Here is a 122,403-nt window from a genome sequence, read left to right as displayed (position 1 = left end):
GAAATCAGCAGATATACTATTGACATTTCTATTGCATTGCAGCAGCACAACCAACGCTCGCGGTGATGAAATATTGCGAATTATTAAGTGTTAACAAAGTTGCCTATTATGTGCGAATTGAAGGGGTTTTTGCATTTGTTGAATAAATCGAATGAAATATGAATTTTTAACGGAAAGAATATACTCGTATACCTCCCCAAACCATTTCTCTTATCTTTTTTTCCTTCAATAAAGAAAAATTGAATTTGAGGATTTTTGATCTATATTTTTCAAACCTCGGAGAATATTCTCTCGTATCATTGCATCCTAGTTGTACTCGTAGCAAAAATGCCAACTCGTATGAAGAGAAAAATTCAAAGTATGGTACCTAACGTACCAATTCGATTATGCAATTGCAATTCGTAACAATAGTTCACATACGCTGATATACTTTCGATCTTTAATTCGAATATCATAACAGTAATTAACGTTCAAGATCATATTGTGAAAAAATTAACAAATTTATATACTTAGTTAAAAAAAGAAACGTGACAGTATGGAATCGTATTACAACTCATGGCGTTATACTTACCAGGTATCCATATCGTACTAACATATAATTTACAATCCCTAACTGAACTTTAATGCGTCAATTTGCGAATGCGGAAACCGCACACTTACATACGAGGTTTGTACACATGTAACAACGTATCGATCGCATCCATATATTGAAAGCTTCAAATCTCACTATCTGATAATATATGCATCGTGACCTGATCACCTCTTCTGTCAGTCAAGGTTCTTTTTTAACACATTGTTCAAATTCTTTCCGCTATAGATATAAAGTATTTTTTTATAAAATGAAAGCGAAAAATATATCTATCATAAGCTGCTTAATCCTTGCTCCAGAAGGTTTTTCCCTGTGTAGAGAGTGCAATTTTTCATAAAGCTTCAAGAGCTACAATTTGTGAGAAGTGTTTAAGGCAGTATAGTTCGAGCGAATTCATCTATCGACGATTAGGTAGGTACTAAACTTATAAATTAATGTACAGTGGGTATCTACTATTAGGTATGTATCTACTTTCCTAGGAGAAGGTTGTCGGAAATGAGTCGTCTGAACTTGAAATTTTATCTGCAAAAGTGCGCGAATAAGTAGGTGTAGGTACCTAATTGTTGGTTTTGGTTTTCAATCGAGAAATTATTATAATTTTAAACAATACAAACGGAAATCTAACTTGCACGCGCATACTTAGTTTATTACCGTTGATTTATTGTGTACATGGCAAATACATTGTACATACGTATAAAGTATTCAGCTAGGTTGAATTTTAATTTTCACAAATTCATTTTACGAGTGTTAATTCGAGCTGAAATGAACAGTCATTGAATAAAAATTTGTCAAAAATTTGATTTAATTTCGTAATGAAATACGGTGGAAATTATATAAGCCTTAATTTGCCATTTCTTTCCATTTTATTTGGCTTAGATCGCGAGTACTTTTGACAGGAGTTTTCGCTCTAAACAAGAGTTCGAATGCAAAAAAAATCAGAAAAAATCACAATTTTTTATATGCAGGTAGGTATGTAGGTACTTTACCATAAGAATCTCCCTTTCCAGTAAAATAAATCCTGTGAACAAAATGAATTAAAATTTTGTAGCTAAAAAATTTCAGTAATTTTTTTCAGAGAAACTCTACGTTAATGACGTTAATCTTTAATCTTTTGTTCCCTTTCCGAAAATTTGAAAATAGGACTCTTATGATTGATTGAATGAATGATTAATTATTACGTTCCATGGTCACATTTTTTAAAATTGCGATCTCAATAGGTATCATAAGGGGTCCCATTTTGGCATCACTTTTTCTTGAAAAACTACCTCATAGTCCCGAAATGTCAGAAATGTGAAATTAACTGTAGGTATAGTACGAGTACTGTCTACAGAAAGCTTCTTTCTATGTCATCTTCCAACTACCAAGGATTTTTAGGACCACTTTTGACATGAGTGAGAATACTCGTAAAGGTATTTTTTAAGTATAGGTAGAATATTTTTCAAAATACACAGTATAGTCAGAAAGTTCCCGCAGTGAACCCATTACTCGAGAACTAATTGAGGTATCTTCAAAATTTTTTTTTTATTATTCAACATAATACCCATTCTTCAAAATACACTCGCGAGATCATTCCAATAAACTTTGAATTACCCTCTGGAACGACAAATGTGAGATGCTGTTGAGTTGACGCGTCATCCCAACTTGGGTATCCAAAACTGAGGAAGATCTAGTGCCTTTCATAGTTAATTTCAACTTAGGGAGTAAAAAAAAGTTGCCCTGAGCCAGATTTGGTGAATAAAGCGGATGATCGATGGAGTTAACCTCCCTTTTAGCCAAATATTGACAAACGCAAAGGTGTGCAAGAGAGGGTGCATTATTGCGCAGCAAGAACCAATTGCCCAATTCCAGTAATTACGGTCTTATGCGACGAATTAAACAGTTTACATCGTAATTATAGAATTCCCCATTCACTGTCATATTCGCAGGAACAAATTTATCATGAATAATGCCTTTATAATTGAAAAAAGAAATAAGCATTGTCTTTGTTTTTGATTTCACAACCTTCACTTTTTAATTTTTTTTTGAAATTGATTGTACCAGCCATACACAGTCCTCTCTGACAAATTATCATCTCCATTCGCTTTTCTAACCAGCTTGACGGTTTCTGTATGAGTTTTGCGAAGTCGGACACAAAAATCAAAAGCAGAGCGCCATTCAAACTTTGTGGAACCTGTTTACATGAAAAATTACGATGACATGGAATAAAAACTTCACTCAGTAAAATCATCAGAAATGTTATTAAATATGCTCCGATTTTGAAAATTTTTTTTTCCTTGGATAGAGGAGACTTCAAGCTATTTAATACAACTTTTCCCTGATAGATAGCGTTGTTCATTCCCGAGTAATGGGTTCACTGCGGGAACTTTCTGACTATACTGTGTAGTACCCTAAAATCTCGATATGTACGATTGTACAGCTTCAATTCTGATAATCTTCTTTCTACATATATGTAGGTACTTCATATTTTCTTAGTGATGGGGTTTTGATAAACAGTTTTGACAAGAGACCAAAAAAAATGTATTTTACGAAATTCAATAAGCTAATTCAATGTAGGCCTAAGTGTTCAAACGTTTATCTTAGTGTATACCTACCTAAGTTTATAATAAAACAAACGAACGTAAGTTGAACAGTTGGTATTTCGTAGTAGTCGAATTGGTTGTACTACCTTAACCCTTCCTGATCAGTTGTTGGATGCTGTACTACCTAATAGTACCATACTTACACTTTATCACTATCTATAAATGTATATCGCCTCGTATCTACATACTTAGATTATTATCTCTACAAGTACATAGTATGTACTATCTATGCACTCTGACTAATGTAGGAGCCTAGCTGATCTTTTCCCACTTTACTTGTAGGTAATAAAAACGATAAAATCCCTTCAAGTGTAAAACTCTATCATTAAAGTTAGTTCTCTTACACCACTGATTAGCCAATCGCTCACACCATCGCTTAACAATTATCAATAAATCACGTCGCTCTTGGTCCGGTCGAAAGAATGAATAATTGAATAGGTACACAGATACCTCTACGTCAACACCTATGTCAGCGTATGCACTATGCAGCCACATAACATCAAAGAAAAACGCATCTGCCAGTGTAATTTCCATCCGTTGACAGTTAATTATCAATTTCTAGCACAGGAGTAAAAGTTACCCGCCAAGTTTTCCATTACACATTGTTGTTTGGGCCAACGATACACTCGCTATTGTCGCATCATACCAGCTTACAAATAATCTATTCACGCGTGTAATAGGTACTCGTATGTTTTAAGGGTTACGTGTACTCGCACATAGGTCGTCTATGTAATCGTTGTAATCTTCCAAGTAGCCTAGGTATTCTTACGTAAATTGAAATAAGAATAGCGCCCGGTAAAGGTCTATGGTATACGAGTACGTTATTATTTTCTTTACCCAGTTACAATTTGTGTTGAGATAACTGTAATTTGTGGTTTTTCAAAATGCGCGTAGCTTCCTAGGTGTTCGCCGTTCGGTGCTTAAAAGGTTCTCATCACCACAAACGCACGGTTGCCAACCCATTCCATCAGAAAATACTAAATTCCAACATGAATAAAGCATTAAAAAGTACTAGGTGCTTTTTCAGTTAATTAATTCCTTTAGACCACTGAAAATGGGGGAGAGGGTATTCGTGAAAATTCAGACCATATTTGACATATATTCGTTCAGAAACGGCATCAGATAAGAGCGAATAATAAAATTCGATTTTTCGGCAGAGATAACTTTAAAAGTTAATGTCTTTTCTTTTGTTCACATTTTGATTTTCCTAGCTTTTTGAGGACCACTGATTTCGACATACCTACCTCAGTAATCAAAAGAGTATTTTTTGAGGACATAACAATCAAGTCTTTTCAAATAATTTGAGTAGGTATTACAACTGTAGGTACTAACCTATTTCTGAATTCTGAAATTTTTCTCTTCTTAAAAATTTTGAAAGTTAGAATGGTACGTATGTAGGTAGTACCGATCTTCATTATTTTGATTCTTGAATGACTCGAGCAAAGGGAGGGCAAAGCTTTTGAAGATTTATGATTCCAAAAGTAAAACAACAGCAATTTTAAAATAATTTAAAGAAATTGGTTTTTCTGATCTCAACATTTCTGAAATTCGACCAAGAGTTTCTTTAAAATTTTTAGCCCAGGAAAGATTGACCAAATTTGCCCTCACGAAGTAGAAAAACGTGGAACCACATTAATTTCGAAGTAAAAAGTCAGTTCTTATTCTTGGAAATTCGGTCTATCAATTTTACTAGGTTCTTAGAACTCAAAGCACTGTTACGATCGATCCTATACGCACAACAACACGTAATAAAATTCCATCTAGATGATCGTACGCATCTTGGACCCGATAAATTTCGCCGTTTCATCTTTCACGATGATTTTGTAAATTCAAAATGTTTTTAGAAGACAAAACAAGAGATGTGCAGCGCATACATTGAATTCCAATTTCCACAACGCCGTACGACAGTTTTCTTTATGAAGCCAGTAATTGGAATTCCTGGCGTATCTTTATTGTAACGACTATTCCTTTTATGGTCGGAAAATTTCGCAAAGTTGCTACGTACGTTTAAAGAGTATTATTTTTCATTCATCATTGGACGCTACGCTAACGCAGTAGAATGTCCCCTAAACTTTCTTTTAATTTTCTTAAGCACCGAAAATTTTTTATCGCAAGGAGAGCCATGTGTCCGACGTGAATTAAAAATTACCTACTCAAGAAACGCCACCTTAAGGCAACTGCCATTGCAACCTTACACGTTTCACCCTAAAAAGTAAGCATTCTTTTCAACCTCATGCCGAACAATAATTACCGCATGCACGTGAACGTACCTACTCGACGTGATGATGTCACTTCGCATACGAATACTTTTTTCGTCATCCCTAATTTCTAACAAACTGAACAATGCTGCTGCAGATTATTTCCCGTATGTGCGTCAAGTACACTCCATGGTGCACCCTACTTGATGCACAAGAAGACATATGCAAGGCATGCAGAGGCAGACTTACATGAAAGTAGGTACTAGCATAGAGGGCAGTTCATGTACTGCACCACTAGGTACTTGTGTATGTATGGTTGAATTGGTAGTTGATCACTTTTTCACACAGTAATCATAATTGGCAAAACCACGGATGAATGACGTACTTTTTAAATTTGTAATACAATGTAAATTGTACTTATAGGTACCGATAGATTGTTATTGGCGAAATGTTGTGGTAGGTGAAAGAAACATCAATTTACTGGAATGAAAGAAGAGCTCCTTTTTTTGAAGTTGGAAATAGAGACTTCATGAAAATCTTACAGTAATTTTCACAGAGCAATAATGAGACGATGCAAAAAAAAAACAAGTGTGTCGTATTTAGGTACCTAGTAGGTACCTACTTACAAAAAAAAAAAAAAACGAAAGCGAAAACAGTATTGATTTTAAAAAAAAATTAATGTCTTCCCCATAACAAAATTTGGAAATGTGAATTTCTATTGAATTTTGTTTAAACCCTAACCGGACAATGGCCTGTTTTTGTTAATTAGATATAATTAGGTAGCATTACATTTTTTTAAATTACAAAATTGTCAAAAATTAAAATACTTTGTAAAATTTGAAAATTTTTGTAAGGGTTTTAAATTTTTCAAAAAATTACAACATTTTTGTAGAAATTACAAATTTCTTTAATCGTCGCTTATTTATGTGAAACCTGCAATTTCAGCAAAAATTCGCAACTTCAAAAGAAATCTGAAATTTTTGCAAAAATTTGCATTACAAAAATTTGAAAATTTTGCAAATATATTGCAATTTCATCAAAAATGTATAATATTAACAAAAAGTTGCAATTTTTACAAAAAATAAAATTTGTCAGCAAAATTTGATTGCAAAATTTTTGCAAAAGAGTTCAAGAACTGTAAAATTTTTTTTTAATAATTACAATAATTTTTTTGAATATTGAATAATTTTTAAAAATTAGAAACAAATGTTCAAACATTATGAAATTATTGCTTTGAAAATTACAAAATAATCACAAAATGTTTTAAAAACTGCAGAAGTAAGTTGGGCAAGTACTAAAGTACTACTAATTTTTCGAAAAATAGCGAAATTATTGTGAAACGTTTTACTTATATATGAATGAATTTCGCAAATTTTGAGAAATTTCAGCTGGTGATAATATGAAAAAAAACCTCTTTGATGACCACCCTAAGAATTGTAAAGTTATTGCAAGTACATGGTGACACTTTTTGTTGTGTTTTCCACATTTTGGCCAGGTTCGGCAGCAACCTACACATACACTTAACGAATAAAATTTCTTTTACTGCAAAAATTTATTTGAAGTAAATACGAGTACCAATGTAATGTTATTCCAGTGCTTTGCAACATTTTATTTTCTGATAGGTAGGTATTAGGAATTTTGAAAGCTGCTCTGGCCCTCACTAAAATTTGGATTAAATTTTTCTAAAATACATTATCTTGGTCTGAGTACTTACCTGCCTAGGTTCATAAATTCATGTGGGTACTTATAAGTAGAAATACGTCAACTTAAGTAGAAAGCGAAACTCGAGAAATCAAATTTATACACATGCGTAAGAAAAATTCGAAATCGTGCGTTTTTTATCTCCTCTTTCCATTTATAGCTTTCAGTTGCATATCTACTTCGCAGTCAGTTGCATACACATACACGTATGTATCTACCTATAGGTAATATGCAGCAGCTTCGTTTATCACGAATATCCGATACTGTAGAAACTGACCTGGATGCGATTCCATAGCTCTTAGGCTAATGTGAAATTCCTCGCCGATTGTTAACACAAGCGTGAACGCAATGTCGGAGTTCATTGCCAATTGAGAATAGATCAGTGATTCGATCACGAGGTGATTTGGTTTTACATTATTATTTGCTTGAATTCAGAGTTCAAGGGTAAAAGAGAAGTCAACACAGGAGTTCATTTACGAGTGATAATCTTTTTACTAAAATTGATTTGGCTTAGACGATGAAGGCGTTCCAGTATGTAATTAACAATTTGTTCAATTTATTTGACTGTTAATTATACAATCATTTTTCAATTACATAAACAATGTTGATCGAGAAAAATGATACTGTTTTTTTGGGGTTTTTTAAACGTTAGATAAGTAGGTGATGTATAATTGTATAGGTATAAATGAATATTATTTTCTGCAGCTATCACTGGTAGGTAATTTCTGATATAACGTACATAATCATTATTATAACTACCTACTTCAATTTTTTCATCGAGTTGTCGTCGTTTGTTTGTTTGTTTTTTTTTTTTTTTAAAAGTTTCGTCACCTAAATATGTAGGTAACATTCTAATGTACATATAATGAGTAGATATTTCCTGTGTATATGCGTCATGGCTGTAAAGGTGTGAATTGGAGTAGGTATACGTAACTCTTCTGTTTACTAAAGATAAGATAATAACGATGAGCAGAAATGAGAAAAGAATTTCACCATTACCCAGTTCAGTTCGAGAAATTCATCAATACGCATTTCTTCGTTGTGTCGCGGAAACAATTCGAAAAATTAGTGTAACGATGGCGGTAAAAACTCTTTCGCAAATCGCGACAGTGCTCGAAAGTCAAATCAATGTCCTGAAGTATACTCTGTACTGCATAACTGTCATTGAATGGGTAAGTCGATTAGTTGAATTATTTTAGATTTAAATTTTGATGTTAAAATTTCTACCTACTGGTAATATGGGGTAATGTATTAAGAAAAGTCTAAAATATTGCGAGAGCGAAGCGAAGTTGTACATTTTTTTAAAAGGAATTACGTTTGGAAAATAGTGGGTTCCAACAATTTTAGACAAAGTTTACAAATTTCAGAGTTGTCAGTTCATTATTGAACATTCAAAATTGACAACTTTCGCCAACTTCCAAAATGGGGAGAGGGGTTCAGGACCCCCCTGTCCTCTGGTCGCTTCGCTCCTGGGCCAATAATTTTCTCAATTTTTTTTACTTCCTTAATTAGGATGCATTGGTTTTCGTTTTTCTGTGCATCCCTTTCGAACGTCGTTAATATGTAGGTAAGTAAATATACCTACTTGTAAGTATTTAAAAAGTAGGTACCTGAACCCAAATTTCCAAATTGATCAGCAACTTCTAAAATGCGATATTATCGCAATTAAATGCACTCGTCGAGAAGGGAACTGAACTCGAATTTATGTTCTAGATAGGTAATATACTCGAATGTTAATAACGTTGATGGACCAATTCTTTCCCGAAAGCACAAGTTGTACCAAAAATGGTAGTTTTTTCTTGTAGCATGTCATTGAAAACCATGAGGTAGGCGAGAGGAGAGTTGCACAAATTCGTAGGTAACTTATTGCAGGTAGAAATTGCTGTTCTTTTGTTTGAGACAGCGCACTTTGTTATAGAAGGTCTTTGATCTTTGTTTGTTTTTGGATAGGTAGACCTAACCCTTTGGGGGGTGGGTGGAGAAATAGAAAGAATTTAAAAAATGAAAATTCTAGTGCGTCGTTAATAAATTACTAACGAATTGATGAATTACAATTTTCTCAACGTCAGATCGAACCTACCTACCTACGTACAAATTTTGACCTCAGGTACCTAGTTGAAAACATTGGCTTCCACACAGGTATAGTGCTGGTGAAGACGAAGAGTAATCATACATACACGACACACGCGTGTATTATCGCTAAATTGACAACTTTCATTTTATCTCAGGTGGCACATTAAACTTTAAGCGAAAACTAAAAACCAAAAAGCATTATGTTGATGATAATACAAGACACGCGTGTGTATTACGAAAACAGTGGTAAATGGTCGTATAAAATGTGAGATGTAACAGAATGTTTGAATTGCTTGCCGGTAATTTAAGCAATAGAAGCAACGTTTTAACGAGACATATTCCCAAAATTAGCCAACTTTCGGTACTTTGCAAAGATAAAAAGATTCTAACTTTACTCGCACAAACGTCTAAACTTTTGCTTCGCTTCGAATAATTCCTTATATGTAAATTTCGTTCGCGCTATCCGATATCTTCACCGTTTGTTCTTTTCTTTATTCATTATATTTTACCATACTACCCAACAAATAGACAAGCAGGTAAGTACCTATCTAAATTACATGTATACATATTACATAGGTACCTATATACCTGCCCTTCAGCATGCAGATACCTAAGTAAGATTCCTATCATTTCGTTGTTAAAAAAAAATAAAAATAAACCAGGCATTTAATTTTCCAGGTTACATTCAAGCATAATACATACTTACTTAGTACATAGAATAATGATTCCTTTACGGACCAAAAATTCAGACTTAACAGACACAACAAATCATAACATCGGTCTTAAGGGGTGAAACGAGCAACCAACACAACGTATACCTACTTATGCATCGCGACAACTTACGCTCGACAGAATGAAATCAAAAATTCGTTACATTTGTTGAAATCGCGAAATTAATTTACTATTCGCAGTTCGGTGTAACTTTATATTTAATTCCAAATGTCGCAGACAATTAAAAACAGTGCTTTATTAACGTACACGCCAAAAACCGCATTTCTTCAGCTTCGTTTGTCGCGTCATCTGCCGCGTCTTGTTTTTAATAATTATCAAACTCGTTTAACTACCAAGTTTTCATTTAAAAAAAAAAACAAAAAAACAAAAAACATTATTTTATTTACCCTAATTATTTTCCGACTTTTCAGTTCAGCGTTTCTCGTTCTTCTCTGTATAGTAAAAAATTAGCTTTTTTAATGAATGTTGCTAGGTATTTTTTGCGCGAAGTCTTTTGTCGAGTGTCTTTTTCACATACTTACTCTTCATCATGAATTCTTCTTCTTAACTAACTGAAGAAAAAGTGTAATTGTAAATACTTATATACTTATCGATTTTCTAACAAAAATTAGAATTTATTTCTCTAATTTTTGCAACTTAATCTCAATTTTAACAACTTTCAAAAAATCCGTTTTTTAAACAAATTTTCAGAACTTTCGAAAATTTACTAAAAATTAAAAAAATTACTTTTATCTACCACCTATTTGACATTAGTACCTTTTCCGCGCAGCTTGCTCTTGAGTGGCAAAATATTGGTACCTAACTTTCAAAATTTGTGGAAAGAGAGCCGAAAGAGGAGTAGTATTTCAAATGAAATAATTGCCTACGTAATCACACCAGATCATTCTATTTTCAAGGGAAAAAATCACATATGAAAATGAAGAGAAAAATTGTCTTGAAAACAGTTTTTCGAATTTTTTAAATTTTCAAAAATTCGCCTAATCCCAAAAATTAGATTTTGCGTCTGAAAGTTTGGTTAGAGGGGTTTTGGGACCTGCTCTCCTGATCTACAGTTGTTTCGTTTTGTATATTCGAAAAAATTTTCTAGCTGTAGTAAGGTGTACTTTTTGGATTACCAACCTATCTTACAAATTTTTTTTTGTTCTTGGCTCAAAACTTATGACTATCGGTCGAAATATTTTTCTGATTGGGTATGTAAATTTTGAGTCAGAAAAATTGTGCCTACAGACCTGCCAGTGCGGTATATCCGAAATAACAACAGGATGACAGTTGCCGGATGTGTCACCTAACTCAGTCAATTCAAACATTAGTCCAAAGTGTGCTGGATGCCTAAGTGGCAGAGGGCATAAAGTCGGTAAAAAAAAAAAAAAAAAATGTGCACCAGATAATATTTTAGGTTTATTTAAGGTCACTTTTTTACATTCGTCAAATGGATGAACGAATTCAAAACAAAACAAATTTTCCACGCAATTAAATCTACATCAACTACCTATGGGCTTTCGTACACATGAGTAGGTACATAATGAGTAAATGAATATTTATTGTTGTCTTCAAATAACCTATTGAATACCTATGTACCTACTTGAAAATCGAATATAAAAATTGATTTATTCTGTAATATAAAACACCTTCCCTCGACTACATTTTATAGCAAGGAAAAGAACCAGGTTTAAAAAATCAAAATTAAAAAGCTCCCACATTGGTTAGTCGCCGTCTGCGTGTTTTTTTTTTTGACTTGAAGAGCATTGGAAAAGTGGAGGGAAAAAATCCGACGTCGACGCCGTAAAAAAAATCCACCAGTGCTTAATAATAACTCCGGTGTAGGAAAATGAATTCGCACCCTAACTGATATTGCAGGGAAATAAATTAAAACCATAATTGCCCAATTACGCTATTAATGACGGGGCGTAGTTCAAAATAAAATATGAAATTCGACCGCTATCTGCATTTTTTTCTATTTTAGGTATTTTATTTTTGCTAACATATTTTTCTAAATATATTACCCAAGAATTAAATTGCTTTTTTTGTTAGCAGTTTCCGGTTTTACAAGAAAGATGCTGATATTTACGATTTTCATTATTAGCTTTTTTATTCTTTCCCCCTCCTTCGATGTTAGTGTTGTTTTGAAAGCGGCGCTGTTACCTACATTATCCACAAATGTATCTGAAAAGATAGTGTTTTGCCTTAATGGCTTTTACAATTTCTTATAAAATTTTTAAGCGTTCTTATCGAGCCATAAAAGCGATGATTTACATTAATTGAGACTTTTCAATTTTGAAAATTTTACTTCGCTCGAGGAATGATGTTTGTGCTCGTTTTTCGAACGAGAGTAAAAGTGGTAGTGAAGTTTCAGCAATTCAGCCTAAAACTACGTAGGCACCTATATAGTTAGTTTGCTGTACGTTTTCTTATGATATACCTACTTTGCTGGTATTAGGTACCTGCTATACTACATTTAATGTTGATTCGGTTTAGACGAGCGAAAAGGAAACATTCTTTAATTTCTTCCGTCCCATTTCACATTCAAAATATACACCTAATCTTATCTTCACGTTTAAGGTACCTCCTTTAGAGTTGGAAATTTTTTCTACGCGTCGAAAAAATACAAAAATAACTTCATTTAAGACAAAATAGTGCGAACAAATTACTTAAAACTTTTTCCCACCTATAAGGTATATAATGTTTGGGAATAAGGCATGAAAAAATACAAGGTTTATCTTATAAAAGTTGTTAGTTACTATAGCCAAGTTGTTGGAAAATTTGCGATTTTGTAGTTGCATCTTCATCACCCCTCTTCCCCCGCTTTATTTCATGGCTGATGGCTGTTTATAAACCAAAATAGAGAAAAAAAATCGCTAGGTACGTTCAATGTGGGCTGATCTGATGAAAATATCATCGTAAGAGCGATGGAAAGAAGTGGAAAATGGAAACCTTTAAATTGACACAAAGATATCTGTATGTGACTTTGTTTAATCTTTAGTTAGTCGTCCGTATAATTGGAAATGTAAAGTATACTCTCCGGAGCGATGTTGTCTTATATGTACCTATAGGTATATTTTCCTCTCGTGTTTGTTAATTATTTCGTTTTTCATTTCATCGTTATTTTTTTGCCTAGCTTATATCGAATTTTTAGTATTGACGAGATGTTGTCTGGAATTTTATTGCCAAAAAACAACGTATGAATTGCCACCCGAATGAATGTCTCGTTTGAAATTTAAAATAGGAATTCCGTCATACTTACATGGTATTTAATTAGAGAATTGAACCATCGTCCAATTTTTGTGCGATATGACGTAGAATTTACCCTCTGAAAAAATCGAAAATTGTGCTGCAGGTTCCAAAATGGCCAGAAGAAAGGGAAATTCAGTTCGGGAGAGTTGATATTAACTTTAGAAATAATTTTAATCATTTTTACTGGGGAAATATAAAATGGTTAGATAGGTAAGTACCTAATGTTGTATGGAGTTTAAAAAGTTTGCCAAAAATTGAGAGATCAATTTGGGTAGCTAAAATTTCAATTATGAGGGTTTAACACCACGCTTTTTCTGAAAATCGCAGTACTGTTCAGATCAGAGGCGTACATTTTTCGAGAGGTTCCTTTTTAAGAAATTTCTAAAACTAACCCCTCTCCCCTCGTCCATCCAAAATTTGATAGCGGCCATTTTCAAATCAACCAAGAACCTCTAACACAAGTCAACGCCTCCCTTCCTGCATTGCAAACCGTTGCCATAATTTGACAATTTTTCGAAAATTCATCCCCAAAGCGACGTAACCCGGATATCAGGTAAGCGCGGTAATCACCCGAGAACTCTTAACAATAGAAGCACCCGGTAAAAGCGACGTTTATCGTAGCGATGTTTTGAAATCTTGGCTAACTTTTCTGACACGATTTTGCAATTATTAAAGACATTCAAAGTTTCAACTCTAGGTGGATTTGATAAATAATAGAATATCCGGTTGGCTTGACTCGATTTACAAGGGACAGCCATTTCAGCGCGTTTATAAATAATATTTCGCTATGTACCTACCTACCTACTTACCGGGAAGTGAGTGATTTCAAAGGGTTAATTTCGCATCGCGGAGTATCATCGACTTTAGTGCACGTTTTATCTAAAAAGCAATCGATGTCATGTTGAAGCCAAAGTTACTTTTAACTGTCTCAGGTATAGGGCGCGAATCGCTGGAAAATGTCTTCCTGTGTGTTTTACCTTTGAGACTTTTAGAAGTTTAGTAGTCAAATGAGTGCAAATTAAATTTACTGACGAGCTAACCTAAGATTTGCACAAGTTTATCTGTCTTTTCAAAATCAGATTTCTGTATCCAGCTGCTAGATCTAATAACATACGTTTAAGCGTTCAGTTCTCAAAATATGTACATGTTGGTCTGTATAACGAAGCAATGATATTTTTTTGAAATACGATTCAATCAGCTCAATCATCATGTTCGAGTAAAAGAGAGGACGAGGTATTTAAAAATGATTGCCTTTTTTTTTTTTTTTTTTTTTTTTCCTTCAAAAATGTTATATTATTCAATATTGGCTGAACAATCACTTTACCGTGGGGGGTTTATAGCAACTAGACAGCTTAACATATTGAAAATACAAAATGTGATGAAAAATACATATGTTACCGTTAATGTGTTTACTCCAGGTAATGTATGAAATAACTAGTTATTTCATACATTACCTGAGAAAGTGTGAAATTGAATTTTTTCTATGCTTTACCTAGTTATTTTATACATACACGAGGGGTGTATCGTTAAAGTGTGAAATCAATGAATAAACTGCGATAAAGTAAGAAATGAAGGTTAATTTAAAGCTAGAACAGAGTGTACCGCCACAGAATAACCTCCAAGCCTCAGGGGCAAATTTTTGGCCACTCAAAAAAAAAGGTTTTTTTTTTGTTCTGTACTTTACTTTCAACATTACATTGTTGAGCGACCATGATAGGTGGAGTGTTGAGGTTTGCAAGGCTCGACATCAAATAGAATTTTTTGATATGGTCAATAAGTGCGCCGGATGAACAGCAAGAGTTGTACCAAGCGAAATAATTGGAAAAATGTGTTCAAAAATTGACATTTTTTTTGTTTTTATAAGAAACCTAAAAAACTTTTCCTCATGCCGTTATCCTTTTTATCAGTTGCCTTGAATTGAAAAAGTGTGACATTTTTGGTACTGCAAACCCGCACCTCTCCATCTCAATTTGTAAAAATGTTTTACTACTTTCCATGCTGAACAAAAACTTGGAAGAATTCAAAAATTTCCATTTGGTGCAGTTATCAGCCACATTAAAAAATGTTATGTGAAATTTGCTATCAAGCCCAGCAAACCTCAATTTTTAACAGTTCATTTCATGATTTAACTGATCACACTTCGTTATTTCATAGAATAACTAGATTCTTCATACATTACCTAGATGAATTATGAACAATTTACTTGCATTAAGTACTTTTTCGTTAATGTATGAAATAACTAGTTATTTCATACATTACCTGGAGTAAACACATTAACGGTAACACATATAAATGCAAGAAGAACACCGATTGGAAAACCTTATAAATTCGACAATGTAGAAACATATTTACGTGAACATTGAAAACGTTGAGAAAAATGAAATAAAAATAAAATGAACAGGTAACAATTTATACAACAATTATAGCTTGGGTAGAATAAGAGAATAAGAACAATATGAACATATCAAGATAGGATGATAAATTCGATTTCTCAGTAATATATTTTAGTAGCAGATTAATGACATGATGTATGTAGATAATAAGTTGAATGTTATAATCGATTTATTTGAGATGTTGGGCCTGTTTGTCGAGAGTTTTCAGCTTTCCACATTTTCTTTACAGTTTGGCAAAGGTATTTTAGATGGTTTACATCCAAAACATTAATCGGAAGGTATGGGCGATCTGCAGCGTGAAGGGGGCAGGTTTGAAAAACGTGTTCAGGTTTTTCCAGTTCACCACATTCGCAATGTGGATGAGTTGATCGGCCAAACTTATGGAGGAGATAACGAAACGTTCCGTGGCCACTAAGGGCCTGTCCCAGGTAGAAGTCGATTTCTGATAGGGGAACGGTTTTGGTTACGTTTGAAATTAGATGATGAGTCCACTGACTGCATTCAGCCTTATTCCAGATATTTTGCCAGGAGTTCTTCGTACAAGTATTAAGAGTAGAACGTAATGTAGAGCCTTTACCTCCGGGCCACTCCACTACAGGGAAATGGCAGAAATTATGCACAGGCAAGCCATTTTTGAGTAGCCAAAATACACTGCGCTCAGCTATGTGTAAATGCAGAGGTGGTATACCGGCTATGACTCCAGCGGCTTCGACACTGCTGGTTCGATAGAGTCTTGCGATGTTAATGGCCATTTTTCTGCGTATTTTTTGCAAAGTCAGTTGGTTATCGTGTAAATTGCCTATATAATTATATTCTACTCATTAAAATTTTTTTCTGTTGGAGTTGGGTAACTATTTTTTATGATAAAAGTTATTGTCAACAGATGTCACCATACATGCGTAAAATAATGAAAGGGGAGGATGCGAAAAGAAGGTTTTGAGAGAGAGGGGGTGGAGGGATGATCATAAACTAACGAACAATAATAATTCTTAAGCACGACTGCTGGATACTCCGTTGACTTAATTGAAAATTTCTTCGCAAATTATAACCAATATAATATTATGTAGGTAGTAGGTACCTACTTTTATATGTCCCTGAATTTAAATTTGAAAAATGCGTACTTAACCTTCACGGTACTTTCGTAGGTAGGTGATGGATTGTAGTGTGCATCCGTGATTAAGTTATTCAAAGTAGAGTAAATTGTCAACTGAAAACTTGTGGGTGTTTTCATTTAATACAGAAATGTATGTCTATGTATGGTAAGAAGATAGATGCATTTATTAGGTACGCGTTATAGCAAAGAATGTATGATTTTTTAACGAGGCTAGGTATAATCATTCTAATTGAAAGCCAGTCGCTGTCAAGTCTTCATTTTTTTCAATCACACGTAGACTTTGTGTATAGAATTAAAAGCTTTATTGCTGCACAGTGCACATAACTTATTGCATCCCCTTGTTATTTCAACACCTTTGAAATAAAAATGTTTTGAAAAATATGTACTCGTTTTTCCTTTCCCAAAGTAAACTTTCATTCATTTTACTCACTAGGGTCGTGCCAGTGTTTTTCTTCTCTTTACAGAAAACAAAATAAAAACGTTATAATTTGAATATCTTCTCATTATTCACATTTATAAATGTTTAGTAAGATTGAAAGTAATGATGATGATGAACGTCATAGTGAAAAATTGTCCGATGTTGTTAAGAAAACCATTTATAAAGTTGAATTTTATTTTTCCTCGCTGCTGCGTTAGGTTTTCATCAAAAAGCATGCTATAACAAGCGGACAATTTTTAAAAGGATGATTTAAAATATGATGCATGTTGGCAAATTAATACTCGGGTTTCGATATTTAATGAGTGGATTTACCTGTAAAACGTGCTGTGTCAAAGATATCGTAGCAATATACGACGTACCTATAATTTACTTTTGTATTAATTGAAATCTAATTACATAAAGGTTGTCGGCAAATGGCAGGAAAAAAACGGTTGATCAGATTATTCACGCAGTTGATAAAATCTAATGGACTTGTCGGCTATTTTTAAATAGGTACCTACCTACGAGGTGTAACCTATATTTAATATTTTTTTTTTTTTTTCAAAAAAATACTACCTACGCTCAAATACATTTGTTAATTTTACTGATTGCATCCTTTATAAAATATGTGATTGGTTTACTTTGATTATATATTGTACCTTCCTAGCTACACCTTCATATTTTATCGAGCTGATTGGATGTCCTATAGTTTAATACCTAATGTAAATTCATTTGCAAAAAAAAAATTTTTTAAATTTAAAAAAATAGACGCGCTTACATGAAAACCTCTCAGTTATACTCAGTCTCAAATTTTGCTCTCCTTTTTTTTTTACCATGAGCCGTGAGGTCACGTGGCATCCACAATTTCTTTGAGAAGTGCCTAATATGGAAATTGAAGGGGCAAGAATGTCTGAATTTTCAAATACTAAATTTTTTATCATAATTTCTGGTCCATGCTTTTCAAGGCAAACAAAAAATATTCTTCTGGAATATTCTCCCAAGGATTATTTCAAAAAGAAAGAAATAAAGAAAGTTGCAAAATGTGCCCTTTAAAAGTCTGCTCTTTTTTGTGGACAGGCAATCTCAAGATATCAACTCCATACAATTACTACTCATAGGGTACAGAAAACAAGGTCCACGCTTGGATTGTGGTTAAAAATAGTCGAATAAATGGCCAAACAAAAGCAAAAAACAAAAATAAATGTTCTTTATTTTCAAGTTATAGTAGGTATCTAAGGTTATTCATATAGGGAGTAGATATAACTGTAGGTACCTCCTAGGAATAATTAAAATATTTGCGTACTTATTGCCAATTCAGAATAATGCGTCATAATCGTATTGTAATCTTGGAGACGATGATTGTGTCCAATTAGACAGCGGGTTGCCTTGATTTATTGAAAGTATAACACGTAACGATATATATGTACGTACTTACACACGTCATATCTACCACATTTTTTGGCTACTCACGGATTTCTTTTTTTTTCAGTCTATTCCCAGGTACCTATAATATATTATTACTTGTTTTACTTTGAGTATTTAACGCCTACACACAAAAGACATATTAACCTTCAGTTACGTTTAAACGAATTGTACGCAGACATAGACGATGAATAACCGGATTTTCACCGAAGGGGATAAAGTTTACAGAGTTTTTATTTCATTTATCAATGAATTCAATTCTACCTGGGGAAAGTTTGAGAAAATGAATAAAGTTTTCACAGTTTTCGAGTCACTTTGTAATAAAAACGCAAGTATATTTTTCGACGAGGAGGGTGAAAAAAAGAATACGACGAAATTATCTCGATTTTATTTCCACACAAACTTGTTTTGTTTCAAAATAGGTACTAACGAGATTTTTGCGTGGAATTTATTTTTTATTATTTTTCTGAAAAAAATTAGGATAAAAAGGATGCACAATGTATATTTTTACAATCAGCGGCGAATGATTTAGAAAAAAAATAGCGTAGAGCATGGAGGTGTTATTTAAAATGCTCGTATAAGGCTATAAATTAAACTCGGCTGATATGATATTTAAGTAAGTAGGTATAATTTGGCGTTTATCCCACTTTTCAATAATATACCTACCAGAGTCCTGCACGGTATAGTTAAAAGTTATCTGCGTTAGTCGCGTGTCGTGTGCGGTAAGCTACCAAATATAACTCATCCAAAAGCAGTTATATTAGCGTTAGCCTATGCGGATAATTTTGTAGTTAAAATGACTAAACTACCTGCGATTATACCGCACTCTTATCGGAAATGTAATGTTCGATTCTGTCTTATCTGTTTGATGAGTCACCAAAATGTATTGTTGAGACACCAGAGAACCGAATGCGGTTAACGTATGGTTATTAAGGGTAAGGTGCCCGAATGTCGACCAGTACCCTAAATCCGACCACAAGCCTATCTCGCCCACTAATGCCTTGAAAATTCGGAAAAAAATATTTTCGTATGTATTTTTCACAGAAAAAACGATTAAGACCAAAATCACAACCCAAAAGCCAAAACTCGCGAAAATATAGCTAAAAAACGAAATTCAAAAAGTCAAAATTAACTTTTCCCGCAACTTCAATCGCCTGTTGCGCAAATGTGTGATTTCTCGTGAAAAAAGTTTTAATTATTTTTTAAAGTACAAAGTTCGACGAATAAAAGCTGATAATTATTTTTTGGATAAATTACAGGCAAGTTTGAAAAGTTTCCCATCAAATTTAATTTTATAGGGTGTCCTAATTCCGACCACCAATGATTTGGCTGTATACTTAAAATTTTTATTTTCCTGGATTTTCGAAAAAAACGTCAAAACGTAATAAATGGTGTGCTGATGCAATGAACAAAGCTGTAAAAGCTGTAAGAAACTGAGAATGTGGGTATCTAAAGGCGTCCAAACAATTTTCAAGTGTTTTAAATGGGGACATGAGATTTGTGATACGACGTCAGAAAAATGTAAAAAAAATTGAATATTTGTTCCCCTTTTGCTTAAATAATTAATTTCCTTTCTATTGGTGTCATTTTAATTCATAATCAACGATGTTGAGGTATTATTTACCTTCTTTTTTTCAATTTTTTTGGGGTGGTCGGAATTAGGACACCATTTTTGCAATTTTCAATTTTCTCACTTTTTGGAAAAAACGCCATGAAAAATCAGCGGGGGGGTTTTAGGTTTAGTGACTTTAGGGCATTAAACTAGAGGCATGTGGCTATCATTTGAGCCATTGTGCGCGAACCTAGGTCAATTACAGGTCTTTTTATTCCAAAAATAAACTAGGTGGTCGACATTCGGGCACCTTACCCTTAACCTAACTTACCGCTGGTTGCGCGCGCCGACAAAAGTAACTGCAGTTTGTAACCTGTAGTTAAATTAGCCGATAGCTCCGGCGGTTATCCGGCTATTTTAACTTAACCGTGCAGTACTCTGATACCTACCGCCTAGCGTTCGCAGGGGATAAAGATGTAGGGCTCTACATATACATGCGTGTGTAAAACAGTTTAAGAGAAAATAGCAATAATTAGCAGCACTATCTTGGGATGTGTATATGTATGTAAGTGAGTAACTTTGATAAAGAAGGTTTCGGCTTCGGAAATCGATAAGATAAACCCAGCACTCATTAAACACACAACTTAAACAAACATTACAACTACAATAACTTGGAACTAAAGTTTTAAAGAGAGTAACAGTTGGTATTAAATTATTATGAACGGTGAGACTAATAACAGCCGCGAGCTTTGTATCTTCATAACTGAGAATAACGATAACGACGACGCGAATACAATTTTCGCTTTTCTTGATACGTGGGTAGTTTTGTTTTCATTGCCTCGATATAGATTTTTGTTTGTCTATTATTAAAGGCAATAGAGCCGGATAAACGTTGTTTTATTGTTAAATCTAGCAAATTTTTTTACGGAATAATTTTCCAACGAGTTGGTCAAATCACCGGTGTGGCGTAATTTTTCAACATATTTTTTCACGCTTTCTAAAAAAAAGTGAGTAAAAATGCGATTTTCCAAATACTCGCAACCGTCGTCGCCTGTTTTCTCAATTCGGTAAATGGTTGGCTAACAATAATACTGTTGCACCGAATATAAAAGAAACCAATTCAATAAATCGGATGATTGTGTGAAACTCGAGAAAAGCTATAGTCAAACGGAAAATAATTTTGTTTTTTCCCTCGATGGTTTTGGTTTTTATTATTGTTTCTTTTTTCTTCTTTTCTTTAGATTTCGTTTATTTTATATTTTTTTCCCCACTACCCTTCATAAAACAAACTTGATAAAACAACTGGAATTCGCTATTCAACTTTTTACAAGCCGTAAAGATTCATAGAGAAAAGAAAACTTCAACTTGAAGTCGTAATTATATTCTTATCGTAAAAATATCTCAATGATTAATTGTTTGAAGAATGTTATGCTCACTTATTTTTTTTTTGAGCGATAAAAAGTGATTGAAAAAAAACACCTTTTTTTGGTAGGTAGGTACCTACTACTTACCTACAGGGTGCCCAGAAGTATCGTGAACTCCTAAACAAGTTTTCTGCTAAATGTTTCGGTTGATCACACTGAATGATAATAATGATAGCACATGATTGGTAGGTAGTTAGACTAAGGTAATAACATTGCACCAATCATATGCATTTATTTCACGTTGCCAACCTATATTTTTAATAAAAAATTTTCTTTGGGATTCACGATATTTCTGGGCATCCTGTATTTGTAATGTAGGTAAGGTGAAGCAAAAGGTAAGGGTAAAAGGGAAAAAAGGTTGAAAGCAACAGTGTGTATTCGTATAAATCTAACTAAAAACAGATAGGTGCTTAGGCAGTCGTCTATAACGTGGAGCGCGTTGAGCGGTGAAAAACGCAGAAAATATGTAGTGGTGTTGAACGCCGGCGTCGTTAATTCTTAACCGTAATGTATTTCGCCTTTTTACCAATTTAGAGCTTAAAACGACCAACATTTCGTTAAGAAAATGTTCCCATGATGATTATTAAATTTTATAGACGGCTTACTTTTTACGTAGCAGCTTACGAATCTCGTAGCGAAAGATGAAGATAGACGAGTACCCAGGTACTTATTTTGCTCTTCCAACAAATAAGACTGCTCGTTGAGTCGAATAAGTAGGGTCGATGACATTTTTGAAAACCATTTGTTAAAGATTTGACGACTCGGTAGATATCACCTTTTGATATAACGCTGCCGTTAACGTAAGACCTTCGGATAAATTTTTTCCACTACAAAAGATGTTGTATTGGGATAAATTTGCACGTGTGATAAAGACTACCTACCTAGCGGTTTGTCGTCGTCGTCGTCGTCGTCGGATCAAATGTTGCGTGAAATTTCTTTTCAATAACGCTCGACTTATGAAGATTCTGTCTTCTTATTTTCGATTTGTATATGTAATGTACGTATATCTACGACACGATGAGGTAAAAATTAGCCGCCAACGCCTCACAGAAAAGACAGACCCACAAGCAACGTACGAGTATACCTATTACATAGACATATATAGGTAGGTAGTAGGGACCTACTCGTTCATTTTGCTGAAATTTTAGACCAAACATTCGTACACAACTGGAAATTCAAACCGCCAAAGATCATTTGTGAAAAATAACCACGTATTCGAGAAAACAAAAAATGATCCTACATAGCTTTGCGAAATAATTCATCATCACTCGAGAGAATTTTAAGAAGATAAATTCGCTACAAAACGAAGCAAGTTATTTATTCATCTACGATGATGTATATAACTATTCTATTCCATTTTCATATAGCCTCGGATAACATTGTTGTTATATTTTCGAATCGTTTATTTGGAGCTTTTCACATTAGATATACTTTAAAAGCTACTTGTTTTACGGTTGACGAACGGCGGTGAAAAGGCCAGTAAAAATTCGTTATTCATTCGTACGCATCTAGTGCCAGTTTCGTACACCATACAGATATACGATTGTATTCTTGGGACCGTTTTAAGTTTTAGATGGTGATGAATTTATGTTGTTGTTTGGCGTTGATAGAAGAGTTTAACGATGTTCACATCAATAGTTTATTTTTCGAATTGCGCCCTTGTTAGTTCAACCGAATGGAAACATTGCGTTTGCGAGCAAACGTCTATCGTAAAGAAAGTTTTTTACTTCTTCTTTATTTCGTTGTTGTAAAGCGCAATTTATAAAACATTATTTCCACGATAAAACCGGAAGGGTAATTTGATTTTGAAAACGATCAAACCTCTGTGAAACGAAACTGCAACAACGAGAGACGATCACGAATTGTGTACACGCATCTATTTTCTATCATAGGTACCTATTCACATAGTGAAGAAACAAGAAGTACCTATGTATCTAGTATAGGTACTAGGTAGCCTCGTTTATTTGGAAGAAAAAGCAGCAAGTACGCAGGTATTCACACGGAATATTCAAAGAGTGGGGCGATAAAACTGACCGCATGCAATACCCAAAATTCAGATGAATTTATTTCCTGCTTTAAAAATTGAAGAAGCAAACATCTTTGAAGAGAAAAAAGTTGAAATGAATTTTTAGCGCTGGAATTTGGTGGTAGGTGGGTAGATAGGTGGAGGTATACCTAGAGATATCTACATAAAAATGAGCAAAATGGATATTTAAAATAATATGATCAGGAGTTTTTGCTTGGAATAAAAACTGAAGACTTATTAAAGCCTAAACTTAGTGGATCCAGGACTTTCTTCTTCTTCTTCTGCTTCTTCTGCTTTTTTGATACTTTTTAAAATTATAGGTTATAAACTTTTTACATTCTAGTGGTAAGTATGAATAATTTCCAAGTTCGTAGATACCTACGTAGGTGCAATCTCTTTTCCCACAATCTATTCATAGATCCATTTAATGAAATTTATCTGGGTTTTCGGATTTACCTATATACTGCCCAGTGCTCACCTCTGTGGTTAAAAATTAATTTCAACTTTCTTTCCCCAAACATCTTTTGTCACTTCACTTATCAAGATAGGCAACATGTTCACTATCGGTGTCGGAAATTTAATCAATACCTACTCGTGTGCTGTTCTTGTTGCGTAGCTCGATACGATGATTTTCGTGATGATAAATGTTGCAGAATAATGCTGATTTTATTGTTTGCATATTGCTCGAAAGCACGATTTTTATCGTAGGTATGCATCAAATCAACGCCTTTCTCAATAGTATGATAATGGAATACGTTTTAGAGGTGTTTAGTATTTCAAAACGCAGACTGTCTATCTTGATTTGGATACCTACACGTGTTTCCAAAGTGCAAATGTGTTTCGATTAGTTGCGAAAATGAATATTTTATTCAGCAGAGTTGACTTGGTAGACGTTGCAGGAAAAAAATACAAAAAATTCAAACTCTTACGAATTGCTAGGTGTTCAAATTTTACTATTTACGGAGGTTTGATAGAAAAAGGCAATTTTTGCCTGGGTGAGTAAATATAGCAAGTCAACATAACAATTTGATGAACAAACGAGAGATGAATTACCTATTTTTAAAATTACCTACAGTACATACATAAGAAAGTTTTTAAAACTGACACAAACCGATACGACGACTTTGGAGAATCAAGGGAGGTGTTGGAAAATTTTCAGAAAAATTACTATTGGGAAAATTTTGACAATTTTTAATAGTTCTTTTGGAAGGAGAGAGTTACAAGAAATGTGAAATTTAAACTCGCAAAAAAATAAGAAAGAAAAGAGCATTCTGTCCTGAATTTCTCTTTTTCTACATATTAGGTACTATGTTTCAAAATCGCAATATTCCTAAAAATTTCGAGGAAAGGTTTTGAAAAAAATTAAATAAAAATAATACATAAGTACGCAAAGAACCATTTTTTTAAAATGTGATTTTTTACCTAAATGCTTTTTTCATCACAGTGAATTTTTGTAAACTTAAAGTGAATCCAATCCAAAAATCAGCTCGAGGCATCGAAAATGAAAGTTCCTCTTCTCTTCCAACAACAAGTTTTCAATTTTGTTTAAGTGGGAACTATAATTGAAGTGTTGAAGTGATCAGGTTCAATTTCTACAAAAGTTACTTATTGGAGAATTTCAACGATCATGCTATTGAATTTTGGGAATAGTTCCACTAAAAAGAGAGGATCGTGGAAATGCATTTCACTGTAGGTATACAACAATTTGACATTTTTAGCTTCCAAAAATTTTAAAAATAGTCCATTATTTAATTTAAAGTCAGGTCTCTCGCAACGCCTTCAATTTTGGATGTATGCAATTTTATTGTGTAAAAATTTTGTTTAGTGTTGTGATCCTTTTTTGCGGCAAAATTCATAGATACATAGGTAGGTACCAGGTACCTACTTGCTAGAGAAAAATTTTGTAAGTACCAAATGAATGTTGTACGATTGACGGGACACCCTGTATACATTTCGTTTTTTTCGTTCCTCACTTCTTTTTTTTTCAATGTAATTTACGAATGGAGGAATTCCTCTGACACCGGACCAAAAATCAATCGCAATTGGTAAAACAGTATGAGTTCGCGTATATATAAAATATATAAAGGATAGCAAAAACTAGACAAAAGTGAAGTGCTTAATGAAAATAAATAGTCTATTGTAAGGTACATTCGTTGTTAAATTCTTGCCCTCCCTTTATCCCAGCCTCTAAGAGGCTTCGTTTTTCTTATATATATCAAACTGTGAAGGATAATTTTAGTGGAAGCATTTTCCTTTAAAAGAATTCTTTTCTTTTAACGATTTATCGATAGGGTAGAAAACACGCCTTCAGTTGTCAGTTAAAAAAGAAATAGGTTTCTTCGTCGAGTTTTTCCTTTAATCAAGTTCAATTGCTTCGGACTGGTATTTATTTTAAAGAAAGAAAATTAAACTTCCCTTTTTACGCGGCGGAGCGCGGCGTGTAACAAATTTAAAAATGAATATCCGCAATCGCTTCGAAACAAATTCGTCCGATGTAGAATTTCAATCGAGTCGAAAAAAATCGCATCATCGAACGATTACAGCGTGTAAAAACGTACGTATCAGACAAAAGACGCTGATCTAGGTCAATAATTTCAAACATGGCTGAAAAGTTTACGAAAACATCGATGCGGTAAATTTCTGAACGATAAAAACAAACTTGGAGTTTCCAAACATATAGCATCGGCAAAAATCTAAACCAGCAGCAATTTTTTCACTGCTTAGAAATTTTTATTCAATTGCCGATGAGCAAATCATAGTGAACATGGCGCCGAAGTCATTTCGAGTGCTCGACGAACGGGTTATCAATTGTTCGGAAATTGAAATACAGCGACGGCGATGACTGTTTTTCGACGATATAGTTGAAACAAATGTAATTAAAGACGACCAGATCACCAACCAGGGTACATTCAGTTTGTGAAAACGTAATTGAACTGTAAACTACACAAAACTAAGTATACGTTGACAAAATTATGGAGTTGGTAAAGAAATGTAATACCTACCTACTTACTCGCCTTTTCACCAACTTTGGACATTTTTCTAATCTCGCTAACTGGTGTAGAATATGATACATTCTCCCTCTACCTTTCTCCATCTACAAGCAAAGAAATCGACTTTTGTTTTCACGGTGGACGGTGCGAATATGACTTGAAGTGTTGAATGGTACCTGCATACCTACATCCATCCCAAAACGTAGATACTACATAGATACGTACTTATTTACTCTCTAAATTTGAAACAGTCAATTTCACTGCTTAGCAGTCACGACATTTTGCCTTTTTAAAGCAGTAGTTTTTCTTACTGCAAAACAGTGAAAAATTACTGAATTGGTCAGTAAAAAATCATTTTGACTGACCAATTCAGTAATTTTTCACTGTTTTGCAGTAAAAAAAACTACTGCTTTAAAAAGGCAAAATGTCGTGACTGCTAAGCAGTGAAATTTGACTGCTTTAAATTTAGAGAGTACTCGTACGAGTAAATAGAAATTTGCGCAACAAGATTATCCCACAGGATTTCAAACTACCTACTCGTACATTATAGATACATATCTGCATTCTGCGTACGAGATTCAAGTTTTGAACATTTCGATTCTTGATTTATCCGTATTTTTTGTAAAATTGTTTTTCTTAAACTAAAAAAATTAGTGGGTAAATTTCGTACCTACCTAATTAAAATTGTTCGAAGAGATTTTACGTCAATTTTTCTTGCTACAACAGTAATGAAATGATTTCATTTTTACCCTTCATTGTTGGAAATAAAAATGTGTTTTTACGATGATATTAAAACTATACTAAAAAAACGTATCTAAATGATATCGATTCGGATGATTGGATTTTTTCTTGATTTGTTTATCTATAAATATTGCGCTATGGTCCAAAGTTTTATTCCCATGGTGCGCTTTACCCCTCGTTTTATTGCCACATTATCGTTATAGGGTTCCATTCGTACTTATCTATACGAAGTGTGTTACAACAAATGCCGAGATGAGATAACATAACGGTTATTTTCTGCTGTTTTGAGGTGAATAGGTTGTCCAAAAAGTATCTTGTTCTATAGATTGTGGAATATACTACAGGAGAAAATAAAGAAGAAAAAATGTATCTACTTAATATTAACATTATGCTACGTAAAAATAAAGTTGGTAAAATTACGAAGGTTGCATCTCGAAAGAGCGTAATGCTAACCTAACTGCAGGAAAAAAATTACGAATTTTCCTCACCGCCTACGTTTTTTGATGCACAGCAACCTAAATTACACGACTGTGAATCAGTTGGTTTCCTCTAACGTAAGAATATTCTCAATCTAGGCAGATACGATTTCCAAAATCAAGTGACGAATGATTTGCTCCAAAAAACGGACGATTTTGAATTTTTTAAACAATATCATTTTTCAACTTCCTTGTACATACATACAAGATGCAATGTAAAGACAAAAAAGCTAGAAGATTGAAATAATTTCTTCTTTTCAAAAATATTTTTATTGAAATTTTGAAAAAAAATCTCTTATTGTTACTACCTATCTATGTACTATAAATCTTAATATTTTTATCGCAAGTTTAGTTTAAAGTATGTGAAAATCGGCCAAACATTTTTATTGGTACTAGCTCAATTTTAAACGTGAGGATTATTTTTTAACGTTTTCCAAAACCGAAAAGAGTAATATCAAACCACCGTCTGTATGTAAAGACCACGTTTGCATATTGCATAGGTATGAGGTAGGTACCTAAGTATTACGTTTTACTCACTTTTGAAAAACTTTACCCACTACTGATTCAGCTGAAAAGTAAAATCTACTTTAATGAAAATTTCAAAAGATTTGTATATATTTTGGTATTTTCAGAATAATATTAAACTCTTCATTTTGAATTTGAACGGTACTGCGAGTGAAATATTATAATACCACCTGTACTTTGAACTTTCGCATTTACTTTGTTCTAAAATTGAAACTGCTTTCAACTTTTTAATGCTTAAATTATTGTTGAAAATTCTCACTTTCATGCGAGTTTTATTCTATTTTCGCAAAAGTATTTTAATATTTTATGGACTCGGTGAAATATAAAAACATTTTAATGCGTGCGCATTTTCTCGAGTTGGATGTTTTGGCAGTTGAAGTGTTTTAATACGATGTAAAATTACTTATTGTAACGTAAGTTATGTACAGTAGTTGAACTTCCTTATTTTTTTCTGTTTGGTTGTAAACGTTGTTTTTTTGCTCATTTCCTCACCAACGCATAGCATAACTTATTTTGTTGATTGTTTTGTATTTTTTCTATCTAGGTACTTACTTTTCTCTTTCATATTGTCCCAAATTTTTATCTAATGGTTGCTTAATGTTATGAAGTCATTACAGAAGAGCTATAAGTTAGTTACTTATTCGCAGGTAAAACTATGGGTTTGTAGAAGTATAAGGTACCCCACAACCATAAGAAAAATAAGAACAGAAATGGAAATATCGGGATACCTAGTTAATATTTTCATTATATTTTTCACATATTTAATTGTCTATGTATGAGTATTGTACATTGCATTGATTCGAATTAATTTTCGAGAAACACTATAGGACATGACCCCGGTTTATTTTATTACGTCACCGTCACGTTACTTGGGTATATGAATGAGATGAAAACAAGCTTATAGGTAATGAAAAGTAGCTTTAACTTTTAAAACAAGTTATCCCATTTCCATTGAAACAATCGGCTTCGTTGGGAATAAATCTGCGTTCGTTTGACGTGATAGTCTGTTGCTTGCGATACTCGCATCTATTGTGCAGTTGAAAGGTAAAGAGCGCACTTTAAAGTTTTCTCCATTCGACTGATTCAGGATTGTTGCAGACGAATACACGGAATGCTTGTGTAGTAAAATGATAGCCTATTCTGCCTTACTTAGTTCTCTCGATGCTTATTTTGAGATTGTTTTTTCGGTGTGCCGAATAAAAGAGATAGCTTTTGATTTGTTTTTTTAATACAAGTACATAGATGCAAGTCGGTAGGTATCTACATATACTACAGGATGCTGTATTACTTATTTGAGAAGATACACATGTTTAGCAGTACCGTTTGAAATCGAATAAGTATCTACTAGGTACCGAAAAAAAAAGTCAGGCGAATGCATTTCGATCTGTCCAATTTGCGGAGTAACTGGACGTTGAAAAAAACCCATTTCAAAAACAAGTTTTTTCTGTTAAATATCCAACGATTTAATAATTTGATGAATTTTAGCATTATGATTTTCGTCTTATGCCAATTTAAAAGAAGATTTAAAGGATATATTTATTATTTTCGCAAAATACTGCAACGTTTATTTCACTACTCTCGGAAAATATGTAGGTGTAGGTACCTATGTATTTTAAAATAGAGACTGATTAATCTTTTTTAAAAAAAGAATAATGGTAACCCAATAATAATAAATAATAAAAACGAAACATGCAATTTCATTCTAAGCTGTAGCAAGACGAATACAATCAAGATGAAAATCCGCCGAGAAAAAGCAATAACAAATAATAATAATAAAAACGCCGATGAAACAGCTTCGTAGGTAAGTACATACAAAAAAGTCTCATAAAAATTAAGAAATCCGCCGAGAAAAAGCAATAACAAATAATAATAATAAAAACGCCGATGAAACAGCTTCGTAGGTAAGTACATACAAAAAAGTCTCATAAAAATTAAGAATTGTAGTGGCAGAGAAAATAATTCCGGAAAAATCGACAAATTGAAAAGTTGAAAATATGCGGAAAATAATGCAAAAAAATAAATCACAATAAAATTCAATCAACAAAAGAAAAATAGAACGGAAGTGAATTTTTTAGCGCAGCGTTCAAAATAAGATTTGCCAGCCAAGGTACCTGCTCTCTAAGCTTTTGTATAGGCATAAATACAATTTTATAACGATTATACATTTTACAATAAAGTAGGTAGGCCTATCTTTTATCCGAATAATAACCGTACGAAGGATGCTCGTGACACTGTGAATATGCATTGAGCATTAATACTCGTCCGTTGAAGAAAATAGTAATTTTTCTTAGTACGGTGATAGGATACGCTTCCCATATACATTTTCCTAAGTTGCTCGTAGTTTTCCACGTTGCATGGTGTTAATACATATAAGAAACGATTTGTTGCGAAACTTCTTGTGTATTACTATGTGGTTTGGGCTTTTTGGAAATATATCTAATATTGGCAAATTTCCAAAAATACTTTTCTCATAAAATAAGCGAAATTATCAATCAATAGGAAGTTTCATTCGACGTTGTTGTATGCCCATAATAAGGAATTTTTTATTCGGTCATTGGCGTCGTTTTGTTATTACATATTAGTAAAATTTGGCTTGGTATGTCTAAAATACATACATATGATCTGTGAGGCGCATATCCGAGTACGATATTCAGAAATCCAGTTACCCATTCGTCATTAATTTATGGTTAATTTTTCATAATACACTGGTACCTAGGTACTTACTCGTACTTCAAGAGTGATTTGAATTTCATATTTAATCGATTTGTTTGAGCTTTTAAAGTCTTATGGAAATGTAAAGGTGAACACTTCTTGGGGAAAAAAGAGTTGACTGTGTAACCAGAAAGCCATGAGTAGCGTAACTCTTCATTTTGTATTCTATTGTTTGCCTTGCTCTTTTCCATTTTGCCGAATATATTGATTAAAATCTTGAAAATGGTTTTTAATGTTGCCTGTACTGGGTGCTTTATGCGTCGAATACTTTGTATTGCATATTGATGAGGTATTTGTGCAACTATGAAAGTTGTTGAATAGGTAATTTTTTATCGTTTGAGGAGTTGATTGCTTTCCAGCACGAGGAAATTGTGTCGTTAAGCCCGTTTTAAATATGATGAAAATGAACAAAACCCGTAAGTAAGATAAAGTAGGTACCGAATTTGGGTCAGATTTTTCAAAGTCATTTTTAGAGAAGACTAAAGGTCATGCGAAGATCCCGGAGACCATACTGCGTTATTTTCACTTCGAGTGATCACAAGATTCATGATGATAAACCCTTTTAAAAAACTGGCTTTTGATGTCTTCCATTCGTCACTAGATGGAATTTCTTAGACCATACTAAACACAAATACCTACGACAAAAACTCGTCTGAATTCATCATAAATGCACAACTATATTAGGTAGGTACCTACCTTGAAAAAGCAGTACTTAATTTACATGGTATGAAAAAAGACGGCTTTTTAACACCTGTTGCAAAAAAATGTTTACAAACCACAAAACTACACCAAATCGACCCAAAACTGCCATGATGTACATACATATGTATCGTTAAATGTCGTAGGTACTAGGTACCTAATAAACATTCCTATTTCCGTCGATGTCGCATCGTCTGCAGCCCCGCTAATTGTTTGATCCACGTTCGGTGTCATACCTTATGAATCGAGGTTTTAGTGCAAGTTCGAGGGGTGGAAAGAGGTCCTAATTAATTATTATTTTGGGATAAGAAAAAAATGATATGCGGTCAGCTAGCGCTACCAGCGCTACTACATAGATGCGCTCGAAGAGATACCAGCATTACCAGCAGCTGATGACTATTCCAGTCTCAGAGTTGAAAAAGTTGCATAGGTATCCAAAGTAAGGAGAAATATACTGGACAATATATGTTCGTTGCTCATCAAGTACCACAGGCCTACAAAAATATTTACCTCTCAACTTTACGATATTTCATCATTTATTTACTTTTTATTTTTTTTATAATATATACATACTCATTAAAAAAACTTCCCTTTGAAGTACTTGATTAATCCTATTTAATTACAAAAATAATATGGCCGGAGGAATTCACTGCACATATTCTGCAAACTATGATAGGGTCAGGGTATAGGGATGAAACTACGCTCGTAAAATTTTCCTATAAAAATAGAATAACGTTCGTTTACTTCTATCATAGTTTTATTACTTAACAGCAATAAATGTTTACTTTCTCGCCCTAAGGAAAAAGAATTTTTCATTTATCATTCTCGCAATGAAAATTCGATGTTTGGCAAAAATTTCGTGCGAAAAATGTCTAATCTTTTGTTAGTATTCGATGGTTTCATCTGCGAGTAAATTTTCCCAACTTATAATTTAAGAGAAGGAATCTTTTCTTTCGCAGCTTTCCCAACCCTTCTTTTTTTTATTATTCGTCGTCTAAATATGTATTTTTTTGTGGATGTTCTCAAATCTTTTTTTTTTTCATCGTCCCGCAATGGGGATGTTTATGGGTGGAAAACATGTGGAACTACGTTAGGGAATGCTTTCGTGATTCACTAAACGTAACATTTATAATTATTTTTTAATTGTAAAGACGTGGTTTTTCCTTTTTTAATTATTAAAAAGCAATTTCCCTTGATAAAATTTAGAACCTTGTATACGTGCGAAATTCCTAATATGTAGTTTTTCTAATAGGAGAAGGTGATTAGTTACAACAGCTTGAAGTGGAAGATTTTTTTCCCTAATTTATTCAAGCTTCGCGTGAGGTTTTTCAAACGATATGTTTTCGGTATTCAAGTTTTTTTTTTGCAAATAGGTGAAAATGAATGAAAAAAATACCGTAAGGGAGGTATCCCAACTGGCAGATAATTTTTTGAACTTGACAAAGTTGGGTCGAAAGAACGTGAGCCAAAAATTCAGGTGCTATAGTGAATTTCTCAAGGTTAGGTGAATTTTTAAAGATCGAATTTGAGCCAAAAATTTGAAAAATAAAAACTTTTGAAAAATATGTGTGTATCTCAGAAATGGTTGTTCCAATTTTAGGAAGATTGAAATAAAGTAATTATTTTCACTGACTCATTTTGTTTGAGAAAAAAAATGAAAATTGAAAATCAAACCTAGGTATTTACCTACTTAAATAGTCTACCTACCCATGCAAAAAATCATGGATTAGTACATAGTACTGCAGTTGTACTACAGTACTAACTAATAACCATGTATGCACTACCTATGTGTTTAGTAGTTTGGTATTATTTAGTATAACAGTACTGGAAGTAGTACCTACCTACATGGTACCTATTATTACATTTGAATAGTACTGAAGGTAGTACTGAAGTAGTATTTTTTAAAAATTTTTATCATTTCAAAAAAAATGTCAAAAGTTGTGCTTTAGTTGATCAACAGAAAGGATATACTTTAAACTATAAATCCGCCAAGTAGGTATATTATTAATTATTATGAAGTTCGGTAAATGAGATAGAAATCGTTTCCGCCAGCTACATACAATAAGTAGGCACCCATGTCTTATAAGCCAAGTACGGCATGAAAAAGAATTAATTAAGGGAACCAATTCGTGAAATTAATGACCGATTGTAGTTTCTAATTAAAGAAATTTTTCCCCGCAGCGATAATAAATTAAAATTTATATTCGCCTTTAAGTGATTAAAACCGCGCGTAACAACGAGTTCTTCAAAATTATTATTTTTGTAATGGAGAAAACATGTTTAATTCGTTTGCCACCAAATCCAAAGTTTTTTTTTTGTACTGACAATGGGACGAAAACAAAAAAAAAATGAAAAAACTACCAAGTAATCACCACGAAGCACGAAGTTTCAGGACGCAGACCTCACCCATATAATGGTGACAGTTGACGGATGTGGCTGAAGTCACAAAGCTATACCAAGGTGAAAAGTGTTCCGCAGAAAATTTTTTTCCAACTGTAGGTAGTTTAAACAACGGTGCACACGCGAGATTTACTATCGAATGGAGAAGTTCAACGTATGGCCACACGAGCACTTGTATTTATGCTCGGACGTTTTGAAAAATGACTGGATTACTGTTTTATTTTCTGTTGCATTAAATTAACCTATAGCGAAGGCTTAGCACGCGAAATAGTAATTAAAGGTTTATTACCGGATGCAATTGAAATTTGTTAAGCAGATCCTGAGACGGCTGCGATTTATTGGTGGTTTTTTTCTTACCGCTTAGATCAATTTTTTCCTTTAATTACTTTGGCATTGAAATAAATCCGTCGATTTCGTAGCTACCTATATATAAAGTGAACGCGTTTAATGGGCGGACTCGAAAAGGCTAGGTAGGATAGCAACAGATGAGTAGGAGCGAATGGAAACCCTAATGAATGAGAAGATAAGATACCTATTTTGTCATTGCTAATGCGTCGAATTTGGATAGATAAAAAAGAATTTGGAGAAGAGGGCAATAATGCTATTACCTACATAACTTTCATGCGAGGGTAAACCACATACGTATTTTTACAAATGCATTGGGTAAAAAATTGTTGAATGAGCCTACTGGTTGCTCCTACAGCTTGGAAGTAGCCGTACATAGGTACACAGACTCGATACGTATCGCGTAGTTAGAGGAATTGAAAAGTCTTCGGTAGACGGTAGGCACTGAATACACCCATGCAATAGGTTATAAATAGGTACCTACTCGACGGTTTTCTAAAGCAAGGCCTAAAAACTTCAACCTTTATGAAAAGTTATGAAGAGCGGTAAAATTGTACGAAAAGTGAGCGGTATTTAACGAATTTTTCTATTGGATGCGAGGAATGTTTGTTTTTCGGACATTTGAATAGGACGTTAATCAATTTCCAGCGAAAAAACTCCAAAACGGCTGAATCAAAAAGAACGTTACGGAACTTTTTCACGATGAAAAAAAAAACTTGAATTAAGATTTTTAAAAGAGTTTTTTATGCTTTGCCAACGCGAGTGGATATATTATTGCAAAAAGCATCGGATATTTTCTAAATTATTTTTTTAATTATTTGTAGTGCGATGCTAGATACGTTATGTAGATACCTACCTACCATGGAAACTCATTTTAATTAAAATTTGGCTCGGTATTTTCAACTATATTATGTTTTATCAGCGAGCAATTAATCAACCATGCGTAAACTTGCGCTTTTTTCGCTAATGAAAAATGCAGCCGATGGCACATCGAAAAAAAAATTATCCGTCATTGGAATATCTCGATGGTGTGAAGTAGCAAAGAAATTGAAAAATTGAACAGTGTGAATAATGCAATGGGAAAAACGTTTGCTCAGTCTAGAGAGTGATTTGGCGTCAATTCTCTAATCATGCTTCGAATGCAGCAAAAAATATGGAAAATTAAACGATGGAATGATTCGCATCTTAATCTCAAAGTTCTACTTGTACATTCAACATAAAACAGAATATCATTTTGCCTGTTCCATTAATGAATAAATCGATCTGGGGTTTTGAAGGGGGAAAATGAAATTTCACGCAAACAACCAAACAGATGAAAAATATCACAGCATAATCAGTTTAACTCCTGCTATGTTATGTACATGATGGGAAAATTTTACCTACCTAAATAATATATGTACATCAGGTAGAGGTACGTACCTATACTTTCGAAACGTTACTTTTCATTATAAATTATCTAGTATAAGTACATATGTATTAGCGAGCTTTATTCGAGAAAATTTTGTAGGTAGTATTTCTGACTTAATTTTCCATCGACTTCTAAGAAACATTATTAGTGTAGACGTCAATGGAACGAAGCGACACACTTCTTTTGTCGTTGTAAATTGCTTTCGCAGAAGTTATAAATTCATAATTCCATTAGTTAACGGTAACGCCACAAATACAGCGAAGTTGTTCAAAGTCCACTTCCAATACTGTTTGACACCCTTCTCGAATTATTATAATCCATTAAAAATTTGAAATTTCTCACAAAGAGGTCATTTTTCAATTTTCAAAGACCAGATTAGGTAAATCTTGAAATTGCTCAAAAGAACTCTTTTTACTAATTATTGAGATTATAAATCATTAGGTAATTTACGTGCATTAGAACAAATTGATTAAATAATCGATCATCGAAATCCAGGAATTATCAAAAATGAAGGGATGGGAGAAAAAGTACCTATTTTTTTTGTAAAATTTGAAGATGAAATTTCAAAATTACCAACGTTCCCATTTTTTAAATTTTAGGAACTTTTTGAATAAACCTCCAAAGTAATACCCACATTAATTTGAATCGAAATGGTACTCGGTCAGCATGACATGACAGTGAGGATTTGTTTCGCCTTAAAATCTACACGAAAATTCTGGTATTTTTTAGATGTTAATAAAATTGCATAACCAGTTTGCCGTAAATACGCCAGTTCATTCGTTTTGTCCAAATATGAACTCTGGAATTCTGATTTCGCTCAACTTTTCAAAAATAATTTCTCCATAATGGTCCAGCGAAGTAACCACCGCCAGTCTCAAGCATCAGGGGAAGGAGAGGGGGGACTGTACTTTCAACATGTACGTACAATTTTTTACGAAACTGACGAACTTTGAGGGCTTTGTATTTCAAGACTCGTTAAACTTACAGCAAATTGAATATCGAGCTTTCATTGTAAAATCTCAACTTATTATTATGTAAAGTCAAAAGTTGAAAGCTGCCATTTAGAAATTTAAAAAAGCCACATCGATGACCTTTTGTTACTCTCTCCTCTTTTCAACAAACTCATTTTTGAAGTGAGGCTCCTTCGCGTAAAATTACCAGTTATTTTTAAATCTATCTTCCTTAATGTATTCAAGTTGCGGATTTCATAACTCAATCGGGTGCTCTGAAGTCCTTTCTTTAACAAAGGCTCAGTATCTTTGTACACATAGGTAATAAAGTGCATAAAAGTAAACTGGGACGAGAAAATGTTATTATACACGGTGCAAACTGTTGGTTGAAACGATGCGGTACATAATGATGAGTAGGTAGGAAATTCTTAAAGGCAAGAACGATCGGCTGGTGGCACGCGGTATCGGAAGAAAAGGTTTATTGGATTTTACGATCTAATTGAAAAGTTTCAAGAGAGAATCAGTTGGAAAGTTACAGTGTAGGTACCTATATAGTATGTATACATCAACGTTGTGTTCACATCGCAGAAATAAGCTTTTGTCTTTCAAATTCCTAATATTCTATCAAGCTGAGGAATTAATTAAGGAACTAAATGTTCTCCGCTTTTCATATTAACGAAAAGGGGAGTGTATACTTATTTCATATAGGTATACTTATCTACTATAAGAAATAATAACCAAGAGCTGCGGTGTACTGATGAGAGTAAAAGGAAATTGAATATAAAGAATTGTATGAATATTGTCGAGTTGCGAATGACGTTTAATTTAATTCGTTTGTCAAGTTTAGGCGTTGTGTGTGTGCGAATACTTACTCTCGTCGTTATAATCGCATCAAAGTTTTCTCATAAAGTGAATGCGAGTATTAAATTTCCAGCTGGTTGCGAGAATTGGTTCTGTTTGATTTTCTTAATTAAAAAATCTTACGTTTATGGTCACTCAGGAAAAGTTATTTTACGTTTAAAGTTTTGCAAATAAAATTTCTATAGTGAAAGTTTCGGTTCAAGTAAATATATGGACCTACTGGATACTCATACTCGTACACGTATCTACTAGGTAGTCTACGTGGTATGTACGAGCAATATATGTACCTTTTTGTCATTGGTGTACAACAACGTTGTTCAATTCACTCGGACATTTATACAGAAAATTTCAAATACATTAGGTGTCGAATTTTTTCAGCTGTTTGCCAAACTGTTCGAATCGATTAAAATTTTTCCGACAGTTTGGAAATGTGTGCCCTTGACCAAGACTTTTATTTAATAATTTGGTGCTTAGCTCTTTAGAAGTATTCCCAAACTATCAAAAATTAATTTGAACCCATTTGATTGACTAATAAGATACCTATTTATTTTGTCTATCAGTTCTTTATGAATTTTTCAATAAATGTACAATATACATACCTACCTACCTATGAAGTCTCACTGTACTCGTCGTATTAGCACGAAGCATCCCACTCATTTCTCTAGAACTGATTGTAACTGGTAAGATGAATGCTATAATTTGAAATAAATAGGTAGGTAATGATCAAAGGGCATTGACGGCCTGAGAAAAAGGCACTCCAGATGACTCAGATTCCGGGACTAAATTTTGAAAGTTAGTTCGAAAACTCAATGTGAAAATTTTCATCTCTGATGAACCCTTATTTTACAAGCTATAGTCATATCCAATGGGAAGCGAAGAGAAAATATGTACATATTTTCATACTGAATGTTCCAAAGCACGTCTGATCATCTGGTGAGTTTTTAGTATAGGTAAGAGATAAGACGATTTGATCTATTTTTTGGGACTACGTAAGTATGTTGTATTTCTAGAAGAAAAGAGTGCTTTTATTCTGCTATGATTGCTACCTCTGTAATTTCTCGGCATGATGCCTCATTGTCTCTGTATTTTAACATTGAAGTAATGTCGCAATTTACTGGGTTTTTTCAAGTATGTAGACACAAAACTTCAAACTTGATTTTCTCGATTTCTTTTTCTTTTAAGCAAGCTGAAATGTTGTAACATTACTCTTCTCGCAGTCAAAATCTTAAAATTATTTTTTCCCACTTTATGGTTATCATTTCATTCATTTCACAGATCTTTGAGCAGAAAGGAAAGACGATTAACCCATCTCTCACTCGCTAATGTTCTTTATGACAGATGCAAAAAATTTCAGAAGGAAACGAGCGTTACGATGCTATCATTTTATCTGGCAAGATAAGAAAAGTATAGGTAAATCTACTCGTACACATGAATAAATAACGTAGGTAAACCGACCAACTGGCAGCTAACCAACGATGCCACACGTATATATATGTACTTTGTCATCAAAGAATATTGTCAATCTCCCTTTAGTTTTCGATGTTTTTGAAGAGATCCGGCAAAGCTAATAATACCTTGGAAACCATCAAAATCGTTTCATCTCAGATTAATAACAGAGGCTGTCTGTACGCGGGGATTAAATATAACGTCTCTCTGCTTCAACCACGTTGAACCCTGGCCCCGTAGTCGTCCGAGTAAAAGTGTATAATTATTTTGCTTCGCAACGAACGTCTATCTTTTATCCGCGCTTCAATAAACGTTTTACTGAGCCGGATAAACATTTTTGGTCCTCAGGCAAGTTTAATCTTGGCTTCCTGTTTTTGCTACAATGAATTGAGAACACCGAAATGAAGCAATGAAGGTACGAATTGCGAATATCATGACGCACGTTCAAAGGAGGCAATAGTAACTTTCACGCTATGACTTTGAAAGTAATTAAAATGATATTGGAAATAACCATCTTGTGACTAGGTATCTACATAAGTAAGTATACGTACGTGTACTCGTAGATTGCTTATAGTTGTACCTATCTACTTTACGTGCATGTAAGTACTAGATTAACACTATAGGTACCAATATATGTACACGAGCATCAAAGATTGGTGAGTGAGTAGGCCTAAATGTGGGCCTGTAGAGAATCGACGAGACGTTCCTATTGAGATATTTCAATAGATACATGGTAGGTATGCTCCTACCTATTATCTATTCAAATACACTCGATGATGTGTCAGTTCTCGCGCTTCACTCAATTTCTATTGGTTACATATAAAAACTTAGGAAACTTGCATTGCACATATTTTTGGCGTTTTCTGCCTATATTTCGATAATTTTGACAGATCTATTTCTTTTGAACAACTGCGTACCAATTACTAAAAAATGCTCAGGTAAATCACTTTAAAGAAGTGAAATGATTTCTACCAAAAAAAGAGCAAAAAAAAAAACAAAAGAAGACAGTTTCAGTCAATTTTTCTTCACGATATGTCGAATTGGATTCATTAAAATTTGATTGATCATTTTAAATCTTTTCGGTGATTCTCAAAATATCAAAAATTTAAAAATTCTAATAAGGCGGATTCGTAGAAAAACAAAAAATATTCTGTAAGTATCGGTATACCTAGACCTACTCAAGTTGAAATATGCACAATTCAACTAACATGAGCGTAGACAAATTCCAAACTTTTACAAAGCCTCATTAATGCCTACGAGGATTAAAAGAGAACACTGTCATCTAAGTAGAGTTGTCTCACTCAAAGATGAAATTAGACAATTCGCAGTGTGCAGTATAACAGTAACTACGAGTACCCATCTACATGTCCGATTATCGACTGTAAAGTGCAAACGTCAACGATACATCCAAGTACGAGTAGGTATAACCTACTTACTTCTGAGGTATAATCTTCCCATAGTAGCTTAAATTACTTATTTTCACAGTGCCAAAGCCTCAAGCGCATAAACGTAGACAATGTTATTCTAATAGACAATATGTAAAATTCTTAATTGCCTAATCTAGCGACGCTTAATTTGTATTTTGTATGGAATTGTTTGGAATAATTACTTACAAGCATCGAGTTTTACAAATTAAGTGTACCTACTCGAGTCTCGAACGATATGTGTGCTGTACATATGTAATACGTGTAATATCGAAGTAAAATGCTAATCATAATATAATTTTATAACTCAAACACGAATACACAGCATTATGTATGAGGAATGTAAATGAACTTGTTACTGAGGTAGGTATACATAAGATTTAAAAATTGAGTTACTTCGTTCACTGTAAGAATAAATTCATAACATAAAACAGATGTACCCCGTGTTGATATTTTTCAACTATCACATCTTAACGATTAAGTTTATTTAAATCAATCTCCCTCTCCCCTTCCCATTCAAAGTCTGTTTCTCTTCAGTTTATAAGGAACATTGGACAATTTTTTCTCGTTTCGAAATTATAGGAAAGAGAACATCAAGGTCACATAATTCTCCAGATCTGAAAGTTGTATAAAGCTTTGTTGATTCCGTTTGGCAAATTATTTTGATAGCTGCGCTGTGATCTTCTATTTTCTGTTATACTTATCAGCCAATCTTCAGACAATTTAGTATATGGACCGGCCTAATTTGATGCTCACGCTGAGAAGATCGCGCAATTCGTAGTAAGTATTTCTACTTTGACGAATCGTATGGTACTGCAATTTCCCACTTATACTTACTTACTGAAGCTGTAGTAAGAGGATAAGCTTGCATTATACCTTTGTGCATTTAAATGCGGGATTGAAATCGTTACGATAAAGCACTTGATGCCACGTTGTTAGATAAGTTGATATAATTACTACTTGAGTTTATGTTGAGATTTTGCTCGAAACTATTAAACCAGAGCGTTTCACGATGGGCCAGCAATTAGGTAACTTAATTCCACTCGAATTGCGTCGTTTAATGAGTGTTTTACTATTAAATATACACTATTGCTAGAATAAACGACGATCGTACTATACTATTGGACAAGCGTACCGGCTAATTTATGATCTGTGATGGGTTTTCCACTTCGATAGGTAAATGGAAACTTTGCTAGAAACTTCGGAATCGCGTCGAAAATGTGCGTGAGTTTTTAAATTTTGCTGCTGATTATACAGCTCAAACGCGTGATATGCTTTGCTAATTGGTAGCTAAAGGATTATAGGCGTTTGTGAAAACGATTTGTTTGACAAGTCGCAGCATATGGGGTGGTTACAAAGTTGAAACAGTTTTCCGCTTACCATTGGACCTTTTGGACAATTAACTCTGCGATTATATATGGGGTAGGTAGTCGAGTCAAAGTGGCTATCATTTGTGTAATAATGAAACCACGTCGTCGATTCTTACCACCTTTAGGCTTAGGTAATGGATTCTATAAGTATGAAACAGATGTTCGCGAGTGAACTTTTTCCTAATAGGTGCCCAAACCGTTATTAAGTAAAATATTCTCGCAGATTTTCTTGACATTCCAAAGACGAATTCCAAGTAATTTTTGACCTGCCTATTGGAAATAGCCTTCGAAATAGGCCTACCCTTTTTAATATATTTGACGTGTGTCTTCGACCACCGCCCAGTCGATTTCGTGCGATTTTGGAAACTTGCCGGCAACTAACTAGTAAGACACGACAAAACGTTTAGTAACGAATTACTCCTTAATATGTCGATTAACGAGAAAGATATATGGAGAGAAAAAGCGATCGACGACTGAAACTAAAGCGAAAACGTTTACAGTTTTAATTATGCCATTAAGTTTTCTCACGTGACGGAAGAAGCACTTTTCTTCAATCTGAAAACCGAATAAACTTATGTAGGTACGTAATATTCGCTTGAGTGCGCAAAGTTTGAACAATACGGTGTCTCAGTCGTCTCTATCGTTAACGCAATTATATTGCTTGAACGAAATTTATCGTATTACCGAATACACCAACTGCATAATGCATGATGCGCGTTTTCAAAAATTCATCCGCCATTATTGAATTACTCGAGTGCTTGGATTTCGGTTGAAATGCACATTTTGACAAAATTAAAGAGAAACGGACGCGGATTCGAATCGACGTGTATTTTAATAAATACCTAACTAGGTACCTACTTTTATTTTCAAATTAAAAATAAAATATTCCGTCTTTTGATCTTACTTTTTGACGAATAAAAACGTCTCCGAGATTTTTTCCTCTATATAACTATATTTGATGTTCATTAAAATCATAATGATTGCGGAAGCATTTTCTGGTGGATTTACCCTACACATAAATTAGGAACTTACCAACCTACTCGTACACATTTACTCGTATTTTGGAAGAATATTTCTTTGCCTCCTCTTCTGTTTGTATTTTTTATATACAAAGAGTACCCATACTTATTTAGTCTATTCCTTCGATCAGAAGTACCTACGGATAAATCGTTTCGAGTAAGTGTATGAACGTCCGCTTATAATCTGCGGATTGCAGAAAATGAAGTTGAGTTAGGTACAAAAAATTTCAGATTCCATCGATATTTTTATATGTGCAAGTTTTTTGAAGTTGGCGTTTGAGGTCATCGACAGTGAATTTTGTTTCGTTGTGCCCTTCAAATTTTATTTACTTTACTTAGGAACTATGTTCACTTATCTCTTAGTATGAGTCAAATGAGCTGAATGAGAACCTGCAGAGTGACGCTGTGTGAAAGTATAAGTATCACTCGTCGATGTTTCATTGATTGTAATCATTTTTGGTGCTTGAAAAAAAAATCAAATTTATCCAACTGAATCATTAATTTATTGCTTTAGATTGAAAGGTGTAGATCTACCTACATTTTCATTTGCCATACGCCATCCCTACCTACGTATCTATGTAGGTACTTGAAAATTCGCAGCAGGGCGCGCTTTTCGTTCATTCGGAGTAAAATCGAGAGATTTTGCTTGTCACTTAATTAAATAAAAAATTAAAACCTCAAAACAACGCCGCGTCTCCAAATGTCGAATTAACGTATCAACAAAGGTAATTTTCATACCAGTACAAACATTACGCCAGCTGACAAATTTGGCGGCTTTTGAAGTGCCTGCCGTTGTAAATGGTAAAGCTGTCTTTAACGTAATTCCCAAGTGAGTTAACACGTTTATCCTCACTTCTAGCGATGCTTGCGAAATCGCTATGTAAATAAAGCAAACTTGGAATACATTTATAATTTGAAGAAAATTTCCCTGGAGTGTGATTTAGACGGTGCTGAACTTTAACTATACCTAAGAGTAGACGCTTTAAATATATTTTATATATATATAATACTTTTTTGTCTCTAGATAACAAAAAATGATGCGCTTTTACCTTATGAATATTTAATATAGGTTTGAAGCAATGTTGAACGTTTTGTGCGAAATCTCTAATGGTTTATATTTTTCTGGACTTCGAAAAACGGCGACGATAACGAATGTAAATTTTAACCGTTTCACTACCTGTATTTATTCTAAAAAATTTCGTATAATTAATTCAAGTTATTTCTTCCGTTCCCTTTATTTCATTTTTTTCTCTTTTTTAAAAAATGTCGCGTTATGTCTGAATGCGGTTGGCCGAAGGGAGGGGTCCATTTGAATGTGGATAGAATGATAGATAGATGGAGAAAGAAGGGTAGGTAGGTATAGGTACCTATAGAGTAAAAGTATTTAATTTTCAACAATGATTCGTAGCTACAGTTACTTATTCCATTTTTTTCATTCACGTTCAACATTTTCAGAAAAATGAATACATCAGTAAACGAATTATTTATTTTACTTAACCAATTTATAACTACATACATATACAAAGGTTTATTGGCAAATAAAAACATTTCAAGAGAAATATCATTTTAATAAAATGAGTGAGTAACTATAGTCGGCTTATTTGAAGGGTACGTAAATGATACCAAAGAGAATTTTAAGTTGAATGGAGAGATCTCTCCAAAAAGTGACGAGTTGGAGGAAGGCGCACTACTGTTTCAAAAACAACTGTGTGAAAAGTACAGATACCAAAAAATTATTCGTACCATTTTCTTCAATTTCTTTAATCAAAAATATTCTATATTCACGCTCAACAGATCTGATTTATGCATCGGGGTATCTCTGATTAGTCGATGCCGTCGATGGTGGTTTTCCTCTCCCTCTCCTTCATAGATAAGTGATGATTGGGTACTTTTAATCTACGTAGGTACTTACAAAAATTAACATTAAAAATTAAATTTCAACTTTTCTCTGCGTGAAATTCTCTCAAGCAGACAATAACTGTAAAAAAATTTACTTGTAGGTTTCAAAAATAATTGAGCTTCAAAGTATTCGATTTTTAAAAAAAAAAAAAACAGCTGATTTTTGTAAATTAGTAAGTATTTTCTTGAAAACAAATTTTCATGTCTACTCCATTTAAAAAATATCAGGCATCAATTTCTCTGAAAACACTCGCAATAAAATTACGATTTTTAAATTTTAAAAAACTAGGTATCCAAAGATTAGTGATAATCAATTTGAGTCAAGTATAAGGGTTTAGGAACATATGTTTTGTTTTTTGCGACGTTTGTGGTGTTCTTGATGGAATCTGCGGCTTTTCTGACTTTTCTGAAGTTTTATGAGATCACTAAATTTTGGAATATGAGTCAAGGATTCAATTTCCAGTTTTTGAAGTAAGTATAGGTAGGTACTCGTATGAACTCGAACAACAACAAAAAAATAAACGTTCAGTGAATCTACCGATTTGGGAAATCTACTCTATAGCTACCTACTAAATAAGTACCTAATCATTTGTGCGATGACAGCATTTCGTACATATGCGTAGGTATTGGTATGTAGACGTACATACTCATCTAGGTGTATTTGCAATTTTCGAAGCTGTCAAGCTGCCGGAAAAGTTGTCTAATTTCTATGCAAATACCGAACTATTCCACCATGCTGATGGATATGTCGATGTAGAACGTATAGTAGACAATCCATAATTAATGCACGTTGACACGTGAAACGACAATAAACCACATGAACCACCTGAGGAATATAGCTGGTTAATAAGTGATTATATTTTCATTTAAAAGCTTGGCGTAGAATTTTAAATCGTAACTTATCCGCGTATATCAACGTGTTTTCGCTAATTTTGCTCTAACAGCAGTCAGAGCACCAGCGTCGTATCGCATCGCGTTCAAGGGTTGATAATTTATTCAGGAAATCAATTACATAGATAAGCGCGATTTGTTATTCATTCGATGTCGAGTAATTGGTTCGTTAATTGAATTGCGATGCTTTGATATTTACGTACTATTTATGTACTCGTACCTTACCTACCTGTGCATTGTACATTCCTATGTAAGAATGGAACTCATGTAGGTATAGGTACATAGTTGATAGTTTAAATATGAGTTACGAAAGGTTCCCCTATAAATTCTATAGGTACAATATTGAATATTATTATATGTATACTACCACAACCGCATACCTACTTAATTTAAGCTCGTAAGAAACATGCGGCTCATATGTGCAACTTTTATACTTATCAGAAGGCATAGCCTTACACCATAGAAGGTTAATTTTCAATTAAATCATCTAGGTAGGCCTAAATGCACAAATAGCGGAATTAAAAAACTAGTTGCTACTCAGCTATATCAATAGAGCGGTTATAAGGAGTTGCATTGGGAAAAGATGTGCATTATGATTAGGCACACTCGCCTATAAAAGCATTCTAAATTCTACGTTTCTAAATAGGAATTCCCTCGCGGAAGTGACGCACTATGCCGGCCATATATATTTATTATATTTCACGTATCGTTGGTCTATTATTTTTGTTTATCCAACTTCTTGAGTTTCTTTCCCTTTAAATTTTTCGTTTTTTTCTCTCTCGAATGCTGCAGCTTCTCTCGAGAATAATTTTTACCAACTTTTAGATTACTAAAATGAGCCTGTAAACAAAGTTCACAGCTTTTTATAATTTACCGAAAAATTACCGAGTTACTTTGGAAGAATATAAATTTTTGAAAAAAAGAAACTTTGCGGTAAAATGGCGAAATTGAAATTTTTTTCTCATTTTAAATTTTTTAGCATACGTTGATGAACAACTTTTAAAGAAAACTTGACAAATAATTGCTTGTGGTATGTGTTCCAAGGTGAAATTGAGAAATAATGGAAATATTATGAGAATTATAAATTACTAACGTCAACCTTTTTCTTTTTACTTGGTAGGTACTCGTAAGTGCGTGAAAAATGCTTGAAATTCGATAGTAAAATTCACCTCGAGAAAAAATTACCAAATGTCGTTACTCATCCGGCATTACTCGGATAACCGTTCTATAAAATGCGAATTCGTACAGAAAAAGAAAGTGGTTGAAAATTCCAAACTAATTATCTGATTTACAGATGGATGAGATGGAACAATTTAGAGAACAGAAAATGAACTTATATTTATTTCACTTTTAGACGTTGAATTTCATTTGGACCCTTCAAGATTTTTCTTAAAAATTATAGATACCTATTTTAAAAATTTTCTGGAAGCGGGTGTGGAACAGCCTTGAATTATCACAAATATTACTTAGAAGGCCAGAGAAAGAATTTTTTTAATCTACCATCAAAATCCAACTTTTATTGCACCTCATTTTAATAAATTTCGATGGTTTTTTTTGTAAGAAATAAGCAAGATTTACATTTAAAAAAAAAAAAAAAAAAATTGAAAATTAAAGAACATTTTAGTGAAAACCATAAATAATTGTTTCTTAGGACAAGATAGATATAGAGAAAAATAATACGAGATTAAAAACTAGGTGTAAGTAACTTCGTTGGTCTATCTCGTAATATAGGTTTACTTAAAAACCTTTCGTCAAATCTTCGAATGAAAGTAAAAGTGCAATATCCTAATCCGCGAAGAGATTTGAACGTTGTTTTTGTCAGCAGCTGTCACTTGATGTGAAGTCATATAAGAGAGATAATCTCATGTGTCAATTTTTCACAGACCTATCTCTTTGGCGTGTTTCTTTTAATGATCGAGATTTCGAAATTCCTTTTTATTCGCGTGAAATTTTCAACAAACAATAAAACTTTTTCTTTGAGGGGGTTTTTCTTTTGTTACGTTATGTTTTCTAGTTCTTCCGAAGACAGTACCTAAGTGTAAGTATTTCATAATAGGTATCTATGTAGAGAACTTCCTGTCATTAATTTTTCGGGTGCTTATGGCTTGAATTCATGGCACAGATAATTCATAGCCGTAGAATTCATTGCAGGGTAAATGTAATTGATTTTTCTTGTTAAAAAAATGAATAATGTTCATAATTTCTATTCAAAGCGGTATAATATACCTTAGGTACATAGCGTAGTTGTCTTCTTTCCTGTCTTCAAATCATTTTTTAAGCAAAAATTTGCGTTAATTACGGTACCTAGATACATACAATTTAGGTTTCTACATTATGTACCTCTCTCTACCTACCTACCTACCTTGGTTGTTAATCTGATTTTGAGAGAAGGAGTTGCTCAACTGTAGGTACATTGAACTTGGAAAAAGAAAACTGATGGCTAGCATAAATTGTTGTGCCAACAATTTCAAACGGTTGCTCATAATTATAAAGAGGACAAAAACGTGCTATTACAAATACCTACATAATTTATCTAGTTATATGTGTAACTTATAAGAGAGTACCTATAATCAATCATTGATTTTTGAATACTTTTTTTTAAAATACGTACCTAAATACCTAAGTAGGTAGTTTAGCTTATATTATTTTGTAATCATCGAGTATTTTATTTACAGAGAAGGAAATCAAATCATGTTTCTTTTACTTTTTTTCTTTGTTATTATTTTTATTTTTTTGGTAACTACAGAAAACTAATTGCATTTATGTCGCGATGAATTCTTTCGCAACGAATTCTCCGGCTGTGAATTCCCTGCACTATGAATCCTCCTGCGATGAATTCTTTCAGAATCCTTGAAATATTCCAAATACCTACCTATCAATCGAAAATGTACGTACTTACATTCGTAAAACTTTGACAAGCTTACTTTCAAAATACTCGCTGAAAATTTATTCTGAGAAAGGGTAAATAATTTCATCTTTCATCGAGCGTGTTTGATCCAATGTGTTGAGTTTTCGCTGCAAATGCTGTCGCATTTTTTGAATACGTACCTACTTATAACGTTCGTTTTGAACGCATTACTGAATCGCGTAATGCTTGGAATTTACGCCATAGTCGTTTTCGAAAACGTTTTAAATTTATCATTCGCGTCTAAACGCAGTTAATGTTTTAGATGATAAATAGGCTGCATTTGAAAAAAAAAACCTGAAGGCGTTGCTAAGGTACACTACATACATATATACCTACGTGTTTGAAGTTGAACGTACGTAAACCGAATATTCGGCGTGTTGTATTTCGAAAAATTTATTCTTTTCTGTCGGATGATTTGATGGCCCACTCTTCCCCCTTTCAGCGCCGTTTTATATTTACGTGTGCGAAGAAACATGAACATAACGTGTCGAAAAGTGTGCAATCTGTAAATGTACCAGTGACAGCGAATCGACTGAACAGGCAGGACCACGTGGATTCTTTTATTGCCTAGTGTATCTGTTCACCTGTTGAATAACACAAGATTTTTTTCTCAACGAGTGTAGAAGAAATAAAACGAATTTACACATTCAAAAAAAGGAATGGGGAAAAGGATGATACGAAGGTTTCACTCAATAAGGTCTTCTCCATAATTATAAATTTTAATATCTGTATGTGATAAAATTGGTTTCCTTCTTCTCTATTCAAGTTATTGAACAACTTTCGACCAAGTAATCGTATGTCAAGGTGTCAAGGACCTTTTTATAGATTTTTGAAAAAATGAATAATCAACATCGAATGATGAATTATTCGATTAAAATTCAAAATGAAATAAAAAAATAATTGTGACATACGAGATTTACCCCACTTGTGAATACCTAACCTCAGAGCTTTTTTTCCTGTTGATATATGTGGTTAAAAGAGATCATTCATCTCGTAAAATATTTTCAAGTAGGTACGTAGGTACCTAATTAGAAAAAAACACACCATCATTGAATCGACCTTTATATCCTGCGTAAAAAGTACAGAATCTTGTTCTTTTCAAGAAAATGAAAATAATATCGGAAATTTATCGCAAGCTGAGCAGAACATAAAGTGTAAAAAATATCCAACTCGGTATTATAGCATATTAGAATGGAAACTGATAAACTGCTAACATGTTGGAAAAAGAAATACTACGGTACCGCATCGAAAAATAATCACTAGACAGACCATTTATTCTGTCAGAAGTTTTAATGAAAAGACCAGCATTGTGCGGCAATAGAGAATACGATCTTTTCTACTATTTAGTCTGAAAACTACAACTTCACAAGTCTGCTATCGTTTGCCAAGTATTTACTTCAAATGACGGTTCGTTAATTTTTGTCTGTCAAAAATTCTCACATTCGATGTTTTCGCTGTTCAACTTCTATACGAAGAATTTTCGATCTTTAAAGCTTCTCACATCTCATCAATAATTTTAAAAATGTTCTCGTTACTGTTAAACTTTCTATTTGCGAATTGGACGATTTCTTTTTTCTATGAAAATGTGATGAGTCAGCATTGGCATGTCTAACATTGAAATCAGTGAAAAGCTTGGTTGGAGAAAAAAGCATTGCTTTTTAAAGCGTTTTTCAATTTTTATTCAAATCTCACTGACCTACCTATCTTAATTTCTTCTGATACATTCGTTCTTATAAAGATGCAAGTAAAAAATCATTTAGCGCATTTGTTCTAAATATACCTAATCAATCAAATCAATCAGAATTTTTTCATTATCTTAATTACTCGTAGAACCAAAAAAAAAAAAAAATACAACTTTAATTTTTGAAGTTTTTTTTTTTTTTTTTGAAAAATCCAAATTAAACAAAAATAAATCCTTCTCCACTTTTTACTAGTTTTTTTTTTCAGATTTTTTTATATAATTTTTTTAAATGTAGGTATATACCTATACGCTTAAAATATGAGTTGAATAGAAAGAATTCGGGCCGAGCACTGTTATTGTGCTACAGTTTGCGTCCTCGTACCACACACTGATAAGATAAGGCAAGCGGGAGACGCGTAAAACTTTAACATTGCTTCTTATGGAACTATGGAAGGAGCTCAGTTTTCATACATTTTTCGATAAAATCTTCAAAAGTGTTGATTTTCGGAAGAAAATCATCTGAATTTTTGTTTTCCTCGTGAAATTACCTTTAAAATGACGTATTGTAATTGTAATTTAATGGGCTCTGAATGTTTCTTTGATCATAAATGTGATGAAAAATGGCGATAAAAGTCTAATAATATCACGAATCACGAGTGATAATTAACGATTACGCATCTCATAACAAACAAAGCAAAGAAGTAAGTACATATTCTGGTACTAAATTTCACGAGGAATACAAAACTTCTACTCAAATTGGCTGAAAAAGTAACATTCTTCAGCATTTTATTAAAAATCGAACAGAAACGGTAATGTCCCATAAGAAGCAATGTTAAAATTCAAGCGGTCTCCCGCTTGCCTTATCTTATCAGTGTGTGGTACGAGGACGCAAACTGTAGCACAATAACAGTGCTCGGCCCGAATTTGAAATGAAAAAAATTACTGATAGGATTTAAAAATAAGGCATACACTCATTTGCAAACAAAATTTCAAAATTGGAATATTTTTCAACTCTTTGGTGTAAAACTATAGAATACCTAAATAGAAAACGGAATAAGTATCTGCCGCCAAAATTACAAAAACAAAAACAAAATTCTGTATAGGGATTCTATATAATCCAGATGACGTGACATTGTATTAATTTTACTACATGTAATTTGAGATCTTTGAGCTCATCTATTTATTAATGATTCGGTGTCCTTCTAGCCCTTTCCTGCCTGTGCATTACTGAAAGACTGTGTGATTAAAGGGCTGCCGAGGGAGTTCTAAAAAATAAATATTCGAACTCATCGATCTTGTGTTTACTGAAGTATTGGAAGAGCTAAGGACAGAAAAAGTTCTATATTATTGTATGTAGCATTCAAAGCGGAATTTTTTGGAATAATTGTCAACAAACTTCCTTTTCTATTCACCCACTGCTCAAACTTGAGGAAAAGAACAAAACTTAAGATTTGAACTCGACGATCTCGAATCTCGGTACCTACGTTTCGTATATTATATTATATTATATTATATATGTAGGTGTGTAAGCCTAACAGCGTACATATGAGATGTCTGAAAGTTCGCTCGTTCAATCACCTATTATAATAATTTGTGATATGAATAGGTATGTACCGTACCTATTCATCTGTGTTCATTATTGAGAAAATGCCATTCGATACTTATGTAATGTCGAATTCGCAGCATGAATACATATAAAGAATAAGGCTTGTTTATACAAGAAAAGTAAGAATGCTGTGACGTGTGTTCGCATCTGTCACTTTAAATGGGGCGCCTTTTGGTTCATTATTTCTGACATAAAATAACGAGACTCGACTTTGCCATCAATAACAGACTCTCGGTTGAGAAGAAATAAAAAGTCGAACATTGAAAAAAAATCTTCGCTAACAAGGAAATAAAAAATGGGTTGAAACTCTAACAAAGTCTCAAAGGCTTCTCCCAGATTTCCAAGGTAAAAAAGACTACTATCTGATAACGACGGTTTATTCAAAATAAAATGACATCAGCCAAGGTGGTATTCGTTTTTATGTCGGAAATTAAAAGTTTTTTTTTTCAGCTTTCTTCGCAGGGCGAATAAAAAACGATAAATTTGTTTTTTCGATTATGTTACGATAACCGCACAAAACGTACGTAAATACGTAGGTAACAGATTTTTCAATACGTACGCGCCAGTTCGAAAGCAGCAACGGGGAAAAAGCTCATTGACAAATTTGATGAAAGAAAAATGATGAAAAAGCCTCGACTACGGTAAGGTGAAGCGGCGAGGCGAGGCGAGGCGAGGCGAGGCGAGACGTAACACCCGGTTTGATGGCTATGGTGTTACCTAGGCCTGTATACGAATAGGTGGTAAATTGATCCCTCTCTTCGCGATTATCATTCTTCACTCGGAATGGCCGTGTTTACATTATTACGTCTAAGCGAAAATGCAATAAAGAAATTGGTTTTTCGGTAATTGAAAACGTTCCGGCGAAAAGAGAAGAGAAAAAAAGTATAGGCAGGGAAAAAAACCTAACCGTGGCAGCGAGAAATTTACAGTTCATTAGGAAGTCTCATAGCGGAACGAGACGGAACTATGTTTTTAGGCGCTCGTGGACCTTATAAATTCGAATTTTATTCGCTCCATGGTATCCCAGTCAGGTAGAATAGTTCTTTTCGAATGTAAATTCAAATAGCCGCCGCGCCGACGTTGGGAATTTTGAATGTTTTATGTCGAAAGGCAGAAACGTTTCGCGGATTGGGTTCGAGTTTCGACGCCGCCGCCCGCCACCACCCTATAGTCACATCAGCCACAAACGACGTTCGATTATTTTCAATTCGTGATTCGATAACTCGATGATACGTGACGTTAACAAAATCTGCTGTTGACAGCGCACATAGAATCAAACACAATGGAATGATAATTTGGGATTTGACGAAAAAATAATTTTTATGACGAACGATATACCTAAACCTATACAGCCAGCTTGCCGGCAAGTTGAGTAGGTATTTCTAGATATAGTATGCGAATAGAATTTTAGACCACTAGAAATCCATTTTGATAGGTAATCTCGGATTAAGGATAAAACTGTAGAGAATAGATTGAACGATTCTATTCCTGCATTATATGGATTTGTAACGCGATATTCGTTACTTTTTATTATTATATTCGTACTACATCACCCATGTTATTAAATATTATAATAGAATTTGCGGCGAATTTAAGCTGCGATAAGATATCACATTTAATTGGTCGCTTTGGTTTGTCATATACGACAGCATAACGCATCTACGTACGAAAAACTGTCGCCATAATATAAAAATATAACCCTTACAAAAACCTAATTTCATCGTTCGATAAAATAAATCGGTTTAGAAAGTCCCAATTTAATGAACGTATTATTTTTAAATTATTCCTTCGGGGTTGAACGAGAAAACGTGCTGCGTCGCTGGTTGATGATGCGAAAAAATATCAAGTTTTGAAATAACTCGAAGTTGTTCTATTACGAGAGGATCTCTTGTCATCTCGGCGTAACTACAGCTTTATACGTACCAACAGCGGCTTTGTTGATATTAAAATTTACGGCTGAATAGATGTTTCTTTATATTTCGTATCCACATCATCAAAAACAACGAAAACATCTCGGATGCGTCTCATATTCTGCTGCTATTGGCAACCGTTTATTATTTCGGTTCATACGCTATGCTCGTATGTACCCATGTACCATACAACTTGCAGGAACACGATTTGCTCAAACTTTTCCCAAAGAAGTGCATACAAAGCGTACAGTAATGTCATAGCCATATCTTCTTCGTTGCGTTGCATGGATATCATGCTAACGTTTAATATTCCGTTTGTTTCTTGTTTATTTCGTTCTGCATTGAAAAAAACCACGAAGTGAACAACAACTTGACTATATGAAAAGAAACACTGAAGTGATTTTATTTCCAATTTAAAATGTTAATGAGCGATTTTGAATTCATACACCTAGACCTTCCTGATAGATACCTACCTATACAATACCAAAGATTCGATAAAAATTAAGAGAAGAAATTAGAAATCTACTGGGTGTTTTCGGAATTTTATGGAACTTTGAAAAAGATTGCTGTCGATTGTGAGCTTTGCAATTCAATTGATACTCTACCGGTACGTATATGCGGAAAACTAAAAAAAAAATGTTGTCATCCTTATTTCCGTGAGCTTTTAGAAAATATCAATAATCGTGAGCCAATTAATAGCTGGTTTTCTATAACAACAATTTTATCAAAATTGTAGTTTTTCGTAGAAAATGGATCTTTGAATTTTCAAAAATCGTTCAAAAAAATCAAATTTGAGCGCTTTGGAGGTTGACCAAAATTATGGTTTTTTGAATTGTTCGTAGGAGAAGGGAGTAAGGTTTTACACTTTCAGACTAATTTTGACATTTTCTTGAAAAAATATGCTGATAAATCATAGGAAAATTTTCCTCTTTCTTTTCAAGCAACCTCCCAGGAAAATTTTTAGCATTTTAAAACACGCTTTGTATGCGCACATTCTTTTATACATATCTCTCTAAATTTGAAACAGTGAAATTTCACTGCTTAGCAGTCACGACATTTTGCCTTTTTAAAAGCAGTACTTTTTTACTGCAAAACAGTAGAAAATCTACTGAATTGAATCAGTCAAGATGATTTTTACTGATCAATTCAGTAGACTTTTCACTGTTTTGCAGTAAAAAACTACTGCTTTTTAAAATGCAAAATGTCGTGACTGCTAAGCAGTGAAATTTGACTGCTTCAAATTTAGAAGAGTGATTTTATAACCAGGATTTTTTTGAGAAATTTGAAAATGGAGAAGATTAAGTAATTTGTTAATAAATGAAAAAATACCTAACATCAAAGTAAACGTTTTCCATCAAAATAAAAAAAAAAATCCAGAAATGCCTGAAAGTGACGTGGAGGACGGTGTAACTTACTTTACAAAAAAAATCAAGAAAAATCGACCGGTCGGAGTTTCAAAATTGAATTGCCCCTAATTGGAAACTAACGGTTGTAATTTTTGATAATTGAAGTACATACAGTATTGCTACATAAGTATTGATATCTAACCCTATCTATCGCCGAATAACTGAACGAATGGAAATTGATTAATCACAATGATTTTTTTTTAGTGAATAATCTATTTTTTCCACAACTTGAACTTTAGAGCAAGAAAAAATTTGTTGAGAAAGGAAACGTATCTTTTTTAATAGCAAAGGCTACTGATTTCGGCATCCCATTCTTTAACCAGAATAAGTTTCGTCGAATAGAGCTCTTCATTCAATTCACCATAACATACGAGTAAATATTCGACTATTCGAGATTTGTTTCTATTTTGTTACATTTTCGGATTTCGTATAGTTAAATTTAGCCTATAATTCTTGGCGAGATTTTCGACTGCGTAGCATCAATACTTGATAAGTTTGATCAGGTAAAACTCGATACAAATTTCAAAATCTCGATGGTTTCTTGTATGAATTTTTCCTTCATAAAAATACTTATTAAAACCGCCTATTTGACGTCCACAACGGTTAGTTTTCAAAAACTTGGCAATATATGGTGCAAAAATATAAGTTAGTGAAATTAGAAAACTTATTAATATCGAAAAGTCCAGATCGAAATTTATAATTGTTGGTATATTTTCACGAAATGAGCTACGGAAAAAAAAGAAAAAAAATATTACGTCATTACCCACTTATTCGAACCGTGCTAACACCATCTGCGCATTTTTGATTCAATATTTTAGAAAAGTGGTAGCAAAAACTTATCATTATTGACACGCTTATTAAAGCTGCAGCATCGCCCTTAAAAATATGAAAAAGAGTGAAAGTATCAAATAACTAAAACGCATGGTAAAATATTATCACAAAAAGTAGATTCAATAAGAATAAAAATATTTCATAAGCACATGCTCTTGACATTTAAACGAAAGTAGAGGGTAATTTGAAGAGCGAAATTTGGCTACTCTCGTAATTTTTCAACATACCCTTGCGCTAGCACAACTTGAAATAAACATAGGGACGAAAATTGGTTTCAATTATGTAAGTATATTATTTTAGGAGACAGGTTTGCTATAAGGTCGAATCGTGAGAACTCGAAAGTTCAAATCGACACGGTTTATATTGTAACAGGAGGCGCCGAGCAAAAAAGTTATAATTTCAAGACTCGAATCGAAATAAAAAGAGGCGTTGATGCCACTGCTTCGTAAACCAAAGTTACAAGTATAATGACCACGAACCTTGAAAATTTCAATTTAATCTTTATCGAAATACGAATAATACTTACTCAGCCAACAACATGAAACGATTCTTCAAGCATAAACAACAGACGTGAACCAGAAAACTTACCCTTACGTCAGGTTGTCAAATGCAGCCGCGAAAATTCCTCAAGATCAAACTTTGTTAAGCCTTTAATATGCGTTCCTTGTACTTTTGTAGTTTTTTCCTTTTTTTTTTCGACAGATACAAATAGCGATATTACAACTTCACATAGTTAATCGAGATTTGATGAAATATTGAAATTTATAAGTATTTAATATTATCTCGATAACGTATTTGGATTGATTGGGAAATACATTTGGTCTGTGTTTACCTGAAAAATTTAATACATATAGGTACTTACTATGAACTTTGCAATTTAATTAAGAACCACCTATAGCTTTCTACGTGGCCTGGTATGCGAGCTATGTAATTCATACCAGCAAGTGAAAATTATTCTAAAGGAACCTTTGAATTATTTTGCTTCAATACCTCCATTTTCCATAATTTTTCAAGACATACCTGAAAGTTTTTTTTACACATTTAATTGAAGTAGATAGGCTTTATCAAATGATTTTTGCTACGCATCACTAAAGTAAGTTTATTCATTCTGCAGTTGTTTTTTTTATTTATTCGAATATTGGGATTTTTCGACCAAATAAAACCCTATAGATGCATGTTTTAATTCAAGTATCAAAGATTTTTTTCAAGAATCAAAATTAAACGCATTTATCCTATAGCTAATTACCCAGTCAAATAATTAAATGTGCGTAGAATAAACCTCTATTTAATCAGACAGCATCTCTTTTATGCGTTGCGTTTGCATTTACAATATAGGCACCTTCTACGGGGGAAATACCTCAGCTCGAAACGAAAAGACTTACGCCTCACGCATAATTTCCTAATAAATTTGCACAAAACGAAAAGCTCTGCTAGACTGTTGAAAGGAACGACTGTTAAATAAAAAGAAAGCGCGAAAAGAAAGAGAAGAAAACTTTAGCATCGTGGGAAAGCTGTAGAAAGATTTTTATTGTAGAGGCGAAGTACGAGTACAAACACATCAGCTCGATTATACGAATTCATAATGCTGGGTCCGTTATAAAGCGTACTTATTTAAATTCGATTTTTTTCTCACGTAGGTATAGAACAGAATTCTCGTAGCAAAGGTAGGTACTTTTAGTGCACTTTAAATGCCAAGATATACCTACTTAGATTAAATTTTTATTTCAAATTCTTACAGATTTAAGCCTGAGTAAAACGAATACCTAAGGAAGGGTTGGAAAAATAAAACAAATAATTACGGAGTAAAAACCAACAATAAAAATATCGAGGGCCTCGGGTATAAAAAAAATTCTATTATGACTTAAACGTTGCCATGTTTATTTTAGTGTGTAGCAGAGTGTACCTGTAGTACCTACCTTTTTTTTTTCAACGCGCAAACGAAATAAAACAAATCGTAATATTAAAATGCCGTACACAAGTTTTGCCATTCGTTAAAATTTTCCAAATCAGATAAAAGTGAAAAACGTATCTACTCATGCATTTATCAAATTTGACATTCAACCATCATTGCCAAAAGAAAAAAAAAACACGATTGTGTTAAACGAAACTATGTCAATTATTCTACGTCAAATGTGATCCATTTATTGTTGCACGTTTTTTCGCTCTTTTTTTGACTGGTTAAAAATACTCGATTGATGATCGTTGATTTTGTTTCCGTATTATATGCTCGGTGCTCGAATAACGGACGACTTAGACGCGAATGAGATCGAATTTATTAATGATACTTAGGTGATCTCAGTTCGATAATACGGACGAAACCATCGCTCAAATTCGAAACTTTCGTCGCATTAACAACTAAATGTACTCGCGGAGTGATACACAAAATTCATTTTCAGCTTAACTTCATTTAAAGACGACAATTTTATCGTTTCTCTTCCATTAATTTGGTTAAATGGATTAGACACACGTTCGGCTAAAAACCGTGCACGTTTCCGCTGTAATCATATATTAAAATATAAAAACTTCATTTTCATCCATCTTCGCATTCTTCCACTAATTTCTTTACAAACGCCTTTAAACATACGTTGTTAGATGCTATTTTCGTCAAAAAATTTCCTCATATAGGTAGGTAACCGTTCATTTATGTACTTACTTACCAGGTATAGGTACCTATACTAGGTACATCCACCTTCAACAGACTTCGCGTTGTTACCTATAGTGCGAAAATTACCATTATTTAAATTCTGGTCCGCGTTTTCATTTATGTTGCGAAATTATCCATTAACTAAAGCTTTAATTAATAACACTGTCGTGTATACTTACAACTACGATAATGAGTTCTCCTTGTTCGTTTTATAATTTCGTTGTTGTTTATTTTCATTTTGTTATACATTTACTAAAACTTGGGATATTTTATTTGTCCGTAGCATGTTTAATATCGTTAATCATTATGAAATAGTATTCATATACTTACTTACCTACCTACACCTGAAAGTAAAACTTGAAATCTAATTATTTTATTTCAATAAAGATTTAACACGTTGAGAGAAAAATGAATTTTTGAAATCCATTTGTAATTTTTATAGTATTTATTAACAATATCTACTCAGTACCATATTTCTGTGCTATTTTCTAATACTTGACCAAAGAAAATTTGTTTACAAAGAGATATCAAAATTTACTAGAATCGCATACGGGGTGTTCCGGGACGGATGATCAATAATTTACTTGATAATATACATATTATTGTGTAGCAAACCAATCTACAGAATTTTAAGTTAGGTTGCCAGTCCCAAAAACTAAAGGGACAAATTTATGAGCTAAAATTAGGAGGCCGATCTTAATTCTTCGAGGTTTTCCATTTAAAAAATATATATTGCATAAAAATTTCCCAATATTCACGAGTAAGTAGCTATTTCCTATAACTTATTTTGAATTGTATAGGAAACTCACATAGGTACCTAATACTTCCCTATTATTCTATGTACAACTATATTACATATCTATCTTAAATAATGAAAATTAATAAATACCTACTCGTAATATTTAAAAAACAGTCTGAAAATGGAAAAACAAAGTAAATAGTTGATTTTTCTTTGTATAGGTATTTAATGGTTGTCGTATGTTCATGCGAGGTGGCGCGTGCTACTCGAAAATTACCGCAAGTTTGTTAAAAGTGCGTAAAAGTTTTATTCGCGGATTTGGGCCACTTTATTACACGCGGTTAGTAAATAAAAATATGGTCGGCGGGATGAAATTTTTCTCTAATATCTTAAGGATGAATTCTTGCAATTTTTATGACCAAATAGTGGAAATTCTTGGCTCGTAAAACTTTCCATAATTTATGAAGGTAACTTTTAGCGTGCAGGGTTTAGTTGTGTAAAAATAAGCGTAAATAAATGATTAGATTTTTGGGGTAAGAATTACTCGCGTATAAGATCGCTGGATATACTTACAGTACATTTTTTCCACCGACTTGGCTTTTCGTTTTACTTGTATTTAAATTTTCTTCGGTAGGTAGGTAGATAGGTACTACCTAGAAATTTAATAAAATAAAAAATATTACTATTTTTAATTCAAAAGAACGAACAAACTTGAATGGAGAATTCCGTTTTCCTGTTTGCAACTATCGATATAAATCTTAGAAATAGATGGTAGACGATAAATATCAAGACTTCGAGAGAATGAGAAAGAGAATCTGAAAAAGTAAAGAACGATGATGATGAAAAAGAAGAAGAGTAAGAATAGATCCGAAAATTTTTCTGTTTTTGCAAAGTCGAGTCGGCCTCTCTCCCTATCAATTCAGAGCAAGTTTTTAAATTTCCCGTGAAAAACTATAAATCACTGCGTTGGTAATATTGTAATAGGTAAGAGGCTTCGTAGGTGAAATCAGGTTTTTGTGAGATAAATTTTCACGTCCACGGGCACAGATATGCAACTTGCATACCTTTTTTTATTCAAGCAATACCTATAGATCTGTTGCTTTCACAGGATTTTCCTCTCCGTTTGTCGAAATCGACGATTAATGAAATATAACCATATTACCTTACGTATAAGTATTTAAACTTCACTTTTATAAATTCATTTCGAATAAATTGAAAATGTTTAACATTTTGCAGTATATTTGAATTTCAATACCTACGTTATGCTGGTTTATGTAAATTCTACCATTTAAAAAGACGCAAAAATTTATTTCATATGTAGGTAGGTATGGACAAAAATATCAAACTCGAGCAAGCGATTTTCGAAAGCAAGGCCAGGGTTTCTTTTAATATTAAAAAAGACGATGCCAAGTAAACCACATATCACCATAACCTCGCTTTACCTACCTCTGTAGTGGTAAGTATTTTCTTTGGCGAATTTTTTCCATAAATCTCAACGCATAGTTTGACTACGAACATTACTCAGTTTCGACATGTAAAAAGTGTGTATTTTAAAGGAAGCACCATCTAAAATATATAGCTTTTTTTTGCGAGTATGTTTATTTTTTTATACAAGAAACTGTTTATTCGGATGAAAATTGAAATATTCCGGTTTATACCTACTTAGCAGTACATAGAATCAGGATTTCTGAAAGCGAAAAAAGCTTTTTAAAATTTCACTTCGATTATCACGATACGAAATGAAACATAGATATTTATTTCATTTTGAAATATACATAGATTTACTCTCAGGAGTAATTAAGATTGAACCAATGTAAGTATACTTAAAATCAGTCGAATAAAAATAGTCTGTAGGTACTTATTTACTCAAAGAGCAAAAGAGTAGATTTTTCGGTCCTCAGTTATGCTTACGTAAGTAAGTAGGTAAGTAATAAAACACCATCTGAGAGTTTGTTTTTATTTTAATTTTTCTCCAAGTATTCTACGCTGAATGACTCGAAGTAGAGTACTAATAAAACTCGGTCGAGTTTTCTCACCCTTAATTGAATGGTTCCATCAGAAAAGGGCCTAACTTCAGTTAGGCCCTTTCATAATAAATCGCAAAAATGGATTCTACAGTGGAAATACCACCTAGCACACTTCGTTACTTAGCGCTACCTATAGTCACGCCTTCAAAACTGAACGTCAAAGTCTGACACCTCCGCCGATTTCTCACCAAATTGTCTCTGAGAGTCTGGTGGTTTGCGTTATTACTATGTTTTGCAATTGGTTTTCATAACTTATCAGTGGTACACCATTTTTTACAGACAAAAGTAACTTTTTCGTAATTTTTCAGTGGTGCGGAATTTCTTAAGGAAAAAATAAATTTCTACAAAACAGTTGTTGAGAACGTTTAAATGACCTATTTTAACCCAACTTCGTTATAATGTTATAAAATATTGCCTTTTACATGATAAAATTACGCAATTCAGCACATTTTTTCATCGAAAAAGTAGGTTCACAAGAAAGGGCCTAATTGTCCACTTTGTATTTTCAGTGTTTTCTTTGTATTTTATTGCAGAAAAGTAAAAGTAAAGAATGATTTTGAATCTTCAATGTATGCGGAATGAAAAAAAATAATAAGTTGCATGTTATTCTAATATTTTCTATATGATATTCATATTCAAATGTTTAAAATGCGTTTTTCTCGAATCGCCATCTTTTCAGTTAGGCCCTTTTCTGGTGGAACCATTCAATTAGACCAAAAGTTAATTACGAAAGAAGTTAAAAATAGACCTTTTATGCCAAAAACACGCCCCTATTTTATGTAGCCTCTATACCTGATTTTGGTCGACGCACTTTTTAAATTCAATTAAGTATTCTTTTATTTCGCTCGTTCAACTTAAACGAAGAGACACTGCTTAAAAGGCAAAAATATCTGCTGATTAACGTCTATAATCAGTTTCCTGCGGTCGCAATTTAATTCCCATTTCATTTGGTGCTTATTGACCATTGACACAGAAAATTTCTTTCGATTTTGAAATACAGTATCTTCTCCTTCCCCTACCATCACTACAAAGTATAGGTATCGACTTCGATAAAAAGAGGAGTTATTTCGAGCATAAGTATACAGATACCTGTTATAGTCGAATTGAAAATTTGGAAAACATCAGTAAAATTACAACACATTTTTGATCAAATAAGTATGCAATGTTTACTCGAGTTCTCAACGATTCGAAATGTGGAACTATTCTGCATTGCACTAGGTATCCGTCTTTCCTTAAGTTAATCCACTTCAGCAGATGTGACCTTCATATGCCCCTGAAACGATGATAAAGTGTGGAAACTTCGATCTGTGAGATTACATACGACCAATAGTCAGTAGATAGAGGTACTCCTTTTAATTTGTTTTCCTTTTTAGTTCTAAAAATTTCGAAGTTTTACCAACTGCGATGAAAAAAAAAGAGAAAGACGAGGAAAAAGGCGCAGAATGATAAGACCTATACGTCATATTTGAAAACGAGCCAATATCGGCAATTGAAATTCTATTGTGAAATCTAAACGACTAAATATAAATGAATGAATAGGAGAGGAAGAAAAAAAAAGCTCGATGTAGTTCACGCGGATGAAAAGTTGCCGGTTCATTTCTATTTGAGACTTGATGTTATGTTGTAAGCTGTTGTTTGGTGTCTCGTGGGACAAGTCGTAATGTTGCTGTATAGGATGTGTATCACTATCATGCACTTCTATACGAGAACTGAATTCCAGAGAACAAGTTAACTTATTTCTTTTCTTCTTCTTCTTCTTCTTCTTCTTCTTCGGATATCAAGTTCAGAGTCTTATAGATGAAAATTATAGATAGTCTGAAAAATCCCAACTTTTTATATAACGGTCCGTTTTTCATTCTGTATCTTTTATTTATTACCGGCGTTTCTGTTAAGGCTGGAAGTTCAGCGTGGAAGGGAGAATTTTTTCACAACTGCGTGTTGTGGAAGTTGGTTTGTTATTTCGATATTTCATTTTTTTTCAGCTTCCAGTTGTAAACACAAAAATAAACCTAAAACAAGTGGAATAAAACTGACATAAAAACTTCTGCCTTTTAAAATATTTATATTATGCGGTATAAATGTATTTGTCAGCGATTTCAGGAAATCTATCGCACTTGTATGGATTTAATAGGTCGTTTTTCAAGTTATATTGTTTATTGTTTAAACTTTTTTTAATTTTTAGAATACCTAGCGCGTGTTTGTGAATTAAACGGTTTTGGTAAAAAAAAAAAAAAAAAAAAAAAAAGGAAAAGGTGTGGAAGTTTTTTTCATTTTTTTTTCTTTTTATGAACTTTGAAAAAGAGAATAAAATTTATGGAAGTGTTGTACATCTGGAATTTTTTTCTTCATGATAAAGACTTGATTGTAAAGATTCATTCTGCTGTGATGGTAGATATTTTATACCTTGTTTTCTTTTCACTCTTTTTTTTTAATCAACATGAGAATTTATTACTTCGCTGACAAGCGTGTTTACCGTGAAAATTTTGTGAATCTCTTTAGTTTAATGGATGTAGTGTATGTACTTACCTGTTGGTACCTACTGCAAATTGAGTCGTCTGAAGCAGACAGCATAATTCAGATTTGTGACTGCACATATTGCACAAATCTCAAAATTATTTATGGTCTTATCCTGAAGTAGGCGCTACTTATTATTGAATGAGTGCAAAGTAATCATGCCGATCTCTTGAATTGAGGAATGAAGTCTGCACCGATGATATCTGACAGGATTTTCCTCATATTCCTTCAAACAATAATTTTTGAGGTTTGATGGAATCGATTTTAGTGTTTGGCATAAATGTACATAAGGAGGCACCTATCTGGATACGTGTATGTTATGTTCTGCTTTGAATTTTTTTTCATGACTACCTATTTTATCCGTTTTCCCCTTCTATAAATTACAAACAACTAAGAACTACGGGCATGGTTAGGCACGTCAATATTTAGTAAAAAATTAACAGCACATGCTTTGAAGAAGCTCTTTGCCATGCCATTCTTAGTTTACCTCGTTTAGTAAATGTTGCCTACTTAAGTAAGTATACTTATCTATTGAAGCGATCAACTGAAAATTAGTAAATGCCTAGACTTACTGCCTATTCATGTTCCCGAGTTGGATATGCCTATACAGAGATACAGTTCTGAATTAAAAGTAAGGTACCTATGTAGCACACATGGTTTTGAAAGAACTAATTAGCTTAAAACATTCTTCATTATTTTTTTGATATCTACTACGTAATATGGTGATATCTCTTTCGTGGATTTGCGCGGTGCGTTTCACATCAGCAACATTAAGGGGACCTTTAAACAAAAGACTCTCCATAGCATAAAGCTTTGAAGAATATTACACCATAGTAAGTTGGGTACTACCTATAGGCCTACCATTCACAGAATTCGCAGTCTTCATTTTCGTAATTACCTTTACCTTATTTCTCCCCTATCTACCTACCTGATTCTGCTTTGTACATATGATGATTTTTCAGTTTCTGTTTTGTTTTCATTTTCGCCATTCATCTGTACCTTTTTTTCAACACGCGTTAAGGTGTTACATTGAGCAGAAAGGAAGCCTCTGCGTGAAAATTCTCATCATCAGTAAGCAGATAAAACTTTTTTTAAAATGAAAAACATCATTGAAACAAAAAAAACGAATTAACAAATTACTTACGAGGGAACTTCTCGAGGTGTCCGCCCCCAATTTGAACGGGACCCGATTTTTCAAAAGAGCATTGCCTACCCCCCTACCCCCGCAATTAAAATTTCAGCTGTCCAAATTCATTTTTCATTCTTTGGCGAACGTTTGAAAATTTATAATTGATCATTTTCAGTGATTTAAATAGAATAAATTCATTACCTTAATCTAGAAACATAACCTAGCAAACTCTAATATAATAAACCTCCTTACGAAGGGTGTAATAATCTAGTAATTAAAAACACCAAAAAAATCCCTTTTAAAAAAAAGTACGCACTTGATCAGTAAAAATGATCAAAATGTCCTAAAACTAGTATTAACCTCTTTAAATCCAAATTTTGGCTTTTCTAGCCATTCTGGAACTTTCCAGCGTGACTTTCAATTTCTCCACAAAAGGCGTAAATATTAACTTGGGCAGCTAAAAATCGAGTTGTGCCTTATACTTGACCTGTTTAGCGAGTTTATCCATATATGTGACCCCGCCTGACAAAATCGTCCATTTCGACAAAATTTCAAAAAATGTTTTTTTCTCAAAAATCTGATCTTTCAACCCTTAAGATTCATTTTAAACGTCATTATTTTGGACACTTTTTTTTGTCGAAATGGTCGATTTTGTTAGGCGGGGTCACATATTTGAGCCGATTCCAAGGCGGACACCTCAAGAGCATTTTTGTGACCAGATTTTTTTAAAGGGAAAAGCTAAAAAAATCAAAAGTGTCCTGTTTGCGAGGAAATTTTCAAAATTTGGAACAGTTTACATTCCTGTTGTCAGTCATAGATATTCATTTGCACAATGCTCACAGCCTCTGCATGTATACATTGGTACATCATACAACACGTACCTACTTAATTTATTTTTTATATACCTAATTAAAACATCACGTTAATGTTATCATCTACTATAGAACGAAGACCGAAGGAGAAAGTACTTACCTACCTATGTAGGTATTATGTACATAGTTGCCATTAACATCGTACCTACTTTGGTCGCTTTGATCGAAAATAAATTCGTTTGCGCGTGGGAATGAAAATTTGATTTTTTCAGATAGTTTTTGTGCGAGTAAACACTTTACGTGTTGATACTCGTATGTATAGGTATTTTATCGCGAATATGTTGACAAATGTTGTTTGACAACTTAATGTGATCTAGGTATGTATTGAATTGAAATAGATATGGTACAAGTTTGCGTTTTTTCACATTTATTCTTTTTTGTTTTGTTTTGTTTTTATTTTTTTCGTTGAAACCCTCGACTTGATACTGGAAGCATTTTAGATTTATCGATCATTAAAATAGGTACGTTCATGACGAAGAACAAATTACGTCTAAACTTTTAAAAGTGCGAATGAAAAGTAATTTTTCACTTTCACTAAGCGGACAAATAGTTGCTTTGAAAATGGTTGAGGGAATAATCCGAAAACTTTGTATAAAAGCGTGTTTTCTTATCAAACCATTTGATCGTTATCGTTTTCAGGAGACCGAGAGAAAAGTGAGAAAAAGATATATTAGCAACGAAGATCCTTTTACAGAATTGTAATTATTAGGAATAGATTTATTCCTGATAAGAGAAAGAAAAAAAATACAACGTTGTGCGGCTGTTTCACATCCAATAGGAAGTTCGGAAAATTGCTACAAGTCAAATAAAAAGTTTATATCTCCTTTCTTGGTGTCTTTTTTCACTTTTTTTGACGAAACGCGAGAAACGCGACACACGAGACAACGACGAACGTGAAAAGAAAAGTTTTTAGTTCTTAGTACTTTTGTAACGACTTATCTCGTTTCAAAAACTCTCGTATGGGGTACGATTAAAAAAAGATTTACGTAGTTGATTTTTTTGTTTGTTTCAGATTTTGGGCGGATTTTTATTCGGACTGGCCGTCGCAACGCGTTTGGACACCGGACTGAACGAGTGGATAGAAGCGTTGGATATATGGCAGTTTTACGTTGGAATATATATTTTGATTTTCACGTCGCTGCTCATAATAATAATTCCATTCCTCTCCTGTTTTTCAGTTTATCAGGAAATAAAACAACTACTTTTATCGGTGAGTTGGTATTTTTAAGGAATTGAATTTATTTTTTATCACATGTAGCTTAAGTGAGCGTTCAAGTATGGCATGTGGTTGAAATCCCAGCGCTGAATTTATGTCATGAAAAAATACTCAATGTGTTTGCTAGCAGATGTCTTCGAGCTTTGGAAGAACTTGAGTGATGGCTTTTATCATCAACTTGTTGATTATTCGCGGTGAAAAATACCTAGTTAACTGAAGTGGCTATTTACGTATACCTACTTAGGTTGTTTCATTTGTGCTTGGAACTTCGGAAGAGATGGCCATCTCTCCTTCCCCTACCTCTCTTCCATTAGCTGTGAAATTCAATCATTACGTTCAAATTCAAACGAAGACCAACTTTTTTCCAATTTGAGGGTGAAAGACTGAAAGGGAAGCTTTAGAGGGCACGAGTCCACGAGAAGTCGTATGCAAAAAAATAGGAATACCTAATTCGAACTCAGCGCTCTTGAAAATTTAATAATAGAACGACCACATCTCATTTGCAATCTTTCAATGTTTTGACCATGTTTATAAGAGCACTACCTACTGCGGTGGAGTCCAGATAACAATATGAATCGAAAAAATAAACTTCTTGATTAGAGCCGTTGTGTCCCTACAAAAAATATTGAAATATCATTTTGAAAATCGACTCGTTAAATAAAAGCTAAAAAAATTCCCTCCCTGTATTTTTGGAAATTTTTAAACGGTACCTTTCAAATTTTTACTCATCTTGAAAAGTTGAGTTTCACTCTGCTTATTTAAAATTCCTTGTTTAGAACGCCGCAAGGGATCTTCTCCAAGTTCATCTGCCAGCACTTCTGTAAGAAACAGTAAATGAATGCGTAAAAATTAAAGGATGATTTTCAATCCATTTTATCATCGAAAGAAAGTCGTAAAAATATGAACGAAATCAAGAGACCCCCACTTCACTTTTGGTATGAATAACGTAATATGTGCATAGCAAAAACGTCGTTATTTACGGCAAACTGGTTATGCAAATTTATTAACGTGCCAGGTCATCAGGTTATACTGAGTTTCTACTTATAGGAGCACAACCTACTCTGATTTTTTCTGCAATTATAAAAAGCTCTACAATTATCAAATGGGTACAGTTTTTGTTCAAGAATCTTGAAACTCCAGGGGATGAAGGGTCCTTCCAAATTTCAATCTTTGTTATACGCGTACATATTTTTAGTTGTGCCAAAATCTATTATCAACTTTTTTTGAGTAAACCTCCTACCACACCGATGACTCCCTGAATTGGGTACATATGTAGTAAGTACATACCATAAAACCCAAGAAACGAAAATGTTTTTGATATTACCTACAGATGTCGAATATCAAATTGGGAACTTACTTTTGAAAGAAAATGCGTTCGTAGCCTCTTCAGACCCCCTTAGTACCCTCTGCATTTTGACAAACATTCAAAAAATTCAAAAAATCGTGCGATGTATCGTTAGATATGGAATGTCTTTACTTTGCTATGAGCTCAAATTAATCTACTCTCACTTTTTTAGATATAATGATTTTTACTTGAAGATTTTATTTTGAAAGCTAACCTAAGTAGGTATATGATTTCATAAATCACCTCCATTGGGGAGTGCGATTTTGAATCTAGGTAGATTCGAGTTCATAGAAGATTTGTGTAAATTGTACAATAATTATTCTGGTGATGAATGTTCACTAGAAATCAACCATTTTTAAATTGTGCTCAAAATTTCCCACCGTGGAGTCATCATAACGCAACTTGATAGAACTCCATTCTTTTTTTCAAACCGATGAGCCCATTTAATTACTCTTCGGTATATAGATTCAATATTCCACGTATTATCTGTTTACATAGACAGGTATCGTTGTTTTGATGTGAAATGGAATAGGTACTACTACGAATAAAATGAATTACATAGGTACCCAACATTCAGAAGTTTTTATAGTTGTTGATTAAAAATAGATAGCTAATGGGGGAAAAACCTGTATTAAAATTTTCCATTTACCGCTCTTTTTCATTTATTTGTGAAAAATTAAGCGAGGTACCTATGCATTTTTATCATTTTCAAAGTTCACAGTCGATTTATATATTTTTAAAGTTTCGATTGAACCCTGCGATATGGTGGATGGTTCACTTTTTTACTTCATTTTTTCACTAAATCGAAATAACGTTCCGAGTATATAAAGTTAGTTAATCACGTAAAAAGCTTTTGAAAGATTTTCGGTTCTACGTAAAACAATGATTCGCTTTGTTTGTTAGGTAATGGTGTTGGAAAAGTCGTATCGTTGACGTTTACGAAGCTTATAGCTCCGAAATGTACTTGCGTTTTAAGCTTAATTTGAAAACGTGTCAAAATTGTCACGTTTTCTTTTTTCCAATAAACGTCATTTTTTGTTTCAGTTTTATAACCCTGTTAAAGTAAGTAAATGTTTCGGTAAATCGACTCGATAATCCGTTTACCTTGCAGGTGACTTTAGGGATAGGTCGAGTTTTCTGATTCTTTCATTTCTGTGTACAAACTTAATACTTAAGTATAGTTCCTAATTAAATTGGTCAACTTTTAGAATAAGTTAGATACGTAGAAGGTTCGAATTTTAAAAGACCCATTTGACGAAATATGTATTATGGTAAAAATATAATATTTTTTAGGTACCTATCAACAATATCGTTGTGGTTTGACGAATTGTTTTTTTTTAAGGAAGAAGAACAAAGAAACTTCAGTTTGTTGACTTTTTAATTCAAACGAATGTGTAATTTATGTGCCTGATGGCAGACGATGCATGAGACTGAATAAGAAGGGTATTTGCCAAATTTTCTCAAGTCCTGTATATATATATGCTTGCGTGCAAAGTTAAATGCATGAATAGTTTCGTTTCATTCAGGCAACAAACATGTGTATTATTTGCAGCGTCTTTTTTAACGCGGTTTCGTCGAAATACAGTCTTTACACACTACACAGGTATAATATACTTGAAAGTTATTCGTTCGAAACATGCATTACCTTAAGCTACTTATCTTCAGTCGTGTTTGTCATTATTAAACTCCATGTACTTACCTAATGATTATTTACATTTGGAAATTTGTTCATGTACATCTTCTGTAAGGGTACCTATCTAGATCCATCCACATTGGATTTTTAATTACTCGTAGGTACCTATAGCGTCCTAGCTTATAGTTTTCGTTTAAGTTGCAATCATTTACGTGAAAATGGCATTACTGCGAGTAACTACTTACCTAATGCAAAAATCTTTTAAAATTACACTTACTAGTTGAACACATATGTAACATCGGATTACATAGATGTTGGATTACGCAAGCATAGTACTCTATAATAATTTGAGTGGAAAAACTTGTATGATCAAGGGATCCTATTGAGCTACGCCCGACCTTGAATATGTAAATCATGAAGTAATTCGACGACTATCTAGGTATAAATAAGTACATATACAGTTATAAACATCGTTGTTTTCATTTTGATAGACATGGGTGTTTGATTGTGAGAAGCGTGTTATTAAAAGCTGTAGAATAAACGACCAGTGACAGGTGACGGCGACGACGGCGTATATTTTGTCTAATTTTAACATTACAATAATAAATATTATTGCGTTCAGTGCGCATTATCCTTCGAGATATTGCCTGATAATTTTTCCTTCTATTGAATTGTTAGGTAGGTACATATATGTTGAGCAGGTACCTACGTATAATGTTACAAAATTCATCATAAATTTTCACAAAGTAAAATAAATGAATAAAGGTGAGAGGTAGAAATACTTGACCAAAGAAAACATTGATTTTGTTCATCGAAAACACTTTTGTAGGTACTTAGGTAAAATATCTAAATGTATCCAGGGAATAACTTTTTATCATCTTCATCGGCTCAAACACAATCGTGCATTTGTTGAAATGCACTATGCTATCATATCCATGGCATTCATAGGCCAACAAAGTTGCGGAACGCTTTAATAGATATCATAATTTTATTCGACGAGTTATTATTTACTCGTAGCCTTTTATTGGCAGTCTATGAAATGTAAACGTTTTAAGCCATTAATAGAACATATATCGAATGAAATATGCGGAAGCGTGCATTCTACATAAATTTACTAATTTGGATATTTTAACAATTCATCTGCAAAGTGCCTGATAAGTGATGACTGATGCGTGGGTGGCTGAACAAAAATATTTACCGAACAAACGAACTGCACTGCGTGAGGTTTTGCAACCTATTGATTATTATTTCGGTTGGTAATTAGCTCGACTATTTTATTTTGATTAGACGAGAACAAGGTAGCATAATTGTATCGTCACTGAGACGAGTTTATTAATTTCACCTATATGACCTATACTATGCTTTGATATATGTACTTCGTATCATTGGTGGCCTTACAGATACATGTACCAAACACATGTGTGATGCTTGAAATTTAATCAATACACAGTCTATTGGGGTGAAAATTCTATCATAATAGAGGACATGTGCGTAATAATGTGTTTTGCTGTGATAATTTGACACGAAGAGTTTTTCAAATGAGATTAGTATCTATAGGTACCTACATAGAGTGTCTGATGAGTGGGTGTTTGACAAGAAGATTCTAATATAACCGAGAGTAGATGAGGTACCTACCTGAAAGGGAAATGTGAGAAGAGTATGTTGTCCATTGATCGAATAGAAAGGGGGAGTATATCCTTAAAAATTTAATTGTTGGTATTTTCAGTGGTTAAAAATCTTGATTTGAAATGCAAAAGAACCAATACAATATCTATACCTATCTATCCCTAAAGAAATATATCACGATGCTTTTTGAGCCTGATTTTCCGCTAGGTCGTTCCCAACTTTATTATAAGTACAAAGACTCGCCTCTCATACTTTTTTTTAGAGATGTTCGTCTTCACACAATTTTTCACATCCAGTAGAAAATTATGATTAAATCACCAATCCAAATTCGAAGTACTCGTAAAACAAGTGTAGATGAAATTCAAAGAAACAAACAAATGACAATGAGTGGAAAATTGAAAAATTTTCTCATTTTTGAGCTAATAAGACATAGGTTTAGGTACTTGAGAAATGACGTAAATTTTTGAAGAAGAGGATGTAAAATTTCAAAGTAGCAAAAGAAGAAGCGTAGCTATAGGTACCTATCTACATTCTTGGTTTGGAAATGTTTGCAGCAAAGATGATGTTGCACGCAACAAGAAAGAACGAAGATGCAACTTATCATTTGAGAGGAAAGTATCATCGACAATGATAATCACCAGTCGCGTCAGAGAAACTTTTGACTGTTGCTGTCTCGTCGGTATTTACTTTTACCGAAGTGTATAAAAACCACAAGGAAAACGTATCTTTTTCATTTACGTGAAGGAAATTTCCTCGTATAGTGTGGAATGATAGGACGATACGTGCTCGTGCTCTCGGTAAGCATAGCGCAGTAAAACACCCTTTACCCCTTTAAATACCCGAAAACTTAGCTCAGCACAAAAAGAAAAGAAAGTTCTGTTGCGTGTTAGTTACTTATACTGCGCGCGGAATATAAATGTACCCATTATGAAGTTAAAATAAAGTTAGTTTTGTGTGGAAAACTACATCTTAAAAAAGTGCTCGGGTGTTTTCTAGATATGCTTGTTTAATTTACGGTATTAACAAAATGAGGTTATACGTTCCATTTTAAAGAACTTTTACTTTCGACAATATGTGTCAAATAAACTTTTTCTCGCCCTCGCGCGCGATTTCCATTTTATGCCAAAGAAAGGCCTTACTGGTTGAATGAGAAACGGAATATTGTACCTACTACCTAGCTGTAGCTATAGGAGCTGCTTATAGTACGTATAACGTAGGTACTGTAGAGTAGAGATGTAGGTGATAGGTATAGGTATATATAGGTGTGTAGTAAGCACTAAGCAGCACTCGGTGGGTATAAAGATCTCACACCTCAACCCCAAGAGCGGCAGAATAGCGAGAAAAAAGGAAAATAAACTCGCTCTAATTTCTTTAGACGTCCAAGTATAGCAAAAGCACGGATATTGAACGCTTTTATCGCGCACCCATCTCTATGCTAGCGAAAGTGCGAACGAAATTTGATCAAAGTTTAATTATTTTACTTTTCAATCACGGGAAGTGAATTCGACTATTTATTTAAAGATCAGGCATTTGCAGCTGCGTACGATTGGTGAGCTGAAATTAACTCGACGGCATATAAAATTGCGTAGGTAAATTTGTCGACGGCGCCGGAAAAATGATTGATGAAAGCTAAATTATTTCATTACTTTCCGTGCGTGTTCGCTCGCTCGCTTGCGCGTATTTTCATTAAAGCGACGCGTAAGCGTAAGCTTATTTTTCAAAATCATTTGTGATTTTAAATAAAAGGGTGGTAGATAGATAGGTCTATATACCTACAGCTCGCATGAAACGCGTAGGTACCGCACACGAATAAATCTCGTTACAAATCGATGTGAATTTTCTTAATTAATATACTCGTAGCGTCGTAAAATCCTCCTTTGCTTCGCAAATATAGTTAGCGGCGCATCGTGTGGAAATAGGTACGAGCTAAATTGCGTACAAATATAGTTAAATCGCGCACTCTTCCTATATACGAGTACCTACCTACCTATAATTACCCTATAAAAGTAAAAATGAAAATAAAATCCAATTACGTCGAAATAATTAAACCCTAGAAAATTAATTCCCGCGGTTATAAAGTAGTACATATACCTATACTTCACATCGAGCCAAAATTTTCAAAGCAAACTGGGTATACAGTGCTGCTGTTGCTAATACCTTCTGTGCAGAGCAATACAAATTTTCCGCGTTAACAGCAACTCTTTCAGGTGTGCCACATGTTTCAACAAGTATTCTTTGTTTTGTACCAATCATCGAATGCAGTCTTGGAATTATATAGGTTCAGGTGTTTACAAAAACTTTGAGAATTTGTTGTAAAAATTTACACCTGTGCTTTGGAAAATCTTTGACGTGTTTCATAACTTACGTAACAGTAGGTGTAGTTTTTCGACTCTATCTTCATCATAGTTCTGGTACTACTAGAGCTTCTATTTTTAGTATACCCGATGAAATCTTGGAAGTTTGAGGGGACCAGGTTGAAAAAATGATGATATTGTATTCGGCACTTTTCAAAAACATTGCAATTTGATGAGTAAGTACGTATTATGTACCTATATCGCATCATTTTGTGATTTTTTCAGGCGCTAACCTGAATAAAGGGGTCACAAACTGGGGATGTGATGTAGGCCTACCTACTGATGTGATGATTGAGGTAACATTATAATTTCAACCTATTACTGGTACCAAAATTTTAACGAAATGTCTCAATAACGCTAAAGTTTAATTGCGAGAATCCCTTTGGGCTACGTTGTAGGTAGCTAAGTTAATTTTTTCAGAAAAAAAAACTGTATAGGTAATACCTACTCATTCAAAGGTTTATTCAGTATTTTTAAAAACAGCTCTTCATCGAGACTCTGCGAAAAAAAATCAATTCGTTTTACTGCATACCTTTACCTATAGGTACTTACCCATCGCACACTTATACGTACCCAATTTAGATAATTCTTCGCTTTATTCCTGATAGTGAGATGTTTTTTTCGTCCGAATTGGATTACAGCTTTGGTTTCAAAGAACGATTGAAAAGCGTGAAAAATAGGATGGTTGCGAGCAGAATGTTGACGAAAAGCCTTCAAACTGGCGAACTTAGTTGGGCGGAAATAAGTTCGATAAATGGTCGCCTAAGAACTGGAACTAAGTGAATAATGTTGTTTGATTTGGCGAAAACTGGTAAACTTTTTTTTGTTGCGTATTGAACGAAATATTGTGGTACCTATTAAGAAAGAGGATTTTTGATGGATGTTCGAAGTTCAGTTTTTTTTCTTGGCTTGATTAAACAGAACGTCGGTATGTCCTACCTTTTTAGCAAGTCTTTTATATGAAAGATGATCATGTTGACTAAGTGTATGAGGATGTACGAGCGTATCTAATAATTAAGCGCAGTAGGTGGGTAGTTGGTTTTTTTAAAATTTCATTCTACTTCAATGATTCAATTAAATCTGAAAACTTACAAAAAATTAATTCGATCGTAAGCCAACATCATTTTTATCGAATACCAATATACCCCAACTTCCTATAAACGAAAAAAATCTCGTTAATTTTGTTCGCTGGATTGAATTTTTTGGACATTGAGCCCTTCTGGTTGTTTTCTCGCAATTTTACGTCCAACTTGCCCCATCTCATCACGTTGTTAACAAAGTAATAAAAATATACCTACGTTTTCCAGCCAATAGTACGGATCATTGGTTGCAAACAGTCACCCCGTCTTCTTGCAAAAACAACCGACATAAAAACTTTACGATGATATTACATGGTAATAATGTCAGCTAAACTAGAGTACAATGAAATGAACAACCGTATTAAAAGTTGTATCGGCCATTACTTACCTGAATATTAGGTGACTCGATTTCACGACGAAATAAAAATGAATTACATGCATTAAAGAGGATCGTGTGGTAAACATCGGCGGCGCGTCCATGTATGCAAGTAAACTTTAGACACCTACGTATAGGATAAACTAGCCTTTCGGATGTGGAGGTGAAAATTTATACACGGGGATTATAATGAAACAAGCGTACCATTTTTGTAGAAATTGAATTTTTCCAATTTGTTTTATCGATTTTATTTTTAAACATTCGTGTAACGTAGGTACTAGGTAGGTATCTACTCGTACTTAATCTCGTAGCACTAAAACTCTATAGGTATTATAGCTAGACCATTTATATCATCAAAAAAAAAAAAAAAAAAAAAACACTTTTTGCGTTCCCACTTTCTCATTCGTTGGTATCTACCTACTATTCATCTTCATTGAAAACAGTTCGCTTTAAAATTTGTAGGTATTTTTAAATACCTCTTCTAATCACACTGTCGAATAATATAGTCGAAACGTTTACCTATACACACAAACCGACAAATCCTTTTCAATTACACTTTTAACGTATATCTACCCAGCCAATTTTTGGTCATCTGTCAATTAAGTACCTATGCGATGGTTTTAGCCATCCAAGCTTGCGCTGATGACGCCTCGTAGGAAAGGGTGAAATGTGATACTTTTTGTGGCCGCGAATTCGCCAAGCTTGCCGATTAATTGATTACAACGCCTACAAACAGATATCGCGTAATTTGAGAAATAATTAAATTTACAAGCTCTATTAGGTAGATACTATTTCGTGTGTAGCCATAATTTTAGAACGAATGCGTTGCGCATATATTCCCGTTGAAAGATTACACGTCATCACCGAGCACAATTTCTGAAATTTCACTCTGCATCGTTAATGGAAAAAAATCGAGTAGGCAGGGCTGACACTTGTTTCTTTTACATTATTATACGCGTCAGCATTGAAAGAAGAATTTTTAACATTCTTCCAAAGCTACAATTTTAAACATTTCTGACTCCGACGATTTTTTCCATCGAGATGAGATAAACGACGCATTTCTCAAATATTTTGAAATTTTAAAATATCTCGATTGAATTTGCTTTTTAAAGTAGGATCAAACATTCATGATCAAAAATTTCTTTGTCGCGTGGAATCTTTTTCTTTGATAGGTACCAAACTTTGTAATGCAAAACTGAATGGCAAAGATGAAAGTGATACCCATTGACAGCTTGAAAAATTGCATTCGGAAAAAGAAATATACGTACCTACTCTGTTGTTTTTTGTGCCTAGAGCTTACTTTATTTGATTAGTTGGGACGGAAAATCATTTTACAAGCCTGAAAAATGTATAATCCTCGAGGCTTTGTCTCATCGAAGTATCATAATTCAGAGACTTAAAAAAAAATACATCAACCTTAAAAAAAGCTATGTACTTCATTGAAAAAATTCTAAAATTCATCACTTATAAAATTACCACCAATTATCATTAAATTACCATTTGAAACCCAGCAATAAATGGCGATGATTCTATGATTCGTCACCTTAAAGGCAACGGCGTGTATGTCCAAAATTTTCAATTTTGAGGTTTTGGTATCATCAGAAAGCTGAGACTGCGACAAACCTAATGGTGTCACAACATTATTCTTAATTAGACGGGAAAATTATCAAAAATTGAAATTAAAATAATTTTTTGGTTGGAGTATGTCCAGCTTATTTGCGAAAAGCGAGTATGTCCATGAGTATGTCCATAACACGAAACCAGTGTAAAATTTTGTTTGATTAAGTTGTTCAACATCAAGTTTTTTTGTATTACACAGGTAGGTAAGTAGGCAATATTGTGTAGTTTTTACAGTAGGTACACCTTTCAAACTGACGTTACATTGGTTACAAATTAGTTTTTTTGCGTTCAGTTGATGATAGTGATTTTTTTTCTAAATTTGGAACTGCGCAATTTTTTTTCCAACATGCACATCGATTTTTTGGAACCACACAATATGTGTAGAACTACTCGTTAAAATAGGGACTGTTTTATTGCACAGTTGATTAATTTTCATTTATGAAATATGGACATACTCGTTAATTACCTCTTGACATCCTGGACATACTCAAAATAATATGAGTGTGTCCATCTTTCACAAATAAAAGTTGGTTTTACTGCACAATAAACATCGTTTTTCTCAAAAGTGGTCCAGACATATTACTCTCTAGAGTTATTTCAGCTACAATAGTTCAAAATTTCATCGCTTGATATCACCTTATGACTAAATAATCACCATTCAAAGTTTAAAATTGCTCTAACTCAAAAAGTGCTTTTTTGGACATACACGCCGTTGCCTTTAAGGTGACGAATTTGTGATTTCTAGTTCGGCAATAGGTATTCTCATATTCTATCACGATAAACCAACACAATTATAGGACTTCGAAGGGAATTCGTTAACAAATATAATCCAATCCCATCTTGCCGCAGTCTCCATCTCATAAAAATAAATGGGCATAGTAAAAGAACTAAAAAAAAGTTCACATTGTGACAAATTGAGCGTAATTTTTAACATAGCGTAGGTATAAAAAAAGTCAGCCTTTATATTACGCATTAACTGAAATTATTGTTTCTTTACGACTTCGGCGATCAAACATGAAAATAAAACAGCTATAAGGTCAAAATACCTACTATATATAAAAGTTACATCGCCGAAAAAATGATTCCATTGCATTATTACGGCAATAATGGTAAAAAAATAACCTCGAGATGAAAATAATTCACAATTCCGAGGTCTTAAAAATATCAAAATCGAATGTTACAATTTTTTTCCCATTAGGTACGATCCCCTAAAAAAGTTTTTTTTTTCACTTATTGCCAGTTAGGTGGGTAGGTATATAATTCTTTTTTTTTTCTTTTAAAAGCAGTTAGTATGGTAGTCGTGTAAGCGAAGCCTACAATCAAATAAGTGATTTATCGCGCAATATTTCGTTTTAAATTACTAACATGCTGAATTTATTTGCAACGTCAGTTGAAATTTCAGATTTTCTGAAATTCGCGTTCCACGCTTATACTCTCATATATTGCGTATTTACGTTCCGGCTTCCTCTTTGACCAGAGGCTATAATAATTCTTCTTAGACAGGTAAAGAATGTAGTTGATGGCGTATAAAATTTTGACAGCTCAATCCCTCTGCGAAATTTCGATAATTTTACTCCCAGTGAACACATATAATAATACCTAACGCTAATACAACTATGTACGTATGTTGCTTTTCAAAACGCCTGGTATTAAACTTGCAATTTTTTTCCTCGAACGTCTCTCAAACTAGGAAACCCGCATTGTAGTATTTTCCCATATAATCGATACATTTATCGTAAAAAAAACACACACACAAAACATTAAATTCTCAGTGCTCGGAGATAGCCTTCATTCTGAGAGAGAAAAAGCGAAAAAGAAAGAAACCAAGAAAGAAATACGCAATACGATATCTTTCTTTCTTTACCAGATTAAGATTTATATCAATTTAAAACCAACATAAAGTATAATTCTTTTTCTTTTGTTCCCAAAGTATCGATAAAAGTGTCCTCGAAATGGAGGTTATTCTTTTCATAATGTAATTATTGATAATTCATATCAATAGCTTTGTAAAGCTTTTGCTTGCAAAGGGTTTGACTGTGTAGTATGGGTCAGGCAGGGTCACATTGAATCGAAAAGCTGTATTTCAGCTTTCTCATTCGCAAGCTCCTTAATTTTGATTCATACAAATCGTAAAAAATCGAAGTGGGTACCTAACAATTGTAATTTTTTTTTAAAAATTGAGAACTTTCTGATTCCATGCACCCCGAATACGTCCTCTTATTTGAGTATAAAATCAACTCATGGTTACACAGCTTTTAGTTCCTCATCCCTACCGACTACCAACATGTAGACCAACTGAAGGAGGACACTTTTATTTATTTCTAAGATAGGTACGTCTACTAAAGACAAACGTTGCTTAGAAACCAAGGGAGGAATCACCTTGATAGGGTGGTAAGACTGGTAAGCTATACCTATTTGGAAGCGTATTTACAGAGATTGAAATTTAAAAAATAAAATACTACTTTTAATTTATTTATACTTATCTAATAGGTACCTATAGGTATTCAATTTTTTTGATTTTTTAAATTTTGGCGACCTCTACATAAGGGAGACAACATTGTTTGGGTTAGGAGACCGAAGGATATTTTTGAAAATTCTTTTGGGGATGCTCGATACGTATTTCTGAGCACACATTATTTCTTAACTTTCCTTTTTTTTTGTTACTAGGGAATAAAGGAGTGAAGCTGTAATGGAATTTTTAAGAAATCTAATCAATCGCTGTAGTAGGTTACATCCATTTTAAGAAAATTTAATTTCCCTATACATGAACATATATTGGTAGGTACACATTTTTCAGAAAATGAAAAAAGGGAATACTTTAAAGTCAAAGATATTTTTTATTAGGTATTTTTAATAATATTCGGCTTAGTACGTCGAAAACGAAGCAAACGACGATTCAGAATAGAAAAAAATTTCCCAAAACAGTTTTAGTAAAACTAATAATGCTAAAACGTCATCCGTTTGCCGCTAAAATAATAAAATGAATAATCTTAAAAGTTATTTTTCAAAACATTCTCAACCTGAAAATTCAAATAAAAAGCAGAATAAAAAAAAACTATTCGTATAAAACTGAAATTCCATTTCCTTCTTTTCCCTTTTTCTTTCAACTTTCATATATACCTTTTGTTATTTTCCAGTTAAAAGATACACTTTTTTTTTTTTTTAATAAAATATCTGTGGAACGTTAAAACTTCTTACTTTTACGTGATATTATCCGAGCTAAAAGTAAAATTAAATTTTATACGCCATATTATCATTTTTTATTATCCTCGCGACGTTATAACGAAAAAGAAAGTCGTCGTCATCGTCATTGTATCATATAATATTTGAATTGTTACCCCTTTGTTGTATGTTCGACGTAAGCACAGGATACACATATACCTAGTATATGCAAGTAGCTCGCTTCCTTTTTTTCTGTAATGTTTTTGTAAAAATTTTCATCGTTTTCTTTTTCGACAATAACTTGCAAATTTCAACTCGATGGCAGTATATTGCCTCAGTAGCGAAACTGCGACCGAATTATTTCCAATATAATGAGAAATGATGGTTTTGGTTTATACGACTACAATTTTTAGGTACTATACTTATATATACATAGGTAGGTACCGTTTATTTAAGCGGTGTTGTTGTAACGTGAAAGTAAAATGCTAAAGCTTTCGCTATTTTCGCTTGAATTTTTCAAGATGATATTTTTTTTCCTCGAGAATTCTGGTTTTAAAACGAAATATTATATTTACTGTAGATATTTTTTGAATTATTAAATCTTCGCATTCGAGGTAAAAACTCCATTTAACGTGTCACTGCTTTTTCGCCATGAACACGAGATATTAATGATTATCGAATGTACATACATACAAACACTTCCCCAAATATGTAGGCAAATACTTATATTTGAAGTTTGTAGAATTAATTGAGAAACAAATCTTGCGCTTAGAGAAGGAAAAACGTAACATATTAACCATTTTTAAAGTCAACAGATTACATTGGGTTATTTTGTAAAAAAAAAAAAAAACCAACAACAAAAGAAAAAAGACCATTCGAACATTAGCGTAAATTCTAATGCGCTCATTTTATAAAATAATGGCAAAAAAGATGTTTAAAAAATTACTTTCGAGTCATTAACTATTCTGAAACATTCAATTTAATTATTCGCGTTTATAGCGTCGTTTTTTCTCGCTTAGTGTTTTTTTCCAACTAACTCGAGCCTCGCCTTTTTTTTTTTTTTTGCATTTGTTAATAGAATAACATGATTCAACTTAACTTCCTTATTTGTAATTTTTTTTTGTTTTTGTTAACTGGTAGCTTGCGAGTATTTGAGAAATTTTACGATCGAACACCTCGAGCGAAATTGAAAAAATAAACGATCCGAAAATAGTACCTTACAATCAAATCGATAGATATAGCCTACGAGCGTGTTTTGTAAAACAAAGCGAAGTGTTGGCGGAAAATTCTTTGATACGGTTTAATTGACTTTTGTCGACAATAGCTTAACGTCTTACAGAGGGGTTTTCCTATCGCCAGATCGTCGATGATGAGCAATGTACGTGGTGTAATTAAGATCGGCTTACACAATGTACGTAAAAAGATAAAACTTTTGGCATGTTTCACATATCCCGATATAACATATCAACGTGAATGGAATTTTAACTGTTACCATAGGATTGTTTCAACAATGTTTTTCCAATGTTTCGCACACAACACCCGGCCCTTCGGAGTGATGATATGATTTGAAATAAAGAATTGTCAGCTTTTGATAGCATGCTAGATTTGCTCAGAGGATATAATGATTGCTATCTGCTACAATGTGTTTTTAAACATTTTCGTTAGATCTGTTAAACAAATAACGTGTCTCATATGAGATTAGAAAACGATTGAATTTACTCTCGCATCAAATGCAATAGGTACCTACTACCTACATTGGTACAAGTCATACATACTTGGATAAAAATGAAGTTATCTGTAGCACACATAAATGTGCATGTAACATACCCAGGCTTATTTTAGATTTTGACGAAAATTAATGAGGCGGAAGTCAACTTTCAGTGGCAAACTATCCAAAAAATTTGTTAGCGTTGTAGGTACATAGCAGAACGAGAAGCTGAGCCAGATGTCTTCAGTATTTTTAAAAAGACGCATTTTTCGGTCACTTTTAGGCACCTATAATGTCATCATCTGTCCAGAACCCCGGTCGCCTCCTTTAAAAATACAATTTGAATTGTTAAACCTCTAGAACCTCCTATGATCCATTAACTTTGAAATTCAATACCTCTTTTAGCCCTCTACCAGTGACTTGAAGTCTGAAAATTGATGGATTACAAAAACTTTGATTTCTCAACGTTTCACTCTTTATTACCTATCTACCTACCTACAATTACATCAATGAAAATGTTATTTTAGAAAAACTAACGCCAGATTCACTCGTCCTCGCTAGTTAAAATACCTCAATAAACATAGATACTTTTTCAATCATTTTGATGAAATTTTCAAAATTCATGATTTTTTGTTTAATATTTTGGTGGATGTTTGAAAAAATTAAACCGAAAAAATGAATTTGGTCAAATGGCGAATTTGATCGGGATGACGGGATCAAAAGTGGTGATAAAAATACTTCGATATGCTGGGCAAGAATTCAGCATACTTACTTAAGTTCTCGCAAAATGTTTGAAAAGTGTCATGAAATTGTTGAAATACAATTGTGATTTTTGAAATCCACTAAATGCTAATTAGATCGCATTGAAAATGGTATCAAATTTCAAAATCAATGGGTCGAGGAGATTCAGAAACTCGAATCGATGCTTTTTTCTAGTGAGGAACTGGGCAATTGTGGTTTTTCATAGGTGACAGCTCCTGAAAATAGCAACAAAAGAAAGTCGTAGGAATTTGAAAAGATGGTCCCACTTTGAGAACACCCGACTCAATCCCATGTACAGGCAAGATGCTCAAACGTTTTCTGGTTAGTCTTCTATTCAAAGTTAACTTCTTTACCAACTTTAATCAAAATCCAATATTGTTTTTTTACTTCACCCTTCATCGGATTTGTGTATTTTGAGTAAGGTAGATTTTTCGTCTGACTTGGTTACCAGCCATGCCAGATATATCATGGTGATAGGGCTGCTATCTATCCCACTTGACAATAGATTCGCCGGTTGAAAAGCCGGTGAAAAAGCCGGCCCAAAAATGACAGTAAATTTGCTGGTAAAAAAACGCCGGCCGTTTAAAGTGGCTGTTTATTTCATTAAAACGCCGAAAAATCTACCAAACTACAAAAAATTTTGAACCCAAGCGGGGATCGAACCCACAACTACTGCGTGGAAGTCCAGAGCGCTCACCATTCAGCTATCACAGCAACGTTAAAATGTTTGTTTTCAAGCGGTATACATGTACCGCACTTCGTACTTTCCTTTAAATTTTGTGAAAATGAGTTGTGAAACATACGTTGCGCATGTGCATTGTAATCAGCGAATCAACACGCGGCTGTTTCTATAAAAGTAGCCGGCGACTTTTTACTAGGGCTAACCGGCGATTCGGCAAATAAAAAAAAACTGCCATTCGCTGGCTGTTTAAGTAGCTGTTTTCTTCAAAGTAGCCGGCGTTTTTTTCACCGGCAAATTCACTGTCGTTTTTGAGCGCATTTTAAGTGGCAGTTATGCAAAAACAACCGGCGTTTCGGCTGAAAGCGGCGAATTTATTGTCAAGTGGGTAAGGCCTCCGCGCTTGCCTGCTCCTCTTTTAGTCGCCTTTTACGACAGGCAGAGGGTACCATAAGGATCTAAAAGATGAAGAAATAACATATAAAATGCGAAAGGTAATAAACAGCATTTACATGAGAACACTAGAATAAGAGTACGAATTGGAAATAAACTCTCAGAACAAGCAGAAATAAACAGAGGAGTTCGCCAGGGATGCCCACTGTCATGTGTCTTATTCAACATGTACATGGATCACATGGTAAAAGAATGGCAGAAAATGAAGCCAAAAGGAATCAAAACAGACAGAAGGCAGGAAATATCAACAGTGCTATTCGCAGATGATCAAGCAGTACTAGCCGAAACAGAAGATTACCTACAGAGATCAATGTACAATCTAACAAAGACATCAGAAAAATATAATATGAGAATATCATCAGAGAAAACAAAGACAATGGCCTTCAAAGGAAAGGAACCAGTAAGAAGCAAGATTGTAATTAATGGAAAAATCATTGAACAGGTCAATAATTTCAAATACCTGGGAAACACGATATCATACTAGGGAGAAGTAGATGTTGGTGGAAAGATTGCAAAGTTCCTTAGAGTCACAGGACTGATAAATAGGACCCTGAGAAGCAGTAAGGTGCGAAAAGAAACAAGATTGAAGGTGTACAATAGCCTAGCAATACCAATGATGACTTATGGAAGCGAGGTATGGGCACTGAAGAAATCTGATAAAAGAAGAATAACGGCAGCGGAGATGAAGTTCATGAGGAGAACGGCAGGGGTGACTCTCAGAGACAGAGTCCCATCTGAGAAAATAACAGCAGATCTCGGAGTGAAGCCAGTCATGAAGAAGATAAAACAGTATAGGAAAGATTGGAGAAATCATATCAAAAGGATGGAGGAAACAAGATCACCAAAACAGGTCCTCCAATATACACCAATGGGGAAGAGAAGCAGAGGAAGACCAAGGAGGAAACTCACTGATACCTCAGGCTCATCCTCAACAGGTTCCACACCGTAGCAGACAGGCCAACAGGCCTACCGCTTACAAGGAAACGATGACGACGACGACGACGACGACCCTTCATCGGATTCATTATTACGTATACGTACCTACCTATACGTACCTACCTATAATGAAATCAGATCGAGTCATTATTCAAAATTTCAATTTGAATTCGTCTAAATTAATTTTCCAGCTAGTTAAAGGCATCTCCTGTTACCTGTAGGTAATTTTTAATCATCAACATCTACTCGTCACTGATAAGTTCCAAGTTGTAGCCAACGCTGTATATATTTATCTGACGAGGGCGCATAAAATTTCATCAAGGTCTTTTTCATAGTCATTGAACTCTCCCGTAACTCTTGAGTAGATAGGTAAGTACCTATTGCTCAACTCTCACAATTCATCAAAAAATAACACCTCAATGGCGCTTTTCACCAATGTAAATAAAGATTGCACCATTGATATGCGTATATGTATCTACGATCTCGTTCATTAAAAATGTAGAAATTTATTCACACATAACGTGTCATAAGTATGAATCACTTTAATTCTGATTAAATACGCCCTTATTCCTCATGCTTCGAGGCATCAAGTACCTATCTAAGTAAAGCATACGTAGGTAGAAGTAGCCAACTTTTTAATGCATTACAAAATGCGACAACGATAAAATCTCATCACTCTTGATTTTTTTTATTCCCATACTATGTAGGTATACACCTTTTTTCTGCTTTTTTTTCCTCAGTAAGTATCCACCCGCAAAATATTTTTCAACAGATACAACATGACAGTTTAAATAAAAGGAAAGTTTGTACCTCATGACTATTAGTACATACATACTACATACGTATACGCCACACACACATATACCAATGCTGAGCGTTCAGGGAGCTTATACCGCTGTCCAGACATCGCAAATTTCATTTAATTGAGAGAAATAGCCGGAAAAGTTTTCATCCAAATCCGTTTTGATTCCTACTTTCGTACATAGGCCATACTTACTTTTTCTCGCTCTTATGAAAAATTCTTTTTTACACTTTGAAAAATGGTCTTCAACTTTCTCTCGCGGTTAATAACACGAAACCGAAAAATAAAATGACAGATGGATAAATTCGAAACCTTAAGATGATGCGAAAAAATAAGCCTAGGATGCTGAAATTTTAGCGTTTGTCACTTGAAAAAACATTGTCATTTAAGCCTGATGATGAACACTTGGTGTTTGAAAAGCTTTGCACTAATAAATAGTAAAAACTGAGAAGCAAGAGTTATTTCTTCCTAATCTAACAAACTTCTCGCTAAAAGGTTCTTTTTACCTTTCCCAGGGTAAGACTTAATTCCATGCGGAAGCAGACAAGTTAGCCCTACGGTTGGCAAGCATTTTGAAACAGCTGGCTAAGACGGTTTTCAAAAAGGGATACAGAACTTCTTTTATGTACCAATAGCCGTGGATAATTATGAAGGTAGCAATAAACGTTTAAGTTGTGCGATGTAGCGTAAAATTTAAGTGTAGGTGCAATGTTTACCCAATTACCGTAGACAAAGTGATTCTAAATTATTCAAAGAATAAGTTTCTTGCAAAGAGGTTTTTTTTCAATTTTCGACGATAAAGGTGTAAGAGGCTGGTTTTCACTCGGCAAACACCTACGAGAAGTGTGCTATCTGTTGTGTAAGAATTAATTTTTTTCTTGACTAGGTATTTTGAATTTTTAAATAGGCGCAAATACGAGCTACATTATTCATTACTGTCGATGTCAAGACGTCGACTTAACAGTGATGAGAGAATGGTTTGCATTAAATATTCATCCTTTACAAAATCTTCAAACGATTTTGCGGAAAAGTTGGCGGAAAACCGCAAACGAAAGTTTACGTTAGTTTCAAAGTCTACCAGCTACAATGTTGTTATAATATGTCTACAAAAACGTTTACGCCAAGCTCAAATGTACCTAGTGATGCTTATGGATGAAGCTATTATTATAGGTACATATGTATTACTCCATATGATTTAAAACTGAAAAAAAATCGAGATGATGATAATATACTTAGATGCATACACACTGAAATATAGAAGGAGAAATTAGTTAAAAATTTAGTACGAGTGTAATATGTAGTTCTAAATCGGTATAATTAGAAAACACACTACCTAAGTAGGTATACAAAAATGAACTGCTTACAGAAGATGTATGTACACCCATAATATAGGTAGAGGTACCTATCAACGGACGTAACATAGGTACGAATGTGTTGAAAATAGTAAATACGTACCAGGTACCTATTAAAATAGCCTATAACCATATTTTGTATAAGAAATTCGCGGGGTAAATTTCCAATCCATTGAATACCTAGTATTTTATCGAAAAAATATAATGCGCGGTTACCTACTTGAGAAAAATTCCACGCTAATGTAATGTTTTTGAAACGAAATTCAATTATGACTCACCGAATATTTTTCACGACGCTTAAAATCTTTTCATCGGTTGAATAAAATTTATAAAAATGTATCTGAAAATTGCACACATATATTCAGTTATACCTATAAACTCGTACGTAGAATTTTTTCGTTAAAAATGTAAAAATGATTCGCCATTACCATTAAAGTGATTTTATCGCGCGCCATGAAAATGAAAGGGAAAAAAATAGTGAAAGGAAAAATTATTTTCCATCCGGTTGAACAAAAATGTAAGACGCCGTGATGATATTTTCCTCGTTATCTTTGAAATAGACATTTTGAAAATGTGGTGCTTTTTCTGTGTTAGGTACTTCTTTTTTTTTTTTGAAAAGCTACATGATAGGTATCTTTAGTTACAAAGGAACGAATGTCCGTAAGACTTGTTCGATGACCATAATTTATCAGTTAAAAATATCTAACAGTATTATGTCCTTGGAATTGGAATTTTTTCCCTCAACTACTCGAGTACCTTTATTGTGCGGAAAACTTTCACGCGAGTTTATTTTCCTCCGAGTATAAAATGCTCCTTTGAGCTTAAAAACTTAATGGAGCGCAGAAGGGAATCATAAAAAATGAAAAAAAATATTCGCTAAAAAGCTTATCCCCGTTTAGAAGTTTCCATTAAGCGGCGATACACTGTGTACCGTACACCTATTACCTACCTATCTAAGCGTAGAGCCGAGTCGATTTTTTATATGCTTTAAAAAGCCACCTTGTGTCCACATTTTCAATGCACCTTCTGTACTACGTACATGTTTGACGAGACGGCGATGGTCTCGATTTATTTTATTAGTCAATCCAATTTTTACCCTTTTCAGGTTGGAGGGGAGAACAAGTAGATGAGGAGCAAAAGGTTGAGTGATAAGATCTCGAAAGTTGTTTATTACACAGTACACACGAGTTGTTATTTTATTTTGTTTTTCTTTCCAAAGTTCGTGTAATTTTGGTATTGGAATTTTGAAAGGAGTTTGAAAAAACTAAAAGTAGGTACCTATATGAAAAGTATGATACACCGTCGTAGAATGCTTTCATTCGAGTCAGAAAGTGAATAGTGAGAGGAAGATGATATATGGTGATGAAACTTGTCAAGCATGTATAAAAATTTCATACCGTATAAACGTATGGTACCCTATTTCCAAGAGTAGCGATTTTAAAAAGTTAAAAAAAAATCAAAAAATTAAAATAAAAGTTTTGGTAGGTAAGTTGTTGAACATAAAATTTGTTCATCTCACTTTAAAATGTTAATTAAAAATGAGTATCTAAATCTTGGAGAATAACATTCAAGGAAGAAGAAGCTGGCTTAATCGTGAGCTTTTTTGTGCTTTTACGAGTTGATTGTTTTCGTTTCTAAAATGGTAATGGCTAATGGTATAGGTAAAGGTATTCCATTTGATGAATGAAACCACAAACTGAGTTCTGATTTGCCCTACAGCGGATGAAAACGATTCGTAAATTATTTTCAAGTGAAATTTTATCCATAACTTTATAATAGTAAGATCTCTCAGCTTCGTACATATAAAATTTAACACAATGACAAAATATACGTAAGATAGAAACGTGAATCGTGATTATCGAATGCAGAATGTTGTGTATCTACTGGTAGTACGTAATACTCGTAGTCGTTTTAGTAATTTTATTATTCTTTATCAGCAGAGAATTTCGCTCAACATGAAAGAAAAATCTTCATCGTGCTGTAAATAATTGACATCGTAAATTACGTATTATGGGAAATTACTATCATTGCGATTTTGTATTTAGCTCGGGGAAGCATTTGTTGGCAGTTTTGTCATGTCAACCAAACATTTTCGCGAGCTGATTAGCGAACGGATAGATAAAAACCTCGAGGGAGCTTTTTAAGACAAGTGTCCCTCGTTTATTTTAGATTTACCGTTAGTGTATCTCTTGGTACATTTTTACTCGAACGAAATCCTTATTTCGGTAAAAATTTGCCATTGTTTTGTATGTATAGTGTACGAAAATTAAGGAAACTTTTCGGAACATTTCAAGAGTCTTTTTAATAAGAAATTTGCGAACGTGGCATTCCCTCGGAGCAAACAAATTAATCGTAGACTTTTGAGAAAATCTATAATTTATATGTATGTTACATACGTATAGGACGCGGATGATTATTTTCAATGGAGTAAGTGTGAGAGGACGAGGGAAGGAAGGATGGAAGAATGAGGAGAAAACCAGATTTTCTATAGCACAGAATCACAACAAAAAAAACTTCCAAAGTAGAACTGCATATTTTTAAAATTGAAGAAGTTATATGTAGAAAATCGGTAGGTGAAAACTATTAAGTCTTGACAATTTCTCAATAATTGCGAATCCGTCGAGCAAATACGAGTTTGATAAATTCCAGACCCCTCAAAAGAAAATTATACTGTTTTTAAACTGCGAGTTGTTGGTGTTAATAGTTTTGCATAACTGGTTTGCCGTAAATACATACATACGCCGCGCTGAAATAAGAGGGCCATGCCATCTGTATGAACTCGACTGAGGTTTTGACCTTGGGCATGTCTGTTAATTACGTGATTGATGGAAAAATTGGCTCTCTGGATCTTATCAGACCTGATTACTTCATGCTGGGTAAATAGTAATAAACTTGAATAGATGAAAAATCAACCTTTTACGTTTTGCTGCATTTTCAAAATTGAACAATAGGAATAAGGGTATATAAGATCTTCGAATTTTACGAAGCAACTTTTTTACAGATTATTGTATGTACCCATTCGATAATGTATTCACTAGGAAAAATTGGTTTTGAGGTGGTTGTATGATAGGGGTACCTATAAAGGGTTTACCTCAAAGCATTCCGGCTCTTGTGAATCATTTATGATTTTGCTTTGCAATTATCATAGGCACATTCTAATGCGGTATTTTATTTTCATGCTCCGTATTATTTGGTAAAACAAGCTACGCACACTGCTACTACATAGTTTTAATGTTTTTTGGATCTTTCTGTATCCATATTTTAAGAAATCAACCAGAATACTTCCCTAATTAAATGATATGTTGTAATTATTTTATGTATGCATTTTGATTAAATTCAAATCCACACATCCACAGTTTTGCTAAAATGCCTAAGAAACTCTGTATAGGTACCTTTGTAATAGTTGCCATCACTCATCATAGTCAAGTTAAAAAATATTTCGTCGCGATCGCGAATGAAAATCATTTTTTAGAAATTATTTCGCTGCTGCTGCTGCTGCTGATGGTGGAAATGTTATTGAAAAATGCAAGCGGGTGAAATGTCAAAGAACGAACGTTGTATAATGTCACGTAGAGCTATTTCCGGATATATAAGTGTAAGAAAAAGGTTACTTTTTTCAAGAAAGTTTTAGTGTATTATTAAGACACGTCGGTCGTACGTACGACGACGACGACGACGACAACACCGACCGAAGTGAAGGGTTGCCTGCTTCTATACCCGCATTTAAACTTTCCACGGGCAATAATAACATTATTAACGGTGCGGCAAAGTTGCGGATATGATTTAGCAAGCTTCGCTGCCGACTTTCTAACCTTTGTTTCATTCCAACACAAATGCCTGCGAAATGCGACGAAAACGTGAAATGACGTAAATAGCTTAGAAGTTATATGCAAAGGACATTAAATACGGTTAGGTACCGGTATCGTAAAATTTCAATATACACACTCGCGGTAGTTTTTCTCAATAAATATTAAATCCACAGGCCGCCGCGATTTTATTACGTTATGAATTCACTGCCGTGCAGCGAGCAGTGGTAACGTAAGTTCAAAATACGAAAATCATTTGCATACGTTTTGAATTATTCATTATTTGAGTCTCGTTAGAAAAAAAAAAGTCGCTCCAATGTCGATTTTCGTTCAACATTTGTAGAAAAAAAAAAGATATGAGTATCGAAGTGTGTTTGGAAACTAATACGATACATTGGATGGAAAATGCGTATAGGCTGCGTGTTTGGCAATGCTTGTCAAGTTTATTATCAAATTATAGGTATCAATTTTTTGTTACGCTGAAAATATTTTTGCGCGTTATTGCCTTAAAATATTTCACGTTGTTTTGTCATCTTTGAGGAAAGCTCTTCATTTTTTGCTCAGATAAATATGGTTTGTATTTTACTTATTTGATCAGCAAAAGAATCACTTACAAAGATAATGCTAGTATGATATGGTGGGTAGTTTGTTAAAACATTTGAAACATTATGTGTAGGTTGAAAGCATATTTTTCGTTTTTAAATTGAATTTTATAAAGCACACAAAACGCACCATCATGTACCGAAAATAATGATTTGAGCACGCAGAGATGAAGGCTAAAACCATTATTGCTATTTATATGAGATGTTTAAGTAATCAGTTTTTCAAAATTGTGATGTGAAACCCGAAAAATCGCTCCAAAAAATCGAAATATCAACTTCAGCAGCTGAAAATCTGAGGTATCGGCGAATGTTATACTGGACACCTCCCTTGTCAGTTTATCAAGTTCAGAAAAAAAATTTAAGAATCTTATTTCAATACATTTTCAGAATACATACCTAAGTACGAGTAGTTACCTATTAAAAAGCAGACTCGTGCGTTTCAAAGAAGAGGTTCCTCAATCAACACCTTTGGAAAATTAGAATCAAGTTGTTACCCAGTTAAAAAAGTTTTACCTGTTTATCTGTAGAACAAAAACTTCAAAAATCCACCAAAAATCAAAAAATCATTTTCAGTATCTCAAATGAGGAGGATGAAGATTTTTTTAGATTCTCTTTGGACCTGACCTGACCTTTCCAAGTTTTGTTCCAATCTAAGATTCGAGAAACCAAGATATTCCCTTATTGTCGGGTTATAATCCACTAAACCAAATAAAGAATCGCTCACGCTCAATTTGTCTGCAAGTCAGCCTTACCGATGTGTTGGAAAATTTATTCATGATCGTAAAAAGGTTTGAAAAAAAAATTGGTAGGCTACTACAAAACGAGGTGGAAGTTATTGGAGTTAAGCACGATTTTCAAACCTCGAGGTTTTTCCATTTGAAAAAATAATCATTCTACATGTATACTACCCGGTAAGACCGATGGAATACATACTTGGAATCCTGGTATAAACTTTTTTCCTTTTTAAATAACCGAGAATGTATTTTGAAAAGTTGCCAGTTCCTTGTTTTAGGTTAAAATTTGTAATTTTTGACCAGTAAGCTGCTGGAAATCTTTTTCGAAATTGAGTTTTACTCCTACTTATACATCGTATGCACATATTATGTTTCATCCCTTCGAGCAAAAATTGAAATTGGTATAGAGTAATCCTGATTAAAGAGATACGTACAACCCATACCTACTCTATATGCCTATGTATAGGTGAATTTTCATGCCAAATACAGCTTTCGTTTTCATTCCAATAGATTACACGTGGATTTTAGAAAAAGTGTTTTTTTAGGCGTGGGTAAAGGGAAACGTGAACGTAAAAAGATGGTGAATGAAAAACTTAGGTACCTATACGAAAAAGGGATCAGCTATTAAAATGGTATCATTGCCGAGAACTCTTCTCGCTTTTGTTTACTCGACACTTTCATACATAGACCAGGTAAACTGAGTATACATGTCAAAGATAGAGCTTATTTCCATAGTACGACACTTGAGCCTACATGTAATAAGCGTGCGATCATCGATACGTATAGAAAAAATGCATGCTGATGTGAAAAATATCTATAACAAATTTCGATCGTTAATCGAATGGTTTCGATGAAGGTTCAAAATTAAAACGAATCAAGTATGATGAGCGAACTTATAACTTTGATTTCGGAAGGATCAAAACGTAAAATAGGCAGTAGTTTTAGCTACTTGAAGTATATGTAGGTAGGTACTTTTATAAATAAGGCTAGAAAACATCAAAAAAATCACATCTCTTTTGGAATTAACCTTTGAAAACCACCCTTGGAATCATTACAACTCGACGGTTTCATTGCAAAGTTTTTTTTTTAGCGAAAAAGTTAAAGGTTTTTGTATGCAAAGTACTCGGGGGTGGTTTTTTATCCTCCATTCGTTATAATAATTTTTCAATATCACGCCGCGACTGTGAAATTCCGAGTGTACTTTTGCTGCTTTTTAACGAAGTAATAAACAAAAACCTAAGAGCGATGTACTTGTAAACTCAGAAGTTTGCTTGAATTCTCGTGCAGAAACGAAGATTTAGACAAGTAAAAGGGGTATAGTTAGTTCTTTCTGGCCGGTGGGAAAAAAATCCTTAGCGTAGTTTGAAAGTTCGTCGAAACAAAACAAGCGCATTTAAACATTTAGAAATGTATTAGCTACGAACCGAATGATGGTCGGTGTTTTGAAATCATAACGTTTCGGTAAACACGGGTGAGTTTCGGAAAATTCAAGTTTTTTTGACGTATTTCGAATTCGAGTTCGCGATGCAGTATTCGGTGAGGTAGATGATGGAGCCGAGGAAGACAGAGGGAATAGTTTTTCTATAAGGAGGAAGCGTTAATACGTAAAACAGCATAGGTACCAAAAGAGAATTATTAGGGTCCAGCGCTTCTCTTATAATGAAGCATTTTTTTTAAATGTCAATAGGTAAGTATCTCAAAAAATACGTTGCGTCAAGACGAATCCAATGATATATTCATTTTTGAGCTTACCTCAATCATAAACCTCCAGTCATCGAATCAAAAATATTCTAAAGATATGCCATTTTGTACTGTTAGTCTTGCCACAACGGCATGCAACGATCCAGATGAAAAATTTTAGCCCAAAAACCCAGAGTTCAGCACATAAAAAGTTGAACCTTTGGTAACGAAGGTCTTAGTGCAATTATTTTTGGTCAAGAAGCAAATGGTTGATGAAATTGATATTAGCATCCTCAAAATTGTATGATTCGATACAAATATTGCATGTATTTTAAAAAATGTTGAGTTGAAGAACACTGTGCTCAAGTATGCCTCAGTTTACTTAGAATCATGTTGTAGCTTATCTTTCTACGAATATTTCTGGCCTGAGTATAAAAATTTTTAACGATAATTACAACTCCGGAAATCACATTTATAAATCACGTAAAAAAGTTGTCATGTTTAAAAACATCATGTGAATTGACTCAATTTTTCTGACTTGGAGGTAAGAAAAAAAAACAATCTGCAGCCTCATTATTTGTTATCCCACACATTTTTGCAACAAAACAAATCCACTTGGAGAAGTAGATAATGTGGATGGGAAGTATAAATACTTATGCCGTTTTATCGACACTTCCTCTACCTACTTATGCGGATTATCGATGGCAATTTTTCCATTCGTATTTGAGCATAGAATTCCGTTCATTCTTTTGATATGTACCTATATAAGTTTTCTATGCAACGGCCAAGTTTAAAAGTTCATTTATCACAAAACAAAACAATAGCAAACAGCACAGACAGGTTTAATATTAATGAAAAATATCGTATTTACGCGGCCGTGCCTTTTGTAGACTGAAAATCTGAAATTCCTTGAATTCCTAGCCGAGTAAACGTCGGATTATGCGAAAAGGCACCGCAACACAGAAGCGAACGCTAAGCAGTGTTATTACTGCAGCGGTTTGGCTCTTTTTTCACGCGAATAACATATCATTTTTGACATTTTTCCAAACCATTATTATAGTTACCGGTATTAATATATTTCCGATTGCTGGAAAACAGGCGTTAAATTATTCCATCTTATATACACGCAGTCCCACGCGTAGAAATTGTTTCTTTTGTGATCTAGATGCCTATCTGTGGATGAATTCGTTGAAAAATATGTAGAAATAAGTATACCCAGGTATTACAATACGGATATGATGAATCATTTTTTGATAGCGGATAAGGTATCCAAGGTTGCAGTTGGGTACTTTCAGTTTACCATCGCGTAATATGTACATATAATTAGGTAGGTACTTAGATATCAAGGAAAAATTATTACTTACGTAAGTAGTGTTTTTTCACTTCATTTGTTTCTGAGTGTGTTACTTTTTCGTCATATTCAACGTATATAATTTGCAAAACCAACTTAAAGCTACGAGAGATAGGTATGGGTATACCCATGCCAAACCTCTCTCTCGTATTATAACGATGCAAATTATGAAATTTATTCGTCACGTCAACAGGATCACTTTGTATACAATATTTCCGCATATAGTTTAGTAAAATTATACGTTGAACGATGCTCTGTGTATCTGTAACGTAAATATGGTTTGATTAATTCAACTTATATAAAATATATCGCGATATTTTCCACTCCTCTAATGCCAACGTAGCACGCAATTTCCTCTCACAGTACGTGAAATTTTACGTGGGTTCTATGTATAGGAGCTGTTTAAAGTACGGAATACATACCTATCTAATGTTTATAAATATCGCGTCGGAAAGTACGTACCTACAATATATTTCAATTTGATAAGCTTACCTACCAAAGAAGAAGGAAAAACCTACTTACATCATTGTTTTTTAAACGTTTAAAATGGCGTATTATGGTGGTTCATTTAGCGCGTATTTACCTAAATGCTCAGAGAAAAGTAAGGAGTAGATGTAAAATTTTTCCATGCCTTTCTTAGATTTATTAAAATTTCTTGCTTGGTTGGTCTATCTATAGGATGCGAAAAAATATCGAGTATCTACCCCAAAGAAAGTTTTTTATTAAAAAATATATAGGTTGGTGGCGTGAAATAGATGCATATGATTGGTGGAATGTTATCACCTCAGTTGTCAGTTCAATTACCAATCATGTGCTATCATTATTATCATTCACTGTAACACTGCAACCAACCGAAACATTTAGAAGAAAACTTCTGTGAGGGGGGGGGTCGATATAGTTCTAAAAAAATTTAATTTTCGTAAAAATAGAAAAAACGGAAATGATTACAAAATTGTAATAAATGTAATGTACGCATCAAAGCTTTGATCTGACCGTATATAGTCTGATCAAGTCTGGTCTGATCAAATTGGATAATATGTCCAGATTCGATCAGACCGGATCACATCCAATCAGATCTAATGATTTTCCCCTGGTTTTGGATAAAGGCAACACATGATCAAATTCTTTAAAATTTCATAGCTCTATTCGTAATTGAAGAACCAAAAACATCAGGTTCGAAGATTTTTATTTAAATTAAGTGCTGTTTGTAATGTCAGAAGCGAACGTTTCCAATCCAACAACTTCGATTAAGTTAAAATAATGGGCTGTAGCTATTGAACGATCGAAGAAACTGGGGGGCTCAAAAAATGTTTTAACCTTTTTTTCTAGATCCACTCCAAAGTAACAATAACATGCAACTTCACTTCAAGACAGACTATTATACTTTATCTATGTAAGCTTACCTACTAGTACCTACTTATTATAAATAAGATAGCTTTTGCGATGTTTACCCTGAAAATCCCCTGGTTAATTAAGTGAAATAAAAATGAATTCAAAACAATGGAAGTTAAACTCAATTCCAACGTAGTATACACAAGTGAGTTATTCGAATGAAAATCTTAAATAAAAGGGGTGCTTTCGGCGTAGACGACGAATTACCGAAATTTTACTCGTAGGATTAGAAACGGCAACATTGAAAGGAATTTATCTTTATTTAAATTGCAAAGGTTTTAATTAAATTGACAAATTCGTTAGAGTTGGTGTGCTCTTATGAGACATGAATTCACCTGTTATTTATTTTTTATGATGATAAGTAGTTAGGTACAGCTGTTTAGTAAATCTCAAAAAAGGACGAATAAGTAGAGTAGACTGTAACGAGATTTACCGACAAAATATTACTCAACTGATGAATAAGCATTGCAGGGGCTTTTAAGTGTTACATTTCGAGAGATAAAATGACTAAATGACATAGGTAGGTATTGAAAAAAATGGATTGATTTCTATTGTTGAGCATTTCTTAAATGTTGATTTTACATGCTCTAGGTATCAACTTGAATCTTCAGTGATGTTGTTTCTTTCGATAAGAAATATTTCTTTGACGAATTTTTCAACACACACTACAGCTGTTTATGACTCGTTGTCGATTTCTTATACTTAGTATGTATTTGTTGGCAGATGACATACTTATAGGAACGTGACTCATCAGTCATCTAACCCTTTTGGCAATAGAAGACCTGAAATTTTTTATTTTTATTAGAGTTCACAACTGTGTATGTCTATGTACGTACATTAATTTACGTAAGTACTTATTGTGGTAAAATTTCAAGTGAAGGTACTTATATACTGTCTTAAATTTTTGTACGAGAGCTGGTGGAAAATTTTCAAAGTTGGGTTATAAAAATTTTTACCAAAGGCCTAATAGGTACATGTTTTCAACTGAAGTAAAGGTTTAAGGTGGAAATTTCTTGCCTTGAAAATTTTTTATGGCAAAGAATGAATGGACGTTACCACTATTTGAACAATGTAATTTTTCAGAGGAAAACTCGCTCAACAAATGAATTTTTTCACCAACACTATTTACATTCTTCTTGGTGACAAAATATGTAGCTAGCTACCCATCAAATTGTAAAATTTGAAAAAATGCAGACCGTTTTGAACACGCAAACCAAGCTACGAAAGAATCATGACGTCAACGAGAAAAGTAGATAGGCCTATACCATACTCGTACTTTGTTATTGCTGATTGTTGAATTATATGTACCTATATCTATTTCTATTTTAGTTTGTTTTTATTTTTATTTCTGTATTATTTCTGTTTGTGATACAATTATAAAGTATATAAATTTTCTCATCCATATGAAATGAATCTTAATTCATATCCATACGTAAGACGAATATAATGAATTCCATTACAACGCACTGAAAGGCCAAAAAAAACAACATAAATTTCTTTTAAAGAGTGAAAATTTTAGTAAACGTTACCAATTTTGTACAAAAATGCTTATTGATAATTTTTTGCAAATCAACTATAATTTTTTCTTCAAGTGATAGGTAACTGATGAGTAGGTATTCCAACTTTGGTAACACATCAATTTAATTTTCAGTCATATTTCGCTGCATTATTTAAATTTTGGGAAACCTTGAACTAACACCAACCAATATTTCTATGTTAATTTTTGAAAATTTGAAACGTTGATGCAAGACATCTATTCGATTTAGTAACTTAATGCGTTTATAATCCAATTTATCACTCTACACTCGGCAGTGGTACCCAATGTTGCGGAAGTCCTCGTACAATATGTGTACAAGCAGATCAAAGTAAGCGCAACCCTACTGCGCGTAATGTTTGCATATGAAATTTTGGAGACTCGTTGTGTCGCACCACCATTCATACGTAGAAAGCAATTACGTTCAATGTTGTTATGGCAGTCCGATTTATAATTTTTAAGCAACTTTCGATTCGAAGTTGGCAAAAAGCTAAAACTTGTAGCTGCATTCGCACATCGGGGCGTTAAAGACTATAAGAGCGACTTCTCCATTTTACACGAAATATGTTTTATCTTAATGGATACGAAGCAGCCAGCGAGAATGTTGGGTAGCGATTCTCCTTTTTGGTTCATCTCATATAAAGGTTCTTAACTTGATAGGTTTCGTTCATGACAAATTGTTTCGTCTACTCTTTTCTATATTTATCGTTATTATGATCACGTTCTAGCTATAGAAAAATTTACAGCCTTCACTGTCAACCATGCATAGGCTTACATACGATTAGATGAGAGCACATCGCCGTGAAATGAGGGTAATTTGTCTTCGCGCACAATTGTCGTGTATCGATATGTTTTGCAAAAAAAAAAAATACCAGGGTGTTCCAGAATAACCTTTCACATTTGTTTTTCTTATTACTCTGAGAGAAAAATGTTTACAAAAATTCTTTTACAACCAAAATGAAGTAGAAACATGCCGTTTTTAGACCATATATTTGAGTTTCCATTAAAAATAAAGTTTTAAAAATTTTTCCATCGAGATATTTTCCATCATTTTTGACACATTCAACCAAACATTTTTTCGAATTATTGAACACTTCTCTTCCAATCAGTCTCAACTCACGATTAATATCACCTAGAAGATGTTTTAGAGTCCTAGATTCATCCTGATACACTTTTAACTTGAGGTAACTCCATAAAAAAAATCATAGGCGGAAAAATCAGGGGATCGAGGTAGCCATTAAATTTCTGTGTTCAACGAAATTATTCAATGACCGAAGTGCTCACGCGCTAAACATATTGTGTTGGTCTCTGAATGATAGGTAGCTCCAACATGTTGTAACCAAGTAAGTAACTATACATACACTATATAATCGTCTGCCTTTCAGTTCAGGAACAAGAAACTCGTTCAACATTTTGCCTTACCCCTCACCGTTACTGTTTCATTAAACACACATGGTCCCACTACACCAAACTTAGCCACGCCCAACCAAACAGTCAACTTGGCGGAGTGTAGAGGTTTCTCGAGTATTATCAACTGATTCTCTGTACACTTGAAGCGCACATTCTGTATATTCACTTCACTGTTTAGTTAAAAATGAGCTTTGTTACTGATGAGTAAAGTAAAGGGGTCCGGGAGTCTTTATTTTTAAAAAAGGACCTCACAGTAAAAGTACACTGTGCAGCCATCTACTTCTCCAGGGCAAAAAATAACTATTGAAACATAATTCGGCATGCTTTGGCTACCTAGAACCGCCTTTACCATTCCCCTAGCTCCTCTTGAACACAGATCAGTGGTTACCAAAATGTGAAAGGTTATTCTGGAACACCCTGTATATATACGTATTTACGCCTAAGTAATTTGTAAGTGCAAAGCGGAAATTGAATTTTTACAAAAAGCTCGAATCGTTTTTCCCACTGTTTCGTAAGTATACGAGTGTACCGAAAAAAAAACCGCTTCCGCGTATCCGTTGATCTTGTTTCGAAATGATGTCGTAGGTTTTCAAACAAACGTGAATTGAATTTTTAAATTTTCCACTTCGTATAAAATGCAACATATACGATGTAAAAAGTTTTCAAACTTTCTTTCCAGATACGTAGATTCCTACTCTTACATAAAAATTTCTTGTCGCCATTAAAAGATATTTAGTACCTAACTTGTTACATTTATGTACATCCAGTTGACCAAGTGCTAGCGGATTGCTAGCATTTTACTGACGTTTTGGGAAAGTGCTAGCATTTTTCTAGCTTTTTTTAGCTAGCATTAAATCTTTCGCAAAAAGCTAGCAATTTGCTAGCACTTTTTTTCTGGCAAATTATGTTCTAGCAATTCTTTAGCAATTCTCTCGCTTTTTTCAGCTAGCATTTGTATCACACTAATTGTGCTTGCTTAATGCTAGCGTTTTACTAACGGATAATTGCTTGCTTTTCTACACTAGCAATACGCTTGCATTTATCTGCTTACATTTATCTAGCAATCTAATGCTAGCAAAATGCGAGCAGATCTCTAGTCTCTCTCGTCTAGCTTTTACTTTGCATTCTAGCAATAGAAAAACGCTAGCTGATTGCCCTCACTTTTCAGCTAGCTTTCTGTATGGAATTAGATTCTAGCAAAATGCGAGCAAGTATGTGGCATTTTTTTCCTAGCATGTTTTTCACTGGCATTTCCTTCATAGCCTACTCATGCAAGTACAGAAAAACTTCAGTGAATCTCTTTCACCCATTTTTCAGAAAAATACTTCCATATCTTCATTTTTTAAATGGAATTTTTAAATATTTCTAACAGATACCTAAATACGTAATTTTTCGTTTCTCAATGATTTTTTTATTTTCATTTTTAAAAAAATTTCAAATTTGTTAATGCTTTTCATTTTAACAGGTAGGTATTTTTCCTTTCCATTTTGGCTACTTTTCAACTTTGAACAATAATTTTGAAGAATATTCCATTATTGAAAAATCATTCTTGTAATTATTTCATTTTTTATAATGTATAATTTGTTCATTAAAAATGTTGTTCAAATGTTTTTGAAATTTCTTATTTTTAGTTTGTTTGATATTTCATTTTTAAATTTTAAATTTTGGCAATTTTTTAATTAAAAAAAAAAAAAACTTTATTTTTCAATAAAGAGACTTCTAACCCAAGCGCTAGCTTAATGCTAGCAAATTGCTAGCGTTGTTCTCTCTCATGGTATACTTTGCTACTCTTAGATAAAGTATGTAGTCAATCTGAATATAAGCTCAAGGTAGTATTTTGTATGATAGTAAGAAGAGTGCTACCACTCTACTTACTCTGGCACACCTCACTAGCGCTATGCTAGCGGTGAGCTAGCGTAGGAGGTCAGTTGCCTATTTTTGGATATTGGAGAACTACCTTGACCTGATTGAAAACACCTCCTAGTATTTTTAAAAGTTAATTAGTAAAAATAATTTTCCTGATAATCAAACTTTTCCTGCGCTAGCAAAATGCTAGCCTCATGCTAGCAAATTTTACGCTAGCACGAATGGTGCCGGAATTTGAGACACTTTTTTTAAAAATGCTAGCAAATCAGTCGCGATTTAGTCGCATTTACGTAGTAGAATTGCAAGCAAAGTGTTAACAAAATGCTAGCTTTTCGCTAGCTTTATGCTAGCTATACCCTAGCTGTTTGTGCTCAATTCTGCTACGCTAATGCGACCTAATCACTACTGATTTGCTAGCATTTTTAAAAAAAGTGTCTCAAATTCCGGCACCATTCGTGCTAGCGTAAAATTTGCTAGCATTTGGTCAACTGGGTAAGCGCGTTACTATTGAAATGACCTCTAGATACAATGAAACGTGTCCACTAAGATCGCTAGAAACAATGAAATCATTCCATATTTCTTCGGCTACAGTGTACCTCCCCGTTCCTCGTCTCTCCCTCTAAATTCGTAATTATGACTCAGGTTGCAAGCCTCATGAAAAAAAAGTGTTGCAAACATGCATTAAAACTATACCTATAGGGTGCTTATTCAGCGTGATTCAACAGATTTCTAGCAACCATTGGCTGCAGATACCTACAGCTACAATATTAACTATACCTACTTTATTGTTTAGGTACACCGCATATTATACAGAAAATCTACTTCCAACTTCCCTCCCTCTAAAATGCCTCTGTATCGTTCAAAAACACAATTAGTTCGAATATCAAACGTCACTGCAAAAAAAAATCCTCATTCAAACATCAAGTTGATTTCTCATCACAACAAATAGGTAGGTACCTACCTACATGCTGCGAATAAAACATTTCAATTTTTCTCCAATATTAAAAACCGCTAGGTAGGTATTGAATACACGCTTGAAATTCGAACAAAAAAAAAATGCAAACGTTCGAGACTAATGAGTTTCTATAAAATTAAATGTTTAGAATACTAATCGAAGTGAATTAAATTGAAGCACCTCGTCGAACTGGGAAATGTACAACTTTTTACATCAATTGCATTCCACTCTTTTCAATGAAGTCGGTATATAAGTACGTGAATGTTTTGAAAAAACCTACCTAATAAGGTTGCCTTTCCTTTTCTCGCGTGGCAATTTTCGCCCGGTCACGATATTTGTATGTATTTGTATAAGTACCTATACCTTACCTAATATTATCGATTCAATAATAGAGTTTAATTTGAAATTCATACTTATTTACTGTCGCTCCATTTTGGTATTGTAGCAATAATAGTACATATTTCCTCATTTGCCAATTTACATACATCGTATACTTTTTCAAAAAATACATATGTAGGTACATCAAACGTAGATAAAACGTCGATAACGTTTTGCGAAATGTTTCTGTTATATCGAAGTACTTATACCTACCTACCAACTCGCATACCTACCTTCCTTAGGTGACAGTGTGGCAGAATTTATTTTATGAGAGTTTCTGATCAAGTGTAATGAAATTTTATTTATTTATATTTTATACATAAGAGAAACGTGCACTTTTGATATTAGAGTTTGCGAAAATGTGCTTTCTATTTTACAATATATTTTTCCCATTCTTCCTATATTTCCTATCGAAGAATCGTCGATGTATTCAAAACTTTTCTCAGTTCTGTTGCATTTAAAAAAATTCTTCTGCTACGTGTCGTTTGGAATTTTCACTTCTCGCATACATATAAGTAATATTTATCTATAGGTACCTACGGGAAAGCTTCGACGAATATTTATCATTTTACCTAAACTATATTTTGATATGATTTTATTAGCGTGAAATTCATAAAAATAGAGGTAGGAATGTGAAGCAGGAGATGAACGGATGAGCACGATGCAGTTAGATAGACTGGGTATATGAGAATGAAAATCAAAAAGTTTTGTATTCGCTCACAAAAAAGGTGAAGTTTTTCGAATAAAAAAGGAAAACAAACACTAGGTAACAAACAAAGCGTTGAATTTTACAAATACGTACAAACACTATCGAAGTGAATTCGCGATCCTTAGCAATTCCACTTTAAGAATTTGTCATTATATCGATGTATATGGTAGGGTACCTAATTTAAAACAAGTTGGACGAAAAAGAATGGTATACAGAAATAGAACCGAACCAATCATGCATGTGAATTTTTTCAGAAATTCAGTTGTATCTTTGTGTGAAGTCATTTGATCATTTACCATTAGGTATTGGAATTGAAATACAAATCAAAATGAATGCAATGAATTCAAAATTGCTGTAATATGTCAAAACAATCACTCTCTTCACTTTGGAAAACTTTAAAATTTCAAAGAAAGTGGGAAATTTTCACCTTTTTTTACAATTTAGTGATTTTATTTCACACTTTAACTACATAGAATTGAAATCGGAAACGCAAACGTTGGGAACTACTGAAATATAGAGATGAATTGTTGTGTATTTTAAAGCTATAACCAGTGAAAGTCGTTCCTTATGGTGTACGAGTAAAACCTCCAAGATTGAATTTGTACAACGCCATCTCACCCCTGACCACTCCAAAAGGGATGAAGTTGGATTTATTTCAGTCGAAAATTTTTACTCGTATCTTTGGCAGTTCCCAACCAAATTTCTTCTAAGGCACGATTATGCAATTTTGATAACTCGTGCTTTTTTTTACTTTTTTTTCAGAACGTTGCGTGCCACGGATTTTGTTTCCTTCTTCTGATGATTGGATGCGCCATTACTATGGAAAATAGTAAATCTCATAGCGGCATTCAACAATCGATTCGAGATTCGATGCAAAGAATGATCGTCAATTCATATGATAATCGCGTCTCTCACATCTTGAATTTGATTCAAGAGGAAGTAAGTAGTGTACTTACCATATTATTTTCCAAGTGTGCTATTAATTAAGAAACGTTATATTAACCGGATATCTATGTAGGTACCTTGAAATTCATGAAGCAGTAATTTCGAAAATTACAAAAAGAAATTTTTTTATTGTTATCGTAGCTACGCTCCTTAAAATTTATCAATACCACCTGGGTATCTTAAGTATTCGTGAAACGTTTTCAGAAATTTGACAGACGTTTGAAGAGACGCCGTGTAAGTGTTTATAGAAATGAAGGTGAACGAAATCTGACAAAAATACTTTCTTTACATTTTTTTAAAAAAACAAAAAAAAACGGGGAACCGGTATTGTATTGAAGTACTTACATTTGTAGGTAGGTACCTACATCATGTGAAAAGCAAATCTCTTTGACGATTCAAGTGTGAGAATACGACGATACCATGGAAAGAAAGAACTAGTGCTAACAGATTTTTCACGCATGTGACGAAAATTAAAAGGTTATAATTAGCTTTCAAGAATGCATTCAGAAAAAACAGATCCGAAGAGTGTTAATTTAAGAGTCAACGAGGGGATAGCGAATAGTGGCAAAAAAAAAAGTAAAGCGCGTGATCATCATATAAAAAGCTGATTCTTTTGATATTTGACTTCACACAGTTGAGTGTTATGCTAACCTCTTCTTAAATATAAAACTTTTTATCCAGCAGAAAAAAATTTAGCTATAAATGTTTTTAAATGTTATTTTCTTTCTTTAGTAAAAAAAAAAAACTAATAAAAAAATTATATTAGAAGAAAAAAAGGTAATAAAATGGTAGTTTGCAAAATCCATTTACTTACTTCTGTTTATACGTGCAATCTACAACCTTTTCTGGGTTTTAAGTATATTTTTTATTTCGAAAAATCTCAAACACATCTATAAGTCTTTTTATTCTTTTTATGCACGATGCGGAGAGAAAAAATTGTAAAAATGTTCGCTGTAGTATTCGGATCAAAAGTTTTTTTCCTTGGAAATTTAACGTTATTTAATATTACTGTATTTTTCATCTACGAGAAAAACAATTCGTAAGATGACGCCGACGCCGAATTACATTTTCTAGCAAACAAAGTACAGTTTTGGTACTAACAAAATAAAAAGAAAACGAGAAATACTTCCTTTTTTAAGAATATAGGATGCTCGTAAAAGGTTCAATTGGAATATTTTTGGATGCGTTTAGAATATAAATTGTTGATAGAGATTTTTACAAAAAGTTTTCCAGCGTGAGCTGAAATGATGAAAATATATTTGTAACACTAAATGATGTTTTTCAATGTATGGAAGTGTCTTTGAAAGTGATAAAATCTAAGTCTATAATGTTGACTTATGTGTAAAATTCAAATAAATACACACATTGATTTAGGTACTTGAGGATTGCAATTTGAATTTTCATCAGTTTGTTTATCAACAGTTGAGAGCGGAAGGGATGAGTAATGTTGGACATTTACGTTCCAGTTGAGATGCTAAAATAGGTAGGTAGGTAGGTAGGTACTATACTGAAAAATATTAATCTACTTTCAAAATGAGCAAAATGAAATGACTTTAATAAACGACGCGACGAGTAAATTTTTAGCCAATGTTTTGTATTTAATTTTGATAATGTTTATTTTTTATGACATGTTTACAATGTTCGTTCAAACGCAATGACCGCTAGTCACATTTTATTAATCTTTTTCGCAGCGTTGAAAAGTTGAAAGTGACGGTTAAAAGCTAAGAATTAAATTTTTTTCAATTTAAAGCTCACGAAAGATATAAAAGTTCAACATTTTGCTCATGTTTTATCGAATTTCCTGAAAATGTACAGTGGATTAGCAAACGACGATTCGAGATGACGATGCCTCCACGTTTTTTCAATTAAGCTCAAACCTTCGTGTGCCTACTTACCTATTTGCTTGCTTACTAAATGAACCCCTCAGTCACGATACATACCTACAATATTTTCAAAGTGAAGCACTTGCAACAGATGTACAACATATTTCCGGTATTAAACCAAAAGCAAAGTAAAGGGGTCTAAAGACCTAATTTTCCAAATAAAGAAACTTGAAGATACATATAGCTTTACCTACCTACACAATATGAGTACTTTTTACTCATTTTTGGATCATCTGTCGGTTTTCTCAGCGCAAACTCGAGTTCATTTTTTTCGAGTAGGTATAAAATTTCATATAAATTTTATTTCTCGAAGAAAAAGAGATAAAATGATATGAACATTTGAGGTACCGTGTTGATCCTTCTCGTTGCTTATTTTGAAAAGCAACTACTCGTAGGTACACAGCAGGGATGTTATATAAAGATTGGTAAAAATTAAATTTAATATTTAATCCGAAAACTTATCAAATTTGTAATAACGAGTCCAGAATCAATGTTATTGTTGTAGTCGGACAGATGAGTAAATCCTCGGTAGAAAGTTTAACACGCTATTTGTGGCTTTATTTCGTTACCAACAAACTACACTGACGATAAAAGGATCACTGTTAATATCAAAGTAGACGTTGAAATATACCGTTCACGTTTTCATATTATGTTCGAGTAGATTGAAACTCGTGTAAAATTGAATCTCAAGGTCAGCGAGAAATTTATTGCTGCGATGATGGCACACCAAATGAGGATTTATATTTTGTAACAAACTCTTTTCTTTTTTCCTTTTTTTTTTTTTTTTTTTATTTACAAAAGAGAAAAATAAATAAATAGAAATAAAGTGCATTTTTGCTTTAAAAACATAATGTGGATGGTCTTAAATAAGTACGGCGAGGGAAATTTTTTGCTTTACATTTTCCATTAGACTGGGAAAATTTTTTCATTCCAATGTGGTCATGGCTGGTTGATATTTTACCTTTTTTTTTTTGCAATGGTATTACTTAAGCTATATTTACATTTGGTTTGCTATATCTACACGTTGTTATATTACACAGACGACCGCTTTTGAAGGATTTCTGTGTGAGTTTTTTTTTGTGGTCATGAAGTGTATTTTGTAATCATTCAACTTAAGTAAATTCTGGTAAATGTACGTGTACATAAATAAGTAATTCACGTGCATGGGAATTCAAAGCTTTATTGGCTTTTACAACTGACGCACGTAACGATTTTTAAAATGTTGATCCTAAAGAGCTTTAGTTGATCCGTGCTTTAAAATTTACTAACTTCTCCCTTCGCTTCCTCCTTTCCTTTTCCTTAATAACAAAACGTAGGTAAGTTTCATTTTCTTGAGCATTTTCATGAAAGTGAATTCTTGACGCTCTTGTCAAATATTTAAAAAAAAAAGGATTTCTAAATCTTTTAGTCGTAGGTACGTATATTGGGTATGTATATGGAGCTCAGAAAATCTTTATAAACATCGGTAGATAATGGCACAAATTATACCCGCTTCAATTGCTATATTCATATTTGCCTTAAAAATCAAAACTGAACCAACATTTTTGAAAGGAAAACAGGATGGAAGGAGGAGAAGAAGAGGGAGGAGGTGAGTGTGATAGGTACGAGAGATGGTGTAAGAAAAGGGAGTGACACTTTCTCTCAAATATCGCCGTAAATGTAGCTACATTTCAATCATCTTTTTAAGATGTCCTTCCTCATATGTACATAAATTCGTCTACATAGCGTCTTCCAATTCGTCATCTCGTCGCAAAATTTTTTGTGCCGTGAAAAGTTGCTCCAAAATTTTGTCTCGACAAACTGTTTTTGAACAATTTTCATAACTGATATCATTCCTTCAAATTAGGAATAGGCAATTTGTTTGCACAAAGTTTTTTGTTCGTCTCGCCGAGATCTGTTCTGTCGCCAAGGTTCTGATTTGACGAACCTCGTCGAAACACTTTCACTTTACATGTTGCGACTGCCCGACGAGGCGATGCCCGATAAGTATATAAATTTTCTTAGTGAATAGGTATCTACTCTTATCTAAGAATGATTTTTTTGATGACAGTTTCTTACACCGATTAATAAATGCGATGAAAATATTTTTTGCAATTTCACAAAATATTTTCACGAGCAACTTTGCGAATTCGTATTTTGTAGTAGGTAATAAATGAAACCAACTGTTTGTAAAACACATTCGAGTGCTTTTTGTAAAAAGTACGCCAACGCTGGCAGAAAATTGTATTATTTGCCTTTTTTTTCCTACATAGTACTATAGCTTTATGGCAACATAATGCGTTAGAAAAGTAGGTACCCACCATAGTTTTGTTGTTTAGCCAAACTGAATGCTTCGAATAGAAAACCAAAAAAAAAAAAAACATACGACAACGACGTTAACTTAAATCCTAGTTTGAACGAGATATTTCATTGTAAAAGTTGTATTTGTGAAGTGTTTGCCTATGTGTAGCTTGCACGATGCTCGTCTTACCCGGAGAGCTTATCAAAAACGAAAATAACTTTTTAGTTAATGTTTATTATATAGATGGTAGGTACCTATGTATAAGTATACATAGAAGATTGCAAAATTTAAATCTGCATTTTCCGAACGATATATTTTCTTGGTACCTAGATTTGATCCTTGGTTTTTTCTCACGTTTGAAATAAGTTGCAAAATCTTATCCCATAGATATTGCGAACAATCCTTTTATAGCGAGTACATAGACTACCGACTGGAAGATTTCGAATATAGGGTTTTTTGAAGATTGGAAAATTGGAAAATTAAAACGAATACGTCGCGTCGAGCTCGTTTACCAAGTAAACAAGTTGGAATAAATGCTTCGTGTTTTTTTTCTCAAAAATGTAAATGAACACAAACTATGTATAGGTTATAGGTACATATTATATGTAGGTACCTATATTGGAAAATTAAGTTCAGTCTACCTGATTCTAAACCCGTGAAACACGTGAACTGGCAAATCGGTTCACTTTATTCTGTTGCACTCGGAGCAACAGAACGCGAAATTATGATTTTAATCAACTTCTACAGTATCGAGTGTATGCAATTTTGTTAACACCGAAAATTGTTTCGAGCGGGAAAACGCTTTTATAAAAAGTAATCTTGTTCCATTTTAATAAAGTTGGTTTTATTTGTGTTATTTCGATTGCGCATTCCCTTATTATAAAGTTTTGGAAAACAAAAACTAGACGTGGTACCACATAGGTACTTAACGCCTAACTTTATTCGAACTTTTAAACTTTATTTAATTAAACTTTCTGTGTATCTCTCATTGTCTTATTTACATAAACATTCGGCTCTATTGAAATTACCAGCGAAATAATGTTGTTTTCAAAGTTCATGAATATATATCGGAAAATATAAATTATTTTCTGCAATGTTATATGGAAAAAATATGACTATGCTGCGATTCGGTGAACCGTATAATTCGTGAATTGTTCGTAGTTGGCGAAGATATGAGTTTTTTGTGTAAAGTTCCAGATAAATTGCTCATTATGAGGTTTTCTATTTTGTTCCTCTTTTTTCAACAGCATACAAAGCGTAAACTTAAACTCGTGTGATTCATTCGACTAAGTAAGTAATACCACGAGAAAAGTTGAAAAAAATTGAGCTTAGAAATGAAAAAAATTATTGTATCGTCTTATTCAAGCTCGAGCCGAGCCATTTTTTCCTCAAAATGAAGTAAGTAGGTACCATTGATAGATATTACTACATACGTATAAAAATAATCTACACGCGTACTTGTATGCAAAATCTTTTTGGAAACATTCTGTTATCAAAAATTTAATATACTTACCTACCTAAGCTCGTATTAATGATGAAATATTTTTCAATAATGGACAAAAAGAACGGTCGACAAAACGGATTTACTTGTCCAATAAATTACTGGTTGTAAAAAAGATTTTAAAAAGGTTTTGGGAATTTATATTTTTTTCTGAAATAAGACGAAGGGCTACAAATTGTCCATGTGTAACTTACTCATACCTTTTTTGCTGTTATTTCAATCTTTAGACATGTATATTTTTATAGGTGAAAACCATTAATTTTTTGCAACTCGCACATAGGAACAATTTTCAGTTTTCCACTCTTAAGGGGTGTAAACAAACTAGCAGCTAGGATGAACTGAAAAGAATGAAAAAAGACATCGCATGGCTAGGATTTTTTCATTTCTGAAAAGTAGACGATATGGCCCTTTCCCTTCTTGCACTGGTTCTGAAAACATAGTAAATTGGCCTTTAATACCCTGTTTCAATTTTTTGTTTTTTGAAAAAAGAAGTCAAATCTATGGGCACCTCTATACTTACGTGTATATTTGGGGTATGGCATGAAATCGTAGGAGATGAATGTGGGATAGCGGGAAATGCCCTCAAAACTTGAGAATGTGATATTTAAAGCTATTTTTGAGTGGTAGGTATGGTAAGACATAGGAATGATGAGTGGTATTTTTGAAGCTTCCTTCAACTGGGGTTTTCATCCATCACAAGTTAATCAGTCTTTGGACATGTGAGAAGAAAAACTACGAAGAAATTAGAGCTAAAATTTAGTACCTACCTACCTAAATACCTACTCAAATATATAGATAGCAAGCCATTTTTTTCTATTTTAAAATATGGGTGAGATAGGTGTATAGCGAGTAAAAAAATCTATTACTTCTAAGGGTAAACAAATAAATAAAACGTTAAAATTGAGAGGAGAAAAAAGGGAAAAACACAGGTACGTACGAGTATAAACAATTATTACCCAAATAGAATGATTTAGCGAATATCCGGCAGATAAATGGAGTTTTACCTAGTAGAAATTCAGTAAGAACAAGAGAATCGGATAATAAACCAATTCGGATGTTTTAAAAGTATACGTACGTAGCTGTACCTATACTTATAGGTAAACAGCTTATAAAGCATTCTGATTTACGGTTTTTATAGCTGAATTTCACGTATAAGTATGGTACCTACTTACTACTCTGTATCCATAACATTGGTACCTACTACATACCTACCTATCTACCTATCTACCTACCTACCTAGTCTACATGTGTATTCCATTCGACCAATATCTTTCTTCTGTTCATTTACATTTGAAAATTTATGGAAAATGCACGCTAGACGTTTCACTGATATTGAGCAATAAAAGTAGTACGTTTTTAGTCATTTAGCGAGATTACGTAGGTAATGGTGTGGCTGTTGGGTACACCTCGCATAGAAGGGGTTTTCCATTTTGTGCATGGGAAACGGTCTATATTTTTGATCAGCTCAGCGGAAAGAAGTTGTTCTATCTGACATTTTATCTGATCTAATGCATTTAACGAATTTTTTTGTATAGGTTGGTTGTTGCGGAGCAGACGGGCCAAACGATTATCTGGCGCTGCAGAAACCTCTACCGAACGAATGTCGAGATACGGTTACGGGCAATGCGTATTTTCACGGTTGCTCAGATGAAGTAACTTGGTTTTTAGAAGATAAGTCCTCATGGCTGACCGGCATCGGATTTACGTTAGGCTTCCTTCAAGTGAGTATATCTGATAACCTAACTGACAAAGTCGGATTACCGGCCAACTCTTTTTCTGCCAACGAATAGAGCGCAAAAAAATGAACGTTTTGTTTCTTACACGCAGCTGCGCGTTCAATTAAGATAAATTTAAGCTTTAAAAAGTTAGCGTGCAGTTTTAACTTTTTCCAGCTCGAATGCGATCGCGATTTTGTGCTGGTTGATAAGAAATTCATTTGTTGAATACGCGTTTTGGTACCATGATAGGTTGATCATACGTATCCTCTACGCATTGGTGCCGTATATAAATTAAGTACTACCTAATCTGAAACTGCTCATGCCCTGTTGGCTGTTAATCCGAATTTCTGTTTTGTTTTTTCTTTAATTTTTTAACTGGATTTATACCTCAAGCTCAAATGAATACTATTGTCCCTTTTCGTATGGATCTATGCTGTGAACATTTATTTCTCTCTTTAGTCGGTCTAACTGTTTCGGAGTTCAGTATTCAAAATCTATGTACCTAACCGTAAATAAGTCTATTGACCAAAATCACCCAAATTATTTTTTGTTTTTTTTTTTCAATCACTGTCCTACCTACCATCACGTGTGTCACATGGTATACACCCGTGAACGCATTATGAGGGATGGATAGTTTTTTTTTCGAAAATAGATGAGATTACCTGAAGAATCATAATCCAAAATTTGGCGACAAATTCATAATAAACGCACTGACAAAATACTGAAATTAACATTTTTTTTAGCTTCAAAAATTTAAAATTAATTTTTCTCAAACTATTTGAAAATGAACTTTTTGCATTTTTGAAATTGAAAATGGCGTTTCTCGACGATTTCTGCATCTTTTGATCTCGGATCACTTCTATTCGATTTCTCACAGTCTACATTACTACGTACCGCATGGCAATAACTCAGTTTCGACCATATACCATAGGCCCTTTGCTAGCGGAATGCCGCATATTTCAAAATCTAACACATCGAAACAAAAATTTCAAATGTATGTGGTTTTCGAAGGGGAAAATCGTGATTTAATGACTTCTTATCGTTGTTTTTATTTCTACAAAAATATGAATTATGCGCCTAAAAATGAAAAGATATTTCATTTTTTTTTCGCAACTAAAATAAAATGAAAAAAATAAAACGAAGAAAAAATATGGCATAAATAACAAGAAAAAAAATACAATAAAAAAAGCTCGATTCCGTTTGTCTTTTTGTGTTGGGATTTTCATATGCAAAATATGCAAATGCAAATATACAGAGAAATAAAACTTTACCCTCAAGCTAGTGTGACTGTGAGTCTTTCTCTTTGGTAAGGAGGATAGGAAAAAAATACAAGAAATCCATTTGTTTTTCTTTGACGATATTTTCGCAGAAATAATCACGTTCAAGTGCTCATATCGCCCATTAATGGGCAGATTCGCGGCAATGTTGCTGCTTGCTCGAGAGTCGAAAGCTTAATGAACGTGTAAGCACGTGCAATAATTTGTTTCGATTTATCGCGCGATAATTATCAACTTGCGAGTGGTTTTTGCCCATTGCTATAAGATAGAGACAATGCGGTGAGTAGTGGATACGTTTTGTATTATTACGAATGAATTTCACCAACTCTTACGAACGCGTATTAAGTATAAAGCGTGTGCAAAAGTTGAAAGTTACGAGTTTTTTTTATTAGAGTTCATTGTTGAAGCTTGTCTTTCATTTTTTTAACGAGTAAGTTTTCAAAAACATCTGTGGTTGGCGTTCCCTTCATATGTGAAAATATGTGATGTAACTTTTGTACCATGCCGAAAGGTTTTGAGAGTTCGATAACGAAGAAACAAGTACCGGTGATGGAGTGTTTGAGTGAAATGTTGAAAAAAATTACGCTAATTTTTCATCCTTTTGTACATACATAATGAACGCGAGTTAGGCACCAACGCCACGATTTCGGCAGTTTATGCGTGAAGAAAATTATCGAGTGTGTAACACGAGCTACTTTGGAATTTTCGGGAAAATGACTGTTGAACTCTCAAACATAATAATTTTTGAAATAAATAAATTAATATAAAAACGAAAAAATAGGTGCATCAAATGATTTTCGTCATAAAAATTTATGAAAATCTGCTAGTGTACCACTTCAAATTACTTTCGATCAGATTTTAAAATTTAAAAAAAAATAAAAATGGCCAAATTGGTTATGTAATATTTTTCTTTAAAAATAACGAGGATCATTTCTACTGGGATTCAACTCACAAAATCTGAATTTTACCACTTTCAATCTGGCATCATCTCATTGTCGATAGAGTTCAGGTTCTACTTTTTGAAAACACGACTCGAATTATTACTTACTTACTACAGAGTACGAGAGCTTTCATACTTCCTCCCAATTTCTTTCACCTGTAGATAAATTACATCGCAATAGCCAACTTTTTCTATAAGAAAATTCGTCCGAACGCAGAAAAAGGTAGGTAAAAGGGCTCAAGAACGTACTTCTTTGCAACTTTCTTTTTATTTTAAAAGTAAACCATAATTCGATAGAGCTGCCTCGGAGCTGCTATTTCTGCCATTATAAATACAAAATGCATAATATTATTCTTGAATATTCTTATTGTTTACATTGACGTGAGTAGGTAGTAGGTACACGGCCGTTTGTCATAACGTCGATTTTCATCTATCCAAAAAATAGGGGGAAAAGGCAATGTAAGCATAAAATTCGAAATAAGATACCCGATTTTATTAAAATTTGGTAGAATTTTTATGCATTTAGTGTCGATGAGTTGCAAAATTTCAACTTTCTCGAAGCCAAAGTTAATAGGTCGGTATTTACGTACCTAACTTGCGAATACTTTGTGTCGGGTTGAAAATTAAACTTTTCAAAAATATCCAATAAAATTAAATTACTAAGAGATCTCTACAGATTACATAATTCGGGAATGTTTTTATCGCTCATTTTCGGTTAGAATTTGGTAGATATGACACGATGAAAAAACCAATCTAGTAAATAGCCAGCATAAATAAAATTATCCTATAAATTATCGATTTAATAATAAGAACTAAGAACGGCCGTATAGTGTCTCTTCTAAAATAGTAATAATAGTTCTAGCGTATTTTCCAATTGCTATCTGCTGAGAAGTGGAAAAAAAAGTCAAACCATTTCTGCAAAAGGGTCATCATAAAGCAGAAGAAATGAAACGAAATTCCACATCCACATCGGTCCTCCGTTCCAATCAAAATAGAAATACAAAAAGAAAGAAAACGCACACCAACACACAGCGTAGCAATGAAAAACATTGAATTTTTTCGAATGTTGTACTTTACGACGCCTTCAACCCTATAAGTTTAAAAATGTGTATAAGAGCGAATAGACGTTTGAGCGGGAGGACTTTGTGGCCCGATGTCATGCTGGATAAAAAGGACTTTGCGACGAAACGGCCATAATATAGATTTCGGCATTTTTGGTAATACTACCAGCAATGTTGATGTTGATGAGGGACGGGGAGAGGATACAATACGGTGGCGCGGCGTATTTTTATTTGTGTCATTTTTCATTTTGTAGCGCTTTTTATATGGGAACGAAAGCGCTATTTTTGCAAATGTTACTCCCGTTCGACGATAATTTTGACATTATTACTTTTTCTTATTCTTCGTTTAAAGGCTTAAACCTCAACTATTGCGACTCTTCTTTTTTCGATAATCTCGATTATGGTACACTAACATGTCAAATTGATGTTTAAGCCAACTGATGAAAGGTTTCCTCATGCATTGTGTTGTGGGGGTTGTCAAGTAATTTGCTACGTACATATTTGGATTGAACGGTTGAAGGTATTTAGGTATACATGTATATATACATATACTACTTGCCTGCTTCAGCCTCACAATATGCTTATCCATCAACTCGTATGAGTACCTCAGTGGGTATACTTACACGAGTAGGTAATAGGATACTCGAGGAGAATGATGACGCGTAATTGTTGGTTGTTTTAATTTTCTGCACTGTTTAATATATTCATTCTTGCAAAACAAAACGTACACAGTTCGAAATCCCGCAAAAAATATGTTAAGTCCAGATTAATGTTTTCGTTGAGTTTTTTTCTTTCTCGTTCAGTTTGAGTAGCAGCGTATATACGAGTACGTTTATTTTTTTCTGAGTATATGTGGCATTTGCGAAATAAAATTTCTATCTCTACGGCGGCAGCGTAATGTACAGTCCAATTATTTTGCATATTTTTACTAGGGATTTGCAATTAAATAAAAAATGGAGATGAATTCTAGGTGTCGGACGAAATTCTTGAATAAATTAAACCTTTTGCGTCTGTTGAAGCAGCATCTTTTCTTTTTTAGCTTTTTAGTTCTGGCATAAAGCCTGTAATGTGCTCAGCTGCAGGGTAAAAAAAAAGCATAAACATTACCTACGTGACAAAGTTAATTTTTCGCATTAATGGTAAATTCTACAGATCACAAGAATCAGAGATTTAAAGTATACCTACCTACGTAGGAAATTTTTCCTGCCTTTTTGTTGAATTTTATTGAATTGATAATAAGCAAATCATAAATATTAAATCAGACGCAGTCAAATTTACAGACATTATTAATATACAGGTTTAAAAAAAAACAACAGAGGTCCACTTATGAGAGTGAGGAGGTGGATGTTAAAAATGAACTTCCTAAGGATAAGCAGTACCTATCAGGATTGGCAATGGAAGATCAACATTTTTTCGGCTCATGTCATATATCTCTCAAAATGGATTTAGTTAGAGCCTCATTTGCTAAAATTACTTGGGAGTTAGGAATGATTCGGCTACCTATACCTAAGTATACCTTCCTGGTAAATTTTGAAACAATTCCTGAAGGTGAAATGAAATCGTTAAAAATAAATTTACGATTCCAATTGAACTAATTGACCCTCGCGTATTGAATTATGTGTTGGAGGAGAAGTGTATACTTACATTAAATAAATAGTACATATAGGTACCTACACCTACCGTACCAACATTCGAATTTTGTAATTTTTTGTATATTTTTTATTAAATTACGATTAAGTAGTTGAGAGAAAAAAATGTACTTTTGGCTCGCGATGATATATTACGTCTGGGTACAGAAAATTGTGCTTTTTACATAACAATGACAAAATTAAGGGTGAAACGAGAGAATTTATTCGGTACACAGGGAGTCACATACAAAAGAACAATAGACTGTTCGGATGGGTACTGAGTAGTCTGTACAAGGGGAATACTATAATACCATACCTATACGAAAGAACCGAAATATTTTGGCATGGGAGGAGAAATGAATTATGCAATCGTTCGAATCGAATATTCAGACTACACGGGGACAAACCTGTAGTTGTTACGTGCCAAGTTTTGAGGATATTTTGGAACTGGAGGTTAAGTTTACGTTTGTTTATAATAATACGAAGATGAAGCTCGTCGGTTGTTGTAAAATTTTTGGCCAATTATAGATACCCCAATAGGTACATACATAGGGCATATGGCACTGAAAATCAGATTTTTTTAATCGAAGTCGTATCCGAGTTGACTTATTTTTAACTGCTAATTGCTCGATTTCGTACGAAAACACGGATACCGCGTACGTATAGATATAGGGGTAGACTTAAAACTTTCATCAATACAACATTACCGTTGATTACGCCATCATTAATCAACGTAATTACAACATAAATAACACATCAACTTAAATATGTTCGCAAACATTAAACCAACTTTCTTCGAACATTCCAACCTCCTATCACTCCATTTAACCTTCAATGTTGCTTAATAACAGCAATAATTTAACCGGGGGTAGCCTGAATTTCGTAGGTTTACCGCACGCCGCAACATTTATAAAGCTGGCATAGTTTCCGAACATCATCAACGTCCAAATGTTTTGAAGAAAAGTCCTGGTCTTGCCCTGCGTTGTTTATTCGCATTGCGATACGATCGACTAGGTATCCTTGAATGTTTCCAAACTTTGACACAGTGAAAAGAACCGTTGCGTTATGTCGCTAAAGAAATGAAGGTAAATTAACAAAACCGTCTATCAAATTGGTACGTCTATAGGTAATTCATCAGCTATTAGGTAGGTACCTAAACGCATGGCAGGCAGTGACATGAGTAAGTACATATAGGAACAGCACCATATGCAGATGTAGGTACCTACATACTTTATGTAGCCTATGCATAGGTACCTACTATGTGTTTCAATTGAATTGGTATAGCAGTGAAAATACCGCCATAATACAATATGCATGTTTCATGATTTGAAACAGGAAAATGCTATAGATACATTAGCTCTTTAATGTGTGCTGTATACACAACGTAATATGAAATGCGTACACGGCATAAACCTATTCGAAGGAGTAAGTACCTAGATGATTTTTTTAACAAACCGCCGAGTAAAAGGTTCAGCTTTTGAATGTTTCCCAACCCCACAGGACTAATGATGGAATAACGTTCGTTAAAAGCTCTCTGCTTCGATTTAGATCCTATCACCAACTCCTTTCAGATTCATTTTACAATTTTACCTCCGCGGTTCGTGTCACAACGTGTATAAAAGTACTACAGGTCCATGCTAGGTCTCCGAGCTGTCATTAACACGTTAAAGGAGTCGTTTTGTCGTACCTACTACGATGGTGAATAAAGTGATTTGTAATTTTTTCAAAATTCAATTTTGTTCGACGACTTTTCAACGATTTACATTTTTATTTACACGCGACTTTTTGTTGGATTGATTTGAAGGTAATCTGTCTATCTTTCTTGGTCGACGTTTCCCTAATAGTCAAAGAACGTACAGGCTTTTCCACCATAGGCCAAATTATTTTAACGCAATATTGGCAGCTTTTAATGGACTTTATCGAGTTAGATAATGCAGTGACTACAAACTCAAAAACAGAGCAAATACATTTTCGGACCTGAAAACTCCCACTCGAGATAGATATTGAAAACGAGAAACAAATTTCAACGTGGAGAAATATTCCTTAGTGGGCATTGCTCTCCAAACTTCCTATCACATTTCTCTCCATAGACTTATTTCATTTGTTAGCAAAGATGTGCAGAGGAGGACCAAGGAATACGTAGAAGCCACTTGGAACAAATTAAAGCCGCAATAACGATTCGAAATCTGTAAATAATTAGACCAATTTGCGGCCATGGTCAAAGTTGGTAATTTATCACGATTGCTAAATGACCTTGTCCCATCTAATAAAAATATCGAAACGGCATCACGCTAAAACTACGTTATTGAAAATTTAATTACACTTTGGCGAATTTATCCCTCATCGCTAGGATTTTTCTCTGCTAATTTCTCACAAAATGTTTTGGAACTTGTTAACATTTAGCGAACCCCTATTCCTTTCTCATTATGCCCTTACTTTTAGCTCACCATTAACTTTTTTTTTTCATCAACAAATGTTGCTCGCATCTAGCAATTAGATCGTGGGGTTAAATTTTCGTTAATTTTTCATTTTGACAAATTGATCAAGTTGTCTGCGATAAAAACGCCTTTAACTTTTATACAAATACCAAATTATACTTTTTTAATTAGCTTCCTTCGGATGTAACGTTAATCGCCGGGTTTAACGTCTTGTTCGTTTTTAAAAGTTATAGATCTCTTTTTTTTCGTCAAGTTTTATAGCGTGAAAAAAAGAAAACAGAAAAGAAAAACAAACAACAAAACGAAAAAGTTAGGTAAACTGATACAAGCTGATAACGTTTATAAAGAAAAACCCGCTTCTCTTCATTTTTCAAAAGTACCTACGTAACATTATTCCCATGTTTTCAACGATATAAGAAGCGATTTTTTAATAGGGCTTGACTGCTTACTTAATCGCAAACAAATAAAGTAGGCTGTGGAAATTATTCTTCATTTGTATTGTATGGGTGTCTTAGAGCAGGGTGAGGGATTATTTTGCACTTTTTTTTTTCAAGTTGAATGTATGGAAAGGAAGAGGGAAAATAATTAGGTAACACAAAAGTTATATTTAAACTTTGAAACGACCCGGTAAAAATGCCACATCGTGACTTGACCTTCAACTTCCCCTATAATTGATCTTAGAAACGGATGAAACTTGACAATTTTATAGAAATGAAGTTATTTTGAAGATTTTCAGAAATTACTAAACCTAAAAGTTACGTAAGCACCTACATTCGGAATGATTTTTGATACTTGACTTACTGCCTAATTTTTTTATGGTACATACCAACATAGCAATAAAATGAAAAAAACGATTTTTCTTTTCCGTTTTTCTAAAAAGATTTTAAATAAATTAACAAATTACTTTGAACACATTTTCATAGGTATGAATGTGTGATTTGAATCCATCATCCATCCAGATAATTGTTGTCAAATTTTTATCTTGACTTTGCGTTTAGAAAATTCAATGAAAAACATAACCACCTATAAGTAATCGTAACAATGTTTGGGTAGTGACAACAAATGAAATTTGGCGGATGGGTATTGTCTTGGAGCATGTAGCTATAAGGGTACCTATTGTAGTAGAAAAACAAATATAAATTGTTGAGATAATTAATACAGCTAAGCTTTGAGAGAAAAATATCACATACCTATCGAATTGAAGAATCAAAGGTTCAATTTTTTTGAAGTTTTTTTTATACTTTCTTTTTTTTGCAGAAAGAAAAATAAATGAAACATTCAGTTTTAATAAAGTTTAATCAATTTAGCTTTAATTTGCATTGCGAACAAATAGTGAATAATATCTGAAGTATACTTCGTCAGCTGGTTTGCATAAATGAACATTAATTAAAGAATAAAGAAAAGACGTCTTTCATCGGTTGAAGAAGTATGGCAGAAATTTAAGAGGGTGTCGATAAATTCGGTTGGAAAATGAATTACAAAAGCAAAAGTAATCTGAATTAGAAGAAAAAAAGTCGACTTAGCCTTTAGTTTAAATGAAAACGGCGAAAATTTAGTTTGAAAAATGAGATTAAGTTATACACGCTCGAACGAAGTTAATTTTTGCCATTATCTTTTTTCGCGTATAGGCCATGGAGTACTTACTACTTAGGTACTACTCTCAGTCAATAGTGTAAATTAAAAACCTTAACTTGACGTTTTCTTTAAGCAAGAAAAAATTTCCAGTCCGCTAACATCGGCGTGTTTTTAATTAAATCGCTAGAAAGCCATCTTGCAGTCAACATCAAGTTGGTTTATTTTTACTACTCTGTGTTCTTTTGTTATACACAACACTGCACCATTTACCGTCCCTTGGTCTTAAGAAAATATGAAAATCTTGAAAAAAAAAAGAAAATGCGCGTAAAAATTTACAAATTTTCCGACATTTAAAACATAAATTATCTGTTTTTCGATTCCGTTTCTTTCTTATGTATTTCCACAGTAGGCTCGAACCGATTCGTACTTATTTCCATAGTTCCGCATAGTTTCTTTCTAACATAAAACTTACTTACATTTTTATTTTATTTGTTTATTTTACAGATGTTAGTGGCGGCCTTGAGCTTCATTTTATTGCAGGCGTTACAAAAAGAAGAAAAGATGGCGTATAGAAGATAGAATTTCATCTCCTATATAGGTAGGGAACACCGAAGCTATAGTTGGGAAACACCGGATTTGGCTTAAAAAGTTAAAATATGCACACACATTGTATGCAAATAAATGTTTCGTATAAGCGCATTCAATTAACGAATTAACTACCTATGTAATTAAAACTTTTTTTTCTGTCAACTTGCCCCGTGATCGGGGCTCGTCAATAAAAAAAAAGTTGTCTTTTTCAAAATGATTTTTTTTATACTGGAATATCTTAAATAAATGAGATCATCATACCAAAAGATAGCCAAAAGATGATGGTCTATATCAGTATAATAATTTTTTAAAAATACATTTTGTAGCATTGAAAAATTTTTTTATAAAAAGTAGGCTAACTCGCCTCGGTTTCCCCTACGCCACGCCATGCTCGACGCTCAATTCCGTCGAATCACCGATGAAGCAACTCGGAAGACTTAGTAATTAAGATAATAGTGTAAAAGACCATAAAGTTGAAATTATTAATTTTATTTTCATTTTTATATCTTTTGCGTTAAAAACGAAAGATTTTTCGCATTATTCTTTTGTAATTATAATTTGATAAAATAGAGTGTTTCTTTTTATGTTTTGATATTCTTTTTTTTTATGCTTAGGGGATGAATTAACTGAAAAACGCGGTGAAATTTATTCTTTTAATTAATTTGCAAAATAACCGAGAGGAATAAGGTGATTATTTTGAGTCTGTTGGCAAAAATTTTGGCGAAAATCACGCTTGTTTTGTCAAACAGACCTTCTTTGGGTAGGTAGGAATAACCAAAACCCACTGTTTAAGTAGAAGTTTCAATTATGTAATTAAGAATTTGAAGTAAAATTGTCCTTGTTTAGTTGAATTTTTTTGCTGTTAACGTGTTCAGAAATAATAAATTGTATCTATAAGTACCTAGTTATATTTTTTCTTTTTTAAGACATCGCGTTTTTGATGTATGTATGTACTAGGTAAACTACACTTGAACAAATTTTCCAGGTACTCTAACAAAATACCTACTGATTTCGAGTATTTTTTCCTCGTTTTGAAATTTGAAGAGATTATTGTATCAAAATTAAGGAAATGTGTACAATCATTACGAAAAAATATTCACAGAAAAGAAGACTGATTGTGAGACATAAATCCAGAATTTTGTTATGTATCTAATTCTGTGACTTCTCAATTTT

At 33.5% G+C, this 122,403-nt stretch overlaps 1 protein-coding gene across 1 annotated transcript; it reads left to right on the top strand.

Annotated features, from left to right (window-relative positions):
- The first annotated feature begins 8,015 nt into the window (after positions 1-8,015).
- Positions 8,016-122,130, top strand: Tsp2A (tetraspanin 2A). The gene is made up of 5 exons (XM_065345417.1): positions 8,016-8,239; positions 66,888-67,085; positions 104,158-104,334; positions 111,541-111,726; positions 121,147-122,130. The coding sequence occupies exons 1-5, from the start codon at positions 8,033-8,035 to the stop codon at positions 121,219-121,221; spliced, it is 843 nt and encodes a 280-aa protein (XP_065201489.1). The 5' UTR covers positions 8,016-8,032; the 3' UTR covers positions 121,222-122,130.
- The last annotated feature ends 273 nt before the right edge of the window (positions 122,131-122,403 follow it).

The sequence above is a fragment of the Planococcus citri genome, chromosome 1 (assembly GCF_950023065.1).
Source record: "Planococcus citri chromosome 1, ihPlaCitr1.1, whole genome shotgun sequence".
In the NCBI taxonomy this organism is placed as follows: Eukaryota; Metazoa; Arthropoda; class Insecta; order Hemiptera; family Pseudococcidae; genus Planococcus; species Planococcus citri.
Note: the sequence above shows the minus strand (reverse complement) of the source record. Positions and strands in the feature narration are given on the sequence as shown.

Excerpts from the sequence above, each read along its gene's own strand:
- Tsp2A (XM_065345417.1), top strand. The coding sequence starts at position 8,033 with ATGAGCAGAAATGAGAAAAGAATTTCACCATTACCCAGTTCAGTTCGA. Across the intron at positions 67,086-104,157 it reads TAAAACAACTACTTTTATCG|AACGTTGCGTGCCACGGATT; the intron begins GTGAGTTGGTAT and ends CTTTTTTTTCAG. Across the intron at positions 111,727-121,146 it reads TTACGTTAGGCTTCCTTCAA|ATGTTAGTGGCGGCCTTGAG; the intron begins GTGAGTATATCT and ends TTTATTTTACAG.